The 140,100-nt window shown below is 34.5% G+C and overlaps 17 protein-coding genes, 1 non-coding gene and 2 pseudogenes across 39 annotated transcripts in view; 13 read left to right on the top strand and 7 right to left on the bottom strand.

Annotated features, from left to right (window-relative positions):
• Positions 1–2,504, bottom strand: part of LOC114743147 (5-oxoprolinase-like) — a 5,987-nt gene extending 3,483 nt beyond the window's left edge. Inside the window, exons 1-3 of one of the 2 annotated variants that reach the window (XM_028931346.1) lie at positions 2,183–2,504; positions 1,962–2,018; positions 1–624 (exon numbers count right to left, since the gene is read on the bottom strand). The exon at positions 1–624 is cut by the window's left edge and continues 3,483 nt beyond it. In XM_028931346.1, coding sequence (XP_028787179.1) covers positions 1–576 — 576 coding nt within the window. In that variant the 5' untranslated portion in view covers positions 577–624; positions 1,962–2,018; positions 2,183–2,504. The remainder of the gene's footprint in view (positions 625–1,961; positions 2,019–2,182) is intronic. The other variant, XM_028931354.1, reaches the window with a different exon arrangement.
• Positions 1–5,830, top strand: part of LOC114743171 (dolichyl-diphosphooligosaccharide--protein glycosyltransferase subunit 4A-like) — an 11,233-nt gene extending 5,403 nt beyond the window's left edge. Inside the window, exons 2-3 of one of the 2 annotated variants that reach the window (XM_028931368.1) lie at positions 2,587–2,592; positions 5,516–5,830. In XM_028931368.1, coding sequence (XP_028787201.1) covers positions 5,533–5,646 — 114 coding nt within the window. In that variant the 5' untranslated portion in view covers positions 2,587–2,592; positions 5,516–5,532 and the 3' untranslated portion in view covers positions 5,647–5,830. Of the gene's footprint in view, positions 1–2,586; positions 2,593–4,589; positions 4,717–5,515 lie in introns of those variants that run through there. The other variant, XM_028931373.1, reaches the window with a different exon arrangement.
• TRNAH-GUG (transfer RNA histidin (anticodon GUG)) lies at positions 4,471–4,542 on the top strand. The gene has a single exon. It is a non-coding gene; the product is annotated as a tRNA-His (tRNA).
• A 3,045-nt stretch (positions 5,831–8,875) lies between the features above and the next one.
• Positions 8,876–12,287, bottom strand: LOC114743202 (beta carbonic anhydrase 5, chloroplastic). The gene is made up of 9 exons (XM_028931400.1): positions 12,119–12,287; positions 11,952–12,019; positions 11,394–11,555; positions 11,257–11,305; positions 10,951–11,064; positions 10,763–10,816; positions 10,113–10,195; positions 9,910–10,012; positions 8,876–9,259 (listed from the first exon to the last, which is right to left on the bottom strand). The coding sequence occupies exons 1-9, from the start codon at positions 12,215–12,217 to the stop codon at positions 9,059–9,061; spliced, it is 933 nt and encodes a 310-aa protein (XP_028787233.1). The 5' UTR covers positions 12,218–12,287; the 3' UTR covers positions 8,876–9,058.
• Positions 12,284–22,979, top strand: LOC114743241 (guanosine nucleotide diphosphate dissociation inhibitor At5g09550-like; annotated as a pseudogene).
• Positions 22,980–24,535: 1,556 nt separating this feature from the next.
• LOC114743296 (probable ubiquitin-like-specific protease 2A) lies at positions 24,536–37,025 on the top strand. 3 transcript variants are annotated; one of them, XM_028931512.1, is made up of 17 exons: positions 24,536–24,979; positions 27,894–27,959; positions 28,054–28,229; positions 28,335–28,443; positions 28,578–28,627; positions 29,315–29,512; positions 30,310–30,385; positions 31,224–31,332; positions 32,794–32,868; positions 33,399–33,530; positions 33,815–34,015; positions 34,109–34,164; positions 34,248–34,341; positions 34,676–34,766; positions 34,856–34,975; positions 35,156–35,536; positions 36,029–37,025. In XM_028931512.1, exons 1-17 carry the CDS (start codon positions 24,784–24,786, stop codon positions 36,626–36,628), a joined length of 2,730 nt encoding a protein of 909 aa, XP_028787345.1. In that variant the 5' UTR covers positions 24,536–24,783; the 3' UTR covers positions 36,629–37,025. The 3 variants fall into 3 exon arrangements, with proteins under 3 accessions (XP_028787345.1, XP_028787339.1, XP_028787334.1); XM_028931506.1 differs by having other exon boundaries at positions 28,036–28,229; XM_028931501.1 differs by having other exon boundaries at positions 28,033–28,229.
• An 872-nt stretch (positions 37,026–37,897) lies between these two features.
• LOC114743319 (ycf20-like protein) lies at positions 37,898–40,797 on the top strand. Of its 12 annotated transcripts, XM_028931587.1 has the most exons (5): positions 37,903–38,142; positions 38,539–38,614; positions 39,517–39,610; positions 39,683–39,773; positions 40,170–40,797. In XM_028931587.1, the coding sequence occupies exons 3-5, from the start codon at positions 39,592–39,594 to the stop codon at positions 40,612–40,614; spliced, it is 555 nt and encodes a 184-aa protein (XP_028787420.1). In that variant the 5' UTR covers positions 37,903–38,142; positions 38,539–38,614; positions 39,517–39,591; the 3' UTR covers positions 40,615–40,797. The 12 variants fall into 12 exon arrangements, with proteins under 12 accessions (XP_028787391.1, XP_028787434.1, XP_028787404.1 ...); XM_028931558.1 differs by having other exon boundaries at positions 37,898–37,999; positions 39,517–39,773; XM_028931601.1 differs by having other exon boundaries at positions 37,898–37,999; positions 39,512–39,773.
• A 339-nt stretch (positions 40,798–41,136) lies between these two features.
• LOC114743413 (uncharacterized) lies at positions 41,137–49,295 on the bottom strand. 2 transcript variants are annotated; one of them, XM_028931629.1, is made up of 6 exons: positions 49,024–49,295; positions 48,816–48,911; positions 48,589–48,629; positions 48,136–48,250; positions 47,648–47,728; positions 41,137–41,509 (listed from the first exon to the last, which is right to left on the bottom strand). In XM_028931629.1, the coding sequence occupies exons 1-6, from the start codon at positions 49,204–49,206 to the stop codon at positions 41,453–41,455; spliced, it is 573 nt and encodes a 190-aa protein (XP_028787462.1). In that variant the 5' UTR covers positions 49,207–49,295; the 3' UTR covers positions 41,137–41,452. The 2 variants fall into 2 exon arrangements, with proteins under 2 accessions (XP_028787462.1, XP_028787469.1); XM_028931636.1 differs by lacking the exon at positions 41,137–41,509 and adding an exon at positions 41,510–41,581.
• Positions 44,797–46,829, bottom strand: LOC114743395 (nicotinamidase 1-like; annotated as a pseudogene).
• Positions 49,296–50,717: 1,422 nt separating the features above from the next.
• Positions 50,718–53,412, bottom strand: LOC114743404 (nicotinamidase 1). Its single transcript, XM_028931617.1, has 6 exons — positions 53,156–53,412; positions 52,832–53,015; positions 51,585–51,718; positions 51,107–51,292; positions 50,903–51,008; positions 50,718–50,831 (listed from the first exon to the last, which is right to left on the bottom strand). Exons 1-5 carry the CDS (start codon positions 53,294–53,296, stop codon positions 50,919–50,921), a joined length of 735 nt encoding a protein of 244 aa, XP_028787450.1. The 5' UTR covers positions 53,297–53,412; the 3' UTR covers positions 50,718–50,831; positions 50,903–50,918.
• Positions 53,413–58,813: 5,401 nt separating this feature from the next.
• LOC114743247 (fructose-1,6-bisphosphatase, chloroplastic) lies at positions 58,814–61,652 on the top strand. Of its 2 annotated transcripts, XM_028931456.1 has the most exons (4): positions 58,814–59,350; positions 60,146–60,542; positions 61,085–61,505; positions 61,554–61,652. In XM_028931456.1, exons 1-3 carry the CDS (start codon positions 58,949–58,951, stop codon positions 61,483–61,485), a joined length of 1,200 nt encoding a protein of 399 aa, XP_028787289.1. In that variant the 5' UTR covers positions 58,814–58,948; the 3' UTR covers positions 61,486–61,505; positions 61,554–61,652. The 2 variants fall into 2 exon arrangements, with proteins under 2 accessions (XP_028787289.1, XP_028787282.1); XM_028931449.1 differs by having other exon boundaries at positions 61,085–61,652.
• A 3,054-nt stretch (positions 61,653–64,706) lies between these two features.
• Positions 64,707–74,146, top strand: LOC114743261 (KH domain-containing protein HEN4). Of its 2 annotated transcripts, none has more exons than XM_028931473.1 (7): positions 64,707–65,509; positions 67,926–68,408; positions 68,983–69,255; positions 70,236–70,523; positions 70,603–70,685; positions 71,958–72,084; positions 74,069–74,146. In XM_028931473.1, the coding sequence occupies exons 1-7, from the start codon at positions 64,829–64,831 to the stop codon at positions 74,084–74,086; spliced, it is 1,953 nt and encodes a 650-aa protein (XP_028787306.1). In that variant the 5' UTR covers positions 64,707–64,828; the 3' UTR covers positions 74,087–74,146. The 2 variants fall into 2 exon arrangements, with proteins under 2 accessions (XP_028787306.1, XP_028787302.1); XM_028931469.1 differs by lacking the exon at positions 74,069–74,146 and adding an exon at positions 71,591–71,702 and having other exon boundaries at positions 71,958–72,333.
• On the bottom strand, positions 73,735–75,710 carry LOC114743286 (costars family protein). The gene is made up of 2 exons (XM_028931491.1): positions 75,580–75,710; positions 73,735–74,237 (listed from the first exon to the last, which is right to left on the bottom strand). Exons 1-2 carry the CDS (start codon positions 75,658–75,660, stop codon positions 74,055–74,057), a joined length of 264 nt encoding a protein of 87 aa, XP_028787324.1. The 5' UTR covers positions 75,661–75,710; the 3' UTR covers positions 73,735–74,054.
• A 7,666-nt stretch (positions 75,711–83,376) lies between these two features.
• On the top strand, positions 83,377–83,993 carry LOC114743218 (uncharacterized). The gene is made up of 2 exons (XM_028931422.1): positions 83,377–83,577; positions 83,691–83,993. The coding sequence occupies exons 1-2, from the start codon at positions 83,377–83,379 to the stop codon at positions 83,991–83,993; spliced, it is 504 nt and encodes a 167-aa protein (XP_028787255.1).
• Positions 83,994–91,883: 7,890 nt separating this feature from the next.
• LOC114743276 (F-box protein At2g26160-like) lies at positions 91,884–93,645 on the top strand. The gene has a single exon (XM_028931482.1). The coding sequence runs from the start codon at positions 92,108–92,110 to the stop codon at positions 93,233–93,235; it is 1,128 nt and encodes a 375-aa protein (XP_028787315.1). The 5' UTR covers positions 91,884–92,107; the 3' UTR covers positions 93,236–93,645.
• Positions 93,646–96,934: 3,289 nt separating this feature from the next.
• LOC114743429 (dynamin-related protein 3A) lies at positions 96,935–106,191 on the top strand. Its single transcript, XM_028931644.1, has 20 exons — positions 96,935–97,385; positions 98,751–99,033; positions 99,122–99,150; positions 99,262–99,363; positions 99,630–99,698; positions 99,777–99,836; positions 100,488–100,601; positions 100,745–100,793; positions 100,920–101,029; positions 101,333–101,425; positions 101,536–101,628; positions 101,715–101,852; positions 102,510–102,620; positions 103,291–103,386; positions 103,500–103,542; positions 103,729–103,883; positions 103,962–104,108; positions 104,696–104,748; positions 104,855–104,954; positions 105,447–106,191. The coding sequence occupies exons 1-20, from the start codon at positions 97,017–97,019 to the stop codon at positions 105,717–105,719; spliced, it is 2,487 nt and encodes an 828-aa protein (XP_028787477.1). The 5' UTR covers positions 96,935–97,016; the 3' UTR covers positions 105,720–106,191.
• Positions 106,192–108,424: 2,233 nt separating this feature from the next.
• On the top strand, positions 108,425–110,940 carry LOC114743127 (uncharacterized). 3 transcript variants are annotated; one of them, XM_028931338.1, is made up of 5 exons: positions 108,425–108,517; positions 108,881–108,931; positions 109,117–109,188; positions 109,276–109,454; positions 110,644–110,940. In XM_028931338.1, the coding sequence occupies exons 1-5, from the start codon at positions 108,499–108,501 to the stop codon at positions 110,740–110,742; spliced, it is 420 nt and encodes a 139-aa protein (XP_028787171.1). In that variant the 5' UTR covers positions 108,425–108,498; the 3' UTR covers positions 110,743–110,940. The 3 variants fall into 3 exon arrangements, with proteins under 3 accessions (XP_028787171.1, XP_028787162.1, XP_028787158.1); XM_028931329.1 differs by having other exon boundaries at positions 108,425–108,520; XM_028931325.1 differs by having other exon boundaries at positions 108,425–108,559.
• Positions 110,941–116,916: 5,976 nt separating this feature from the next.
• On the bottom strand, positions 116,917–120,808 carry LOC114743458 (gamma-glutamyl peptidase 5). Of its 2 annotated transcripts, XM_028931674.1 has the most exons (5): positions 120,762–120,777; positions 120,366–120,727; positions 117,633–117,791; positions 117,344–117,511; positions 116,917–117,190 (listed from the first exon to the last, which is right to left on the bottom strand). In XM_028931674.1, exons 2-5 carry the CDS (start codon positions 120,675–120,677, stop codon positions 117,089–117,091), a joined length of 741 nt encoding a protein of 246 aa, XP_028787507.1. In that variant the 5' UTR covers positions 120,678–120,727; positions 120,762–120,777; the 3' UTR covers positions 116,917–117,088. The 2 variants fall into 2 exon arrangements, with proteins under 2 accessions (XP_028787507.1, XP_028787514.1); XM_028931681.1 differs by having other exon boundaries at positions 120,366–120,808.
• A 6,524-nt stretch (positions 120,809–127,332) lies between these two features.
• On the top strand, positions 127,333–129,064 carry LOC114743450 (anthocyanidin 3-O-glucosyltransferase 7-like). The gene is made up of 2 exons (XM_028931662.1): positions 127,333–128,119; positions 128,193–129,064. The coding sequence occupies exons 1-2, from the start codon at positions 127,541–127,543 to the stop codon at positions 129,003–129,005; spliced, it is 1,392 nt and encodes a 463-aa protein (XP_028787495.1). The 5' UTR covers positions 127,333–127,540; the 3' UTR covers positions 129,006–129,064.
• A 3,911-nt stretch (positions 129,065–132,975) lies between these two features.
• LOC114743212 (UBP1-associated proteins 1C-like) lies at positions 132,976–135,769 on the top strand. Its single transcript, XM_028931410.1, has 5 exons — positions 132,976–133,041; positions 133,236–133,482; positions 133,974–134,045; positions 134,390–134,476; positions 135,122–135,769. The coding sequence occupies exons 2-5, from the start codon at positions 133,255–133,257 to the stop codon at positions 135,767–135,769; spliced, it is 1,035 nt and encodes a 344-aa protein (XP_028787243.1). The 5' UTR covers positions 132,976–133,041; positions 133,236–133,254.
• The last annotated feature ends 4,331 nt before the right edge of the window (positions 135,770–140,100 follow it).

The following is a 140,100-nucleotide window of genomic DNA, read 5'->3' as shown; positions in this document are numbered from 1 at the left end:
ATTGATCCCTTTCTCCAGCAAGGTTATCAGCAAAGGCTTCAGTGCTTCTTCATTGGGAGGCTTCACAATTCTGACAAGATCACCAGATATTCCCCTGACTAAATTTGAAGAAGAGCCTTCTCTTTCTTCCTGTTTATCATGAATAAGCTCAACTCTTTCATCTACCTCTATCACCTCCTCATAGAGATTTGTTGGTTTTGTTACAGTGAGGTCAAATATATTGGGACGAGCCTGGTTGCCAATGTAAAGCAAGTCACGAAATCCCTGAGTGACACACAATGCAATTCTTTCTCCTTTTCTCTCCAAAAGTGCATTTGTTGCTACTGTGGTGCCCATCCGAATCCACTCGATCTTGTCAGTTGGTATTTTTGAATTTCTAGGAATTACTTCTGCAGTATATTCTTCAAGAATTCTCCTAATTCCTTCCACTGGTGCATCATCATAGTTTTCAGGGTCAACTGACAAAAGTTTTAAAACCCGACCATTGGGCTGACCAGGAATTTCTGCATAGACATCTGTGAATGTACCACCTCTGTCAATGCAGAACCTTAACTTCCCTTCATTGCAACTTCCCATTTCTAGTCACTGTGCTTATATATCAGATATCAATTCAGAGAGAACACCCTGCAACAGAATTCGTTTCAATGATTCATCATTGAAGTTGTGCAAGAAATTCTAATGAAGAAGTCAATAAAACAAGCAATAAGCAGAAGTTTGGGGAAAAAAGGGGCAGCATTCAAATTTGTAAAAATGATACAGAATCACATTGCGAACAAATGAAAACTAGAATGGTTCAGTGAACTGGACAAAAATAAAATATACATCCTAGTTCAAAGTTCATGATCAATTAAGGCTATTGCCCACAGTTCCGCACGCCATTTGTGTATTAGAAAAGAAGCAGGCACCATGATATTTTTCTTTCTTCTTTTATGTGGTCATCATGAGAAAAAGAAACATATTTTAGATTAATGATCCATTTACTAACCAGATGCCTCATATATTAGATTTCTGGTTAAAATATTGTGACTTGTTCAATTACGATGAAACCAGATTCTTCTTGACTGGCAATTAAGCAAAAATTTGCGGAACCCAAAGATAGCTTTTAGTCTTGGTACAGTGGGGAACCACTTTTGCGGCCAGAGCACCAGTATAACTTCATTTAAAATGGTATATATGTCACAATATACTTAAAGATGGTCATATTTTCTTATCTCCGAATACAAATCACAGAAATTGGATTTTGTGATGAGCAAAAGAGTGGAAAGACAGATGGAGAGTGGAAATAAATTATACCATTCTACAAACAGTCTCCATGTAGAGCCAATTTTCTTTTAAAGAAAAAAAAAAAAAGAAAATTTGTTGAGAAATTATGTTGACATAATTATAGATTTCAGAGATCTAATTTATGTGTCTATACTGCTCCAGCAATACTTCTCAAGTTAAATTTGTGGAACTGAATCCTAGAGCACCTTGAAATCTCCAAAATACAGAGTTGCAAGACTTAAAATTTTAATTAATGCAGTTACAAGCAGAAACTTTTCTGCATATCCGTATCTCATCTCCATTTCTAATGTCATTTTAACTCCCTATCAGAACTGCCCATTGGGAATCACATAACACTCGCTTAAATCTCCAAAACTTAGATAAAGTTATTCAGGAGTTTGACGATAGTTGTTTCTACAAATAAATATATGAAGTGACCTTCTTGACAAGAGATGTGATGGTGAGATGTGAAAATACTCACGTTTTATGTTTTTTTACTTGAACCTTAAAGCAAATATGTGAACAACCGTCTCTGGATGTTTTTACATATGATTGTCAATTTAGTGTATTTTGCATAATTGGTAAAGAATTTCTTCCTGAGAGTCAGCCCAAACTGTATATGCTCAAAATGCATTTCACAAGATATCCAAACATAAGCTTAACTACTAACAAACATATAACCACAATATGAAACTTACAATTAAACATAGCGGATAAAGCAACAGCTCGATATTACTTAAGCAGCAACTCTATATCTGCATAATAGAGAAGCTGATAAGTTATCTTCTGATGAAGAAGCAAGAAGTGATGAGATTGGACTAAATAACTACTCGAAGTGCAACGAAATGACTAAGTAATCAAAAACCATTTGATGATTTAGAAGATGATAAAAATAATCACAAAGCAAGATCTTAGTTACCTTATCTAATGTAAGAACAGCTTCAAATTGCACCACCACAATAGTATATACTAGCATTTTGGATCACCAAGAGCATTTTTTTTCCAGATTAATAACATAGCAATGAAGTAAAATAGTGGTTTCATGAATTAAACAATCGCTGTACAAAGGAGTTCCCAGTTCCAGTGTCCCACCAAGCAGAGTGAATTGAAGCTTTGGATAGATATTAGTCTTTCATTGCATATGAGGCAGCTTCCGGAAGCAATTATTGCAAGGAAAATTAAAACTGCAGAAGAGGACATGATCGTTTTTGAAGTATTTGTGGGGTTGACGTGATGATTGTGGACTTATCATCTGTCGCTTTTTCAAAGATCATCTTGAATTTGATGAGTACCCCGTAAATGACTCCAAGTCATAATAATAAGTGACATAATTTTATGCATCTTAATTCTTAATCATCCATATCAGTATATCACATTAGAAAATAGTTTTATTTTTCAACTCCAATCTTTGTCCGAATCTTATCTTATCTTATCAAGTTTGAAGAGGGAGAGAGAGAAAGGAGAAGAAAATGAAAGAAGGGCACTCTGCAATTATTGGCACTCATTGAACTGGCACAAATTAAATATTCATCTTCTTTAATTGTGAGGGCCGAGCAAGTTCTCGTCTTTTAGCTTCCTTCCTTGGTAGCTTCTAGCTTGTGGCCTTTCTTTTTTCCTAGTAGCCTTATCTTACATCTTCTCTTTATTAAAATTTTATGACTACACTTTCTTAATTTTTTAAATCGGGCTCATTAAAACTTTTCTTCCCCTCCCCTCATACCAAACATAGGGTTAAGGTAAGTGCAGGTACACATATTGGCACAATCAATATAGTTTGACATAAAGAGTGCGGGTTTCTATGGTCTTTGCAAAGCATAAGTGGTATGAGTTTGATGGACATTAGTAAGAAATGAAATGAAAATTTTATATTGATCTTTGTTATATCATGTAGTAGTGTTCAAGGCTGACCCGTCCCAGTTGGCTCGTTTTGGTCCCGGTCTTATTGAGACAGAACGGGTCGGTCCTGAAATTTTTCAGAACGGGACAAATCGGGATGGGACAAAAAAAGGGACAGGGACGAGACGAGACGAGACATGGGACAGGATCGTCCCATCCTGGTCCCATCTCGGACCCTTTTATTTTTTTAAATTTTTTATCCTATTTATATAATATCATTTTTTTCATATTTTTTTTTTAAGATTTGAGGCTATTGTATGGAACTATAAATATATTTATTTAGAGCTTTTATATTTGTTGATGATTTGAGACTATTAATGATTAGAATTTTTAACAAGTTGTTATTGTGTTAAAAGCTTTTGTTTAGAGTTTTTAATGACTATGTATGTAATATTTTGAGCTTTTGTTTAAGAGTGCCCAAAGAAAACAAAAAAAATGTTTGTACAAGACCTAAGTCAAAAAAACTACAATTAGAAAAAAGAAATCAGATTTTATTAAAAAAATTTTAAAAAAATTTGGGACGTCCATGTCATGCCCCCTCCTGACCGGGACTGGGACAACAGCAGGACGGGACGGACACGGGACAGATTTTCTGTCCCGTTACTGTTCATCGGGATGGAACCAGGACGGGCTTGTCCAGGTCCCGATCCGTCCCGTGAACAGTCCTAATTATCATATTTGTTATATCTTTAAGGTAAATACTAACAAATGAATAGTTTAATGGCTAACTAATGCATTTTACATTTAGCTAAAAGCAAATCTTCTAAAAATAGAGTACTAAGTTTTGATTATTTTTTTCTTAGAGCTGTTACTATAAGTTTCAAACTAATATGATTGAGAATTACATAAGCATCTAAAAGGGCTTCATTGTGATAGGTTAATAACTTAACATGCATTCATATTACGCATGAGTCATAATAGTACTACCTCCGGTCTTAATTATAAGAGCCAGTTGACTAATTTGAAGAGATTACGAAAGTAAGTTGAGTTAGATATTTGTCCTAAATAGGTGTTGTTTTTCCTAAAATATTCTTACTAATCAAGTGTATTGACTAGAACTATTATTGTTAGAAGGGCTACTTTGGAAAAAAAAAGTATAAATATGAAAGACAAAGTGGATTGGGGTCTTATATTTAGGACTAAAATAAAAGTCAAACAGGATCTTATATTAAGGACTGGAGGTAGTAGTTTAGTGATATTTTTAAATTACTTATTAAAAGTCAGGAGCAAGCACTTAAAGTCCTTTCATGTTAGGCTGGTTGAGCAGCATGTTATTATTTAAATAATTGTATTGAAATCACGCAGCATAAAGTGGCTGTAGTTTAGTGGTAAGAATTCCACGTTGTGGCCGTGGAGACCTGGGCTCGAATCCCAGCAGCCACATTGCCTTTTGCATTTTGTTCTGTTTTTGGCCTCGGAGAAATTTCGAGGCCAACGACGACGTTTCTCGTCTGGTCAGCGGGCACTGCTACAAGCTTTGTGCGAGTCAATACATTCTCACAGTTCCAGCCTTCCAGATTCAGAGGGTCTGAGAGAAACCTCAAGACAAGCCTCAAGGTGACTTTTTGGGCGACCCCCAACTTGTTTCTCGCTTTCATATTTTTTATTCCCTTCTTTGGGTACTCTGTTTCCGTTCCCAATTCTTGGCATCGGTGCCAAACAGGAAAAAATTAGTTTTCCCTCGAATTTCCGTTCTGATTGGACGTTGTTTCATCTTCATTCATTTGAAAATTTTGTCATTTTCATGTTCAAGTTCAACGCATTTTTAAAGATCTAGTGATCTTGGAATTAAAATCAGTGCCATTGTTATCCAACGAGTTCATACCGAAAACTATCTTATTTTGGATCTGCCCAGTTGTGGATTTTGACATATGTGCAGCTCATTTACTATCCTGCGAGAGAAATTAATTTGTACTATCTCCCCTCGTTAATATAAGATCCTGTTTGATTTTTATTTTAGTCATAAATATAAGATCCCAATTCATTTTGTCTTTCATATTTATACTTTTTTTCCAAAGTAACCTTTCTAATAATGATAGTTTTAGTCAATATATTTAATTAGTAAGGATATTTTAGAAAAGATAACACCTATTTAGGACAAATAACTAACTCAACTTACTTCCTTAATTTGTTTAAATTAGTCAACTGGCTCTTATAATTAGGGCTGGAGGTAGTATTAAAGCTTTTGGCTAAGTATTGTAGGATTCTTTATGGTATTTAGTGAAGGAGGTGCCTATCTTGAAGGATTATTTATCATTTAAAGGGGATCTTGTATGGTTTGAATTGAGGTATTCAAATGTTTTCGGAGCTCATTGGGATGTTTGGTACTTTTTAATGGACTAATTATTTTTTCTGCTCTCCAGGAAGCAAAAGATGATTGACGATCAAGGCTTGGGTTTTATTGCCAATTATCTTGGCATTTTCATTTTTGCTTTGGTTATATTATACCATTTGGTCACAGCCGACCCCAAACATGAAGGCAGCTAGGCATTTTCATTTTTGTGATGCACTTTGATGCACTGAAATTTGAAGTTTGATTTGGTTTTGTTGACTGATCTGTTGCATCATTATGTATAACTTAATCACAATGGAATAGTAATGTCGTGACTTCTGCCAACATATTTTTCAGTTTTAGAGACATGCGCTATGTATGGCAGTAGTTTTCTTTTTCCCATTTATTAATCCATTTTGAGGACTAATTTTTCATCACTTGCAATCTTAGTTGATAAGGTGAATGTTTAGATCTATAAAGCATGGACTCTTCAGAAATGAGTCCTGTTTCTGTTGCCACGTATTGGACAGTTGTATTAGACACGATATGATGCTATGTGGCATTTGGAATTCCATGCGTATCCATGAAATATCCTAGTTCCTAGGTTAGACAGATTAGGAATGTAAAGTAATCATTCCCCTTCCTAATATGCTTATATATAATACTCATATTAGCTAAGACTGGGAATTATTAGAGCAGCTCTTCAATCAGAATGGACTTCAATATGTCTTTTTCAAAAAATGAGCCAACCTGATTATTAGCTAAGGATGAGAATGGCTTGTAGCAGTTGGGGTTGAATAGAACATCTAGAACCAACTGTTGATATTCATATGAAATAAGAGAAAGCTTGGTCTTTATAATTGGTTAGAGCACTTCAGAAAGTCACCCTTGATAGCATATGTATCACTTCACTCCATGTTACTATCTACCGATTTTTCCATGCATAAATCTGTTGGCACATCCACTCTGGAATAGGACATAAACATGAACTAGCGGTAAATATATGAGATGTCCATAACCAAGTACTGGAGATACTGTAAGTAAAGTAAGGCCGTGGCTGCAGTAAACAATTTGAGAGGGATTGTTTACTCTCCTACACATACCTGCCAGTTGCAACTGTAGGGTATACTATATAAGCACATTGAGGAATAGGAGGGAGGTACCCACTCAACCGCAGGGATTTTTTGTGGTAAGTGGGGGAGAAGGATGGAAGTTTGAGAATTGAAGGGATATTCGGAGTGGTAATTGGTGGGGGCAACCTGTACACTGGTCACGTAGGCACTGGCAAGAGAGGAGGAGTGTTTGGCGCTGGGAAGTTGCCCAAACCAGGCAATGGTGGTGCTGAAAATTTCCTATTGGCTTGAACCTTGCCAATGCAATGATGGAAAGCGAAACAACCAAATAGGCAGGTGCCATTTGAGTATGAAATCAAAGACTTGCAGGTCAAGTAGCCAAGTATTTAAGTAAAAGGGAAAGCCATAGGATTGGTGGTAGACTTTTGTTTTTCTCATAGGGCAACGTGGGGGATAATGGCTATGTTTTGGGAGCAGTTAGAAATGTACCTGAAGTCTATTTTCTTAGTTAACAGGATGGTTTAATGCTCTCCCCTGTCATCTTTTTATTCTCACATCGGTTAAGCAAATCGTAGGGTTGAACAATGTATTTTAGGTACGGGCTTGAATGCAAACCAAGTTCTTACTTCTATTTTCCATGAAAAATAATTGCATTTTTAACAGAGTTATTTGAATTTTAGATGAAATTAAATATGTGGCCGTGATCAGTTCTACTCAACCACGTCATGGAGTGATGAAATCACGTGTGCACTTCTACTCAAGCGTGAACGATTACATTCTGGATGTGATATCAAGCAACCCTTAGATTGGATATAGCTTTGATGGTAAGGGCGGAAGTTCTTAGACTTCCTACAACCAACAAGCTTTAAATGGGAAGTGGCAGTGTGATGAAACAGGGGAATGCTCAAACAGAACAATACTAACATCTTATATACAACATTGAGTCACACTCAATAATTCAATATCAATATTAAAGGTAATATCTCAACAGTATATATCAACAATCGGAAAATTAAGAAAGGGTTAGTCTTAAGTATATTAGGATTATGCAGGTGAGAGTAAACCTATGCTTCGGCCTAGTCGTACTTCTATTTCTGGGGTAGGATGATACCACACAGCTTGCCTTGGTGATATGCACAGCACGTGTAATCATCAGAATGCTAAGAGGAACTCACTGGCAAAGAATGCAAATAGTCTGATTATCTAAATGGATTAAAAAAAAAAAGATTTTTCCATCTGATTCTAAGTGGTTAATGGGCATCTTTTGGGGGTTTTCAGATCCCCTCAATTGAGCATTTTTCCCCACTCTAAATTGAGAGATATTAGCTGTTTGAACATGATCTAATGGTGTTAAGGGAGGAGTTACAAATTTATTTTCTTAAAAAACAATAGTCTTTAATTGTAATTTCTCCTTAACACCGTTAAATCACAATTTAATGGTTAATAACCGTCAACTGAGGTTCAGTTGAGATGTCCAAATCCATCTTTAGGTATATTCACGAGGAAATAAGGTGCTTTAGGGGACAAAACACATCAGAGGTGGGAGAACTTAATAGGAATTTGAAAAGCCGACGCATTTTAAATCCTCTAACATTCCATTTATGTACACTCAATTAATTTTTTTTTAATTCATCTCTTTCTTTCAATAGTACTACCTTCGATTCTAAATATAAGAGTCAGTTGACTAATTTGAATAGATTCAGAAAATAAGTTAAGTTAGTTATTTGTAATAAATATGTGTTGGTTTTCCTGAAATATCCTTACTAATTAAGTTTATTGATTAGAACTACTATTATTAGAAGAATTATCTTGAAAAAAATGAGAGAGACAAAGTAGATTGAAATCTTATATTTAGGATTAAAATAAAAATGAAACGAGGTTTTATATTAAGGACATGAGTTAGTGTATACTATTAGATTTTATATTTGGATCCGGAGGAGATAGTATAATATATATAAAAAATTAATAGATTAATTATTACATAAAGTTCAAATACACAACAGATCCTATTGGAAACTCCGAGGACTTGAAGTGTTCTTGAGCTGGGCTTCAATTGATGGCCAATCGTCCTAACCCGATCCATGTACCGCTGTACAAAAAATTGGACACGTCAACTTGGTCGTCAATATTCTATCCAAAAGAAACACGATCGTCAATAAAGCCGCTCGATTGCAGTGCAGAGAAGCAACTCAGACTCAACTTCTATTTTGGTCCTTTAACCGCTGAAATGCCATTATCCCGAAGTTATAGCATTCCCCACATGGCCCCATCCTCAACAGAAGGGCCACACACTAACTATAGTAACGTACTGAGAAAAGAAAACTTTCATCATTCCATACTAACCTTGATAAGTTTTTGGGGGGTGAAAGTAAAGTGAAAGCAGCACATTATAGAGATTTCTTAACATGAATTGAATTACAATATTTTATATATTGTACAGAACTACATTATTCAGTCCATTCTTCTTATCTCCTTCAAGGATACAAGCACATACAACAACAAACTTCTGAAGAGAAATACAGCCAGCCACTTTTATGGAAGGAAAAAAGTAAAGTCAACTCCAAAACATTGTATCTTTGACTGCGAATCTGCCACTTTGCTCCATTTTGGTATTCTTGTAATCCAATGTCCACTTCTCAAATGTACACTCGGTGAAGTCATAGTAACCCCCGTGAATAGAGAGTTCCCCATTCGCGACCTTTGTTTCTATCCATGGGTATGTAAGCAGGTTTGATAAGGAATTGTTAACTGATTCCTGTAAAATAAACATTATTAGTTGGATTATATCCAATTGTGGGAAAAAGAAAATTATCCTAATGGAGCCTATCCAAAGTGATCCCAATTTGACACACAATGAACAGAAGCCCATTTGTTTATCGGGGAATGCAGGAGACATTTTCATGAGTAAAATGAATAGGCATTTGAATTCCTGAAATAAACTCAGGCTCAGGACCATTGTAAAGCAATGTTGCGTATGGATTCTCTAAAATATGGTTCTATGCTTCAGCAGATTTTGGAGCACTGATTAAGGCATCCATGAGAGCACTAATTATTCTCAAGCCTGATTATTTCATTGGGAACGCTGAAGACCCTAACAGGTGCTTCCATGTCATCTCTCCAAAAGTTAAAACTTCCCTAGCAAGGAGAATCAGAAAACGAAGACAAATAACGTCTTGCAGAGCAGAAAAAGGTCACATATTCACCTGAACTAATTAGACAGAATCATAGAACTAAGGATTGACTTGAAGATCACTTTTCTTCCATCAAGAGGTGCCCACTCATCCTATGAGGCACTATCATGATTTATCTCGCATTCTAACCCCAGATAAGCACAATTCATTGTATTATTTAACATTTTGAAGTTTCAGCAAACAAATGGAGTTACAAGGTAAATAATATGATTACCTTCTCACAGTGCCTGCACTTCTGCTCGAAGTCGAGAGAAGAAGCAGTAGCCTCAGTTTTCATTCTCGCATTCTTCCCAACTACCACCCAGCTTTTGATAAAGCTGATGAGAAATGAAAACTATAACCAAGTGAGACACGTATAACACAACATTACCAATGAAGGGAAAATGACAGCCTATGTCTAGAATTATGCAAGTCAACCTTGCATTTGTGTCATCCTGCATGCTCATAAGGGCATAAATTCCCCCGCAGCAGCTGTGGCCAATGACCATGATATTCTCAACCTGCCAGATAGAAGCATACAAAGTCAAGGTGTTGTGACCACTGACCTGCTAACCTTACAAATACTTACATATTTAGAGTAAGAATCTTATACACTGAAATCTCTCCAGATATTTCACAAGTTCACACAACCCCAAACTATAATAGCCTCAATTTTTTTTTTTGTTGAAAAAAAGTAAATGATATGTTATTAGTGGATATTAAATTTGACTATGCTTGAAAATGGTCTCAATTATGCTAATAATGTTGTAGCAGTTAAATGATATAGCGAAATCTTAAATTCTTACCGAGTCCCTCCCAAGATGTGTTTATCATAAGATCAGTAAGTATTGTAACCAAAATCATCTTTAACCCTGCTGCTGATTCATATGACTCACGACTGTGAATTGAAGTCTAATTATTATTATTTGACCTAAGTGTACTTCAACATTACAGCTGAGTTCCACCAATTAAGGAAGCTAGACTTGTCAAAGCAAACAAGCACACAGGTGAATAATTGGCAGCGCAAAAAGATTGTAAATCGTTGAATAGTAGTATTAAATAGTACTTTGCAAGAAAAATGTGCTTACTTTAAGGGAATTCACAGCAAATTCTAATGCAGCATTTGTTTCAGAGGGTCCACTCTGTATCATGGAAGAATGAGATTAGAAGGGTTAAGTAAGCAGAGTAAGCAGAGTAGCCCTCTCCGCCCTTCAGTGACCATCCTAAATATTTGAGGTAGATATCCAAGATAAATCATTTTCAAAGGTAAACATACCTCAAATGGAGGTACCAAATTAGCAACATTACGAATAGTGAATGCCTCTCCTGGTTGAAATCCCAGTATATTAGAGGGACAAACCCTAGAATCTGCACAAGCAATAACCATAAACTGTTCTAGAAATTGTTAGACAATAATCAAGAGAACTGTATCTAGCAAATGATTCAGTAGACAGATTGAAAGAATAGACCAATACGTTTCCGGGGAAAAAAGAATAAACCGAGGAACCAAAAAGCAAACCACTAATTATTAAACAGCTAAAACCTTAGCCAAAAGCAGGGGAAAGAGAGAGGGTTCAATTACCTTCGGTGCCTGACCGTTGGCCAGATTTTGGAATTGCTCAATGTTTTTCCTGTCAAAAAACAAACCACGTTAACAAAGTTTCTCCTCTTTTCGGGTATCAGAAGGAAACAATTGAACCAGTGTTTTCTGAAGCTTACAAGTAGTTATTCTTCTTAAAACCTAAAAACCTGTCCCTGATATTATGAAATATGTCACACCCATCTTCAGCCTCAGTTACAGTCGCTAGCTTCTTGTTTTCAAGTTGTTGAGTAAATCCTGAAGGACCCATAGAAGCCCTTAAAGATAAACTTTGAGTGCTCCTGCAAACATCAGAGCAAGATGTGCCGCTGAGCTTCATTTCAATAGTTTTGCGCCGATGTTCTGGGGTGAGTTAGTAAGTTATGTTACTAAAACAATATTCCAGTTACAGTAACAAGAGAAGCTTGCCTGAGTTAAATATAATGAAATCTGTACCAGTGATGACTCAAGAACACAATTCCTCATCTTCTCTAAACTTTGTACTTTCGTATAACAACTGGTGCTTTAAGAGATAGAAATGAAAGAAAGAATAGTGGAGCCTTTCAATAGTTATTTTCATCCCAAAGGTTAACTTCTCAAAGCATCATCAGTTTTAATTCAAAAACGGCATTTCAGATGAACTACTCCACTTTTCTACCATCAAAATCTACAAGACCTGTCCCGTAAGCGAAACTAACCTTGAATGCGACAACAATCTCAAACGGAGTTTCTCCCCTTTCCCAGATTTCAGTTTCCGACCAAAGATCTACCAAAGAAGTTAGTGTATCAGCTCACCCACAAAAGTCCATCACAACATGGGCGCGTAGGGGATCGACCACACAAGAAAAAGATGAAAATGACATACCTTCGATGAATTCGACACAAGCCCATGAAGCTCAGCGCATGAATTGGACGAGGGAGAACGAGGATCTCGTGAAACCGAGATTGGAGCAGGAAATGCCATTTAGAAAGCTCTAAATCAAATGGGTTATCCGCCAGCAATACAAATGGAGAATTCAATGAAGCAGCCATGGAGGAGGAGGAGGAAGTATTTAAAGAAGGTGGGTAAAGTTGGTTGGTCCAGCAGATGTGGATCTGATGCCTCCAAGAAAGGCGGAGAACCCAAAGCGCAAGCACGAGAGCAAAAGAGGCGGAAAATATATACATAATCACTCATTGTTTTTTGCGTGATTGACTTTTGACAGTTCAGTCACTGCTAATTCTCCTGAGAGTTTCACGCTGACATCCCAGAATCTCCAGACACTTCGTACCATATCTTTCACTAAAAGAGTACTTGGTACGAAAAGAAAAAAATGTTATCCAACGGAGGGGAGGGAAATTAATTGGTCGGTGGTTATAGTTTGATGGATGATATACTTATTAATAGTTAATACTGTCTCCGGTTTTAATTATAGTAACCAGTTAATTAATTTGAAAAAATTAACAAAAAAAATTAAGTTAGTTATTTGTAATAAATATGTGGTCTTTCCTAAAATATCTTTACTAATCAAGTATGTTGGTTTAAAAATATAATTATTAGAAAGGACTATCTTGAAAAATTGAGTAAATATGAGAGACAAAATGGATTGAAGTCTTATATTTAGAACTAATATAAAAGTCAAACGGGGTTTTATATTAAGAACCGGAAGTAGTATATGATCTTATTTGATTTTTATTTTGATTCTAAATATAAGATTTCAATCCATTTTTTCTCTCATATTTAAGTATTTTTTCTTAAAGATAGTCTTTCTAATAATAATAATTATAACTAATAAATTTGATTAGCAAATATATTTTAGGAAAGATAATATCTATTTATTACAAATTATTGACTTGTTTCCTTAATAATTCAAATTAGCTAATACCTCTTATATTTATTTTTTAACCGAGTTGTTAATTTTTCTTTTAATGTCATTGTTGGTCGTTTAATCAAATTTAGTTTTCGTCTCTTTCATTACAACTGGTTGTTCATAAGGATTTCATTTTGATTCTTATATTTCTGGTTTTTATTAGTATAGCACTCACTCTATTGAGATATTAATTTCTTTAATTACCACATCGGTTGGACTACTCTTCTAATGCTTCAAATAAAAGAAGAGGTCTTCTGTCCAAAAAAAAAATAAAAGAAGAGGTCAAATCAGAACTTGAGATATTTCCACCCTTTAACAATGAAATGTTAAGAATTGATTAATATATAACCTAATTATTAAACTGATTTTGATTTTAAATATAGGACTAATTTTTTATATTTAATAATTTTTTTAAATTATTTTTATAGACGTTTTCTCAATCATGATCAAACAGGAGAGGAAAAGAGATAGATATTAAGAAAGATGATTATAGTATTTTAGGAAAAAACATGTCATATCTTATAACTAACTAACTTATCTAACTTTTTTAATCTAATCAAATTAATTAAATAAATAATACTCTTCCAGTCTTAAATATAAGACCCTTATAGTGTATATAAGGGTCTTATATTTAAGACCAGATGAGTGCATTACATACAACAATTGTGAGCTTCATAACGAGCTATCAGTTAAAACACATGATTGGGAAAAAAATTTTGCGATTATTTTTTTCCCCCTCGAAAAGAATGTACATGCACATGCACCTTTTCTTTGTACAAAAAAACGCAAGCAGATATAATTTACCCGAAAACACATCGTTACGCGCGCCAGAGAGATTTTTCTCAAATTTTACTGAACTTATGTTATCTGGACTGCTTTCTATTTCGGGGAAGGAAAATAAAACCAATTTTGAACAAAAAGTTGTGCTCCTGTTGAGTCTAATTTTATTTTGTACTAAAATACAGTTTCGTTAACCTAAATGCATAACTTTTTAACTGCATTTGGAAAGATGAGGCAAGCTTTTGTTGCTCATTTGTGCGTGTGTGTAGGCATGCACGTTCGTAGAGTACTTTTTTTTTTTTTTTTTAATAAAAGAAGCGTATAATGGTGATATTTGGGAGAAATTAAAACGTTGGAAGGGTGGATGTTAAGAAAGGCTAACCCACATCGCTTGATTTCCTTCCCAACCAAAAATAACTCCCAAACAATAAGGTTATCATACTTCTTTTCCTTCCCCTCCATTTTTTTTTCTTCTCCAAAACATGCCTTGAAGGCTTACTTAGCTTTGCTTGGCTATTTAAATTCTTGGAATTTATAGTTTTCTTGCTTCCTATTATGTTCACAAATAACCTTCACTACTACAGAAAAAGCTAACCATAATGTTTATTTTTTTACTTTTGTAGCATTTTCAAAATGCTATGAAAGATGTTGGAAAATTTTTTTTTTCATTTTTTTAATACATTAACTTATAGCGCTTGCATAAGAAAGTTTAGGAAGTGCATCTCCTGTGGTGTTTTCCTGAGAACGTGCTACAACAGAAGCATTTTCTGTAGTGCTTTGTCAGGAAAGCGCTATAAAACATGTAACATCCTGTAGCGTTTTTTTTTTTCTTTTGAAAAAGTGCTACAGAATATGCCTTTTTTTAAATAAATTAGTGAGTATTAGTTATGGTGTTTTGTTAAATAAACACTACAAAACAGGTGTTACAAATCAAATATTTTGTAGTAGTGCTTTTTTTCTGTCCACGAAGTATATAAGATCTTATTACCCTATCCACTTGAATCAGGTGTTGCATATGGACCGAAATGACTATTATGGATTGGCATCTGCGTCTCTCAACCTCACACAAGTTATACTTTTACGGATTACGAAGTAAATATGTGGAGGAGATTACCTCGTTTTGCGGAAAAGTGCTTCTAAAACCATGGTTTTGGATTTCCCAAACACCCCCGTAGAGTTACATCAGAAGCATGGAGCAACCTTGCTATTAATTACATTACACTGTTTTTGGCCACTTCCAATGTCATAACCTATTTTTACTCTGTAGCTATGGAAGCGTTTTAGGGGAGATGACGCGCTGCCAGGGCAACAGGGCTCCAGTAGAGAGTACAATGTTGATATGGTACCTAAGGTAATCTGGCTTTTCAATTTCCATCCCCAGCAAATCAACAGAAAATAAATTCTTGTTGGCCTTGTTCCTGCAATTTTTTAAATGACCGTACTAATATGCTATTGTACCTTGGTTGTTGCTTCTAAGTGTTAAAACATGGAAACCCAACACTTCTTCTTCTTCATGCTAACATGCTAATGGAGTTCCCACAACACTGCTTCCATAGAAAAGAAAATAGTTTGAATGCTAGGAAACAAAGCAATTTGCTTTAGCTCTCTTCAATGCATTAAATGACATTTTCCCCTATTTTCTTTGCGTTTTCTTAACTGTCCACCAAGTGGACTGTGCTTTTTGTTTGTAGGTTTGTATCCTCTATTTCCAATTCATTGTTGCTAAATGCAACTTTGCGTGTGCTTTGCTTAGTTCATTATGGGAAATGGAGCTTTGGTTCGAGTTTTGATTCACACAGATGTTACCAAGTAGTATTTGCATTTTAAAGCTGTAGATGGCAGTTTTGTCTACAATAAGGGAAAGGTGTGCACCGTATTTATCTTCACACTTGATACTTTTACTTATTGTCAAATTTACGTTTCATGAAACCTTGGATGTTTGAATGGAACCTTATGGCAGAATATCTTTATTTTTAGGTTTACAAAGTTCCACCAACTGACGTTGAAGCACTGAAATCACCATTAATGGGACTGTTTGAGAAGCGTCGAGCCCAAAAATTCTCCATTTATGTTCAAGACTATAAGGAGAATGACCCAAAATCTCATGAAGGGCTGGATTTAAACCAAGTCACTGCAAGACAGCTGATCTCGTATGCATCTACTTGCTTCACTTCTCCTTTGATATCGAGACAAGCAGTTGCATATCATCAAGATTATTCCTTGTGTTTTTGCTTCCCTTTCAATCAGGAAACAATTGTTTGTTCATCAACTTCGTTTTAGGATGCCACCATTAAAGCATTGCTGTTGAATGACACAGTATTAACAAAGACAATATTGTTATCATCAGATTGATTTCGTGTTTTTCATTATTTCTCCACCATTGTAGAAAATAAGGGTTAGAAGATGATACAATTGATTTCATTGGCCATGCCTTGGCACTCCATACTGATGATAATTACTTGGATCGGCCAGCCAAGGACTTTGTGCAGAGAATAAAGGTGCGTGCGTTATTAGTGCTCCTATACTTTGTTGCCATTACATGAGGTGGAAAGAATGCTACTTTGTTGTTTTTTAACTTTGACCAGACAAAGAATACTACTTAAGCCCTGTATTCTTCCTCAGCTAGACTATGGTCAAAAAGTGAGATTTTTCATGCAGCCAGATAAAGCATGAAAGTAGCTAGGACAGTGCGTGTGTGTGGGGAAAGAGACTATGAGACTGGGGTTCTTCAAGCTGGGTACCTGTTCAAAGACGGTGTTACAGAAGGTTGTGAAAAATTTGTAATGGAAAGATAGTAGAACCATCAACAACTCACTTTGGGGAAGATTAGCCAAATTCCTTCTCTTTTTCTTTTTTTGTGCTAGAAAAAATCTCGTTGTTAATGAGGGGAATAGCAACCATCACATGCTCCAAGTGTCTTCACTCTAGCGCATTTCAACTTCTCTGTGATGCTAGTACCGTGATACTAATCTTTGTATGGCGGTATAGAAGCATCTTAAAATTGTGATAAAGGAACTATTGACTTATATCTATGGAGAAAAATCTTTGATGTGTTATGGTCAATGGACAACAACATTGAGAAGCAAATATTTAGATTATAGTTGTTTAGATATTATTTTATATCTTCGGTTTTTTTTTTCCTTCAGTATTTCTCTTCATGAATCCAAGCACAAGTTTCTAGATCATATATTCATCCGGGATAAGTTTTGGTTTGGCTATGTTGCTCTAGAATACACCTTAATTCCTCAGGCTTTCTCTCTCTTCATGAGGTTTTTCGTTAGCGTTTTGCAAGTAAAAATATTGTTATTTCAGTCGCTCATAGTCCCTTGGGGACTCTTCAAAGTATTTTGTACTTTTGATTTGTTTCATACAGCTTTATGCAGAGTCCCTGGCACGATTTCAAGGAGGATCACCTTATATATACCCACGATATGGACCCGAGGGGGTTGTCACAGGTTCATTTTTGAGAAAATGACAAATAAAGACCTGTAAATTATCAAAATTACAAGGAAGTCACTTGAATAAGTCAAATTACCAAGAGGGACCTGGTTTCAAATTGCAATTAGCAAATCACACCTAAAAGACTAAAATACCCTTCAATTACTCAGATTCAATAACGAAGGCAGACATTGGTGAGAGACCTCTTCTTTCCTTCTTCTCCTCGGACTTCCTCTCCCTCTCTTCTTCTTTCTCTTTCTTCCTTGGGTCGAAGCAATATCTTCGTTGGGTCTCCTCCATGGCGAATCGTCTCATGAGGGGCAAAGAGGGCTTTCAAACTCTTTGCGTAGGATATCGGCAGGGTGAAGATAGGAAGGTGGTCAGTGACGGAGGAATGGAAGATTTGGGACGATTTTTCTACAATTCTGAAACAAGGAGTGATTGCGACCTTTTTGTTGAACAATGGTGGTCAACCTTATGGATCGTTTTCTCTGTTAGCAAAGAAGAAGAAGGCTGAGTTCTTTAAGCTGTTGATAGAAGCTACAGGGTTCGCTGGTTTGAATATTTTAAAGATTTTGAAGATGGTCTGGTTGAATACTGTCTTCTTTTTATTTACTTGTATCTGGAAATCGATAATCTCCTCATTTGATTTAGAGTTGCTGGTTGCTGTCAAAACACCTCTGGTTTTTTGTTATTTGACTTATCATTGTTGTAATTTTACTTAGTAGTGTTGTAACTACAGATTGGTTAGTTTGATCACAATAACATGGCGTGACAATCTGAAAATGTCGGTATTTTGTTTATGGGCAGAGCAATGTTAATATTTAGTATTTATAGTTGTAAATAGTATCAATGTAGATCCATTTAATGTTCTGAAATTCATGACAGACCTCCTCACTGACTTATAATTTCACTTACCACAGTTGTTATTTGGCTTTCTACTTTTGTCAATTCATTTTCACAACTTGTCATTCGTCTTACTCAATTTGTCATAAATTACATATCAGAACTTGTCATTTGCTAAAGAAATCTGAAAATTCTGTCATTTGAAAAGAGAAAATTAAATTTTTATGAATTGCTTATCAGAAATTGTCATTCGTCTTACTAAACTTGTCATTCGTCTTACTCAACTTGTCATACGCCAAAGAAATTTGGAAGTAAACATGTTGAAGGGAATGTAACGATCACCATTGTTGTGATGATAGAAATGTAGTAACAGAAACATAGAATTTGTTACATTACGTCCACGTTGGTGGACATTTTGAAGCAAGTGATGAAGGGGAAGTTAAATATATTGGAGGGAATGTAATGATCACTATTGTTGTAATTTCGCTTGCTAGTGTTGTTAATGCAGACTTTTAACTATTATGACAACAATGTAGTGATAGAAACACATGACAATCTAATAATTATAACTTGTCATTTGGCTTTCCACTCTTATCAATTGATTTTCATAACTTGTCATTCGCCTTACTCAACTTGTCATAAATTACATATCAGAACTTGTCATCTGCTAAAGAAATCTAAAAATTCTATCATTTGAAAAGAGAAAATTAAATTTTTATGAATTACTTATCAGAAGTTATCATTCGTCTTACTCAACTTGTCACTCGCCAAAGAAATCTAGAAGTAAACGTGTTGAAGGGAATGTAACGATCACTGTTGTTGTGATGATAGAAATGCAGTAATAGAAACATAGAATTTGTTACATTACATCCACATTGGTGGACATTTTGAAGCAAGTGATGAAGGAGAAGTTAAATATATTGGAGGGAATGTGATGATCACTATTGTTGTAATTTTGCATGCTAGTGTTGTTAATGCAGATTTTTAACTATTATGAACAATGCAGTGATAGAAACACATGACAATCTGATAATTATAGTCTTTCTATATTGTGCAGAGGAATGTTAACATTTTTTGTTAATAAGTTCTATATTGTAATAATGTAGAGCTATTTAATATTGTCCACTTAATTAGAAACATGGTGACAGAAATACAACGACAGAAACACAAAAATTATATCATTTGCCTTACTGAACTTGTCATCTACTAACGAAATCTAAAAATTCTATCATTTGAACAAAAAAAATAAATTTGTATGAAATGCTTATCAGAAGTTGTCATTTACCTTACTAAAATTGTTATTTGCCTAACTAAACTTGTCATAAATTGCTTATCAGAACTTGTCATCTGCTAAATAAATCTAGAAATTGTCACTTGAAAAGAGAAAATTAAATTCATATGAAATGCTTATTAAAAGTTGTCATTTGTCTTACTAAACTTGTCATTTGCAAAGGAATTGTACAAATTGTCATTTTAACGTAGAATCTTAAATTCCTATGAGTTGCTTATCAGAAGTTGTCATACACCTTACTAAACATCATTGGCAAATGACAAGTTCAATAAGACGAATGACAAATTTAGTAAGGCGAATGACAACTTATGATAAACAATTCATAAAAATTTAATTTTCTCTTTTCAAATGACAGAATTTTCATATTTCTTTAGCAGATAACAAGTTCTGATATGTAATTTATAACAAGTTGAGTAAGGCAGATGACAAGTTGTGAAAATCAATTGAAAAGAGTGGAAAGCCAAATAACAATTGTGGTAAGTGAAATTATAAGTCAGTGAGGAGGTCTGTCATGAATTTCAGAACATTAAATGGATCTATATTGATACCATTTACAACTATAAATACTAAATGTTAATATTGCTCTACCCATAAACAAAATACCAACATTTTTAGATTGTCATGCCATGTTGTTGTGATCAAACTTACCAATCTGTGGTTACAACACTACTAAATAAAATTACAACAATAGTAAGTCAAATGACAAAAAACCAGAGGTGTTTTGACAGCAACCAACAACTCTAAATCAAATGAGGAGATTATCGATTCCCACGTACTAGTAAACAAAAAGAAGACAGTATTCTCGACAATCGAACAACACTATATCAAAAACATATTTGGAAATGAAAGTCGAAAGTCATCAACTAGCATTAATGATGGGTCACCATCTTTTTTGTAACAAAGATTGGTGGAATGACCATAACCTTAATCATATTGATGAATGCATAGGTAGGAGATGAATGTTTTTGAGAGGGAGAGGAATAGAAGGAAGAAGAGAGGGAGGGAGATGAAGAGGGAGAGAAGGAAGAAAACAAAAGGAAAGAGAAAGAGATGGGGTGATGGAAGAAAGAGAATAAGGGCACTTTTGTCTTTTTAGCCTGATTTCATAATTACAATTTGAGACCGGGTCCTTCTTGATAATTTGGCTTATTTAGATGACCTTCTTGTAATTTTAATAATTCAAGGGTCTTTATTTGTCATTTTCCCTTCATTTTTCTACCCTTTTAAATCTAACGTATATCTGCGGCTAACATTTTCATTTATTTATTAATTCATTCGTTCATTTTATGGCTGGCAGGCCTTTGCACGTTTGAGTGCTGTGTATGGTGAAACTTACATGCTTAACAAACCAGATTCAAGAACTATAGAATGAATTAGGTGATCATAGGTTCCTCTCGAATATCTTGCTGTATATTTCTTTTCCAATTGATCTGTGGGTAGGCAGTCACATTTTGATGAGACAAAAGCCGTTGGTGTGACCTCTGAAGGAGAAACAGCCAGATGCAAGAAAGTTGTGCGCGATACATCATATCTGCCTGATAAGGTATCCGCTATTGGAAATGTTAATTTGATTGAATAGTGGGTCTAGAGATGAATTGCAGAGGAGTACAAGCTTACTTAAGTGTGATGTTTATCCAATTATGAATTGATCCAACAGGTCGAAAAAGTTGGAAAAGTTTCGCGTGCAATACATATTATGAGCCATCCTGTTCCATACACTAATGATTCTCGCTCAGCACGGGTCATTCTGCCCCAGAAGCAACTTGGTCGTAGATCAGACATGTAAGTTTGCTTGATCTACTTTCGTAGTACTCAAATTCTTCAATACCGCGAGAGGTTAATAGATATTAACATGAGGAGAATTTGATTAAAGGAAGAGTTTTGCCTCTTGATGTGCAATGAAAGCATCAGATCACCATGCCCTATATTTCTTAAGTACCGAAAATTCACTTGTGGTAATAGATCACTACAATTATTTGACTTACCAAGATAGTCTATAAAAGATAAACTTGCAATTTAAGTTCCCATTATTCCAGTCCTTGTCACCTATACTGTAAATGTTGAAGGTGGAAAACAGATTTTGGGCTCTCTAGTCTAGTGTGAAGCCAAGTTAAATATGCTATCTCCAAATTTCCTATATCAAAGATCCCTGCCTATGTCTTGGACTTGGTCTTTATGATAAATGACAGTATAGTGCGGCAACTTTAGTTTCCTACTTTTAATTTCAACTACTATCTTCGATTTTTAATATAAGAGTTAGTTTGACTTTTAATTTAATTCTAAATATAAGGCCCCAATCCACTTTGTTTCTCATATTTATCCTTTTTTTTCAAAATAATCCTTGTAGTAATTGTACTGTTAAATGTTCAATCAAATGATAGTTTTAACTAATACATAATTAGTAAGAGTATTTTAGAGAAGACAATACCTAATTATTAGAAATAACTAACTCAACAAATTTTTTTAATTTACTCAAACTAGTCAAACAGTCAATTAATTCTTATATTAAGAAGAGAAAGTAATATTTATGTTTTGTTCTCTGATTACCTGTATTATGGCAGGTATCTCTTCTGCTGCTCCTACACTCACAATGTAGCAGCAAAAGGAAAATATATTGCCTTTATTACTCCAGAAGCAGAGACTGACCAACCTGAGGTAGAGTTGAATGATGCTACCACGCCCTTCGAGACAACAGTAAGGGATGTGATTGCCATGTACAGTAAAATCACTGGCAAGGTAAATTTTCCTTCCTTTAGAAAACAAGATATGTATCTTATGTATTGCCATGTACAGTAAAATCACTGGCAAGGTAAATTTTCCTTCCATCAGAAAACAAGATATGTATCTTACGTATCCAAAAATGGAGTTGTACTTTTAACTGCGATGTGTTTAAGATTTTACGTTATTGATTAATTGTTTATATCTTATTTAATATACTAATAATAACAATGATAAAAATGTGCGTAACAACCAAAACTTTATAGGTTGTAAAACTTTGAAAGTAGACATGCATATCAGTACTTCTAATCTTTTCTAGAAAATGTGAGACATGACTAATGCATTATACTAGAACAACTTAGAGTTTATCTTATTTTGATCCTAAATATAATATCTTAATTTATTTCGCCTTCCAAATTTATAATTTGTTTTGTTTGCAAACTATCTATATTGATCACACATCTTAAGGGAGTTTTCATCAAGAGGTAATTTCAATGTAAGTGATCAAATAGGGTATTTTAAGAATATAAACATATATTTTAATATATAACTTTCTATATATATATATGCAAATTAGTTATTTAATTTCTATATTAAGGACCAAATGGGGTAGTATAATTATTTTCTCATGCATTAGTTAATGCACTATATCAGAATATCAAACTAAAAGGCAAAAGCACGATTTAGCTTTAGCCCTTTAAATCATGAATATCTCTTGATTAAAGATTGATTCTTATTGCGGATTTCAGGTTCTTGATCTTTCCGTGGACCTGAGTGCTGCAACTGCTGATGCTGAGGAATGAAATTGCTTAGATATGTATTAAAGCACGACCAAGTATCAGATGGAATGCTTCATCTTTGTTTCATTTTATGTTGGTTATTAGATACTTAATTGGGAAGAGAAAGCTCACATTTATAATGGACAAATTGATATGTATGCCCCATAAATTTTTTGCTTGTTTTACTCAGCCAAGCTGGCTAGGTTAGTAGTCAGGCCCTTCTATTCGAAATCCAGTTTTCATATTTTTCACGATCATGATCTTTCTTCTTAAATGAAAAAAACATAGCAAGAGATTATCATGATTTTTATGAGAACCGGACTGCTGTCAATCAGATAACGATTGAACTCTAATTAAGTTTGGTTAGCAAATACTACCTCCACTTCTAATTATAAGAGCTAGTTAATTAATTTGAGGAAATTAAAGAAGTAAGTCGAGTTAGTTATTTGTCCTAAATAGGTGTTATCTTTCCTAAAATATCTTTGCTAATCAAGTGTATTGGTTAGAACTATTATTGTTAGAAGGACTACTTTAGACAAAAAATGTATAAATATGAGAGACAAAATGGATTGGGGTTTTATATTTAAGACAAAAATAAAAGTCAAACAGGGTCTTATATTAAGGATTGGAAGTAATATATGGTAAGGGTGAGGTAGAAGTTGTTGTATCCTTGTGTTAGTGTGTAAAAAATGAAGTTTTATATTGCTGAAGGGAGAGGAAGCTCAAGTGTCTATATATCGTTTTAAGACTTGCTTGCATTTTTTTATTTTTAGTGTTTATAAGCACATTCATATAAGCCTAAAGTCCCAAACAAAACTTTTTACATATATTTATCTCGTATTCTGTATAATATCAAAAGTTAGATATTATAACCAAATGTTCACATATCATTTTTAAAGATGTTCAAAAACTAAAGATAATTTTTAGAAAATAATCCCTATCAATTTTTAGTAAATAAACTTTCAAAGACATTACAAGTCAATTTTCCGAAGTAGAAAATATTACCTGAACAAATTTCTCTGGAAGCTAGTTCTACAAAAAGACTTTTGACTTCCTGATAATTCAAAACTTTTCCAAAAGATAGAGCCACCTCTTCATAAATAACTTATACCAATTTTTATGATAATAAGGGCTTGTTTGCATTTATATTTATTAAGTGTTTATAAATATTTTTTTAAATAAGTCCTTAATAAATACTCATCCAGTTCTTAATACAGGATCCAATTATTAAGTTAGTTTTGGTCTTAAATATAAGACCCATTTCTTATATTTATTAATTTTCTCTAAATTACTCTTATGAATACTCCCTCAGCCATAATCAAGTAGAAGAAGAAGATGAGGTATTAGGAAATATGATTATGATATTTTAGGAAAAATATGTCACATTTCTTATAATTAACTAACTTATCTAACTTTTTTAATGTAATTAAATTAGTTAAATAGGTCTTATATTAAGAATAGAGGAGTATTTTATTTTGACCTTCGTTTTCTAGACTAATTTATTTGTTATTTATTCTTTTCCCCCCACAATAACCTCGCGCGCATGTATTCCATCTTAAATACAATGCTTATTGGGGAAGGAAAAAGAAGAGTGGGCGAGAAGGAGCCTGACTCTCGTCCTGGCTCGACGTGATGTTGTGAACAAGTGAGCGTTTGACTCTAAGCGGACCTGTGACATCAATTTTCATCGCCGAGTCTCGATGTGCCAAATCTATAAATGGTCGTTCTAACACAACGAGAACACAAATTAATCAATCCCCGGGGCCAGAAGGCACGTTTTGTCCTCTGAAAATTCTATCAAGTTTCTCTGTTAACTCGGACTCACTCCATGACCCCGCCTAGAAGGTCCTCGTCTTCTTCTGCTTCTGCTACTGCAGCATCCTCAACTGAGAAATTCAATGTTTTCGAATTCAACGAAGAGGATGCGCGCGTCGAGATGGCTTCCGAGCGTTTTTTGGGCAAGTTTGTGAACCCTAAGAAGAATCGCGGTTCCCCTCTTACCAAGTATACGTTCCTTCAAGTTTGTAAGTGTCTTTACTGATTCTTACACTATACTTATGTTTAATGATTTTTTGCGGGAAAATGGCTTGATCGCTTGTTGTATGTTGGGTTTGTCTGAGGTATACATGCTATGATGATGTACAGAAGTGGGAAAATAGCGGGGGAAGGGAGGAGTCTTTTGAAAGCTGAAAGTCACTTGAGCTAAATATTGCAATTTGGCTTTCAATTTACCTGAAGTGTTGGTGGGGAAAATTTGGTTTGCAATTGTGTTACGGAGGAAATGCAGAAGTGGGGTGACATTAAAAAGATGAGTAAATACAGTGCTGATTCTCGATCGGTTGATAATATAGTCAACTTTAATTTGTTTGTTACAATGTGGTTCAGCGACCAAAGTGAAGTTATTCTTATGGTTAATGACATGTGAGAGAATTAACGAAGCTCGATTTGAAATTTTCACATCTACCAATTGTGAGGGTTAGTAAATTTTAACTGGTGACTTTGTTGGTTTAATCTTTTTTCCCTTGCTTGTGTTGCAGTTTTTAGGGTAATTTTTTTTGCCGACAATTTTCAGGGTAACTAAACTGATATTAATCACATGATATTGTAATTCTTTAAAATTCCCCCCCCCCCAAAAAAAAAAAAAATCTTAATTTCTAAATATTATTATTTACCAATTCAGTGTATTGTTACTTGGATTTTATAGGAAGCTCTAGAAGGGGTGATTTATTGTAGAGAGAAACTTGAATTTGTTCTTGATAATTAACTGGTGAAGGAAAACATTGAAGTAAAACAAAGAGAATGAGATGTAGAGCCAGATTTAGGGATCATGCATAACATGTGTGTATACTCATTACTGATACTATGAGTATGACTAATCTGCTCTCTTGAAAATGTCCAAAGTGCTAGTACTTCATTCCATACGCCTTTTCAATGTTTTGCAGCATGTTTGGAAATAGTTTCAGTTTCCTAATCATATGTTCCCAACATCCAACAATTTGTTGGATCTTGGGAATGGATGTTTGGAGTCATAGGAAATGGAAGTTTTGGGACACCAAAACTGTTTCCCAAACACGCACTAAAACATGGACTGAATATAATAACCACTAAAGAAATGTGGCAATGGTTAAAGAAGCCAGGAATGGGATGAAAACAATTTTTAATGAGGTTAAAATAGAATGTAAATACTTTTTATGCCCTGTGCTTGCCTATCATTTCTGTTGCCTTGCTTATGCTTTTAGGCTATGTTTGGATCAATGTTTAGAAGCCTAAAACATCGTTTGAAATCTAAAAATCAGCACCCAAACAATTTGGAACCAAACAAGACACGATCTTCAGTAAACTACGTTCTTCCTCAAACCAGTGTTCAAGTAGAAGTTATTGAGACCTGATTCAGCGTTACGTTCCATTAAAAAATGAGTTGATTATGCATTTAATGTGTGTTTTAAAAATTTCAACAATCCTTTACCCTTATCCCTTTGTGTTATCTATCTGCTTTGATCGGTTTTCTGGTTCTCTTTGTGATACCTAGAAAATAGAAGATAAAGGAAAACTAAGATAATTTTCAACCAAGACAGTGAGTAATTATCTGCTGACCCTACGTATAGAGATATTTACTAAATTCCCAAACCAGGCCGTTTCTGAACGGGTTACCAACGCGGAATATAATTACCTAATTAAACCCTAATTCCCCATATAACACTCTACTTTCTCCCTTCTTGCCTGTTTTCTTCTGAGCTCAGCATTTCTGGCTGTTGATACGTTGTTGGATTTGTACGTCATTTGTGTGCTTCATCTGTTTTCTTCTGTCTTAAACAAATGGTCACTGTCTGTTGCAAATTGTGGGTTGGTCGGCAGATCCTCTGATTGCAGAATGTGCTTGCACTGGTCTTTGTGCTTTGGTCTATGTGTGTATCTTTCTCTGCTTACTGTTTCCTTCTCTGCGTTTGACTTATTAGTTTTCTTTATTTGTGCTCAATTTGCTATTTCTCTATTGCAGAATTTTCCGGGTTTGACTTGTATGATTTGAAACAATAAAGCTGTATTGAAATTCCTCTCTTGTCTTGTTTCTTCTTTAGGGTCGCTTATGATGATTGTAAGAATTATGCTTGATCCGTATCTTAACCTGACTAGGTTTGCCTGCTGAACCTCATTCGCATTCTAATCATGCATAACGTGAATAGAAAGTTATCATGAGTTTCTAGGAGGTCAGAATTTTGCTTTGCAGTTCATGCTACTGGCTAACTTTATGCATCAAGTTGGCTGAGTGGAATTCACCAATTCAGTTTGGCCATTAATTATCTACCTTGCCACAGTGTGAGAATGACATTTGTTCTTGATATCATCATTTTCATCAGATGAAACATTTAGGGATTGTGTTAATATAGTTTCGTACTGCAAGTTATGCTGATTGAAATTGTTATTGGAATGATGATGGCCCTGCTATTTACCATTTATTAGCATATTCCTAAATTTGAGAAATTGAGTCAGGAAAACTTGTTTTTTCGGGCTGCATTTCCGCAGCTCCACAATCATAATTTTGTAGTATCATGAAAATAAAGTTGTGTCATAAATTTTAGTAATATGCTTGATTAGGGGACTGCTAATCTAGCTACTCTATATCCCCAGCTGCTGCCAAACATGCATGGTTGCGAGACCTGCTGCTGTACAGGAGGGAGAATGACAATTAGGATGCATTATATTGTTGTGTAATCATAGTTTTGCAAACACTAATCTTAGCACATACTTAGTTGCACTTTGTGTTGGTTCCCCTTGTTGTTGCAAATAGAATGTAAACGATTTCTTTGCTCTTTGCTTGCTTATAATTGCTGTGTTCTTCTTTTAGTTGCATTATATGTTGCTTCTTGTTGCAACTTTTATACTATATAAAGTATTATCTGTTTTACTATCTTTTTGCTTCTGATTGTTGGTAATATGCAGTTGCACAAGGCCCCAAAAGCCTGCATAAGAATATTGGCAGTGATCCAATTGATGTTGATGCCGAAGGTACAAGTCATTCTTGCAAAAAGTGTATCATTATTTTTAAATGTGGTTGATGGGTTCCGTTTTTTACTGAAAACAGCACATGAAATTACCCAAGAACTGAATTCTTCACTGGAGGACACTAGAAGGAAACCATCAGAGGCTGGGAATTGTGGTATGGACCATAAAAAGGGGCTCGCCAATCCATGCTCAGTTGATGTATCACTACAAGATAATACTGCAAAAGAGATGTCTAGTTTTGATGGTTTTCAGAAAAGCAACTTTGAATTTGGAGTAATTTCTTGTCCATCTTAATTTTGTTGTCTCTCCTACTCATCCTTTTTTAGAAGAAAATCATACATGCTTTTTGTGACCATATTTAATTTATTTGTTTTCCAGAATGAGTCACATGATTTAGTTTGCAATGATGATATCAGTAGTCAAACGAGTGCTTCATCAACTTCAACTTCAACTTCAACTTCAATGGCACCTTCGGAAGACATTGAAGGTATGTTTATATGGTCTAAAGTTTGTCTAATTAACATGAGAATTATTATTTCATTGATGATGAGTGAACAGTCTCCCTTATTCTGTTCTTGTTTGATGCTATCTGACTATCAACTCTAAATCTTGTGATTTCAGTTTCCTTTGGAGACAAGTTAATGGATCAGAGTTCTGCAGCTTTTGAAATTGTAAGAGTACTTCTCATCCATCTTTGATTTATTAAAATTTTGGTTTTATAATGGACTACAAGTTTTTCCCAAGTTTCTATAACTTGTTTGAGGGCACCTGTATGTTTTTGCTTGAGGGCAAAGAGAAAATTAAGAAGCTGAAACTGGCTTAGGGTCACTGTTTTGGATAACAAGGGAGGGGGGAGTAAAGAACTCAGGTGGAGAAAGCATAACATGCTATAAAATAACATAATATAACACGTATAATATAATAAATTTTGTAGAGCCCAATGGAATGCAAATATAACAAGATACAATGTTAACTAGATTTGAAGATGATTTATTTTGCATATATTTGGCTGGCCTTTTTGAATGCAAATAGGGTTTCCTAATGGTAAAAAAGTGATATGGATTATCCACAGTTTTTTGAACCTTTAGGTAAAGTATAGTTAGTAAGTTTTTACTTAATCAAATTTGCTTAAGTAAACAATTATTGCACGTTTAATGGTTGGCATTCAATTTTTATTTAATTTATGCTTTAAAGGGAAGTATTATAGTATTGTTTTAAACAAAGCGAAGTATTTATGCATAATTTTAGCCATGGAAACATTGGAGAAATAGATCATTGTCAATTTTTGCTTCAATGCTTTCTTTGCTTGTGTTGGTTAGATATTTCTCATTCACTGTTGTAGCTTCTTTCCTTTGCAGAATGGCAAGAAAAAGGTCGTTGATGTCTTCCCCGATTTTATTCTATATGGGGATATATATTCGACCAGCTCTCGCTTAACATTTTCTTGCAGCTTTGTGAAACTTGAAGGCTCAACTGTCAATGGAAGTGGAGGAACTTTTAAATTTGAATGGTCAATTGACAATGTCATAAAAATCGAGTCCTGTTGGTGTGAACAGGCAAGTTACATCCTTTTTTCTCTTTACCTGTTGGACAGGATGGAACTTGAGGGAATTCTTTTTTCTTTTTTTTTTCTTTTGGGTGCCCGGAGGGGAGGGAGGATTTGAAAATAGTTAACCTTAGGACTAGCAATATCTATTTCCTGAAAATTAGTGAGGAAGTATAGAGAAAATTTGAAAGTAAGCCTAATTTATACCAATTTCAATGTCATCTTTCTGTAAATATCATCCTGATAGTAATCCACGGGTGCCCCTGGACCCTGCAGCTCACTTCTGGGCAATGTGCAGCTTTTGCTTTTTTCATTTTTTTTTTAAATGCTAAATTTGGAGAGGAATTGTCTCATTTTAAAGGGAGTTTCCGTCTCTTCAATTGTTGAAACAGTGCTTAAGTCATCTTTTCATTTGACTTACGCCTTATGGTCTCTTCAAGTGGTCGTCTCTTTTGCGTTACAGTGGTAGAATGACTACTTTTCTTCATATTTTTTCTTTCTGCTTTTCTATTTTGCACTGTATTTCACTTCTCACTATTAGAAAGATATATTAGCATCCTCCCAAGTATTATTCGTTCTTCCAAGTAAATTTTCTTTCCTTGGGGGGGAAAAGTTGTAGGTCAATATTTGATCTCAATAATTCTGTCACGTCATTTATTTTATAGATATCCAAACAGAGTTAAAGATAATTACTTTCTGTCTCTTCAATTTTATTCTTGCCGTTTTTGTTGACCTCTATTTCTTCCCCTCCTCATTTTGCTTTCAAACCAAAGGCATCGCGCCCATTTGAATTTCTGCTTTCTGTAGGTTGAAACAGCCATGATCAACCTTTTCCTTGCATCAGAAGATTCTAGAGAAGCTGGAAATACAAATCATAACCAAGGTTTTACTTCTTTTAAAATAGTGTCATTTATGTTTCCTTTTTCTTCCCTGTTGTGTAGACCTGGTTATTGTTCTCGAGGCACTCTTCTGATATGTATTGTTTAATTTCATATGCTGTTTTGCATGTCTTAACTGTGTAGTATTTTTTATTTAAGGAGGATATTTTATAGAATGAGCTACTGCTACGGCTGGGTGCTCCTTGTATCTTTTGAAGCTAAACTTTCTTTTCTTTTCTTTTTTTTTTTAATAGTGGTTTTAGATCCATTATTTCCCTTGTTGTATTATATTTATAATTAAGACTAACTGGTATAGATCTACTGTGAGTTTTTGCTAAAATGCACAAGCCTTCGTTCTACTTTTAAAAATACATAGATCTCTCTTGAAATGAAAGATGTCTCATTTCTGTTGATAAAAAGTAAATGTGTTTTAGTTCAATTTAAAATTGTTGGACAAAATAGCCTTAATTAAACCTAAATACATATTTCTTTAACCAAGAAAATTTTAGATGAAGGTTATTTTTTGTCAGAAAATTTAAAATTTTGACTGAAGTGAAAGAATTTTTTTTCCTCAAGGGTTGCCTATATATATTTTAGAAATAGAGGTGGGGTCTATGTAATTTTAACCAAATTCAGATGCTTGTGTGATTTACTCTTAATTAAAAATGAAGTTTTCTTTTTATCTCCCGTAATCTGGAAACATAGATCGCTGGTTGTATGTTGTTTTTGTTTTGATCATCTCCTATTTGAGGGCAAAGAAACAGTTCTACAAACTGCTGTACCTTATGTGAAAACTATCAGTTGCCAGTTTATCATCTGGTCCCTTTTGTTTAATTCATGCAGGATTCAAGGAGCTGAGACTTGCAGTTTATGATCCATACTGGTCTAAAGCAGAAGAGGCAGTAAAATTATTGGATGTGAGATATACTGCTCTATGGACTGATATTTTTGAGTAAGTATTTTATTGCCTAACTTGCTGGTGATGAAGTACTTTTCAATTCTTAGTGCTTTGATGATTGCTTCCAAAGCCCATCTTTTACCTTTTTGGGTGAAGTTCTAAAAGAGCCCATTAATATATCAAGCCACTTTGATTTATCTAAGTTACTATGACTTAACAGCACGGTAATATGTTAGTTCTACGGATTTTATGTCTGCATATACCATGTGATTGGCATATCACATCGTGAAATTTATTTCTTTTGATGGGATGGATTAGCTTCTGATGGCTATTAATCCACTGCTGCTACCAAAACTCACGGACGGAAACATAATGGAGTGGCAAAAGGTAAAGAAAGAGGAGGGTGGGGGATCATTGATCCTGAAGAAATCACAAAGGTTGAAAATCTGATAAGACAGAAAACTAGAGGAGTAAAAGAAGGTAGTCATGACGAAGAGGCAGGAGGGAGTAGTTAAAGAGGTATTGACAGTGGCATATAGAGAGAAAAGCTGAGGAGGAATGGGGAGAAGAATTTTGGTCAGATTTTGTTATGTAAGTGTTGATAGAGCATAATGGCATCGATCCATGTGGTCGACCTCACTTGGTGGGATAAGGCTTCTTGTTGTTGTTGTTGTTTTTATGTAAGTATTATTAGTAGTTGGGTTCAGTTGTGGTTTTACTTATTCAGTGAGCCATAGGGGATTATTAATAATTGGGCTTATTAAGTCTATTAGGCGTTAAGGGTAGTTAGGTAATTAGATAGGATTAGTTAGTAAATCTTAATATGCTACGTCTTTTGGCTGTCTATGTATATTGAACAGGGTAGCCTATTGTCACCATTTTTGATTGTTGATGAATGAATATTCAGTGTGAATTTCTTCCTTTCTCTCCTCTGACTCTATCTCTCTCTTTCCCCTTCTTTCTCTACCTCTGTTCTTCTAACCTCTAAGAATTCTACAATACCAATGAAGAGAGTCAACCTCTCTAAAGACAACAACTTCTTTGTTCTTGAAGGGGCTTGTGTTGTATTATTTGAATGTTTCTAGTGAGTGTCTGTCTAGTAAGGTATTTGGAGTCCTCTCTTTCACCTTCATTGCTAGTATTCTGCACTGTTAGCCACATCTTCCCCCTCAACGTCATTTGTACCATATGTGGTGGTGTGTTTTAGTGTTTGATGGCAGGAGTATCTCAATACTTTTGTGTGTTACTGTGTGCAGGTATGAATTAGTGTACTGCACTTTTAACCGGTATTAAATTTTCAGCTTTTCCTTTCACACTCTTGTGTAAATCTATTCCTGTATGTCGTCGTTCTGTGGTCTGTTCTGGAAGCAATTGTTGGGGTTATATCATCTTTAGTTCTTTTCTGCTTAATTTTTGAGTAATTTTTTGTCCTCATTTTGCCTTTATTCAATAAACTCACTTAATTGCATGAGAAGGAGGTTGCTTAATCTTGTTTGTTTGTTTGTATGCATGCAGCTTTGGTGCAGATAATGGAAAAAAATTTCAATTTGGCCAGAACAGCCATGTTTCTCAGATGCCTCATTTTCCCATGTAAGTCAATTGAGCATTTATGCTTGCGTAGTCATGTTACTGTCGAAGTATGATCTATGTTATTAATTGCATTGGTGTGTATGCTGCACTTAAGAGTTTTGATACTGATTGACCCAAAAAAAGTGTTTTGATACTTACTTAATCAGTGTTATCTTTGAGATCTGTTGTGTTGGATGCATTTCATCCAAAGCGTAATTTTCTCAAACCATTTTAGGAGTACAAAAATGTGTTCTGTTTCTCAAATCATTCTGGATGCGTTGCTGGATTCATGTGCATGTGTAATTACGAATCATTCATGGACATGCACCTAATAGCTTGAGTTTTTGGGATGTTTGTTCGTGACTGTATTTTGAATCTAACCATTAAGATTGTAAGTTTGTTCTTTCTATCTGTGTTATTCTATGACTTTGACAATTATAGTCTTTTGGCTGCCATGTTTGTTTTTGGCCAACCTGTTCTCGGTAAATTTTATCAGTATAATATAAATTATTTGAAGAAATTTCTTATTGGTGTAATATCATGATTTGCAGTTTTGACGAGACTTTTCATGAGATTATTTATCCCAAGGGCGATCCTGATGCTGTTTCTATTAGTAAGAGAGATGTTGAGCTTCTGCAGCCAGAGACATTCATCAATGATAATATCATTGATTTTTATATCAAGTAAGCTGGAAAGCAGAAGTTATATCTCTCTCTCTCTCTCTATATATATATATATATATATTTTTTTTTTTTTTCCCCCCTTGACTTCAGTTATGTTGTTATAATATTTTTTTAACTATGGAGAAAGTCCTATTTATAATTTCTCTCTCACACATACATACAAGTCTAGGTGGTCTGGCTCCCCATTGTTTTTTCAAATAATAGAATAACTCTTTAAATGTAGACAGACCTTTTCATTTTACACTCATAGGAACTAATTTATGCTGAATCTGTCATATTTATAGGTATTTGAAAAATAAAATCCCTCCCAATGAACAGAGCAGGTTTCACTTTTTCAATTGCTTTTTCTTTCGGAAGCTTGCTGACTTAGACAAAGATCCTTCAAATGCTTGTGATGCCAAGGCAGCATTTCAACGTGTACGGAAATGGACAAGGAAAGTGAACCTTTTTGAAAAGGATTATATTTTTGTTCCTATAAACTATAGGTGGGAAACTAACTAAGCTTATCTTGATTATTTGTTGGGATTACGCTGTATTCTGATTAAAAAACAATAATTGATGTATCTTGCTGCTGGCAGCCTTCACTGGAGTTTGATTGTTATCTGTCATCCTGGTGAAGTTGCATGCTTCGAGGGCAAGATCCTTCCCCTTTGAGTTGATTTTCTTATGGTTTATTTGGGCATTACCCAATATTGAATTTATTTGATTCTCTTGCAGATGAAGAAATTAAAGAATCTTCCAAGGTACCTTGCATCTTGCACATGGATTCCTTAAGAGGGAGTCACAAAGGTCTCAAAAATGTGATCCAAAGGTATCTTCCTGTTTGCTCAGATTTTGAGTATAAAAGGTCTTGAAGTCCAAATGCGAATAGGATTGGATATGATCTACACAAAATAGATAAAATAGATGTAGGGTGTCTTTTGAAGTCGAAATGCTTTTCTTCCTCTTTCTCTCTCTTTTTTCTATCTTTCTTTTCCTTTTTCCCCCTTTTGGAAAAGGCTGGGGGAAGGGCATAGAAGACAGCGCGTTGAAAAAAAGGGAAGCAAACCATTACATAGGATGTGTAAAATAAATTTATTTTGAATTATAGTAAAAAGAAATCGTTATGGCTAATTATGGGTGCTTTTCTTTATATCTTATGACAGTTACCTGTGTGAAGAATGGAAAGAGAGGCACCGTGATGTGGTGGACGATGTTTCTTCAAAATTCTTACATTTGCGATTTGTCTCGCTAGATGTACTCTCAGTCTCACCTTTTTGCCATCTAAATATATGGAATATAAATAAAACTTCTAAATTTTTTCTTTTTTCTCCACATTATATCAGCTTCCACAGCAGGAAAACTTATATGACTGCGGTCTCTTTCTGCTCCATTATATGGAACGTTTTCTTAATGAAGCTCCCATCAACTTTAACCCTTTTAATATTACAAAGTTCTCCGACTTGGTGAGTGACTTCCCTCTGCATAAACACCTGTATTTCCCCCACCTTTGTACCTGACTTGTAACTTTAACTACAAGATGGTGACTTTTGATAGATGCATTAAAAGCTGACTTGGATATTGAGTCACAGATAATGTTATTTATTTCTATTCTTTTTTTTTTTTTTTTGGGGCCCCTGTTGAAGAGCAAGTGGTTCCCTCCAGTGGAGGCTTCTCTGAAACGATCTCAAATTCAGAAGCTAATTTATGATATCTTCCAAGATAATTCTCCTAAAGTTCTCCCAACTGATTGCGTTGGCAAAAGTTCTCACTCAGAGGACAAAATGGAAGCAGATAATTTTGGTGGGAGTTGTCATTCAGCAGCATGGGAAGGGAATTATTTCTGTTCTGCTAAACAGGAGATAAATGTTCAGTTCCCTGTAGCCTCCCCTACTAGAGTCGTATCAAGTTGTAGAGAGACCGGAATTGTTTTCAAGGACTTGCGTGGAACAGTTGGAGGTTCATCTTCTGCAAATTGTCAGCAGGTGTTAGCCTGTCATAAGAGGGGCTTCATGTCACCAATCGAGGTAATGAATTTAAAATATTTAACTAGCATTCCGATCCATGAAATATTTTAATATGAAATGTCTATTCATACGGTGGTTGTAAATTCAGATCAAGCATATTTATGGCTCAACAAACAACAGTGATTGGTCCAAACTATTGGCTCTTAGTAGAGGGACCAATTAACTTTATTTTTATAATTTATACGACTTAGTCATTTCCTGGTTCAAGATATTTTGGACAGCTGCATAAATGGAAGATTTAGTGTTTCTTTGAACCTAAAAAACTGAGTATACTAGGCTGTTGCATTGTTTTCAAAGCTCTCTGACATTGGTGTGCCATATATATTGTTTTGTAAAGAAGAGAAAAGAAAGGGAGAAATTAGTTGTACGCATATTGATCTCAGCATAGATCATATAATTATGACGCATTACTACTTGAACTCATGCCTTTTATAGAACAATGTTGATCGGCCAACTTCAGATTCAGATTGAATATATTTTCCTTGAGAGCAGGAAATTGAAGAGGCTGATGAAGAAACCACAGTATCACCGTTATCAATGGAAGATTCTCAAGTTGCAGGATTGGCATCAGACTTCCCGTCCACATCATATTGCAGATCATCAGAAGCACCATTGCAGGGATTCTCCATGAACCTCAAAAACGCTACTGAGGGACATTCATATTCAAGAATATCTGCTGGTGCATCCTGGAATACATTTGAGACAGAAACTCAAGAAAACTGCCCTCAAGAGAAAATTGAAGGGTCCAAACTTTCAGACGAGAGTAACATGCTTGGGCATTGTTCTTCAATTTCCAGCGAGGAACTTGCACACTGTGTTGTTCAGGATTCTCAAGAGGCAAACCACATGGATGATGATATAGTTGCAAGTGTAAAACCTCCGTCTTTGGAAGGGAATGGTAATCCAGTAACTAAAAAATTTGACTGGTATGAGACCATCAATCTGGAAGATGATGATTCAGTTTGCAAGAAGGAACCACCAGCATCTGAGTCTGATGAACGTGATGCCAAAAGGAGAAGGCTTGTGGACACTGAAGGTGAAAAACGGATCACAAGAAGCCTGCTTGAAGAATCTTGCTTAATGTCATTGTGAATAATGTTAAAAGCAGTTTTTTTCTTCCTTCTTTTTTTGTGGGTTTTGGTTGTACAAAATTGTTCATATGTCAAGGTGGGAATCTCTTGCTCCACACCCCCCCCCAAAAAAAAAAAAAAAAGACAAAAAAGAGTAGAGACCCTGATCCTGATTGCACAGAGAATGGGAAAAAGAGGAATGGAGGAGATTAAAGGGCTTTTTGTCATATTAGCTTGTCCATGATTAGCAGTACATAACAGTCTTTTATTTTCTCCTAATACAATCCAAGGCTAGTCATTACAGTCGAGCATATACATCAGGATTAAGATTCATGCTTGGCAGTTTTTCCCCTTTGAAAAACTGCATCTTAAAAATGAGAAAGGGGAGGAGTGAAAATATGTTTGTTTTTCCCTTAAAATACTCTTCAGTTATTTATTTTTTTTAATTTCATTTTATAATCACATGTATTTTGCTGTCCCATGATGATTACTTTTAACAGCATGATGAGGCGTCATTTTGTGCGAATAATAGATTTTATATTGATGGTGACTTTGATCATTTTAAGGTTTCATCCATCGAAGTTTGTTGCAGATAAAATTAGGTGTGGTGTTATCAAAAAAAAAAAAAAAGATGTGAATAATAGAGCTTCATAATTCATAATTCCTCTGGCCAGAAGCTTACTTTGCGTGTATTTTTTTCCCTTAATTATTATTCAATCATTTAAAATAATAATGACCTGATTTCAGTATTTTTTAACTGTTTCATATTCAAACTTTTATGTTATATATCCTATGAGTATTATACTGAAAAAAATATACTCCTCTGTCCTAGTTATAGTGTAAATATTACAAATCAGGCCCCAGATTTAGAACAGGAGGGGTTAAAAAAAAAATAGTAGCTAATAAAAAAATGCAGAAAGAAGTTATGACACATTTAAAATAAGGATAAGAATAAATGTAATAAACATTAAGTGACCAAAACCAAATCGTTTAAAAGATTGGTTTTAATAGAACTTTTAAAACTAGTAGAAGTTAAGATTAGTAGGAATTAATAGAAATGACTAAACTCTCATAATATAACAAGCCAAATTTCAATAAGAGGAGATACTCATGACAGGGCGTGCTTAATGAAAACATTAGCTTAAATGGTAATAAACTAATAATACAACCAATTAACATGAGTAACTCAAAGGACAAAAATGACTTTTTCTTTTGGTCAATAAAGAGAAGTTGTTTCGTTGGCGGAAAAAAGTAGCTAGAGCTGAGCGGGCGGTAAACAGATAGCCTCAGGTGTTGGAAGAGGACTGAGGAGCCTGTTGTTCACAAGTCACGCCCACGGCCACGCACTCCTTTCCTCACTTCCAGCGCTCTCTCTCGCCGGCGAATATCTCAGGTGCGTTGCCGGTCACAGTTTCATCTTCATGTAAGGAGTTTCACTATTTGGCACATTCTCAGGCGATGTTTATTCCTTGAATCCCCCTCTTGCCTTCTTTCTCGGTCTCTCGGGTCGTGTTTTCGCCTTCATTTGTCTTGCTGGTATTGTTCATCACTTTGTTGTTTAATTTCTAATTCTCAATTTTTTTTACGGAGGTTAGCAGTTCTTGCTCGCCATTCACTTGTTATTCCCACTATTGATTTCTCCTTCATTTCCTTGATTGTTTGTCGTAGTGATATTCAAGGTTACTTAAAATTGAGAAATGGGTTCAGTTGGACTATAAGATGTATTATTCTTTGTTTTTGTCTTTTTTTTTCCAAAAAAAGGCTGAGTATGATAAAGAGATTGGCGAAACTTAATTGCTGTCGAGATTTCAGTGAATCTGTTGTACCATATGGACTTCAGCCATTTTATTATTGTGTTAGCAAGCATGCTAAGTTATAGTCTTTGGTAGGTCTTTTCTTGAAGTCTCAGCTATCTTCTTTTTCTTGTGACAGACCGTGATTGTCCACACTACTCATATATCAAATTTCAAACTCTTTCGGCTTTCTGCTGCCTCCAGTCACTTCTTAGGTATGCTCTCTTTAGAATTTGGCGGGTAACTTGACCTCATAATTTTTTTTCAATGACAATGATGATCTTGATCACCGGCTGAACTGTTCTCCTTTTGCCTTATCCCTTCCCATGCTCCACTAGCTAGCTTCCATTATTCATGCTAGCATTTCATTTCCTAGGGACTCAGGATTTTTCTCGTGAATCTCTGTATTTGAGTTTGAACTATTAGACATTCAACATTGTTTGGGTGTCGATGCTTCTAAATTTTAAGCCATCTGTTTCAATTATACAATAGTCACCTAAAAGGACAATTAATTGAAGTCTCATGTTGGATCAAGATTCTCTGAGGTGAGAAGATCACATGACCCTGTCATTTGAGTTGCAATCCACATTTAATTTATTAAGAGTGAATCATGGGTTTTATCGAAAGAGAGAGTAAACAGTAGAATGATGCTACATCATATCACATAACAGATAAAATATCCAAAACGGAAAATTAAAATATACAGTTTGACTTAAATAAAGAGTGAGTATTGAAGTTGCTTTTTCCATGGAGTTTTGTGCAGTTTAAAAATGAATTTTGATTTTTCTCTTATGATTATGAGCATTGACTTTATTGGGCACGGAAGGAAGGTCCTTTTTAATTTTTAGAATTAAATGTGATAGGAGCTCGTAAACTCTCAAATGTCTATAAATTGAGTACTAAACATAAACATCTGTGAAATCGAGCATTCATCTTCCAGGTAATTTAAAAATGGTTTGGTTGGATTTGTTGGAAAGAGTGCTTTAAGATGCTTTATTGCCTAGTACTTCACACTCTTATCACGAGGGTAACTAGTCCAATGTATTCTAGTTTGAAGTTAAAGCCTTGATAATTATTGATGCATCATGTGACTCTCTGTACATTAAACTTAGTGCAGGTTACAATCCTGAGAGCTGCCACCGACAAATCTATCTCCATTTGCAGCCAAGAGCAGTATCTGAATTTATCGCACATGGCTTGTCAAATGAGATGTATGATTCCGAAGCCAGGATTATCAACTTCAGATAATGAATACCCTGATAAGTCCTGTATAAACGTTGCAGCTTCTAGAATCCAAAGCCGGTGCAGCGAGCGAAGCTTTTCTGGAGAAGCTCTAAAAGTTGGCATGAAGTCCGCATCATTAGTGCATAGCTGGTAAAACTTTGAACTATGTTTCAAAATATGAATCGTTGGAACTCTTACATTTTCCAGTGCTATTGTCCTTTTACTAGTTATCTGATCCTGTGACAACGTTGTCTGGAAATTCTAGTCACAGAAATGGATACATGCATTGTTCCCATGACAGTACTCTCTTTTTCTTTCATGCTGATGCACCGAGCTTCCACATTTCTTTCTTTCCCATATATCGTTTTTTCATGCATTTTAGTGGTTGCCAGAATTAGAGACCGTTACCACTTCACAAGTCTGGTGGTACGGTTTCTAAGAGATGCTGAATTATTTTCATGCTTATTTTTTATCTTTCAACTAGGAGAATAAACCAGTTGTTTCATGTACTTGCAACATCTGTTGATTTTCAATACCTTGGTTCAGTTTCCTGGCAAGAAGGTCAGGATGGAGAATAGCCTTTGCCTTGAACACAGGTGGAGCGCCAGGTGATGGTGAACAACAAAGCCTCGATGATGCTAGTTCCAATTTTGGCAGCACACGATTGGGTAGGATTCTGGCAGCAGGTGGCAGACAACTGCTAGAAAAACTGAACTCAGCGAGAAAGAACTTTCCAATGAAGATATTCCTGGTACTTTTGGGTTTCTACACTGCAAATGCACTGGCTACAATCCTCGGGCAGACCGGTGACTGGGATGTTCTGGTCGCAGGTGTCGTGGTGGCTGCAATTGAGGGGATTGGCATGCTCATGTACAAAAAACCTTCTACTATGAGGACTGGGAGGTTGCAGTCTTTTGTGACAATGATGAACTTCTGGAAAGCTGGAGTGTGCTTAGGTCTCTTTGTGGATGCTTTTAAGTTAGGCAGCTAAAGGTCCCCATAGTTTGTCTCCTAATAATGCTGTATCCTCTTCTTTCATAAATCTATGATAAGCCCCAATTTCGGCTCCATTTCTCCTCTATTGCCCAATTATATATATGGTGTACATTTATTGTAATATATTAATAGAATAATACGGTTGCTTAATGAATGCGTGAGATACATCTAAAGCTGAGGGGTGGACTATTACTTAGTTATTGAAACACTCGGACGCACAATCAAGCTTGAACAATCCATAATTTTATCTCTAACTTGAAAATTTTATAAAATGAACGGCGCCCTGTAAAATGTTGATACTAAAGAAATATGTCAATAAGATAGGAAAAAGGCTTTTTCAAAACAATTAAGCACTTGCATCAGTAAATTTGAGCTCGTGAATTGTGATTCCATTATGTCCAAGCGAACTAGCTTAGGCATTAAAATCACTATCTCAGTAATGAAGCAGCCAGCTTATCTTAGATCAATTTGTTTACCGCTTTTTAATCAACAGGCTGTCCGGAAATGAGAGAAGGTATTTACATGAAGTGTTCATAGTTTTCACAGAATTGGCTACAGTTAATTGCTCTACTTGTAGAACGTGGTTCTATAGTTATAAAAGATACAAAGTGTTAAAAGAAGGGGAAAAAAATGAAGCAAATAAAATACATTATTCACATATATTACTACAACAACAAACCTTATTCCATTATGTACAGTAGACTAAATGGACAATATTCATGTACATACACACACGCTACCATGAATCGAAAAGGAGGTTGTTGTTGCTTATTGGAAGTACCTTCACTATGGCATGAGACCATTTTGACACTTATTGATTCAAAAGGTTTTCTTTATGCCCTTTCTGCGTGAAGTAGGTGTTCAAGCTCTTCTCTACGCCGTTCCAGCTCCTGGTAAGAATCCATAATCAAGCAAATAACGCAGAACTTTGATTAGAAGAGCGCTCATGTAGACCAGGTTTGCTATAGATATAAACAAGCAAATCATTAGAAGACACATAAACATATCAAAACTAAAGTGGATCTTAATAGAAAGAGTATTAACCCCAGATGAGATAGATATTTAAAATATAAAATCATTGATAAATGCGGATAATAATATCTAATTTAAGATACATTAGTTTTTGGAGATCTTTAGCTGCCTAACTTAAAAACATATCTAATTGGGCCTATTCACACAACTTTTTTCTTTGGGGTTACGAGTAGCAAAAATATATGATAAACCGTTCACAGCACTTCAGCATTTAGAAAAGAAAAATGTAGAGTTCATTCACTTTTCAATTCTGATAAAAATTTATCCATCTCCCATTTCCTAATCTCACAGCAGAAGAAAATTTTAGAGCTCTTTGGGATATCCTTCTTGTGCAAGCAATATCTATGAAGACCAACCTTATCAAATAACCCTTGATTTCTCACCCTTTTTTGTTTACCCCTCTTTCAGAGAAACACAGCTACTGCCACCGAAACCGTGCATTAATTCTATGTAAAACCTCAAGTTGCATGTATTGTTTTACTCATCATTTGACTAAGTACGAAGAATGACAGAGATAACAGAATGAAATTTAAAAATAAAATTAACGTAAAGCTTACCTCCAGATCCTTGGCTGCTTTCTCTCTTAAGGCCTCCCTCTGTTCCCGAGCACGTTTCATAAAGCCAATGCATAGGATTCCCTTGAATTTTTATTATCATTATACATAATGTCACTAATTGAGGAAGAACATAGAAAAAAAGTAAAGGGAGAATGATATAATGATAAATAAATCGAAGTCCTTTTAAAGATATACAATATAAACAATCTGAAATAAATACCAAGTCGATGGACAACAGAACATAGTATGTAACTTTGAGTACTGCAGTATAAGATGATTTTTAAGCACCCTAAGCCGAATAAGAAATCATTCGCCACTCAACATCCGCTGAGCCAATTGCAAAAGTAAAACATAAATCTGGCTTTTCACAAAAAGATATAAACATAACCTCCTCTTAAAGGAACTTACAAACAAACAGTTTGGCATACATGTGGACACAAAGTGAAGAAGACACTCTAAACAGCATTATTACACCGTCCAATGATCTCACCGAAACAACGTAAAGTACACCACAAGCAAGAAGCATATAGCATGCTACGTTCTGAAGAATAACTTCTATTCGCTCCCCACCAAAATTGGGGAAGGCTCTGGTCATTACTGCCACACTGCAGAAAGAAATCCACAAATTTAGAAACCAAACAAGAATGTCTGTCATTATATACCTAAAAGTAGCTTCTCATTCCATGGTCAGTCAGTTACTCTGACTACATTTCTAGCATTCTACATACTAACAAAAAACTGCGTACTTAATTTAGGCAATAAAGACCCGCATTTTCTACTGCTTCTAAAATATCAATTTGAACTAACCAAACACTTTAGAAGTCGATTATTCCAACATGACAATTTAAGGTTACAGGAACAAAGAGAAATATTAAAATAACTTCAGGTAAGAGATGAATGAACTAAAGATGAACGAACTAAAGATCGAATAATTCTCACTACGGAACACGTACAAGATCTGCAGCATACCCCTGCAAGGCCAATACTCCAAAGCCTGTACAGGATTGAATGAAAAATCTAATTAGACGATTGAAAATTAACATTAACCACAGCAAAATGTAAATCGAAATCAGCCCAAAGTAATTCAATGATCATTGGAAATCTAAGTGTTCATCAAGCAGAGAAGGCTATAGCACTGAAACAAATATAAAATAAACCACGGTTAATGAACCAAAAATACCTTGAATGACTTCATGATCAAACCCCATTCTGTTTCAGCCAGAACTACAAAACAAGATATCAGAACCGCATAGCACCGAAATACGCCATCGAAAATCTATAGTCCACTCTCAAAAATAACGGCAAAAGTTAGTAAAGAAGACGAAATATAACACCCATTACCCCTAAAAGCCAAATGTTAGAAAAGCGCGAAAGTGAAGCATGCATACACCAGATACGTGTCTGAAGCTCTTTAGAGCCGAGAGGCCATTGACGACTGTGCAAAGAATGGCCGCCAAACTGGTCAACAAGCTGAAGCATTTACACGCCACTAAGAATGGGTCTGGTCTCGTTCTAACTCCGTTACTTGAAGAAAGAATAGGCACGTTCTCCTTCTCCTCGTTTCTAGGCATGTTCTCGAACTTGCTCAGTGTGGAGAAAACGCTTCACCTCACCCAGCAAAAGAAAGCCAGGAAAATCGAAAGAAACCCAGAATGCGAGACTCTCTCTCACAAGCTTGAGTTCGTTTGAAAGTTTCGAGCTTTTTCGTTGTCTTTGATCCTTCCCACCACGTCTTCGGTTTTCTGCCACTTCTTTGCTTGTCATGGAATGCAAGGTACTCTCCACTCTGGAATTGATTTCCCTATGGTATTTGCCTCGCAGTTAGGAATCGCTGCACGTGCGGCTTTGCTTTTTGGGAATAATATTATTATAACTATAATTCTTTAATATTAATTTTTTAAAAAAACCTTTACAAAAAACCCTTTTTAAAAAAAAAGCATATCATATTATTATTATGTAAATTGATTCTTCCATAGTTCTGTTCGTCTTTCATTTGAAATGGGGGCCAAAAAAAAAAAAAAGTCATGTCACCTGCTACATACTCATTTGTTTCATTAAGGCCCGTTTGGTTCAAAGTTTAGATTTATTAGATTCAATGCTTACTTGATAACACGTCTATTGCATATTCAATCCTGGGCTTAGTTTTATAATTTTAATAAATATGAAATGTAAAATAAAAATAATTCAAGCCGTAAAATTTTATATTTTTATTTACGTCCCCCAAATTTCATCACAAAGATGACTAGAATGAGCTCATCATGAGCATCACTAGATTCTCATTAGTAAGGAAGAACTGATTTTCCCCTATATGAGATAAATATTTAAAAAATATTTGTCTCCTAACAATATTTTTTTAAGCTCTCCCAATCCGAAGTAATAAAAAAAAGCGCTTCTTTTACATGTCTTTTTTATTAAAAAAAAAATGCTTAGTAAAAGCAGCAATTTGAAATGCATAATAACCCAAAGAATTAAATGGGCATGGTCATGGCAAGCATTTAGTTCTATATAATTTATATAAATTTTATATCTTTTATAGATCCGCTATTAATATGGCCTCAACATCATGTGATACGCATGTGACCACATGATTTTCTTCAAATGATCATTTTTATTTTATTACAACATATTTATACACATCCTAACTCATCACACTTCAAATAAAGGGCAACACAAAGCAAATATGTTTGTTCAATTGTCTCATGGCTTCCCCTGTCCAAAAGACACTTGGTTGGCTATTTTGGCTCCTCTCTCTTTTGCCATATATAGACCTACATGATGCATAAACTCCTGTAAAAGAAATATTATCCATTGTTATTAGATTCCAATGTGACTTTCAAAAAATTACATTTGAATAAAATCTAAAGCTCCTGTGGATAAAATGTAAATCTTGAGGGTCTGAGATTTTACCTGAGGATGAGATAAAGCTCCTTTCATGTTTCTGGCAACATCAAGAGGGAAGTCAAAAGTGGCACATCCATTTGAATACACCACTACTTTCTCCAATGGTTTTAGAAATCCTCTGTTCTTAGCTGACATTGTGGAACACACAAAGTCCAGAACACATATATCTGTACACACTCCCACAACCACCAACTTCACAACAACACACAAAAAAAAAAAAAAGGCATAATTATCTAATTATTAGAGGCTTCTAATTAAATCACCTCAATGAAGACCATAATAGTTATTGAATATTCATTGGCCTCTTCAAAAAGAGCAAAACATATATAATCTTATGTGATACTAATAGATACTTCTTCCATGCCAAATATAAACCCAATTTTGTAGTAATACGTTCAGTTCTAATTATAAGACCTCGTTTATAGTCTACAAACGAAGTCTTATAATTAACAAACGACGTCTTATAATTAGGATTGGAGGTAGCATAATTTACACTACAAAATAGGTCTTACATTTAGTACCGAAGGAGTACCATTTAACACTTAAAAATTCCAATTTTTTCATAAGGGCTTTATGTTTCAAGTGCTTACAGTTTTGATGTTGTTGTTCTTCACCCAGTCTGCAAAAACATTAGAGCCATCTTCTTCCATTGAGCCCAAATATCCATCAAAACAGTCTTTACGCCTGATTGTCACGTTTGGTTCACCTTCCAGCCATCTTAATTCTGCAATTTGAATGGCCAATCTTTAAAAATAGACCCATAGGGGGAAGAAAATAAATGCCTATGAACTCAGTCTAACGAAACCAGGTGCTTATCATCATTAAATGGTTTCATATTTTAGTCATTGTGGTTAGGCAGAGTATAAGTGACTCAACACTCTTTAAGTAAAATCTGGACTTAGAGCCTTGTGGATGGGGAAAAAACAACATTAAAAGAGTTTCCCTCTAACCACTGAACCTCTCACAAATGTGAGATTTTTATTTATTATAGGCGCCAAATGTTCTATAGTCAACTAATTTGTTAAAATATCAGTAATTCCAGCTTGTTTTGAAGCATATCTACTGTTATAATATTGAATGTTAGGATAAGCAAAGGGAGAAAGAGATTAAAGGTGAGAATCTGTGATGATCAAGAGTTGTGCCTTATTCCTTCCTCTTTGTTCACTTTGTATTCTAGTGAAAGATGAAATCTGATTCAAATATTGATAGAGAAAGAAACAAAGTAAAAAAGCCAGATTCCTAAACCTGGAACCAGATTTGATTCATCAGACCCAATAAGACAGTGAGGAGGGTAAGGATCTTCTGGCTTGTTTGGGTGGTGAGAATCCAGAAACGCCATAATTGGCAGTTTCTTCTCACAGAACAATCTGGCCAGCCTTGCTGATTCCTCAATCATCCCTGAAATCTGCATATTGGGTTCTGTTGGAGCCTACAATCAAACATGGTCCATCCATCATCTTCATCTTCTCAAGATCAAACTACGCACAGATATATATATATATATATATATATAGCAGAACTGGTATTTGATGAAGTTTATAGTGGAAAATTAAGTATGGAGATACCAGATTTCCAGCACCAACCGTGCAGAAGCCATTGATGATGTCCACAAGAACAAGGCCATTCACAGAATCTTCAGGCAAAACGAAGGCCTCCTGATCCAGAGGGATCTCATCTTCAACAGCTCAACTACCTGTGAAACCATCTTTAACTAATTTCTTCTTCTCTCCCAACTTTATTGTGTACTCAAAGAGGTCTCTCTCTGTGTGTCTATATTGAGAAGTTTCATAACAATAATAATAGTATAATGGTTGGCTTCCAGCTCTTCTTACGGTGACTCAATTTTAAAGTCAAAGATTGTGAGTGTGATGGATAAGAACATGAAGACAAGTTACTAGTATGTTGTCGCTTTCACCACCATAATAAAAATTTGGTCTTTAGTTTCCAATAGTTTCAAGTGTTTGGATTGGTGTGACAAAGTGGCTGCACAAGTCAAATGCAATGACTCATTAGATTTTTATTTTATGGCTTATCCCCCCTCAATATGTCACGTTCTTTGACAAAAACCATATTTTTCTTTGGGTCCTTAATCATTCAATTTGAAGGGGGTCCACAATAGGAGAAAATTGCTATATTCCTAACAAAAAAAAAGCATCCAAATTTAATTCTCTTAAGTGGGACCTGATTGCAATTTTCCCAAAGAAAAATGTAGAGTTCATTCAATTTTTAATTGTGATAAAAATGTATCCGTCTCCCATTTCCTGGTTTAACAGCAGAAGAAAATTTTAGAGCTCTTTGGGATATCCTTCTTGTGCAAGCAATATCTATCAAGACCAACCTTATCGATTTCTCACCCTTTTTGTTTTCCCCTCTTTTAGGCTGAGAAAAGAGAGACACAGCCATTGCTACAGAAACCGTGCATTAATTCATTGTAAAACCCCCAGTCGCAAGCATTGTTTTACTCATCATTTGACTAAGTAGGAAGAATGACAGAGACAACAGAATGCAATTTAAAAGCAAAATTAACGTAAAGCTTACCTCCAGATCCTTGGCTGCTTGCTCTCTTAAGGTCTCCCTCTGTTCCCGAGCACGTTTCATAAAGCCACTACACAGGATTCCCTTGAATTTTTATGATCATTATACAGAATGTCATTAATTGAGGAAGAATATAGAAAAAAAGCAAAGAGAGAATGATATAACAATAAATAAATCGAAGTCATTTTAAAGACATACAATACAAACAATCTGAAATAAACACCAAGTCAATGGACAACAGAACATTGTACGTAACTTTAATTGATGCAGTATAAGATGATTTTTAAGCACCCTATGCCGAATAAGAAATAATTCGCCACTCAACATCCGCTGAGCCAATTGAAAAGATAAGACATGAATCTGACTTTTCGTTAAAGACATAAACATAACCTCCTTCCAAAGGAGCTGACAAACAAACAGTTCGGCATACATGAGGACAAAAGTCAAGAAGACACTCTAAACAGCATTATTACACCGTCCAATGATCTCACCGAAACAACATGAAGGACACCACAAGCAAGAAGCATATAGCATGCTACGTTCTGAAGAATAACTTCTATTCGCTCCCCACCAAAATTGGGGAAGGCTCTGGTCATTACTGCCACACTGCAGAAAGAAATCCACAAATTTAGAAACCAAACAAGAATGTCTGTGACATTATATACCTAAAAGTAGCTTCTCATTCCATGGTCAGTCAGTTACTCTGACTACATTTCTAGCATTCTACATACTAACAAAAAACTGCGTACTTAATTTAGGCAATAAAGACCAGCATTTTCTAGTGCTCGTAAAATATCAATTTGAACTAACCAAACACTTTAGAAGTCGATTATTCCAACATGACAATTTAAGGTTACAGGAACAAAGAGAAAGACTAAAATAACTTCAGGTAAAGATGAATGAACTAAAGACAAACATCATAATTCTCACTACGGAACACGTACAAGATCTGCAGCATACCCCTGCAAGGCCAATACTCCAAAGCCTGTACAGGATTGAATCAAAAATCTAATTAGGCGATGGGAAATTAACATTAACCATAGCAAAATGTAAATCGAAATCAGCCCAAAGCAATTCAATGATCATTGGAAATCTAAGTGTTCATCAAGCAGAGAAGGCTATTGCACTGAAACAAATATAAAATAAACCACGGTTAATGAACCAAAAATACCTTGAATGACTTCATGATCAAACCCCATTCTGTTTCAGCCAGAACTACAAAACAAGATATCAGAACCGCATAGCACCGAAATACGCCATCGAAAATCTATAGTCCACTCTCAAAAATAACGGCAAAAGTTAGTAAAGAAGACGAAATATAACACCCATTACCCCTAAAAGCCAAATGTTAGAAAAGCGCGAAAGTGAAGCATGCATACACCAGATACGTGTCTGAAGCTCTTTATAGCCGAGAGGCCATTGACGACTGTGCAAAGAATGGCCGCCAAACTGGTCAACAAGCTGAAGCATTTACACGCCACTAAGAATGGGTCTGGTCTCGTTATAACTCTGTTACTTGAAGAAAGAATAGGCACGCTCTCCTTCTCCTCGTTTCTAGGCATGTTCTCGAGCTTGCTCAGTGTGGAGAAAACGCTTCACCTCACCCAGCAAAAGAAAGCCTGGAAAATCGAGGGAAACCCAGAATGCGAGACTCTCTCGCACCTCTTCTTCCTCTCTCACAAGCTTGAGTTCGTTTGAAAGTTTCGAGCTTTTTCGTTCTCTTTGATCCTTCCTGCCGCTTCTTTACTTGTCATGGAATGCAAGGTACTCTCCGCTCTGGAATTGATTTCTCTATGGTTTTGCCTCGCAGTTAGGAACCGCTGTACGCGCGACTTTGCTTTTTGGGAATATAATATTATTATAACTATAATTCGTTAATATTAATTGTTTTCAAAAAAACAAATTTACAAAAAAAAACATTTTTTAATTATATTTGGCCAAAAAAAAATACCTCTGGTCCTAATTATAAAACTTAATTGACTAATTTGAGAACATTAAGAGAACAAGTTAAATTAGTTATTTTTAATAAATAGGTGTCGTTTTTTTTAAAATATCCTTACTAATCAAATATATTGACTAGAATTACCATTGTTAAAAAGACTATCTTAGAAAAAATGTATAAATAATAAAAACAAAATAGATTAAAATCTCATATTTAAAATCAAAATAAAAATTAAATAAGGTATTATGTTAAGCACTGGAGGTAGTATTATATTATTTATGTAAATTGATTCTTCTATATTTCTATTCGTCCTGTTACCTGCTGCATGCTCATTTGTTTCATTAAGGCCCGTGCGGTTCAAAGCTTTAAAATTTTATTTTTTAAAACAAATTTGAAATGTAAAATAAAAATAATTTTCTACTGGTCAATTTTTTCCAGACGTAAAATTTTATTTATGTCCAAATTTCATCACAAAGATGACTAGAATGAGCACATCATGAGCATCACTAAATTCTCATTAGGAATGAAGAATTGATTTTACCTTATATGAGATAAATATTTAAAAAATATTTTTCTCCTAACAATATTTTTTTAAACTCTCCCAATCTGAAGTAATAAAAACAATGCGATTCTTTTTACATATCTTTTTAAAAAAATGCTTACTAAAATCAGCAATTTGAAACGCATAATAATCCAAAGAATTAAATGGGCATGGCCAAGGCAAGCATTTAGTTCTGCATAATTTATATAAATTATATTCCTCCAATTGTTAATATAAGACCTATTTAACTAATTTGATTAAATTAAGAAAGTTAGATAAGTTAGTTAATTATAAGAAATGTGACATTTTTTTTTCTAAAACACCGTAATCATCTTCCTTAATATCCTCCTTCCCTCTTCTACTTGATTATGGTTAAGAGAGTATTTATAGGGACAATTTAGAAAAAAATTGATAAATATGAGAAATAGATATTATATGTAGGACCAAAACTAACTAAACAATTAGGTCATATATTAAGGACCGAAGAAGTATATCTTTTATAATCCGCTATTAAGATGGCCTCAACATCATGTGATATGCATGTGACTACTTATTTTTTTCACTCATCCTGCATATTTAGTTATTTACAATAATATAATTAAAACTCAAGATTTTTTTCTAATGATCATTTTTATTTTATTACAACATCTTTATACACATCCTAATTCATCACACTTCAAATAAAGGGCAATAGAAAGTACATACTCCTCCGGCTCTAAATATAATATCTTTATATTGGTGTGTATAAGGGTCTTATATTTAGTATCGAAAAGTATGTTTGTTCAATTGCCTCATGGCTTCCCCTCACCAAAAGACACTTGGTTGGCTATTTTGGCTCCTCTTTCTTTTGCCATATATAGACCTACATGATGCATAAACTCCTGTAAAAGAAATATTATCCATTGTTATTAGATTCCAATGTGACTTCCAAAAAATTACACTTGAATAAAATATAAATCATGAGGGTTAGAGATTTTACCTGAGGATGAGCTAAAGCTCCTTTCATGTTTCTGGCAACATCAAGAGGAAAATTAAAGGTGGCACACCCATTTGAGTATACCACTACTTTCTCCAATGGCTTCAGAAATCCCCTATTCTTAGCTGACATTGTGGAACACACAAAGTCCAGAACACATATATCTGTGCACACTCCCACAACCACCAACTTCACACCAACACAAAAAAGAAAAAAAAAACCATAATTAACTACCTAATTATTAGAGGCTTCTAGTTAAATCACCTCGGTGAAGACAATAATAGTTAATGAATGTTCATTGTCCTCTTCAAAAATACCAAAACATATATAATCTTATGTATGACATGTGCCATATCAAATACTCTTCCAGTTTTAACTATAAAACCCATTTTGTTGGGTCCTATATTTACTACTGGAGGAGTACCATTTAACATTTAAAGTTTCAATTTTTTTCACAAGGGCTTTATGTTTCAATACTTACAGTTTTGATGTTGTTGTTCTTCACCCAGTCTGCAAAAGCATTAGAGCCATCTTCTTCCATTGAGCCCATATATCCATCAAAACAGTCTTTACGCCTGATTGTCACGTTTGGTTCACCTTCCAGCCATCTTAATTCTGCAATTTGAATGGCCAGTCTTTAAAAATAGACCCATAGGGGGGGGGGGAAATAAATACCTATTAACTCAGTCTAACGAAACCACGTGCTTATCATCATTAAGGCCCTGTTTGGATAGCAGGCCAAACCATGGTTTGGGAAAAAAACAATCCAAACAGGTACAAATTATCTGAAATCATGGTTTGGATCAAAATCTTGGTTTTGAAACCCAAAACCATGGTTTCGGGAGAAATGAATCCATTCTGTTTCTGGCTCAAATTGGAGAGTATGATTGTGCCCATTAGAGTAAATCTCAATAATAATATGACTTTAACACCCCTTAATTAATTTTTTATAAACATATTTAATTGTATATCTTATAAATAAATATACACATATTAATTATTTATTAATTACATTATCTTATGTATTATTAATTATGTTGGTAAAAAATATATTATTTACAATTTTATTCCTTCAAATTAAAATATATCATACAATCTATGTTTTATGTAATTATCATATTAACTTATGCTTTTTTTAATAATTTGTACATATAAAAAGTGCTTCTGATAACAACTATCCAAATACTCTCACTTCTCAAAATCACTTTTTCACAAAATCTATTTTTCACAAAATCTATTTTTTCCAGAATCTATTCTCCAGAAAATTTTCTCCAAACTATGGTTTGGTTTCATCCAAACACCCCCTAAATGGTTTCAAATTTTAGTAATTGTGGTTAGGCAGAGTATAAGTGACTCAACACTCTTTAAGTAAAATCTGGACTTAGAGCCTTGTGGATGGGGAAAAAACAACATTAAAAGAGTTTCCCTCTAACTACTGAACCTCTCACAAATGTGAGATTTTTATTTATTATAGACTCCAAATATTCTATAGTCAACTAATTTGTTAAAATATCAGTAATTCCAGCTTGTTTTGAAGCATATCTACTGTTATAATATTGAATGTTAGGATAAGCAAAGGGAGAAAGAGATTAAAGGTGAGAATCTGTGATGATCAAGAGTTGTGCCTTATTCCTTCCTCTTTGTTCACTTTGTATTCTAGTGAAAGATGAAATCTGACTCAAATATTGATAGAGAAAGAAACAAAGTAAAAAAGCCAGATTCCTAAACCTGGAACCAGATTTGATTCATCAGACCCAATAAGACAGTGAGGAGGGTAAGGATCTTCTGGCTTGTTTGGGTGGTGAGAATCCAGAAACGCCATAATTGGCAGTTTCTTCTCACAGAACAATCTGGCCAGCCTTGCTGATTCCTCAATCATCCCTGAAATCTGCATATTGGGTTCTGTTGGAGCCTACAATCAAACATGGTCCATCCATCATCTTCATCTTCTCAAGATCAAACTACGCACAGATATATATATATATATATATATATATATAGCAGAACTGGTATTTGATGAAGTTTATAGTGGGAAATTAAGTAAGGAGATACCAGATTTCCAGCACCAACCGTGCAGAAGCCATTGATGATGTCCACAAGAACAAGGCCATTCACAGAATCCTGAGGCAAAACGAAGGCCTCCTGATCCAGAGGGATCTCATTCTTCAACAGCTCAACTACCTGTGAAACCATCTTTAACTAATTTCTTCTTCTCTCCCAACTTTATTGTGTACTCAAAGAGGTCTCTCCCTGTGTGTATACATATAGAGAAGTTTCATAACAATAACAATAGCATAATGGTTGGCTTCTGGCTCTTCATATGGTGGCTCAATTTTAAAGTCAAAGATTGTGAGTGTCATGGATAAGAAAATGAAGTTACTAGTATGCTGTTGCTTTCACCACCATAATAAAAATTTGGTCTTTAGCTCCCAATAGCATAATGGTCTCTCTGTTGTTTGGATCGGTGTGGCAAAGTGGCTGCACAAGTCAAATGCAATGACTCATTAGGTTTTTATTTTATGGCTTATCCACCCTCAATATGCCACGTTTTCTTTGACAAAAACCATATTTTTCTTTCGGCTCCTTAATCATTCCTTTTTAAGTGGGTCCACAATATGAGAAAATTCCTTTATTCCTAGCCAAAAAAAAAAAAAAGCATCCAAATTTGACTCTTGAGCATGAGAAATATCAAGCACTCGATTTATAACCCAAGAACTCATATTTACTCTACATGACATGGAATTTTTTTTTTTACTCTTTAACAAACTCATAATATTATAACTTGCTATGATTTTTTTTTTTGCCAGAAACTTGCTATGAATTACCTATATAGGTATAATGATGGTTATTTTGTATGTTTTTCTTTCGGGTTATCCGGTGCAGCAATGGGCAGAACAAGAATTTTGAAGGAAACAAATGGGCAGAATTGGAATGTAATTAGGGAGACAGGGATATAATAGGGAAAACGGAAGTGGATAAGAAAATTTATTTAATTAATTTGAAGAGATAAGAGACGTAAATAAATTAACTAACTCTAACAAAATTGATATGATCTCCATGAAATATTCATATGTAATATATTAGATTATATATTAGTCTATAAGTTAGACAAATTAGTTTTGATAATATTAATAAATATGAGAGATAAAATAAATTAAAATTTTGTATTTAAAATTAAAATCAACTTTCTAACTAATCCCTATAACGAAAGGAGTAGAAAAACAGCGAATGACTAATTAGGGACCTATTCGGGGGCAAAGCTGATGGACCAATGGACTAAGTTCAAAAATTTTAGAGCTTAAAATTGGCCCAAAAAATTTATGCTAAGCCTAAATTTCACTAATTGAAGAACTAATCTAATGCCTTATAGATATGGCAAAAAATGTTAGGAAAATAATTACATGTTTTAGGAACTAATCTTTCATAACATGATGTATCAAAATTTAAATTTAAATTTAAAAAAGTACCTGTATTAAATGCCCGATTAAATATAATGACAAAAAATAATCTTTTATAACATGGTGACTCAAAATTCAAATTACTGTATTAAGTGTCTTGGATATAATTAACTTAATTATGTGTTTTTTTATGAATAATGCAAGGCCAAAGCCCATCTATATCATGACTTTATGTGGGAATGAAACACCAACAGAATCAATGTAACAAACTTCCAAATACCTGAGGGAGGCTGATCAAAAATAACAGTTCCCTCCTCAACCTCAAAACCAAGATTTACTAAAAAAATCAGCAAATGAATTCCCCTCCCTATACACATGTACGACTCTAACCTGTGCAAAATTACTAAGCTCATTCTTTACAATTTTTATCAGACTCGAGACATTATCAACATCATTATCTAAGCTCTTTAACATATTGACAACAGTAACAAAATCACTTTCAATAACTAGATTCTATATACAAATTTCCCAGGCAATCTGCAGTCTAGTTGCGACTCCCCATAGCTTAGCTTTAACAATGGAACAGCAACCAAGTCTCTTTGCAAATCCCCTAATCCATCTTCCTTCATAGCTTCTTAGGAGAGCCCCACATCCAGATACACCATTGAGACCTTTTGAGGCCCTTCTGTATTTAATTTTGTCCACCCCACCAAAGGAGGTTTCCAACAAACATATTTTTCATGTCTTCTCACTCCCAACATCCCATAGAAGCTTGGAATGTCTAGGATCTCATTTACATATCTGTCAATCACCAGATTTGGTCTCTCAGGAATAGCAAAGTTCTCTTCAAACAAGCACCTATTTCTCCTTGTCCGTAGCTGCCAGCAAATCACCCCAAACTCAACACTCCTTCTATTCCCCCTCCTACTCAAGCACCATTCAAACCACTTCATTCCCTCCAATAAGAGGAAGTTACTGTCTTGCAACCAGTTACTACATATATCCCATATTCTTCTTGCAAAATGGCAATCTCTTAAAACATGCATGATTGTCTCCACTTCTTCCACACACTTATGACATGTAGGGCTTCCACCCATCAATCTACTTTTCCTTTCAGTTGTCAAAAGTCTGTTATGCATTGCTAGCCATAAAAAAATCTGAATTCTTCTAGGTCCTTTCCATTCCCATATACAATTCACACAACATTCTTTTCTCTGACCTCTCTTCTCATCATTTTATACATTCAACAACCATATAATCCCCCCTCAACCCTGCATCCCACTTAATCACATCTTTACCTTGATTAATGTTTGGTGGAGGCATAGCTAAAACCATATTTCTCCCTCTATCATTCAACACAACATTAATTTTTGTAAAATTCCATTGTCTATTACCATCAACTATGTCTTTAACTCTCCAGTTCATCATTTCATCATCCAGAGGCACATTACATTCATCCTCTAGTTTAACATCCCTATCACACCATAAGTCCTTCCAGAATCTTATAGTTTCCCTATTCCCAACTTCCCATCAAATCCCTTTCAATATCTGGGGCCACAACCTCACTAGATTCCTCCATATTTCCGAGTTTGATTCTTTAGCAACACATTCAACCTGCAAATTCAAATTTCTGCCATACTTTCCAGCTAGAACCCTTGAACAAAAACACTCCAACCAAGAAATCAAGTTCCAGCCAACTTTGGCTAACAGGGCATCATTCATAGTTCCCATATCCTTCAACCCATACCCCCCTCTATCTTTAGGGGTACATAACAAATCCCAACTGACTACATGCATTCTTCTCTTTTCCTCATCACTCTTCCATATGAAGCTTCTTTGAATTTTTTCCATCTATATTCTCATACCCCTAGGAATGAGAGTGTTGCATATGGTGAACAACCATATTGTTTGTCACAGATTGAACTAACGTTAGTCTTCTCGCTAAAGAAAGATTTTGTCTTTTCCATCCACATAGTTTTGCTTGAATTTTATCAATTAGGAATTGGAATTTCTCATTAGTACTTCTCCCACTTTTAATGTAGGCCCCCAGGTATCTGCCCATATCATCTGAACGTTTGAAACTAGTCAAGCTGCATATATCATCTTGTAGTCTTCGGCAAGTGTTTTTGGAGGAAAAAAATACTAGTTTTCTGTACATTTATACGCTGCCTAGAAGCCTCCTCAAAATTTTCCAAAATATTCAGGACGTTAATAGCTTGGCCCGCACTTGTTTCACAAAACAACAAGAAATCATCTGCAAATATAAGGTAACAGCTATACCTCTTCTTCCCATGTTAAAGGTATTCCATTTATTCATTTCCACACTATCCGCAATCATATGAGACAGCTTTTCCATTCCTAAGAAAAATAAGTAAGGAGACAAAGGCCCCCTTGTCTCAAACTTTGAGAAGGCTTAAACTCCTCCCTTTTTCACCATTCCACATAAGAGCTGTTTTTGGTGAACTAATGCACATCATAATCACTTCAATCAAATGATTATCAAAACCTATCTCCTTTAAAACCTTTTCTAAAAACTCCCAAGACATTCTGTCTTAGGCTTTTTCTAAGTCAATCTTAATGGACATGAATCCTTTTTTTCCCACTCATCTTATTCATTGTGTGCACCAATTCCTTGGCAATTATTATATTGTCCTGAATATTCCTTTTAGGTACAAAACTAGCTTGAAAAGGGAAATTAGTTTGTCCATTAAGGGCTTCAATCTATTTACAACCAACTTAGTCAAAACTTTGTATAAAACATTACAAAGAGCTATCGGGCGAAATTGACGTACCACCTCAGGCCTTTCTATCTTGGGAGTTAAGAGTAGTAACATGTTGTTGATATCAACAATGCGTTCAGGTTGTTTCCACAAAGTCATAATCAAGTTTGAAACAGCATGCCCTACAACCTCCCAATTTTGTTGATAAAACAATGCTAGAAAACTGTTTTCCCCAGGAGCCTTCAAGCTTCTCTCTTTTTTTTTTACCAGAACAAGCTTCCCATTTGGAAAAAAGCATTTTTCACTTCCTATTTTTGCCTTGTTTGAAACTAGACCTTATTAACTTTTTCCTCACAGAATAAGTTTTCATAGAACTTTTGGAAGAGATTTACAATCGTGTCTTCATCGTCTATCCATCTTCCCTCTTCATCCTTTAGCATACTAACTCTATTCCTCCTCCTCCTAGTCAAGGTCTTCATATGGTAATATGTTGTGTTTCAATCCCCATATTCAATCCACTTCTCATGCGACTTCTGGTACCATAACACTTCTTCTTGCTTTAGCACTTCCAATAATTCAGATTCCAACTCTTTTTCCAAATGACAAAGGAAAAGATTTGCCTCTTCTACCAATACTTTGTTGAATCCCATATAAGCTGTTTAAGATTCTCTTTTTTTGCAATTCAACCCTTCCAAATATTTCCTTATTCTGCCATTGTAAGTCAAGTTTCAGCCTGCATAGCCTCTAATGGGCATCATCTCTTCCAGCCCAACATTCCTCCAGGAACTTCTTAAAAGTGTTCATGACTACGCCACATTGCCTCATATCTGAATAGTCTTCTCCCTCTAGGAACTAATTCCGGGAACATGTCCACCAAGAGAGGATGATGATCTGAACATATTCTAGGGATTTAACGTGATTCTTACCATTATTCCCCCATGTACATATAACCACCCTGTGATTCCATGGAGATATTGATGTTTATGTCCTTACTTTACGACAATACTTAGACTCATAGCCATAGCCATGTATAATTGGAACTTGATATAATAAGGGGTTAAGGTGTACCCAACACTCTAAAATATTTTTTCAGGTGCATCTAATATCTTAAAGTATTTTGTGATATATCCAGCACCCTGAAGTATTTTTTAGGGACGCCCAGCACCCTGAATTTTTTTTTTTTTACCTTAGTGCTGGATGTTCCAAAAAATATTTTTGAGCGTTGGACTGGATACACCTAGACAAAAAACTTTAAAATGCTGGATGTACAAAAAAAAACTTTACCATACTAAACGCAACTAAAAAAATATTTCCAGGTATTAGATGCACTACAAAATACTTTAAAGTCCTAGATGTACCTGAGAAAATATTTCAGGGTGCTGGATACACTTTAACCCTATAATAAATATAATTACCTTCACCGGAATTTTCTTTTGCTTGTCAACTAATTAAACACATTTTATTCACGTAAATTATTCTTATTTTCAAAATTTTCAAGCATTATTCGTGGGGAAGGGTATTTGTAATCGAAAGAAATTGAAAAATATATATTTATCCACAATCTGCTGGAGTTTATTTTCACCACCCTTTTTCCTTGCTCCAAGGAGGCGACCGGAGGCAAGAAGAAGAAGGTGCTTGAAGCCTGTGCGAGTGTTCTCTGACACACCAACTATTCAAATTCTCCAATGATAACGACATTTCTCTAACCCCATAAAGCTTTTCTTAATATGCAGTCAGCTTCCACCTCACTCTTTCATCAATTCCCAACTTTCCGGCCAAAATTCCGAACTCTCCCGTCAAGAACTCGACCCCTTGAATTCTACAGACCAAGGATGGCCTCGCTCTCTGACTTTCGCGTGTGGTCACAGATGGGACAGGGTGGTTCTTCTTCTTCTTCGTCTCCAGCTGATAATGGGTTTTGTTCATTAATGGAGTATGTGGGTAAGAGAGGACTAAATGTGGAAGATGATTTGGTGGTTTTGCTCTATCATATACAGTACGCTTGCAAGCAAATCGCTTCCCTTGTGGCTTCTCCTTTCAATTACTCTCTAGGGAAACGGTCTGGTCTCGGTTCAGCTGCCGGTAGTGGGTCTGACAGAGATGCTCCGAAGCCGCTTGATATTGTCTCGGTATATCTTTTTGGAGATTACTTTCTTGCTAACTATATAATGTTTGATGTTTCTTTTCATTGCATGCATATGAACATGATGTACTTGGACTAGTTACCGAAGGGTGGCTCATACCCACCAGGGCATAAAGGTTGAATTCCACTATTAAGAACACGAGAATTTTGTTTATGAACCAGTAAATTACAACAGTGTAAGCTTTTTTTGAGCTTAGCTTACCCGCTTAAACCCTTTTTTATACCAATGAAATGAGAAGAGAATGGTCTGCCTTTTTTTATACTTGTTAGGTAAGCTATATATAACACTGATACTTAAAAAATAGAGCACGATAATTTATAAACCATAATGTAACAACGCAAATTTCATCATGTCTACTTAGGCATCTCCTGAGGTTCATTATCTTATACTGATTTACATATACCTTGGAAGACCAAATGCCTATTTGGGATAAATCTTCACTTGGAATTTGGAATGGTGTTCCAAGCAGCCACCTGAGGTCAATCATCTAGATTAGTGTCACTCACAAAATGGAATCATCTTGTCTTAAAATCTTAAATAATAGTTATTAATGGATTGTTAGACTATTGGCAGTCACATATTAGAATGATCTTATCCTAAAGTGTCTCTATGTTCTAGTTCTTTAACCCTTTAGAGCCCCTCCTTTTCGGAAGTTCTTTTCTTGCCATTCTGCCTTACCAATTCAAGAGCCATGTAATTTTTTAATCATCTGGATGTTATTGAAACACAAGAAAAAGAAGGTTATAGATTGATCAGTACTCGTGCTATGATTTATTGCAGAACGAAATTATCTTGTCTTCACTACAAAATTCTGGAAAAGTTGCTGTCATGGCTTCTGAAGAGAATGATAATCCGATCTGGATAAGTGATGATGGTCCTTATGTGGTGGTAACAGATCCCCTGGATGGTTCTCGAAATATAGATGCTTCCATTCCAACGGGTACAATTTTTGGCATCTATAAGCGCCTCACAGAACTAGATAACCTACCCATTGAGGAGAAGGCTATGCTTAATTCACTTCAGAGTGGAACGAGGTTGGTTGCTGCTGGCTATGTTCTCTATTCATCTGCCACTATACTCTGCACTACCTTTGGTTCTGGGACACAGGCATTTACTCTTGATCATTCAACAGGAGACTTCATTCTCACAAACCCAAGCATCAAAATTCCTCCTCGCGGTAATTAATACTCATAGCCTACATAATCCATATCTAACATGAATCTATGCAATTGAAATGTTGACCCTTGTTAATATTTGTTGAAAATTTTGAAGTTATAACTAGCTAAACGAAATATCTTGGTTTCGTTGCAACTTTCACTTGTGGTTGGAGAGATATTCTTAGATAGACTGAACTACCTGAGAATAGTAGACATGTAAATATGTCAAGCATACTTTCCAGTAGAACCTGCCTTTAACATGCTTGCATCAGGCGAATTTTCATTGGTCGGGTATTGTCATCAAACCGATCTTTTACATTTACAAAATGGATGTAGAGAGTGCATTGAAAGAAAGATAGAGTGAAACAAGTAGAATAGTAAACCCCATACCTAACTGAGATGCAAATCCCATATACAGTCGCTTTCTCTTATTCTCTTTCCAAATGTACTCTCTACGTGCACTTCGTGAATGTTGTGAATGGAGTATTTTCTTAATATAACATTGGTGAGGGCTAATGTGCATAGTTTTAGGTGCTGTTGATTAATGCTGTATAATTTGCAGGGCAAATTTATTCTGTGAATGATGCAAGATACTTCGACTGGCCTGAGGGTCTAAGGCGATATATAGACACTGTAAGACAAGGCAAAGGTAAATATCCGAAGAAGTACTCGGCTCGGTATATATGTTCTCTGGTGGCCGATCTGCATCGAACTTTGATGTACGGGGGCGTGGCGATGAATCCAAGGGATCATCTTCGCCTTGTTTATGAGGCAAACCCTCTGAGTTTCATTGTGGAGCAGGCAGGAGGAAGAGGGTCTGATGGGAAAAGCAGAATTCTTTCACTTCAACCTGTTAAACTGCATCAAAGACTTCCTCTTTTTCTGGGGAGCTTGGAAGACATGGAAGAGCTGGAGAGTTACGGAGATGTACAACAAAAAGTCAATCCTGGTTATGAGGTTTGATCATGCTGGAACAATTTTGAATCTTCTTTAATAATGCTACCAGCTGATTCTCTCTTTGGTTCATGTATGTATTGCAATGACCAATACTTGTGTTAATAATTTTTGTTTTTTGAAGCGCAACAATTTGGTATCTAATAATACCAGCTAATTCACATTTAAACATAGTCCTTTTAAGGTGGTTTTTTTTTTCCCCCATCTTTAAGATTTAAATTTACTGCTTCATTTAAGTGGCACGTAGTCTCTTAAGCTGGCATAAACAATTGTAAAACTCTTGATAGGCAAAAAAAAAAATAATGAAAAAAAAGCAAAGACTTTTGAGAAGAGAAAATGATACTCATATTAATGATAAGAAAAATATAACTGAATTTGCAAAAGAATAAAAGAAAAGGATATTTTTCAACCTGCATTCTTATCACAAGAGGGCTTGAAGACACCATTTATTTTCAAGTATTTTAAGAAGTCCTCACTCCTAAAGACCTAATTTTATCCGTTCGTTTTTTTTTTAAAAAAAATCTATACACTAGGTTCTACTCTAAATGTAAGGTCTAGCATATTTACGACTGGGTAGTAATATACTCCCTCCAATCCATAATATAAAAATTCTTTTAGAAAAAAAAACTTTGGTTCTAAATATAAGATGTTGACATGATAATTAATGATAATTTTTTACTTTTATCTCTTATTATAAGGAGGGGAGAAAGTTTTAGTAGAAGGAGAGAGATTAGGGAATTTTCTTCTTACATTTTTTAACTTTTATCAATTTAAAACATATTTAATGACTTAACTAATATTTTTTGAAAAAAATTAACTAGTATCTTATATTATGTACTGAAAGCGGAATGTCTCGTTAGAAAGTGGCAGCTAAGGTATGAAAAAAAAAGAAAAAGAAAAGTATGGTCATAAATTGCAAAATTTTGCATTTACTATTATGAAAACACAACTTTCTGTTCCTCTCTCAGGAGTGTTTAAAAATTCTAAAAAAATAGAAATATTTTTTGCAGCTCGAGATAAAATTTTTTTATATATTTATTTCATATTCTATAAAATTATTTTTAAAATTATAATTTGATCTTACCTGAATATTTCCTCTGTATATATTTTTAAGTCTGCACATGTGATTTCTAGCTTGAGGCTGCCCAGCTTTAGGCATACCAAGCTCATTTTTGGGGACCTGATTATGCTGCGCTCGCTGTTACATCCAGTCCAAGCAGTACTTTAGCAATGTTTATAGTGGATACATTTTTAATTTAATTTTAAATATAAAAAATAACTCTTACAGTTTGTATATATTAAAAATTTTATCGAATAATAGTTCTAATTAATAAAAATATTTTAAAAAGAGCAATATTTTTAATTATAAATAATTACTTAAATTAATTTTTTTAACTCTTTAAATTAAGCAGTAAAGTTTTATATTAAAAATTAAAAGTAACATTTTTTTAATTATCTGTTCTTTTGTTTTTGACCGGATATTTTCTGCTTTTCAGGTGCGACCTTCTTGATTATGCACGAGAATATGTTAGAAGACTGCTGGCAGAGTTCAAAGTTATCTGGGGCGTGATGGGGTCCATAGGCTTGCAGACCCCAATTCAAGCCAATTTCTTTTATTTAAATAATTTTGTTTCATTATTTTAATTATATCGTAATTAATATAAGTGATAGATTTTTAAGTTCTTAATATAAAAGTTAGTTAATTAATTTGAATAAATTAAAAAAATTTGTTAAGTTAGTTATTTATAATAATTTGGTGTTATCTTTCTTAAAATACTTTTACTAATTATATATTAGTTAAAACTATTATTTGATTGTCTTACCCAAAAAAAACTATCATTTGATTGAACTTTTAATATATGCAACTATTATAAGAATTATTTTTTAAAAAATAAATAAATATGAAAGAAAAAGTAAATTGAGATCTTATATTTAAAATTAAATTAAAAGTTAAACTAATTCTTATATTAGTTAATATTATTGATGGCAAAAACCAACACACACAAATATGCATGCATACATAGTAGAAGAGTTCATAAAAAATTGAAAAAAATTAGTGTTTTGTTTCGTTTTTCTTAAAACTTCAAAACAATATTCATAAAACTTGAAATTATATATTAAAAAAATATTTAAGAATGAAATAATAAGGGAAAATCACAAATAAAGACACTCAAATTATTAAAATTACGCAGAGGTCGTCTGAATAAGCAAAATTACCATGGGGGATCCAGTATCATATTGCAAATTAGGACTGCACATAGACAGGGCTGGGCAAGGCAGAACCCTTACCCGATGCCCAGCCAGAAAAATAAACAGGCTGAAAAATGCAACCTGTTGCCCAACTCTGCCCATAAAAAGCCCTATTGAGTTTGGGTTTGGCAAATAAAATATATATAAATAAAATTATATATATTTTTGTGGGCAGGGCCAAATGGGTAGGGCAGCATACCGTCCCCGATGCCTAGCCCTGCCCAACAATTTGTCCAACCCGAACATGCCCAATAATTCTTTCGGGCCAATTTTTTTAGGGCTGACTGGGCATTTTTTTGCAGGTTTGGGCAGGCATAGCAGGCAACTGGGTTTCATGAACACCCTTATTGCAAATATGAAATCTTAGTGAAATATTTGAAATGCTCCTCAGCTAAATGACAAGTTGACCATAGAAAATGACAAGTTCACTTTAGTGAATGACAATATTATTAGATTAAATCACAACTTGGTTAAAAATATATCAAGTGACAAGTTGACTATGAGAAATAATAAGTTTACTTTAACGAATAATAACTTCAATAGATCAAATCAAAACTTGGATGATGAGCATTTTAAATATTTTCTTAAGATTTCATATTTGTAATATGAGACTGAGTCCTTCATGATAATTTTGCTTATTCAGATCACTTCTGCATAATTTTGGTGATTTGAGAGTCTTTGTTTGTTATTTTCCCAAATAATAAGGAGCGTTTTTTTTGCCCTTTTAAAGACACTTCCACGTACGAACAACCCCAGTAGTCAGGGGTCAGGCCGAGAAGCAAAGGCTCGAGGTTTGAGGACTTGAAGTCTTTGTAAACCCTAGGCGTACTTCGCATCGCATCCATTTCTTTCCGCGCATTTTAGCGGGCGCCATTCCAAAAGACCGAACTAAAGACCCAGTCTCTCTCCCTCTCCACCCCTCTTCTCTTCCCTTCGAGCGGTGAAAAATGATAAACAAAGAGGAAAACGAAACCAGGGGGAAGAGAGAGAGAAATTATATGCCTTTAATCTAAATTCTAGATATTCAATATACATAGTGTGTGTGTGTGTGTGTGTGTGTTGATCCCAGAGGAGATTGAGGAGGAAGAGATAGGAGAGGATTATGGGAAGCAGCTTTCTCGCTCCACCAGTGAAGAAGCGGTCGATATTGTACTCTGAAGCTGGTTTGGCCGACCCCAACCCGTATGCAGCAAATGGGTCATCCAAGCGCTCCAAGTCCAAGCACCCACCGCCTCCCCTGAGTATCCCCCCGGGTCATATCGCTTTCCGATTGCTCTGCCAAGCTTCCCGAATCGGCGGCGTAATTGGCAAGTCTGGCTCCGTCATACAGAACCTCCAGCAAGTTACGGGGGCTAAGATCCGCGTCGAAGATGCCCCATCCGAATCACCGGACAGGGTCATTGTTGTGATTGCGCCGAGTGCTCTCAGCGGCAAGGTTTTTCTTAGACCCCAGAGTCAGAATTTGGATTCGGAACCGGCTGAGGAGGGTAGCGATAATGGGGATGACGGCGGCGAAGATGAAGCTGTTGACGTCTCGAAAGCTCAGGAAGCACTGTTAAAGGTGTTCGAGAGGATTTTGGATGTTGCGGCGGAGACTGAGGGCATTAAAGTGGAGGATGGAGTAGTGTCCTGTAGGCTGCTGGCGGATGCGGCACAGGTTGGGGCGGTCATTGGGAAGGGAGGGAAGGTGGTGGAGAAGATTAGGAAGGACAGTGGATGTAAAATTAAAGTTTTGGCAGACAAGTTGCCTCCTTGCACTGCCCCATCGGACGAAATGATTGAGGTAAGACGGTTAACACTATTTCCTTATATAGGAGATAATGGTAGTGTAGTGTTTTTGTAGCCTGCTTTATAGCTAGTGGAGTGTAGCGTTAAGCAGACTAAAGAAATGACATTACGGCTTAATACTGTGAAGTAGTTTGAGTTCTATATGGGCTTGGGCTTTGCTAAACAGCGGAGGGGAGTGTTTTGTATAATATTTTACTTTAAGATTTGTTATATTTAAGATATCCTGATGTGAAGATACTTTCAATTGAAGTAGTATTGGATATAAAGAGGACATGACCTCTGGTCTGGAGGTAGAGAATAGAAGATCACCGAGAGGATTCGTGAATTTGTAGTTGATTGGTGGTTTAGGGGAAATTATGATTTTTCTATTAGTATTTTCAACTGATAATTTCTGAAAGCGTTCTTGATGCTTGACATTAGATATTCTTACTTCACTAAACTTGATGAAGGTTAGGATGGATTTTTCGTTATCATTGTCCAGGGCCAAGGATGCAGATAGTTTGGTTTGGAGAGCTAATATCCTCAACTTTTGGTTCTTTTTTTGGGCCTCATATGTAAAAGATTAGTCTAAATGGACTAGACTCAGGATTTTATCTATAAATCAGAACTAACTCAGAATCTTAATTTAATTTAATTTGAGTAAGAAGGTAAAATATGAGTTAATTTGAACCTTTTTAAGAAAATCTGGAATGTTTGATTATCTAACTGGTCATCATGACTTGAGCCTGAGTTTGATCTAAAGTTACAGCTGAAAGAGACCATGTTATTGGAAACTCTGGGCCTTCACTGGGCATCAAATGGACCGCTTCTACTTGACTAGTTCTCAGTCATCTGGTTTAAAGCATGATTTGGTAATAGAAAACCAAAGTATAGTTGTAAAGTCCTCAACTGGCATTGAAATTCGAAAAAACTCATGCTATGTGTTGGTCATGCTTGGACCTGAACAAGTTCTCGTAGTTAATGTCCCACACTAGCAAAAGGGGCAACTTGTATGATACTTCCCGGTTACAACCCCTTGTTTGGAAAAGCGATGTCCTTGTTATTTGAGTTGAAGTCAGTTGCCTTGGATGTTCCTTACTCAGTATCATCTCCCCTCCCACGTCTCTCTGTGGCCGAAGTTTGCAGTGATGAATGAAGAGGATAGGTGAGCTAGTGATGCTGGTACTTGGTAGGTCAAAGAGTGAGTGGGCGTAGTTAGTAGTGATCTAGTAACATGTTTGATGTAGGCAGTGGGTTGAAGTTCTTAATTCATCGTAATGCAATTTGTAACGGGTCTTTTTACTTAATATGGATTAGAAATTTTCAGGCCAAATAAAATATACATCGGAAATTTGAGGGTACTTTCTAAATTATATTTTATTTAAATCATGAGTATATTCAGTCCTAATTAATTTTAATGAACCTTCCTTAATTAAACTTCCATAAGGTCTTTTGTTCTTTAGTTAATTTGTCCTCACACTAATCCTCGGTAAGTGCATGTCAACTGACTAAAGTCTTGGTATGACAATATACACCAAGAGAAATGGATGGTTAATGTGATTGTGGTTCACTGCTGAGGGCATAATTTGTGATTTATCACAATTCATTCACATGGTGAAACTATTCAACAGAACTTGATATTAGCTCATGTCACCTGCATGTTGTAAGATTTTAGTATTTTTATGGCTTCTACATAGTCAATATATAATTGTATAGTGCGTTTGTATAATGTGGCTATGCTGGCTAATATCTTTTTAAAACCAAAAAAGGACCTACAGGAAGGTGTTATATGTATGGTCACCTCATTTCAAAACAGTCTATCTTTTGGGCTTGGCAGCGAGATTGTTCTTCCTTCTGAATGTAAATTCTCTAAAATATGAATTTTTTTCTTGTTTATTTTGAAAGCAAGCATTCATTTGACTTCTTTAAAATCTCTTAATCCTGCTTCTCTGTTTATTTGATGAGAAGTTGAAGGTGGAAACTTGAGCCAATTTTGGTAGTTGAAATTAATGTAATCTATGTTGATTAGGACAACTTCCAAAATGTGACTTGTGGGAGTAAAATCTCACTGAACATGTCTACCTAGTTCATTATTGGAACAATTTGTTTGATCAATTAGTCATAGAGCTCCACATCTAGTTTTGACACTGCTGTACCGGATTTGGGAAGTAGCCAAGAACTTATTGGGTCATTGCCCTATCTGAAAATTAGGTTAGGTTAATCTCTCTTTACTGACTGCATTATAGAATAGGAAATGTGCTGTATGTGGTAGATGAAATGTGATATTGAACTCTTAATTTAGTGGCTTATAATTGTGACGTTTCCTGACTGACTGATCATAGAACATGTTGCAATGATTACTGAGCTTCACTTGATACAAAATCTGTAATTTATATTTTAAATTAAGGAAATGCATTATTATGCTATGGCAGATAGAGGGCAATGTGCAGTCCGTGAAGAAGGCACTTCTTGCTGTTTCTCGCCGTCTTCAGGATTTTCCTCCATCCAGCAGGACAAAAATCTGGGGTAGCAAGCCTCATGAAGTGGTTCAACATGAAAGCTTAGGCGCAGTTCCCCATGATACTTTAACCATAGTTCCACGTGAGACTTTACCTCATTTGCATGCAGACCACCTTCTGCAGAGAAGCTCTGTGGTATCTTCTATGCCCAGCAGCTATGCTTCAGGAGTTCATTCAGTGTCGGCTGAGGTAAACAGAGTCTCAACTCTGGATCCAACAACACTTAAGCAGGAAGTTTCCTTTAGAATTCTTTGCTCAAATGATAGGGTTGGTGGTGTAATTGGTAAAGGTGGCAGCATTGTTAGAGCCCTTCAGAATGAGACTGGGGCTACTATAAGTATTGGTCCTTCAGTAGAAGAATGTGAGGACAGATTGATTACTGTTACTGCTTCTGAGGTTTGTTAAAGATCATTGTTTTACTTCTACTTCTGCTTGTTGTAGTTGCATGTCATCACTATAGTTATTCATATAATCATTGTGATTGTGGCTCTAATACCAAATGATAGGAACCAAGAGTATAAACAATAATATGCAACTAATGAAACAGTAAAATGGTTCCTAACAGTGGAATAATACTCGAATACGCATTAATGAATGACAATCTTCCTACTTAGTGGGAGGTAGGAAGTTACAAAATAGTTCACACACTCACAGCTCATACGTTGGACCTCACATTCGAGAGGTCAGCTCTTTCCTCACCATACTCATGCAAACCGTCCTGCCTCCCCCAAGCTACAACGGCTAATATATTCAAAAGTAAACAGCACAGTCTCCCAAAATACAATAACCTAGTACACAGACCTAAAGGACATTAGAGTATGCTACTTTCTCCAAAAATGTAGGAAATAGAAGTCAACTCCCTGGTTGCTGAGAAAGGACTGTTGCCTTTTGCTTGCTTCTGCCTATGTCGCCTCTTATAGGTATTTTTAAATAGGTTGACGCTATCAGTGGCTTATTGATTTATGTGCAGAATCTTGAATCAAGATATTCCCCAGCACAGAAGGCTGTTGTCCTTGTTTTCTCCAGGGCTGTAGAAGCAGGCATTGAGAAGGGGTTAGACTCAGGATCAAAGGGGTCATCTGTTGCTGCAAGACTTGTGGTTTCATCAAACCAAGTTGGTTGTTTATTGGGGAAAGGAGGATCAATTATCACAGAAATGCGGAAAGCAACTGGTGCTAGCATAAAAATAATGGGGACTGACCAGGCTCCAAAATGTGCATCACATAACGATCAATTAGTGCAGGTTTGCACATTGATTCTTCTTTGCTTCGTACAATCAAAGGATGTTGAAGAATGCCATTTGTATTTCAATTTCACTATATTCTTTTACCCTAGTGTTATAATTTTCCTCTGATTTCATCATACGTTGCTCTTAGATGCCCAAACATGTTATATTCATTTGTTACTTAGATGATTTTTCGATTTTTCTCCGAGCCTAGCATCTTACATAATATTCGGCTCTCCCTTTGTAAGCTTATGTAGACTGTTAGCACATGCACTGCTATTTGCCTCAAATCAATACATTATTCCCTTCAAAAGAAATGTGTATTGTAAGTGATACTTTCTCCCTTATTTGAAGAGTAGGAATCTGATAGACTGATACTGGAGAAGTAGGTGTCTCTTCCCTCTTCCTTATGGGCTTGTAGTATAGCCTTCATCTTTGGGCTAGCCAAACTAGCTTATGCATGTATTGGGCTTGAAATTGCTATAGGAGCTATTTCTTGTTCTTCATTTATGTACTTGTACAATCCTCATAGGAAATCTATTATTTTCATTCAGACTAACCAAAAAATGGCTTGCATGATATCCTTTATGATGCCCATGTTAATTATGCAAACTGTTATTTTCTATCAGGAATAAAAAATAAAAATTACATGAACCAATATGACATTAAGAATCAGTTTCCTGGTAATAATGAATACGGAATTCCTGAACAGTTTCTTTCAAGATCCTAGTACTAGAGATGTAACAGTATGATATAGATTCTTGTTGCCTACGAACACTTTCCTGTCACACTGATTTGAAGCTGACAAGATAACCATCTCTCTTTTCTTTTTCTTTTCCTTTTTTTTTTTTTTTTCCTTTTGCTCATTTTTAAGTTTTATTCTTCCCCGTCCCCCTTTTTTCTGAACTTTCCTCCTCTAAACACACACACACACATACATGCATAAGATATTAACTCCCACTTCATACAGTTTACTGTATCCTCTTTTGTCCCCTCAGATATCTGGAGAGTTTTCAAATGTTCAAGATGCTTTGTATAATGCAACTGGCAGATTGCGAGATAATCTTTTTTCCAGCACACAGAACAGTGTTGGAACTAAAACCATGACCTCTGGATTACCTGATGCCAGTCCTCATGGGAGATTGAGGGATCCTGTTCCGATTGGTGTCCAACCGGCCATCGGTGTTTCTCATAGTTTGAGCAGACATACTATGTCTCAAAACATTGATCAAGTTGTTTCTCGCTATTTAGATAACTCCTCTTCACCAGGGTCATGGGCACCACGGGTATTCCTTTCTTTCTGCTTTCTGTTTTTCCATTTCAATTTGTTCCCTATTTATATCAATAAATTTGCATTGAATGCAGATGGTTTCTGGGATAAACTCAAGAGGCGTTAATGATGTTGGCAGGGGATTGACTTCTCTAAAAGGTGGCTTAGAACTTGGCAGGTTGGTGATACACGAACAAGTGCACTAGACTTGTGTGAATGCAAAGCTATAATTTCAGATATAATGAACTATAGGCTTTCTTGGAACCTTTCAAGCTTTTTGTGTGTTATGATTTATACTATGCAACTATATCGTTTAAATTTATCTTAATAATGATATAATTATGACACATCAACGAGACATGAAAGTACAGTATGGTTGGTGTTCTACATTTTACTGTATTTGATCAAATATGTTAGATGCGTTAAATGTTATTAGTAAATAGAATATTTTCACAATGGAATCCCAGCACAGGCCTTGGTCTCTTGGTTTGTTGGTTCACCTGGCAACCGTAGAAACCAGGTATTTTTCTTGCATGTAACCCTTCCAACTCTCTTTAGAGACTTCTGATGTGGAAGCCTTAAAGGTCGCCACCATCATCACAAAGGAGCTGTAACATTTATAAGTTGTCCAAAACCTGCTAATTCGGTTTTATTCTATCTGGTTCCGTGGCAAGTGATTTTCCCAGAGTCAGGTTGACTGTATTGAACATATATGCCTGGCTGATCTACAGTTAGACCAGTTGAACTGACTAGTTGAAGGGCTTTCACAAAATTGGCCTTCGAGTTTAGCAGCACTTTTTGCACATTGTCTGTACCTGTGCGACAATGCTAATTGGACCCTTTGTTTTGACACCTAAATTCAGTGATGCTTACCACATAGACTGCATAAGATTATTATACTTAAATATCATCTACCATTTCGTTTTACATCAATTATTCTGGGATCATGGCACATTTGCATTGTTTTTGTTTTTGTTCCCCCCCCCCCCCCGGGGGGGGGGTTAACGCCCTTTTCATAGAGTAAAGTCGTAGCTTTGTTGTGAGCCTATAGCAGGCTTTCTGATGAGTGTTTCCCCCCTACAGTGGAAGCAAAATTGCCATGGTGACTAACACAACTGTAGAAATTGTTGTTCCTGATGATGTCATTGGCTCGGTGTATGGGGAAAATGGTAGCAATTTGACTCGTCTGAGAAAGGTATAAGCTCAGAAGCATATACACAAATATAATGTTCTTGTTTAGTAGTTAATCATTAGCTACTAACCACTTGCCCAACTGGAGAAAATAATTATCAATTAAAATCTTCTCTGCAAACTGCATATTTAGATTGGATGATACATCTACATCTGCATAGCCTATTGCTTCGTAATCATAATTACATTATGAACATATCATGGATGCTTCTTTTTCCCCCCTTTATTCGTGACTTGAGCAAGCTATTCTCTTGATCAGATTTCAGGTGCCAAGGTTATTGTCCATGAACCTCGTCCAGGAACAAGAGAAAGGACCATTGTCATATCTGGTACACCTGATGAAACCCAAGCAGCTCAGAGCCTTCTTCAAGCATTTATCCTCACAGGTTCTTCATGACTGAAACCCCAGGGATGGCCTTTTTTCCTTGTCCTTTCACTCAATTTTCCCCACTTCTATTCATGTACATTAAAATGGAAATATTTAGGTCTTGTGGCAAGCCAATCCAGGCATTTTTCGCTTAATTGAATCCATCTCAAGTAAATCACTCAACATTTGTTTACTGATTCAATGCCACAACAACTTGATTCTGTAGGGATAATTTAGTGTAAGCCTTCATCAGACGGTATTCTCATCACGGATGATGGAACCCTTTAAGAATTTATGCTCAATGATAGAAAATAATCCAGAGTGTAAGACTGTTAAATCTAATTATTTAAGCTATAAAAAATAACGAAAATGGAAGAAAATAGCACTTTTTTGGCAGAAAGGAAAAAAAAAGAACCACAAATAACGCACAATTTCCCCTCTCTAGCTTTTGAGCGTAGAGATTCTCCTCAACGCCTTGTTGTCTGAACCCACACTGAACCTCATTTTATGCGCTCACACATGCAAAAGCAGAAATACTCAAAAAAGAAAAGAGGAGGAGAAAACCAAAAACCGAAGAGCAAGAATAAAGCCGAAATATTGAGCAGTGGAGGGAAACCTGAACGGAGAAGTCAGCTCCGTCGTTTGCAGGCCCCGGCATCTACAAATCCAAGCATGGACAATATTAAGAAGGAAGCCTAAAAAACATGAGAAAGAAAAATCATCGACAAAAGATATTATTTTATATTATATATCAATTAAAATAGAATATTAAATTCTAATGTTAAACTAAGAGGAATTGAACCATCCAATCTAATTAGGGGGTGTGCATGACATGGTGCACGTCTTTGCGACTGTTGGCATAGTTTCATTTTGTGGGACTTGAATACTAAATAGCCATAAGCTGGCAAAAATAATCATTTTGAATTTCATATCATGTTTAATAGCATTATGTCCAAAGTGAATAATTTTATAATGTTTATAAGTCGATTGCTTATCACCCTGAAAGATTTTGTATTCTCAAAAATGGAGGCCTATAAATATATGCCATGTAATAAGGTATCCAAAAAGATTGGAAAACTTAGTGTGTTGATCCATGTAATTTCCTTCAAAATTGCCAATAAGTGATTATACTTTTAATTACAAATCTTAACCCCTCAAGAATGCATATGTTGGGAAGTTATATCCAAAACTCTCAACATTTTTCAATGGGATCCATATTGATCTCTTATTTCAATTATTTGTAATGCACTACCTTGTCCTTAATATAAAAATTAATCTTAATTTTAATTTGGTTCTAAATATAACATCTCAATTTATTTTGTTTCTTATATATATTTTTTTTAAAGTAATCCCTATAATAGTTATACAAGTTAAATGTTTCATCAAATAGAAATTGTAGCTAATACACATAATTAGCAAGAGTATTTTAGAGAAGACAATACCTATTTATTATAAATAACTAATTTAACACTTTTAATCTGCTCAAATTAGTCAACTAGCTCTTATGTTAAGGACCAGAAGTAATATAAATCATAATGTTCATTGTCTTTGTAGAGAAATAAAATTAAAATTGTGTGAGACGCAAGTCATTATTCATAAATCATAAAGTAATATTTGCTGTAACTTCTATATTCCTATATTGATATTGATAATTTGCTCAAAGAAATGACAGGAATGCTGCAAAGAATCACATGAAATGGTTCATTCATCTTTCTCACACTCATATTTATCTCAAACAGTGGTTTTGAGTAAATACACTTAAAAGAGAGTTGCTTGCCATACAAACACTTATCCACACATAAAATGGCATTACACAAACCATAAGAGAATCAAGCAGCAGAAGAGAAATTTTAAGGTATAACATAGAAGCATGGTCAAAGATTTATTTTCACACTATAATAAAGGCTTGCTTGTGCAGGCTGAATTCCCATCCGATGAATGTACTGCTTTATACTATAGCTAAGAATTTCTCAGGGCTAAGAATTTCTCTCAACTCTTCACAGGTTCATCAGTTGGCTTGAGCGTGATTTCAACATTATCATGGACTCCTTGGAGCAGAAGCTCGCCATCATATGTCACTACTTTCCTCTTCTTCGCTGCTCTTAGCGTCCCAACGAGTGCCTCAAATATATTCGCACATTGCTCATCATTGAACAGTGTGCCAAATGTGACCTTCAGAATACAAGCCATGTCTTTTTCATCACAAGAGAGTGGTGACATATGCCGAAAGTATATTAGCTTATGACTGTACTTAGTTGAGATATTCTTTTAAAGATCAAATTATAGACATGCTAACAATCATTATATCATCAATATTCAATGTATGATGTAAAATGTACAGCATGCCACGCTTCTTACAAGTTATCAATAATACAACTCATTCCTCTAACTCTCTGCAATAGATGGGAAACATGTCTAGTTTATATAGTAAAGTCCACTTTTGACGAACTTTGTCTCCTTCTGCTACTGGTTTTGCCCAAGCGTATTTTGTGTTTGTCAGCAAAATAAGTCCAAAAATATTAAAGTTGAACAATGCACTACCATAACTTGCATATACATAATTTCAACAAGACTCAAAAACACTGCCCTTTGCTAGATGCATCGTTATAAGCAAGCAAATGTACGAATGTATATCAGTATGTAAGCAACGCAAACTATCTCAAGCCTACCAGCCTATTGTTAAGATAATACAGAAGTGTGTTTGCCTTGCTGGCTCAACGAACTAAATCCGCGCCTTAACAATTCGTAGAATACACTGAGAACATGACTTGAAATTACTGATTCATAGAGAGGCTGTCTAAATTCTTGAAATAAGTTAACACACGGAAAGGGGGCCAAAGAAAGCTAATATTTCTTGATATTGTTCATTTAACCATGCATTAATTGACCGGTCCCTGCATGCTATCTATGGCTGAGGTAATATTTCAACAATTTGTGAGTCGCGAAGAAGTTTTCACAGTGTTTTAACAAACCAATTCAGTAACCGGAGCTCTATCAAGGAGCAAAGAAATCAACCGTACGCCTTTCCTTGCTGTGATGTTCTTTTGTCTGTTTGCTTAGATAGACTGAAGGGGTCAGAAATGGGAGCAAGGACAAGACATTGAAGATGGAATAGAATGGAAAAGACGATGGTGCTTACTGATCACTTCTGAACACAAAGGAAAGATAAATGTTTCTTGCAGCAGTACATCACTATGACAAAGACTGTTGTTACTCCGTTTCTTGTTATCCCACCAGAATTTAACTAGTTTCAGATCTGAGTATAATGGTAGAATTAAACCTCAATTTCTCATCTTCTAGGATCTCTTCAAAGGGAGCACATAGATCCAGAGCTGGATACGAATAATGTAGAATAAACTAACAGAGCAAGGAACAGATCAATATATGGCACTACGATCTAGATCCCAATACAAAATGTCAGATTCGTTTCACCAAAATCTGCATCAAGAGCAGAAAGATTCAATCTCAAGATTTAAGAGGAAAGGAAACAGGAAAGGAAACCTTTTTTGGGTACCTTGTAAGAGCCATCCGGTTGGGCTTGGCCAAGCCTCTTGATTTCTTGTTTGAGTCGCCCAACTTCTTCCTCTACGTTCATGGCTTCAACAGTTTCAAGGCCTTCTCAGCACCAAAATGAGAAGATTTTTTCCCCCTCGCCCCTGATGAAGTTTCTGTCAGCTACTTATATTTCTCGTCCGTGAATATTTTTCCTGGAAAATAGGGGACTTGCCACCAGTGCTGATAAGGGACCTTATGCAAATAATAAAGATGATATTGCCATTAACGTATAAAAATAATTCTAGCCAATTATGTAAGAAAGTTAATTATTACTGGGAAGCTACCGCTCATGAATTATGAATAATTCTGTTATAATTTTACAATGCACACAAAATTTGAGCATAGATATTTTGTCATAAAATTAACGAAAATAATTTTTTTAAACATAAAAAGGGATATACAAGAGTAACCTGAAAGTACCAACAAAATTAACAAAAAAGAACCAAAAATTTTTTACACCTTATAAAGTAATACATTGAAGATAAAACTTTAATAACTTTTGAAAATAACAGCATGGGTTTTATACTACAAAAATAATTCTTATATTTAGGATAAGATGATTATATAAATGTAATTTTTAGTCCCTCAATTTTGTTCTCATTTCGATTTTGGTTCTTAAGTTTTAAATCATAAGTTCTGATCTCTCAAGTTTCTTTTTATTTAAAACTTTGGTCCATATAATTCAATAAAAACTTGGACCATTTTACCACTTATGGGATCAAAATCTATGGTTTAAAACTTGAGAAACTAAAACTAAAATGAGAATAAACTTAAGGAATGCAAAATTATATTAACCATATATAATAAACAAAGAGGATTTTAGCAAACATATATAATTTAAAAAATAAAATGAATTGAGGACTGGACTTTAAAACCAAAATACATTCTTCTATTTTCTTTTATATTTAGGAGGGAAAAAAATTAAATAAGAATGCATTAATAGTCACAATTACATTGTCATGCTACACCACTAATATTTGATAATTATTAAAAATTTTAATAACAAGTAATAAGCATAAAACTTAGAAAAAATGACAGTAAAATACCATGTGAATTTCAAAAAGACAAATAAGGCACCTGAATAAGCAAAATGACAAATAGGGCACTGGGTACCAATTTGGAATTTAGATTTTTGGCCTAATGACCAAATTGCCCTGTCTGAAAATGAGAGAAAGCAAAGAGGAAGATGCTGATGAAACACGGGAAGAAGGAAAGAAGAATGTTGAAAATGCTATTATCTTATTCCTCCGCATCACTATGTAGACATTATTGCTTTGGTGGGTTTTGGTTGTGGGAAAGAGGATTTATAGTAAGAGAGGGAGTGAATGTAACATACTTTTTTTTTAAAAAAAACTGCAAATCAAAATATATATAATATTTTATTAGTAAAAAAAAAAACCCCCTTTCCACGGAGAGTTGAAAATCGGGGGGGTTACTAAGAAGGGAAAAGATGGGGGAAGGGAGTGATGTAAGTTGAAAAGAAGGGAGGAGTATTAAATGGAGCAAGAAAAAGAAAGAAAAGGAACGGATGAAGGAAGAATTTGGAGAAAAACAATAAATGAATGAAGAAAATGGGAGGAAGGATAGTTGGAAGTTGGGAGGAGTGAGTTTAAAAGAGGGGGAGAGGAGACGGAGGAGGAAGAGAGATCAAAGGAAGAGAGAAGAGAGTGAGAAGCAAAGAGGGAAAGAGAGAGAAAGCTAAGTTGCAGAGCACCTGACAAGTTTTGGGGATCATTTAGGTACATAAATATACTTCTTTTTACCATATTTTCTTTATGAGTATTTCCTATATATTTAGAACTTTAAATTATTAGTATCATTATAATGTTTAGAGAAAATTTACTGTTTGGGTATAGAGTAAATATAGAGTTTTGACAATATATGACCGTAGAAATTTAAAGATCCATTATTAAGGAATTTTAATCGGTTTATTTTTGTTTAATGATTATTTTGAGAATTTTAAACTAAGATTTTAGTTGAAAAGTTTGTTATTTAGACTTGTAATATGTTTTTACCGATTAAATTTGAGTTAAATAATTTATTTGAGTTATTTAATATATTATTGAGGCTTTAATCGGTTTAAATATTGAATAAGTTAAATATATATTTTTGAAATAATTTTTGAAGGCTCGAAAAATTATAAATTGAGAATTTTGTGAAATTAAATAAAGTTACAGTTTGTTTATAATTAAATATATATATATATACTTTTGTTAAATTTAAATAGCCTTATATGTAAATTATTTTTCAAAATAATATCTATTATAAATGCCTAGATTTGGGAGAGTTAATATATTTATGTAATTTTGATTTAGAGGGTAGTCTTAGAATTTTAGAGTAGCTTTGGAATAGTTTTGAGTTTATATTAATAAATATTTATGTGCAATCTTGTAGACTTCAGAATTTTGGAGTAATCTTTGTGTGAATATTTGTAAGCTAAAGAGTACCAGGTAACTCTGAAAATTCTTTCTTGTACATGTGAATTGTGTATGATTGTATTATGAATTTACTATATTTTTATATATTGAAATATAATATTGTGATTTTTCAAATAAATGTTTTGGAATGTTATTTGATTTTGTTAAGATTTATTGCTATTAATTATTATTAATATTTAAATATATTGATGGCTATGGAATTGTCATGAGTTGTTATTAAGTGGTATATAAGTTTTATTGCTATCTTATTTTTAATATATTTGCTGACGTATTTATGATGTAATATTATTGGCATCTGACATGCATTGTTGGGCTAAGGATAGAAGGAGATTGTATGGATATAAAATTACCACGTGGTATGCCATCACTCGGTGCACAGTGGATGGCACTTGTCAGGGCCCCTTCTTCCATGTTTTCCTTTGGCCGGGAATTCATTGGAGCTGTGGGACATGTGACACCTCCCTATTCACAAAGGAGGGGAGCCATAGTCCGAGCTTGAGCTCTATATCTTTGGCCGGATATATCTCTTGTATCGGTGAGCTTGGAATAATTCAGTAAAATGGATTAGCTCCTATCGGACTATGTGTTAGCCTATGGCTCCAGTCAGCGGTATAAGGGTGGACGGTGATATGAGGGAGGCAGCATATTGCATTATTTTTGGATATATTGAAAAAGAAAAATGAAATTGAATTGAATGTATCAAATCTGTGATTTTTAATGTATACATATATACAGACCTATAAACAGATTTTTGGTTTATCATATATGATTTGCTTGTATAGGTTAGAATTCCAGTAGTTACTGAGACGTTTGATCTCACCCCCTATATTAACAATTTTCAGGCGAAGGATCTAGTAGGAATCAAGGGAAGGCACCAACGGAGTGAGCCGTGAAGGCTTTTGTGCTCCTCAGGCACATGCTATGTTATATTTTTATTTGCCATGACTATAAGACTTTAATAGTTTATGTTGTTAAGTTATGTTAGAAATGTTTTGAAATTTTGACTTATTTGCAGTATTAAAAATATGTATGGACTTTTAAATTAAATATTTTATCGAGTATATTGATATAATTATGTGAGGTATTACATTTTTGGTATTAGAGCTATAACGTTCCATGGCTCTTTAATTAACTTTTATGTAAAATATTTTTCCAAAAAGGGTTTAAGAAAACAAAATTTTGCTAGAGGTCATGGCAATTTAAATATAATAACATGTGCACTTCCCTTTAGTTTTTAGATTAAAAGTTTATTTTAGTACTGTTGCTTAGTTTACCTAGTGTCCCTGTGCTATTCTACATAGGAAGGAAGGATGGTGAACACTCGAAGGACTAACTCTACCCCAGTTCCACATCAAAATGTTCCTTCTCGTCAAGATAATGATGCTATTTTGCGAGAATTACGAGATTATGTTGTGAGCATTGATCGAAGAGTGAGGAGACAAGAGGATGAGCTGTTGGTAATCAAAGGTCAACGTGATAGTCATCAAGAAGAAAATGGCCCTGTTAATGATGAAGCTCCCAGTGATCACCAGTCAATAGGTGATACCCTTAGAGGCACTGAATCGAAAGGTGGTAGCAGTGCACATTCTCAACAAGACCTTGCGCATATCACACTGCTCTGGGAAAGTTTTAGAAAATTTGATCCTCCTAAGTTTGAGGGTAGGCTGAATCCATCTGAAGCTGAAGAATGGATCGAAAGGCTGGAGACTATATTCAAAATAGTAATCTGCACCTCGCAGGAAAAAGTGCAACTTGCTGAGCAGCTGTTACAAAAGGCAGCAAGGAAGTGGTGGGACAAGCATCAAGCCTTTTGAAAGTGTAGAGATAACTTGGGAAAGGTTCAAGGAGAAATTCTTCCAACACTATTTTCCTAATGCCCTTAGAGCGGATCAAGAAGCAGAATTCTATGCCTTTAAGCAAGGGAACTTAAATGAGGAAGACTTCATTGCTCGATTTCTCGAGTTAGTTAAGTACATTACTTATCCGCAGACGCAACCTGACTCAAAATGGATGGCTGATAGACTACTGGAAAAGGCTAGGCCAGAATTAAGAACAGCTCTAGCACCCTTGGAGATTAATGATTTTGAAAAAATGTGCACCAAATTGCGAATCATTGCTAGAAGAATGAGAGAAGAAGAAGCTGAGAAGAGAAAAGAATCTTATACAAGGTCCGTTCCATTCATGAGACCTGCGGGAGGAATCAGTAAGAAGAATACTTACAGCTTCAACAACTCCAAGAAGCGGTTTAATCAGCCCTCGAGGAATCAATCTGGTGGACCTTCGAGGAGTCAATTCAGTGGACCCTTGAGGAGTCAATTCAATGGACCTCCGAGGAGTCAGGTCAGTGGGGGACAGAGCTCTTACAGGGGCTCTACAGCTCCTATCACTAGCACTGCAATAGTCAAAGGTGTGCCAAGTGTGGGAAGGTGCATCAAGGAAATTGCATTATCTGCTTCAAGTGCGGGAAACCGGGCCACATTTTCAGATTCTGTGAGGAAGGCTCAAGGTGTCAATGATACTAGAGCTGCAGTCCCAGGAAGAGTGTTCGCTCTATCTCAACAAGAAGCTGACACTACCCCTAATTTGATTAAAGGTATTCTCAAACTCCAAGGCTTTGAAACTCAAGCTTTATTTGATTCTGGTGCAACACACTCATTTATATCTAATGATTATGTGCCTCGTCTAAGTATGCATATGTATGAATTGCCTTGTGATGTGATTGTCTCTACACCGGCGGGAGCCTCGGTGAAAACTTCTAAAGCATGCTTGAATTGCATGATTGAATTTGAGGGTAGAACATCCACTATAGACCTTGTTTCTCTACCCTTAAAGGGTATTGACCTGATTGTAGGAATGGATTGGTTGTCGGCAAATGACGCCATCCTAGATTGTAGAAGGAAGACCATTTCTTTACCGGTCGCCTTCGCCAGTTCTAGTGGGCCACAACTGCTGTCTTTAGTGCAAGTTGAAAAGTGTATTCGAAAGGGTTGTCAAGCCTACATGGTGTTCTTCTCCATTCACACAACAGCTGAAAAAGGTGTAGAGGAGATTGCAGTGGTGAGTGAATTCCCGGATGTGTTTCCAGAGGAGATAACAGGTTTGCCTCCGGAGAGAGAAGTGGAGTTCTCTATTGAACTTGCACCTGGAACCGAGCCTATCTCTAAAGCTCCCTATCGGATGTCTCCATCAGAATTAGCAGAGTTAAAGAAACAGATCGAGGAGTTGCTGGAAAAGGGCTTCATTAGGCCGAGTGTATCTCCTTGGGGTTCGCCTGTGCTCTTTGTGAAGAAGAAGGATGGGAGCATGAGATTGTGCATTGATTACCGCCAATTGAATAAGGTAACCATAAAGAACAAGTACCCTTTGCCCAGGATCGATGATCTACTTGACCAGCTATCTGGAGCGTCAATATTCTCTAAGATTGACTTAAGGTCAGGTTATCACCAACTAAGAGTTAGATCTGAGGACATCCCAAAAACTGCATTTAGAACAAGATATGGCCACTATGAATTCCTTGTTATGCCGTTTGGGCTAACCAATGCTCCAGCTGTCTTTATGGATTATATGAACAGAATCTTCCGACCTTACTTGGATAAATTCGTAGTGATCTTTATTGATGACATCCTTATTTACTCTAAGGATGAGGAAGAGCATAAACAGCATCTTAGAATTGTGCTGCAAGTGTTAAGGGAACACAAACTCTATGCAAAGTTGTCAAAGTGTGAGTTTTGGCTCAAAGAAGTAAAATTCTTGGGTCACGTTGTATCAGCTGAAGGTGTGTCAGTAGACCCTAGTAAGATTGATGCAGTGTTAAAGTGGGACCGACCACAAAGTGTCACAGAAATCAGAAGCTTTCTAGGACTGGCAGGCTACTATAGGAGATTCATTAAAGGCTTTTCGCAGATAGCTATGCCCTTAACCAGACTAACTAAAAAGGAGCAACCGTTTGTTTGGACTGATAAATGCGAAGCAGCCTTTCAGACTTTAAAGACCAAGTTGACCACCGCACCGGTACTTGTGATTCCAGACCCTACACAATCTTTCACTTTGTATACTGATGCTTCTAAGAAGGGTCTTGGGGCTGTATTAATGCAAAATGGTAAGGTAGTTGCTTATGCTTCTCGACAATTGAGGCCGCATGAGGAAAACTACCCTACGCATGACTTGGAATTGGCAGCAGTCGTATTTGCATTGAAGATTTGGAGGCACTATCTCTATGGTTCGCAATTTGAAATTTTTAGCGACCATAAGAGTTTGAAGTACTTGTTTGATCAAAAAGAACTTAACATGAGACAAAGAAGGTGGATGGAGTTTCTTAAGGATTATGATTATGAGCTAAAGTATCATCCAGGGAAGGCAAACGTTGTAGCAGATGCCTTAAGTAGAAAATCTATCCATGCAGCCCAATTGATGGTCAAGGAGTGGAACCTGTTGCAGGATGTGCAAAGTACACCTATTGATATAATGTCTGGGTTAATTGCTACCATGAAAGCACTAACCATTGAGAGTACAACTTGGAAGGAAATTAAAATTGCCCAGTTGGAGGATGAGTATCTACTAGGGGTTAGGGAAGAAGTTGAACAAGGAAAAGAGTCCAAGTTTAATATTGGTGAAGATGGGATACTAAGATATAAAGCGAGGGTGTGCCTCCTCAATGATAAAGAGTTAAAGAAGCTACTACTTGATGAAGCTCATAGAAGCAAATATACTATCCACCCTGGAGTGACCAAAATGTACCATAATCTAAAGCGAAACTGGTGGTGGCCTAGTATGAAGAAAGATGTAACTGAGTTTGTCTCTCGTTGTCTAACTTGCCAAAAGGTCAAGATTGAACACCAGAAGCCTCCAGGATTATTGCAAAATCTAGAGATTCCAGAATGGAAGTGGGATAGTATCTCTATGGACTTTATCACAGGTCTTCCTAGAACTCAATCTGGGCATGATGCTATTTGGGTGATTGTTGACAAATTGACAAAATCAGCTCATTTTCTAGCCATCAAGACAAATTACTCTTTGGAAAAACTAGCACAGATCTATGTGAAGGAGATCGTCCGATTACATGGCACACCAAGGAGTATTATATCAGATCGAGATCCACGATTCACTTCAAGGTTTTGGAGATCGTTGCAGATGCCATGGGAACACGGTTGAGGTTTAGCATCGCCTACCATCCCCAAACTGATGGACAAACAGAGAGAACTATCCAGACTCTTGAGGACATGTTAAGAGCTTGTGCAATTGAATTAAAAGGAAATTGGGATGATCACCTTCCTTTAGCAGAGTTTGCTTACAATAATAGCTTCCACTCAAGTATTCAGATGGCGCCTTATGAAGCATTGTACGGAAGAAAGTGTAGATCTCCACTTTGTTGGACAGAGTTGAGCGAGAGAAGTTTGATAGGTCCAGAATTGGTGGATTACACAACTCAGAAGATTCAGATGATACAACAGAAGCTGCTTACTGCCCAAAGCAGACAGAAAAGTTATGCAGATAGGAGAAGACGACCATTGGAATTCATGGTAGGAGACCATGTATTTCTAAGAGTCACACCGATGACGGGTATTGGAAGATCAATTCGAGCAAGGAAACTCACTCCCCGTTTCATAGGTCCTTATGAAATTTTGGAGAGTAGGACCAGTGGCTTACAGAATTGCCCTACCTCCACAACTGGCCAATTCATAATGTATTCCACGTGTCACAACTCAAGAAGTACCACCCAGATCCATCTCATGTGATTGAGCCTAAAGAGATCGAGTTACAAGAGAATCTTACTTTCAAGGCCAAACCTGAATGCATTCTGGACGCTAAGGATAAGCAACTTCGGAATAAAACTATTCGGTTACTTAAGGTTTTCTGGAAAGGAATGTCTCCTGGGGATGCCACCTGGGAAACTGAAGAGCGAATGCGGCGGGATTTTCCTAACTTGTTTGATTAGGAAGAGTTAGTGTCGTGTGTTTTGGTAATTGTGTTGTATTTGTACTTGTTGTACTTGTGTTGTGCTATGTTGATGAGTAGTACTAATGATTGTGATTGCACCTGTTGCTTGAAGTAATTTTTTTTTTTCGTGTATCGAATTTTGGAGACAAAATTCTTTTTAGGTGGGAAGAGTTGTAACATACTTTTTTTTTTAAAAAAACTGCAAATCAAAATATATATAATATTTTATTAGTAAAAAAAAAACCCCCTTTTCCACGGAGAGTTGAAAATGGGGGGGGGGGTTTACTAAGAAGGGAAAAGATGGGGGAAGGGAGTGATGTAAGTTGAAAAGAAGGGAGGAGTATTAAATGGAGCAAGAAAAAGAAAGAAAAGGAACGGATGAAGGAAGAATTTGGAGAAAAACAATAAATGAATGAAGAAAATGGGAGGAAGGATAGTTGGAAGTTGGAGGAGTGAGTTTAAAAGAGGGGAGAGGAGACGGAGGAGGAAGAGAGAGAGAGAGTGAGAAGCAAAGAGGGAAAGAGAGAGAAAGCTAAGTTGCAGAGCACCTGACAAGTTTTGGGGATCATTTAGGTACATAAATATACTTCTTTTTACCATATTTTCTTTATAAGTATTTCCTATATATTTAGAACTTTAAATTATTAGTATCATTATAATGTTTAGAGAAAATTTACTGTTTGGGTATAGAGTAAATATAGAGTTTTGACAATATATGACCGTAGAAATTTAAAGATCCATTATTAAGGAATTTTAATCGTTTTATTTTTGTTTAATGATTATTTTGAGAATTTTAAACTAAGATTTTAGTTGAAAAGTTTGTTATTTAGACTTGTAATATGTTTTTACCGATTAAATTTGAGTTAAATAATTTATTTGAATTATTTAATATATTATTGAGGCTTTAATCGGTTTAAATATTGAATAAGTTAAATATATATTTTTGAAATAATTTTTGAAGGCTTGAAAAATTATAAATTGAGAATTTTGTGAAATTAAATAAAGTTACAGTTTGTTTATAATTAAATATATATATACTTTTGTTAAATTTAAATAGCCTTATATGTAAATTATTTTTCAAAATAATATCTATTATAAATGTCTAGATTTGGGAGAGTTAATATATTTATGTAATTTTGATTTAGAGGGTAGTCTTAGAATTTTAGAGTAGCTTTGGAATAGTTTTGAGTTTATATTAATAAATATTTATGTACAATCTTGTAGACTTCAGAATTTTGGAGTAATCTTTGTGTGAATATTTGTAAGCTAAAGAGTACCAGGTAACTCTGAAAATTCTTTCTTATACATGTGAATTGTGTATGATTGTATTATGAATTTACTATATTTTTATATATTGAAATATAATATTGTGATTTTTCAAATAAATGTTTTGGAATGTTATTTGATTTTGTTAAGATTTATTGCTATTAATTATTATTAATATTTAAATATATTGATGGCTATGGAATTGTCATGAGTTGTTATTAAGTGGTATATAAGTTTTATTGCTATCTTATTTTTAATATATTTGCTGACGTATTTATGATGTAATATTATTGGCATCTGACATGCATTGTTGGGCTAAGGATAGAAGGAGATTGTATGGATATAAAATTACCACGTGGTATGCCATCACTCGGTGCACAGTGGATGGCACTTGTCAGGGCCCCTTCTTCCATGTTTTCCTTTGGCCGGGAATTCATTGGAGCTGTGGGACATGTGACACCTCCCTATTCACAAAGGAGGGGAGCCATAGTCCGAGCTTGAGCTCTATATCTTTGGCCGGATATATCTCTTGTATCGGTGAGCTTGGAATAATTCAGTAAAATGGATTAGCTCCTATCGGACTATGTGTTAGCCTATGGCTCCAGTCAGCGGTATAAGGGTGGACGGTGATATGAGGGAGGCAGCATATTGCATTATTTTTGGATATAGTGAAAAAGAAAAATGAAATTGAATTGAATGTATCAAATCTGTGATTTTTAATGTATACATATATACAGACCTATAAACAGATTTTTGGTTTATCATATATGATTTGCTTGTATAGGTTAGAATTTCAGTAGTTACTGAGACGTTTGATCTCACCCCCTATATTAACAATTTTCAGGCGAAGGATCTAGTAGGAATCTAGGGAAGGCACCAACGGAGTGAGCCGTGAAGGCTTTTGTGCTCCTCAAGCACATGCTATGTTATATTTTTATTTGCCATGACTATAAGACTTCAATAGTTTATGTTGTTAAGTTATGTTAGAAATGTTTTGAAATTTTGACTTATTTGCAGTATTAAAAATATGTATGAACTTTTAAATTAAATATTTTATCGAGTATATTGATATAATTATGTGAGGTATTACAGTGAACCTGTGGGAAAGAAGTTAGTGGTGGGATTTGGATTATTCATTTTTGTGGCTGCTTCATGGTGAAATAGAAACAGGATTATTGCATTTGAGGGTTTATATTCAGTATTCGGTGAATGATGAAGCAGAAATAAGAAAACAATGGCAAGCAATTACGTAATGTAACTGTTGTCATATGCCTGCTGGTTTTTGGTAAATCCCATTACGTGAATGGTAGATTTTATTATACATGTAGTTAATTATGAAAGTTAATAGTTCAATATTTATTGTGACGTACTTCAGGTGCACGTTCACTGAATGATTTATTTATGCTTACAAGTTGCCTTTCCGGTGAAAACAAGTTTACAAAACCCATTGAAGAAGTGGTCACTTTCACTATAAAAGTTGTAAATCACATTATGTGTTTTGTAAAATTCAGCGTGAAATTTTGTTGGTGGTGAAAAGTAAGTTACTCATCCCCTAAAAATATGTTGCAAAACCTATTAACAAAGCGGTCACTTTTACTACAAAAGTTGTAAATCTCAGTATATGTTTTGTAAAATTCAACGTGAAATTTTATTAGTTTTTAGAAACAAGTTGCCCATCCCTTGAAAACTGGTTGCAAAAGCCATTTAAGAAGTGGTCATTTTCACTATAAAAGTTGTAAATCTCACTGTGTGTTTTGTAAAATTCAGCGTGAAATTTTATTGGTTTTTAGAAACAAGTTGCCAATCCTTTGAAAACATGTTGCAAAATCCATTGAAGAAGTGATCATTTTCACTACGAAAGTTGTAAATCTCACTATGTGTTTTGTCAAATTTAGCATGAAATTTTATTAGTTTTTAGAAACAAGTTGCCCATCCCCTGAAAACAAGTTGCAAAACCCATTGAATAAGTGGTCATTTTCACTACGGAAATTGTAAATCCCACTATATGTTTTGTCAAATTTAGCATGGAATTTTATTAGTTTTTACAAACAAGTTGTTTATCTCCTGAAAACAGGTTGCAAAACCCATTAACAAAGTGGTCACTTTCACTATGAAAGTTGTAAATCACAATATGTGTTTTGTAAAATTCAGGACAAATGGTTTAATAATACTAGAAAACCAGACAGCTTCACATTCTCTGAAAATGGTTTTATGCGAAGAACAAAGACAGAACCAAAAAGAGGAATGCTAGGCAATAACATTTTAAGCTGTGGGAACCTATCGAAAATGCTCTATGAAAAATAATATTTAAGCTTCCTACTTGTTTATCACAATTGATGTTACTTCAGCGACCTCTTCGACAGCGACAATCTCAGGGAGTACGAGTTCTTTCAGATAGGGCAATGTATTAACTTTCATAATTAACTATATGTATAATAAAATCTACCATTCACGTAATGAGATTTACCAAAAACCAGCAGGCATATGACAGCAGTTACATTACGTAATTGCTTGCCATTGTTTTTTGATTTCTGCTTCATCATTCACCGAATACTGAATATAAACCCTCAAATGCAATAATCCTGTTCCTATTTCACCATGAAGCAGCCACAAAAATGAATAATCTAAATCCCGTCATCAACTTCTTTCCCACAGGTTCACTCCCTCTCTTACTACAAATCCTCTTTCCCACAACCAAAACCCACCAAATCAACAATGTCTACAGAATGGTGATGGAGAGGAGTAAGATAATAGCATTTTCAACATTCTTCTTTCCTTCTCCCCGTGTTTCATCAGCGTCTTCCTCTTTACTTTCTCTCACTTTCAGACAGGGCAATTTGGTAATTAGGCTAAAAATCTAAATTCCAAATTGGTACCTAGTGCCCTATTTGTCATTTTGCTTATTCAAGTGCCTTATTTATCTTTTTGAAATTCACATGGTATTTTGCTGTCATTTTCCCTAAAACTTATTTTTGAAACATATTACAAAAACCTGTTATTAAATATTTTTTACTTGTCACTGACTTCTAGGTGATCAGATCACTTTCTTAGAACCTTGAAGGGAGCTCGCATTTAGCTAACCTGCCTCGCAGACTCGCCAACCTTCATTTCTTCAAAAAAAAAAAAAGTTTACATTCTCACGTATTTTAATTTTTAAATTAAATTACAAACTTTTATAGACTAACTTCTTCTTATTTTTATATTTTTATATAATTAAATAATTAAATTAATCTAAAAACTTGAAATATAAACATATAGGAGTAATTTATAACATCATCTTAATTTAGAGTGAAATTTGGGCCTTCAAGAAAGATAGAGGCTTAATTAGCAGGTCTAACTAGAAAGGCCATGAAAAAAAAAGGAATCAAAATATTCTCTTTTTAAAACATTATTTAGAAAAATTATCAATTGAGTAGATAATAAGTATCACAAATGACTATATAATCAAGAAAAGATAATGCAAAATATACAGATACACACACGAATATCTAAAAGTAAATTAAAGGGTATTGAAATATAAAATATGTGTGTGTGTGTGTGTAAAATTTAGAAAAGTCGGGATAAGATAAGATATCTTGATTCTTATGTTATCTTGAAATTCATCTAAGAGGTTTTTTTCCCCTAAAAAAATAATAAGATAAGATACGTTAGTTTGAATTTTAAAAATTTTCTTAGTAAGTTAAATATATACTCTCCGGTCCTTAATATAAGACCCATTTAACTAATTTGATTATATTAAAGAAATTAGGTAAGTTAATTATAAGAAATATGACACATTTTCTCTAAAACACCATAATCATCTTTCTTAATACTCTCTCTCCCTTTTCTACTTGATTATGATTGAGAAAATATCCATAAGAGTAATTTTAAAAAAATTAATAAATATGATAAATTAGTCTTATATTTAGGACCAAAACCAACTCAACAATTGAATCTTATATTAAGGACCGGAGGAGTATATGTTAGTTTAAATCTTAAAAGTTATATTAGTAACCTAAACCTAGTCTCAAACTTCTTTCATTCAGTATTTTCTTCTTTCGTTGTGGCCAGACTGCCATTGAAGATTTTAGAGTGACTTTTGTTAGAGCACCAATTAACTCTCTTCTTATTTGTCTCATTTATCGAGACTATCAGTAAGCTTTGTGAAAATCTCAGAATGAAAATTTAGTTAACAATTGATATATAGGAATTTTGGCCTTTATGCAACTGCTCGATGGAACAATTATTTCATCAAAATACTGTATGAGGTAAACTAAATTGTTTAGCCTTTATTATGCTAACAATTTGGTCTATGAATTGTGCAAGATCCATTATGTTGAGAAGTAGTTGTTTAAACTAATTAAATGATAATTAAGATTGACTGACTAATTGTTATTAAGGGAGGATGTTTTGTGATAGTGAAATGATATTTGTGACCACGTGGCCTGACCGCCATATGGAGTTCTATGGTTAGCCACTTTCTTTTGCTGGGGTAGCATCCCTCAGGCTTGCGACACTAGTGGTTCATACCCAGACAACATTCTTGGGGGTAGCATCCCCTACTAGAGGAACTCGTGGCCCCTATGTGCTTTGCCAACTTTGGTCGATCCACATCACACTAGTGGGTAGCAATCAGCCCATGGGTTTACGTCGGCGAGAATAAAGAGGAGATAAGGTTGGAACTAATAATAAACTAGAATGTGAAATTTCATGACTTGTATAAATTGTTATCTTGTTATACCTTGAATTGTTATAATTATAGCTGTATTGTTGGAATAAACACATTGTGATACACTTGAACTGTTGATCTAATCATCTAGCTATCTGCTTGAATAATGAGTTCCACTTGGCCTCTTAAAAGTGATGTTGGTAGGTAAATTGGATGGAAATTGAGTTACTGGGACGTTTTGTTTTACTCTATTACTTTTATCACATTTCAATTGAGAGTAGCAAAGGAGGTATAGCAAGAAAAGTTCCGGAGGCGTGAGGCTACTCTCATGAGTAGTTAGTCTTCCATAATTATTATACTTTGATTTATTGTTAATTACCACTCAAGACATTTAGACTTGTTTCCATTCATTTAGTTACTTGAGGGAATTGCATTTATTATGACTTTATCGTTACTGAATTGGATTGTACTTGATTAATAGGCTTAAAACTATTGGATTTGTTGTTGATGTTATTTTATTTATTTGTGGATCCACAAGAATGTAAACATTTTCATTTAAATAAGTGGAATTTTTCTTTTGAGGTAGTGGCCTGAAGCCACTTTATGAATAGTGAACATGATATAGCTATGTCTATCAAGTGCATATGGTTCTTTCTACAATCATGTTAGGTAAGCAGCATCCCTTCCTAACATGGTTAAGGTAGTAATAAATTATTGTTGAAGGGCAGTATCCTCTTTCTTTCTTAGAGCTTATCTAATTTCTTATTGGTAATTGATGACAGATACCTTTTTAATAACCATGATAGATTAGTGTTTAAATTGTTCTTTTTCTATTATGGTTATTGTTTTAGAAAGAAAATTTCCGGTTTGTTTCATTTATTATTGGCACATCAGAATGATTATGTGTAGGGCTAAGTTCAATGTTTTCAAGGTAGGAGGTTTCATAATTCATTTTTAATAGTTATTTTATTAGTATAAAAATGATAAAATAATAAGAAATAAGAAATCAAATTTAGAATCAACAAAATACAAATCTATATGTAAATTGAGTGAAAATAATAAATTTTTTCTCATTAAAATTAAAAAAAAAAAAAAAGCAGGCTAGCCCGTCATGTGCTGCGGGTTGAAAAGGTTTGTATCCAAACAGTTCTTATTTTTTTCAACCGGACTCAATCCATATTACCGGATTTATTAGAACATAATAATAATTCTTCCTTAATTTAATGAATTTTGTCAATTTTCATAAAATTAATTATTTAATTTTATATTTAAAATTAAATCGAGTGTTAGAAAATGCTTAAATTTTCTATGTATATGAATATAATTCCCTCCCATTCCACGCGGGCTGCGCGGGCTCCTATCTCCACCAATTTAGAACCAGAGTTGCTAATTTGATCTGTTTGAAGGAGAGAGGTCTTAAGAGCTAGGACAGATTCTTGTGAAGCTGTTTCTATTTATTATTTATAAGTTATTTATATCCCAAATTCATAAATTAATAATTAAATTAATACTTTTTTCACATTCACTCTTATTAATGAGATGTTATTAAAAATATGTCTTATATTTTTTTACCTAATTAATTTATCTCTGTCTATATTTATTAAGTCAATAAGAATAAAATTAGAAAAAACTCACTAATAATAACTTATACTTAGAAACAAACTTTTTTTTTTTCAATAACTCACTTATAAATGGAAATAAAATGGCATTATAAGGGGAAAAAAATCCTTTTTTTATTCTGAAAAAGAAGGTTCCCCCAGAGATCAACATGACCTGCCTCAATTTCGTTTGGATGCAAATACATGGAGCAGAAGAACCTTCTTATTGGGATCAAACGAGTGAATGCGTTATTCCACAGAGAGAGAGAGAGAGAGAGAGAGGGTTGAGAGCAGAGCACACTATCAAAGTGGACTTTTACGCCATGTTGATGTTTGTTGACAGTTGTTTGTCCTCTTTTCTATAAATTTTCAGGAGGCAAACAAACAAAGAGAATAGCTATCGTCGCTCTGTTTGTTTGTGATTGGTCATCGGTAAGTTCAGTTTTAACTGAAGTTGACCAAGTCTCCCTAAGCCTAAGCTTATCTCATGGCCGTCAATCACTCCCCACCTTGGAGACGCCACTGTAGACTGAAGAGAGGATAAATATCATTTGGGGTGAGAATCCGATTCGCCAGCTCTTCAATTTTTGAAGAATCTCCATGGATGATGATCAGAGTGTGGATTGGTCTTGTCTTCCGGAGGAACTATGGCTGATGATCGGAAAATGCTTCACCAGTAATATCGACCTTCTCCGATTTCGCTCTATCTGCAAGTCATGGCGTCGTTCCTCTCTTATTCCCCCTCTCGCAGTTCCTCCTATCTTCACCCCAACAATCGCCGCCTCTTCTGGCCAACTCTTACTCACCCCCACAACAATCTACCGTCTCGAACCTTCCGATCTCTCCAAAGCTCTTTCAACTTCTTCTTCCTCCAAAGCCTGGTTGATCAAGGTTGACGAATCCAGCTATCGCCGGCTCTGTCTCTTGGACCCTTGCACAAACAATCGACTCTCCCACTTCCGTTCGTGGTACCCTTTTAACTCTTTCCCTAAGGGGTTGAATCTATTGAACTTTCGATTCGTCGAACTGGTCAAAGCATATTCTATCTCATTAGATGGTTCTGGTTTGACGTTTCGTCGTTTCCATCACGAGATCAGTGGGAAAGTAGTAACGTTCCCCAATTTTGCTGGGACCCAGTTGGAGAATTGCAAGTTCTTTTATGTACATAGGGATGGAAAACTAGGGTTTTCAAAAATTGGGGATGATGAATGGACTCTTGTGGATGATAAGAACTCCTATTACGATGACATAATTGTTCATAAGGGTCAGCTCTATGTAGTAGATAGATGGGGAACCATTTCCTGGATTGACTGTTCTTCTTCTTCCTTAAAGTTGGTTCAATTTTCTCCTCCATTGTGTGGTTTGGGTAAGAAGAAGCATTTGGTAGAATCATGTGGGAGTCTATATGTTGTTGACATGTATGCTGAAGGAGATCCTAACAACTCCAGAGGAACGTACTATGAGGTGGTTGATTTGAAAGTATACAAGCTTGATGAAGAATGGGGTAGATGGTTGGATGTGAAAAGCTTGGATGAGCGTGTGTTTGTTTTGGGTAAAGACTGTAATTTCTCTCTTTCAGCTCGAGACTACCATGGATGTGAAGAGAATTGCATCTACTTCTGTTACAGAGGCTGTGCTTCTATGTTCAACTTAGGAACTTCTACATTTTGCTCTCCCAAGGTCTTCTGGCCTTGCCCAACTCTGTTCAACTATGGTGGATGTGTTTGAGAAAAGTTCTTCGTGAACTCCATTGGTCTTATAGTCTTCCTCCTCAATAAGAACTTTGTTGCAGGGGATCATTTTTCTTGGGGGCTGTAGTTTGGATTCCGGAGAGGAACCGAATGAGGAAAAATGACAATAGGTTCAAGTTAAAAGCTTGGACAATATAGGGCTAAGTGCGTTGGTGATGGTCGCACTTGAAGAGTTTCGTGGATGCATACAAGAATAATAGCATTTAATGCGCAGAAGATATATCATCCTTTTAGACTTTTTATTTGTATCGATTTTAGATTTGTCTGTTTATATATATATATATATATATAATGGTTTGGATGTTAATTTTTTAAATGTTAATGACAATGGTTTTTTAGTGCATCATTGTAATTGTACTCTTATACAATAAAACTAGTCTTTGACCCCATGCATCATATGATTGAAGCCTCGGAACATTATGATGAAAAAAACAACCGAAAGTGTAGTAATGCAAGAAAAGGAAGTCATTCAATTAAATGTGAAAAACTATGATCTTGCATGTTGCTCCTAACATGATTAGGTCATCCTACAAGGGTAAGTGGGTGTTTGGTAATCACAAAAAGTACATTTAAAAGGTTTTTTCACGTAAATTAAGATAAAAATTTTTTCACATATTTAGGGTCTGTTTGAACTAGAGATGGGAAAATTGACTTTTATTTCAATTGATTTTTGTAAACTTAAGTTAGGATAAAGTCAGTTAGTGTAATACTCCTTTCGTTCCTTATTATAAGAGACATTTGATACTTATAGCATGTTCCTATATATAAGAAACACTTAAAAGTTGTCTTTACTTTTTTACGTTGATTTCCTATTTTACCCATATTTATTGTCTCTAACTCACACACTCTCTCCCTCCCACTTCTCTTTCTTTTAATAATTTAATTGTTCTCTCTCATGCTCTCTCTCCTTATTAATGAGGGCATTTTTGAAAAAAAAATATATACTTTTTACACATTGATTGTTCTTAACTAATTTTAACTATTTTTTTAATCAACGTAATTTGGTTATTCGTCTCTTATAATAAGGAACGGAGGGAGTATAATTTATATTTGGATTGACGTTTATAAAAAGTTAGTTTAAAAGGTTGAAACTTGTTTAGATAGATAATGAAAAAGTAAGTTTAGATATAAAATGACTAAAAATGACATAAGTCTTGTTAAATGATTATTTATATAATGTGATAATTCTAAGAAAAATATTAAAATTAAAATTATAAAAATAGTCAATATAAATGTCTCAATCTATTTTGTATATAATATTTATCTATTTTGTCCCCAAATAATTTTTATGGTGATTACACACTAAGGAGTTTTTATTGATGAGTAGTTTCAACACATATGATTAACAATGATATTTTAGGCAAGCATCATCAATTTATTATAAATAACTAATTTCACTAATTTTTTAATATCCCCAAATTAGATATCTAGTTTTTATATTAAGGATAGATAATACTCCTTTAGTCCTATTTATAAGGCAGAGATAAAAGATTTTTCTTAGTCCTATTTATAAGTCACTTCATTTTTTTAGCATGAATTTACTATTTTATTTTTTATTTATTATAGTGTAGATAGTTTTGTCTAAATTTGTATATATTAAATAGGAATAAAATTAAAAAAATTGTTACATTTAATGCAATTTAAGATTTTTTTTAATTTGTATGAAATATATTGAAAGTATTTTATAAATAGAATCAAAGAAATATCAAATTATTAAATTTGTTAAGAATAATTTTGTCCTTTTCTCATTCTCATATTTTCTCTTTCCACGGTGCGTTGGTAAATCTCCTTGGATTTGCTTCAGCATTGAAATGGCATTTTACGCCAAAGCTCATTTGGATAAAAGCTGGCCCAAACGTGTTGAAGGCTTGAAGCCTCCACCTGCCAAGAACGTACGTTTGCCTTCTGAGGCACGTTTTCTGTTGAAAACGTGAATCCAAACACCATGTTATTTGATATATGATAAAATTTCTTTTTAAAATTATGATTTGATTTTCTTCCTAATACCCTTTTTAAGTGTGAATGTATATTAATCGTTTGCATAAAATATAAATGTGTGAGGCTGGTGTATTATTATTTGTTTCCCTCAGTCTCTTGAGTTACTTGTGCGCTATTCTGGCTTGTACTACTTAAAAAAAACCAAACAATTATATAACATTACTTTTTATACTCAATATAAGAGCCAGTGAAGAATTAAATTTGATTTAAATTTAAAATTAAAATTTTATGTATTTTTTTTTTAAATTTATAATTTTTTTTCAAAATATTCTTATCAATCGCACATATCCTAATATTTTTAAATGGATTATTTAACTCTTGTATTGAGCTTCGGAGGTAGCAGTTGCATGGGTTCTAACGTGATCGGGCTAAGAGCACGCTTGTGTTTTTTAGCTCGATAAAGTGACAATAGAGAAGTCGCATGAATGGCTCTATGTGAATAAGAGGCTAAGGGGGTGTTTGGCAATATAAAAACCATAGTTTCAGAAGCACTTTTCTGCAAAACAAAGTAAACTCCTCCACATATTTACTTCGTAAATCGTAAAAGCACTTCTGAAACTATGATTTGGTTTCTATCCAAACACCCCTAAACAAAAGAACTAGGTCTTTGTTTCAATAAACAAGAAAAAAAAAATATAATTGGAAATTATTATCATCGGGAACAAAATGAAAAAGGGGCGGTCAAAATTTTGTAGAATAGTTTGATCTGCAAGTTAAAAATTACGACAAAGTTTTTGGGTGCCATAAAACTGAGGTTTTTATCAAAATACTACACAGTAGAAACTATTTACAGAACTGGCAAAAACTGGTTGTGATGAACTTCCACGATATCTAGTTTTTTAAAATTAAAAAGATGGACTTGTTCCACGCTCTTTCTTTTATTATTAAAAAACTCTTTTTTATTTTTGGAGAATATTACAACTATAGCCTCGATTTCATCAGCACATCCCCATGCCTTTTGAATTTTAAAAGAAATTACAATTAAATGAATTATTTATCCGATTCCTTCGTATCCACTCCTTCCACTTTAATTTTTTTTATTCTATATCTCTTTCTAATTAGGAAAAAAAAACTCAGGTCAAGTACCTTATATTAATTATGTTAAGTTTTTCAATCATATATATCCATGTGTTCTTTTTTGTTTTATATTGATTTATAATTAAATGTTATTTAATGCTAATATTTTAAAAATAGGACACATAGTCATGTGTAATTAGAAAATTTAATATCATAAATATAATAAACTTGATGTAAGTATTGTCATTAGAAAAAAATATGAGTAGATTTTATAAAAAGGTTACTTTCTATTCTGATATTTAAATTTAAAAAAAAATATGTGAATTAAATAAATATAAAATATTTGTAGATACACTTATCTAATATACACACTCCTCTTATTAATAATTTCGAGGGTTACTTGCTTGTAACAAATTCAGAACATTACTTATAATATCTGAAAAAAATTATATTTTTATAAATATAATAGAAGATTATTCATATTTATAAATTCAAAGATTACTAATTTGTTATATTTTATAATTAAAAATGATTGCAAATATATATGTTTATATTTTGAAATGTTGAATTTTGTATCTTTGAAGAGCTCCAAAATTTTATGAGAGAGATCTTCAGATGACATTGCGCTGTGTCCACCACCCTACATTTTCAATTTGAATCGTACATCCGATTCTGCTGTTTCCTTCCTCTTCCCTATTTCGGTATTTCCCATTCTTTGCTTAGGGGTTTTCCTGATCTCAATCATGGCGGAAGACTCCGTACCACCGCCTCCATCTTCATCTTCCTCTTCTGCTCCTCTTGGCTCCTCCGTGATCTCGATAGTCAACAAGCTTCAGGATATCTTCGCTCGGGTCGGGAGCCAGTCCACCATCGATCTTCCCCAAGTCGCCGTTGTTGGCAGCCAGAGTAGTGGCAAGTCCAGTGTCCTCGAGGCTCTTGTCGGCCGCGACTTCTTGCCTAGGGGTAATGATATTTGCACCAGGAGGCCTCTGGTGCTGCAGCTCGTGCAGACTAAGAGGAAGCCCGATGGCACTGAAGAGGAGTACGGGGAGTTCCTCCACTTGCCCGGCAAGAGGTTCTACGATTTCTCCGAGATTCGAAGGGAGATTCAGGTTCATCATCATATGTAAAAGTTGTATACTTTTTTTTTTTTCCCGGTTTGTTTTAGACCGGCGGTGCTAAAATATGAGGTTGCTTCTGTTTAGTCGCTGGGAAATAAATAAGTTTCAGTGTAGGATGTTAGGTGGAACTGAATTTTTTAGCATTACAAGCTACGATTTACTGTTTAGGAGATAGAATTTGTTGTTATTCGATTTGAGAAGTTTGTTCCTTAATGAGTTTAGGTGCTTCCGGACCTGGAGTGTAGTTTGACGCTCTCTTTAAGTTATGATCGTGCGTAGTTTTGTTCATCTTACATTACATCTTACAATTATGAATTATAGTTTGTTCCTCTGGAGTGAAATTGAATTTGCATTGGCTATGATAGTGAGGAAAGAGTTTTTTTCCATCTTCAATGCCAATCGCACAGTCCCCATTTCACGCGTTATGACAGCTCAACATGTTTTGCCCCTTGGTCTGGCTGCATGAAAGTGGAATATGTATAATTTGGTTAGAGACAAGCTTGTGGGGGGGGGGGGGGATACGAAATAGGAGTTTTTCAATTCTTAAGTATCTGGGCTTGTTTTTATAATATTCTTTACTTGATTTCAGACTAGCTATCCCCAGGCCCTAACATATGCACTTAAAAATTTATATTGGAAATCATAATATCCTTATATTCATGGATGAGAAAACTGTGATAGTTTATGCCTCAACTTTATGTTGAAGTAGCTCTCCGGATAATTCATTTTGTTTGATAGTAACTTCTTTTTCTTTTTCTTTTTTTAAAGGCTCAGCTTTCCCTGTGCTGCTTATATAATGGAGCTATTAGATAATCCTATTGTTGCATGACTTTGGACTGAGCTGAAGCCTTGTTTGTGGCTTTCCTATGTGTTTGGTGCAGTTTAACTTTATGGTTTCACTGTGGAATGGAGAAATCCATACCTCAAAATTGTAGATACTGTTATATCTTTCAACCATGATTATCGTCTATATTCCAAGAAAAGGTTAGCTTGAGTGAGATTTATGCTAAACCAAATGTCTAGTCTTGGAATTGACCAGAACTCCGGCTAGGTGTAGACAATTTGATACTGATCATTGCGTGTTCATGGATATCTAGCTGAAAGTTGGTTTCATTAATTTATGGCATCCAATATTCTATCATGTAGTGGTGCCAGTTTATTTTAGAGGTTTAATAATACCCAAGTTAAAGATATACGTTCTTGATTCTTGTTCAATGGGTTTCATGGTTCAGATTATTTGCATGTCATAACATTTGTCACTCAAATTTTAATGCACTAATTAGGTAGCATTAGTTTAGTCCCTAATTGACTTGGTTATTTTCTTAATTGTTTAACATTATATTCAATTCAATGTAGGCTGAAACTGACAGGGAAGCAGGAGGGAATAAAGGTGTCTCCGACAAACAGATACGTCTCAAGATTTTTTCACCAAATGTTCTCGATATTACACTTGTGGATCTACCTGGGATTACAAAGGTTCCTGTTGGAGACCAGCCTTCTGATATTGAAGCTCGAATCAGAACAATGATTATGTCATACATTAAAACTCCCACGTGTCTTATTCTTGCTGTCACACCAGCTAATTCAGATTTGGCCAACTCAGATGCTCTTCAAATGGCAGGAGTTGCTGATCCTGATGGCGAGTTCTTGATTTCATATGCCTAAAACAATGGTCTTTTTATCTTATCTATCCAGTTGGTTTTTACAAATTCATTTTTCTATTTCAGGCAACAGAACAATAGGAGTAATCACAAAGGTACACTATACTCTGCCTATGGATTCATTAGTTTTTTCCGTTCTTTCTTTCCTTGTTTTATATTTTCTGTTTCCCTTTCTGATTAATTTTGCAAATATTCCTTGAAAATAGTTGGATATCATGGACAGAGGCACTGATGCCCGGAATCTGTTACTTGGGAAAGTCATTCCCCTCCGACTTGGTTATGTGGGTGTTGTTAATCGTAGTCAGGAGGTAATGATATTTTACTTTGATTAACATGGTTCTTAAGGTTACCCAAGTTTTGCTTCAGCATGTATTCTGGTAGATTTTTTGTTCGAAAATGATCACTGGCTATGATTCATAAGAACACTGTTACAAACAAATTTGCGTCTATTTCTCGTAGATTGGTAGTTGAATCTAGGACCTATACCCAACTTTGCATATGTTGGTTACTTGTGCTGCTTGAAGGTCAACATGTGATGCTGAAACCTGATTTGTCTGTTGTTTTATTCATTCAGGATATCCTAATGAACCGAAGTATAAAAGATGCCCTTGTTGCTGAAGAGAAATTCTTTCGTAGTCGTCCAGTAAGCATTAGCATTGATTTGTTAAATTCAAGACTTCTGTCTATCTATATATTATTTATTAGTTTGTGCTGTCCTCAGATATACAGCGGTCTAGCAGAGAGCTGTGGTGTTCCTCAGTTGGCAAAGAAATTAAATCAGGTAAAGATTTGGCAACATTGGCTGCCTACATTTTCTTTTATTATTCATTTTTCTGTTTCATAGTTCCAACTACAGCTTTTGCTCACTCATGCTGTGGCACAGACCCTCTGTCCCCAAACATTCTCCTTTTTACACTGTGATGTCTAGACTTTTCCTGTCAATACGTGCGTGAGACTAAGTACTTTCTTCCTTGGTGTCTCATGATGTTATCTTTTACTTTTACAGAGAAGAGAGAGAAGAAAAAGTCAAAGGCTTGCTTCTAATTCCTTCAACTTATATTTGCAATGCCTTAGGAAATATTCTTTTAACTGTTTCTATTATTCATTGAATAAAGAAAAAGGCAAAGGAGAAGAGGGAGAGATGAAATGAAGAACTTTATTGGCGGCTTTATTCTATGCCTAAAATTGTTGCTTTAGGCTTATTCAATTAAACGATGATGATCAATTTCATAACTTTCTCAAAGCAATGCATGTCATGTAAATGTTGAAGAGGGAAAAGAGGTAGGAGATTATAGGGAATATACAATAGGAGGAGATACAATCTTTGATACTTCTTAGAAAGTAAAGCATTTATATGCTTTGAACATTTCAGTATGGTAGTTTGGGACTGTCAAACTAAAGCATGTCAACTGCTTCTTACATCTACTTGCAGATTCTAGCCCAGCATATAAAGGCTGTTCTGCCAGGGCTGAGAGCTCGTATAAGCTCTCAACTGGTATCTGTTGCAAAGGAACATGCAGGCTATGGAGAGATCACGGAGTCCAAGGCATGTATCAGTATTTGGTTACGTCCCTATGACATTTTAAATATACTTTATAATTGTTGCTGTAACTAAAAAGCAATATATCATCTAACTTGGCTGGGGACTTACCTTATTCTATTTATAATTATAATCCTTTATCTTAACAGGCTGGTCAAGGTGCTCTTCTCCTAAATATTCTTTCAAAATATTCTGAAGGTACCTAACTATCCCTGTTGTCTGGTCTGTCGTCTCCTCTTTAATCCTTTTGTTGTGAACTTAGCTATTTCTCTTCTCTTATATTTGTCAAGCATGTAATTCACAATTTTTTTTTTGTGTGAACAGCATTTTCCTCCATGGTAGAGGGAAAGAATGAGGAGATGTCAACATCTGAATTATCTGGTGGAGCAAGAATTCATTATATTTTTCAGAATATATTTGTGAAGAGTTTAGAGGTATATATTTTTGTATATTACATTGTCTTCTATATTTTTTAAGGAAATCATTTCTTTTTTCTTTTTCTTTTTGAATGAAAAAAGGTGTGTTACTGCTGGGTTGTAAAAGGGCAGGTGGATGCATGACCCATTCCTTTCTTTCCACCTATACTTTATCCTTCGATTTGAGTGTTAGCTAATCCAACCATTAGCTGATTACATGAATTACTGCAACACAACCTGCAGACATATTTCTATCTGGAAATGCAGCCACATTTCTTTGAAGCTTGTTTGTCTGCGGAGATGTAACTTTGTATCTTGCAGGAGGTGGATCCATGTGAGGACTTGACTGATGATGATATTCGAACTGCTATACAGAATGCGACTGGGCCTAAATCAGCATTATTTGTTCCAGAAGTAGGTCTTTCACCATCTTTTTTATATGATATAGCTGAATCCAAATTGTGCACTAATGTAAGTTTTTCCACAACTCAAGAATATCAGTGCTTGTATTTCTGTTAAATTAGGTACCATTTGAAGTCCTTGTGCGAAGGCAAATAGCTCGTCTATTAGATCCAAGCCTTCAGTGTGCAAGGTTTATATACGATGAGTTGATGAAGGTAGGGTCTTATAGTCCTCTCTATGGTCTCACCTGATTGCATTGCCGTCATATCTGTATCTCTTAACTATGATTGTTTGTCTTCAGATCAGCCATCGCTGCATGGTCACTGAACTGCAGCGGTTCCCATTTTTGAGAAAGCGCATGGATGAAGTGATTGGGAACTTCCTGCGAGAAGGTCTTGAACCCTCAGAGAATATGATTGGACACATTATAGAAATGGAGGTGAGATGAAATTTAACTTATATTTTGTGTTTTGTCCGATCTCCTCTTTCTATTGCATGGTAATTTTAATTCGGCTAATTTATAAGGCTAAAATAATTCCACTAGATGACTAGAACAGTGATAAAAGTGGTTGCTGAAATTTGACATCATTAACAGCTGGACTTTACATATGTTTTCAACGGTGATATTGCGGTCTTGACTAATCTGTCCAATGCTCTTTGGTTCTGATTCCTCATCTCATTATCAATTTTTGGTCAAGGTAGAATCAGTCAGCCATTGTCACGGGAGAATATAGGTGTTGTTGATGTTATTTTATTTTTCGTCAACATTCATCTAGGTGGTGTTTTGTTTTATTAATGCCTAGTATTTATTCTTTTTTTTTCTCTTATTTTTACTTGCAATGCTGACATTTTCTGGGGAAATGATAAGTTTCTAATGTTTTTGTTTTGGTGCGCACGTGCATGTGCTCTGCCTACGCTTGCTCATTGGTGATCAAGCTTGGCTTACCTTGTTAGGGCATTGCTGGAAGATGCTCTTTCTCTGGGGAAAAATGATGATCACTTAAAATAACATGCTCCATGTTAATTTTAAATTCTGATGATCAGTCTATTCAAGTAAATTTCACATTCTCTAATTTAAATTTACTTGAATTTTCAGATGGACTACATAAACACTTCCCACCAAAATTTTATTGGTGGAAGCAAGGCATTGGAGATTGCTGTGCAACAGACCAAGTCTTCCAGGGTTCCCCTGCCGGCCAGGCCAAAGGTATCGTACGTAGTGCTGTGCAATCATTCAGATGCTTGTTTCCTATGCCGGTTATGGATGCTTATTTATTCTTTCCATTCTTTACTTTTTCTAAATACAACAACAACAAAGCCTACCTCCGAATCACTTCTAACTTGTGTCTCTTGTCAAAATTGAAATGCATATACTCCTCCGGTCCTAATTATAAGACCCAATTGACTTATTTGAGGAGATTAAGGAAGTAAGTTAAGTTGGTTATTTATAATAAATAAGTGTTGTCATTCCTAAAATATCCTTGCTAATTAAGTATATTAGTTAAAACTATCATTATTAGAAGGATTATCTTGGAAAAAAATACATAAATATAAGAGATAAAATGGATTGGGGTCTTATAATTAGGACCAAATAAAAAGTCAAATTGGGTCTTATAATAAGGACCGGAGGAGTATTTTGTCTTGCTCTTATGCAGAAACCTCTGGCTTCAGGGTTTTTCCTCCATATCTCAAGCTTAGAGTTAATCCCTTCTCTTGACTCAGCCAAAAAGACTATATTATTAGGAAAAAGCATGCACTTAGAGATTTCTTCTTTAATTAGCTCAGTTCATGTAGAACTAGGTTAAACAATTAAGGGCTCAAAGATGATTCCTGACTTCACATTTTCTAAATAAATTAAATTTTTTATTTTGTTATAGGATGGTATGGAATCTGATAAGGGATCAGCCTCTGAAAGAAGTATGAAGTCTCGGGGATTTATTGCAAGGCAAGTAAATGGAGTAGTGGCTGATCAGGTATGTGGTTGTATCTTGTTAAGCTGATGAGAATTTAATCAAAGATCATTTCAATGTTATTATCGTAATGTTATCGCATCAACCTGTTTGATTAATATAAACATAACAAACAGGGTGGTCGTGCTGCATCAGAGCTTGACAAAGTTGCAACCTCTGGTAATTTGTTTCTTCTATTTAATATTCATGTTGTTTTATGCATTTGCTTCTGTACTTTTTATTTGTTTATATGTATGTTTATTTTCTGTCCTATCTTTAATCATGCATGTTTTGGATGTATCAACAAGCATCATTACTAGTCTGAGTTGAAATGTTTAAATTCTTGAAAACTTGATATCTTTTCAGGAAACACCGGTGCAGCAACTTGGGGGATCTCATCTATTTTTGGTGGAAGTGATAGCCGTGTGCCTATAAAGGAGATTGCATTGAGTAAACCGCACAATGAACCAGTTAACACTCATAGCATGGAACAATCGTTCTCTATGATCCATCTGAGAGAGGTATGTTGGTGACACATTTATTATCAGCTGAACAATATATTTATTGGTTATATGATTTAGATGCCTCGTTTTTGGTAGCCACCTGCTGTCCTGAAGCCATCTGAGAGCCATTCGGAGACAGAAGCCGTTGAAATTGCAGTGACAAAGTTGCTTTTAAGATCATACTATGACATTGTCAGAAAAAATGTTGAAGATTTTGTCCCCAAAGCAATTATGCACTTCTTGGTACCGCACATCCTTCTTCTAAGTTGTAAAATTTGATTCTTATTAATTGGATATTGCAACAGCAAATGTAAAATCAAGTGTGCTGGCTAATTTGAATCGCAAAACCGTGTCGTAGGGTATGACAAAGTGTGTTCTTTTTTATTCTTTCTGTTGGAATCTAAGTAACATTATTTACTAGATCTGGAGCATGCACTCTCACCTCGTGGCTTCTAGATGATTTTCTCTCTGATATAAGTTACATTGCTTGCAATTTCTCTTCCTTCAATCATACCCTATTTGGACTCTCTTTAGTTAATCCTATTAAGATCCGGTGGGTGTTCCTTTTGCCTAATGCTTGTAGTTGCTAGACACACTCTCTCTCTCTCTCTCACACACACACACGCTGAAGAACTATTAGTAGTTGCAGTTTTTCTTTTTTGAATTTAGTTCTTTAGTTGGGTGGGCTGGTCACCTTTCTGGGGCTATATAACTCTTTCGGTAGCATTCATGATATTTGATCATTTTTCTCTATTTCTTTTGGAGTGACTAAACACATCTGAATTTTGACGCACGCAATAAATTCTGACGACTTGTTAAATTTTATCCAGGTAAACAACACAAAGAGAGAGCTGCACAATGTTTTCATCAAAAAGCTTTACAGGTGACATATAGTAGTTATGACCTGCTATATAAATTCTGCACTTGTGATTATGTGAAATCATCCTTAGTTGCATGCTAAGCATGCTTTTATGTTAAATTCAAAGCAGAGAAAACCTGTTTGAAGAGATGCTGCAAGAACCTGATGAGGTAGCAATGAAAAGAAAGCGCTGTCGAGAATTGCTCCGAGCTTATCAACAGGCATTCCGGGTGGGTGATCCTAATGCATTAGTTGGCAGTATTATTTGATATTAAATTTTGCTTGAAGTTGGGGGCTTGAATTGGCCCTAAATTATTCATTATCTTTGGTATGTAAATTGTCTGCTCACCCGTTGGCCATGAAATGCTCTGGACCCAATAGATAGAGAGTGGAAAAGAATGAAATGAGTGATTCTGAGGATGGATGTCTTTACTTGAGAAAAGGGGATAATAAGGGGAGGGGGGGGGGGGGGGAAGGAATCCTACCGAAGATGTTGCAAAAAGGATATGAAAAGGAATCCTACCGAAGGGGTCTCAGGCCTTGATTTTCTATGAAGCTATGGCCACCACTCGCAAGGGTTGCAACATGCCCCATCATCTTCAATAATAACATGGATCTAAGATTTCTTTAATTTTATGTCGAGCTTTTTAGCTTTTTCACTTAACAGCGGTCGAACTAAAATGTGTTTGGACTAAAATCTGATGAGTGTGTTTTCATGGTAGGACTTGGATGAGCTGCCACTAGAAGCTGAAACCGTTGAAAGGGGATATAGCCTGCCCGAATCAACTGGCCTGCCTAAAATTCATGGGTTGCCAACTTCATCTCTGTATTCTACAAGCAGTTCTGGGGACTACTACGGAGCTTCTCCAAAGAACCCAAAGACTAGAAAATCTTCACATTCTGGGGAATTCCAATCACCGTCACATGCCCATTCAGATTCCAATGGAAGTGGAAGGCATTACATGTCAGGTTTCTATCCCACGGTCGAAGATTAAGCTAACCGAATGAATGTGACTGTCTGTCCAATTAGATTAATTCAAGGCATTTTATTCATTTTATTACAATATGCAAACCTCCAGGAGTTGGAATTCAGGCTCCTGGAAATAGTCTGCAGGGAAATCACTGTTCTTTTTTGTTATTCCTCAAATTACATAGAATGGTCTTGAATGTTGGCCAGTGCTTTCTCCTACTTAAGTTCTTGTTCCCTACACATAGGATTGGCATTATTATTTCACAACGCTCCAGTGAAAGAGTTGCAGGAGTTGAGTTGGTCTTTCAATTTTTTCTTTTAATTATCAGCTTTCAATGTAATGCACTGTTGCCAAATATTGTTCATATCAGTTTTCCAGGCTGGCTGTTAGGTTGCCAAACACATTGCCTCGTATAAGATGCAGTTCAACATTTTATTGGCTGCAACAACATACATTTGAATGAGATATTATTAGGAATGATGGTATGTTTGGGCTATTTTCCACGAGGGTTTTCAATGAAAATATCATGTTGTGAATGGATGTCTCAAGTTAATCACTTGTGTGATTATAATAAACTTTTATTTTCCACTTAATGGTCGTTGATAGAGGGAAACGTGCGAGATTAGTCATTAGGGAACATAGTATAACTAAAAGCCGTTGGCATACGTGTCTGTGTCACAGTTAAAACACGTTTTCTCGATCGACTACCAAAGGAAAGGAAAAGGACATTTGAATTGTTTGTTGCACACTCGCCCAAAAATTACTTCCAAGGGGGTCACGCTATTGAGTAGAACACGTTTTCTCGATCGACTGCCAAAGGAAAGGAAAAGGACATTCGAATTGTTTATTACACAAATATTAGTTCCAAATTGGTCACGTTATTGAGTAAAATACTTTGATTTTTCTTGTATTTTATTTTAGTTATCAATTTTTTTAGAAAAAATTTTAATTAAATCCGCTTGAAATATCAAAATTCAATTTAAAACCTACATTTTTAACAAATTTATAATTAGGCCAAGAGATATTATTAGAAATTTTTTAATGTTTTTAAAGACTAAAATATCCTTTTATAGTTTAAAATAATATTATTTTGAAAACAAAAAATTAAATCATGAAAACTTCACATTATATAGTGTTTATTTATAAAAAATGTTTTACACAAGAAAATTTGAAAATATTAAGATCAAAAAATTGACAATATCTAATATAACATTTTATGCTAACTCTAACATATTAATAAAAAATTTATGGGAATATGGACTTTTTTTCCCAGTAATGGGCATAGGAACTTTTTAATTACTTGATTTCAACACCATTAAATTAATAGTTTTTTGAAGGAAAACTTTTTCTTTATAGTTAAAAAATTCATAATCTTAATGTATTAGTACATTTTAGCATCAAATTTGTGATTTCTTTCTTAAGCGCTTTACTATATCTGCCATATAGATGTTCTCATCATGGTATATCTTATAATCTCATTAATAAAATTCATACTAATAATTAATATGAACTTATATTAGAAATCTAAATAATTTTTTTCAACATTTAATAGGATGGATGAAGTAGTATGAACTGCTTATTATAAATTTAAGCCAAAAAGTCAAACATTTTAGTCTTTTAACAACATATGGAGCAAGAACACATGAAACCGATAGATCATCTGGCGGCATTTCAAAAAGAAAAAAAAAAGAAGCTAGGTCACAACTTAATTGGAATAATTGCCAATTTACTTACTTAATGGGACATTTTAGTTTTTTAACAACATTTAAAAATCTCTAATAAGGCTTCTTGACCTAATTAAGAATTTGTTAAAAGAACATGCTTTAATTAAGATTTTGATATTTCAACAATATTTAATTGGGATTCTTCCATTTTTTTTATTCGATAAACTTATATGTTTTAAGATTTTATTTTTTATTTCATTATTAACTTACTGACTCTTAAATTTATTTGGAATATATTTTTTTCGAATTTCCGTTTGGAGTATTTTTTGTTTTATTATAAATTTTATTAAATTTTAATTTAATATCTTAAGAACATCAAATATAAACATTAATTTAATTACCTATCTAAAATCGGAGATGGGGGAGAAAAAATACATACTCTTTCCAGTTTTTAATATAAGAGCTAATAATAAATACTTTGTCTTTCCTAGAATGTCATTACTAATCATATATATTAGCTAAAAATATTATTTGATAAAACATTTAACATAAACAATTATTACATAGACCATCTTGAAAAAATAAATAAATAAATAGAAAAGACAAAGTGAATTGAGATTTTATATTTAGGACCAAATTAAATGTTAAACTAGCTTTTATATTAAAGACACGAGGTAGTATTAGATTATGAGGGCATATGAATAATTTTATTTTTAATATAAAAAATTAATAGTGTTCACCGAGGCGCATTTTATTTAAACCATATTAAACAAGAATCTGAATCAATATGAAAACCATTATTACAAATCCTTTTTTTCTCCTTGCCAAAAAACAGTTGCGTCAAAAGGCTTAACTCGACTTAGATTTAAAAATCTGGGCTAAAATTAGTCATTGGGCAACTGGGCCCAATGTTTCATGGGCTGAGCCCACGTAGGCCCATTGACGAACTTGACTTGCCGAGCAAGCAAACGGGGATTGCGGAAATATCATGACGCCCCCATTGATCTCCAACTAACTGCCTTGTAATCATCTTTAATTTTAGATATAAATTTCAGATCAGAAGATTTAACAATTGAAATTTTCACGGAGGCGTATTCTTCAGCTCTAGCTCAAGCCCGCGTTTCCTACATTCTCCAAACATGCCTCGCGGTGGTTCTGGTGGTGAGCTCTCTCGACCTCGCCAAGATTTAGCATTTATGCGTGAATTCCCGTTTTTAATTGACAATTTCTTGCTTTTGGACTAATGAGATTGGGTTGTCACGCTTTTTTTCGATTATATCTTGGTTTTAAAGTATAAATAAAGAAATCCGCCCATGTTTCTATTTTAATTCGTTTGTTATGGAGAATATTTTGAGGAGTTTATGCTTATGGATGAATAGTTTGAATCTATAATGCCAGCGGATTCTGCCTCTGTTTCTGTTAAATTTAGGCTACTTTCGTGTTTCCCTGATGATGGGGAAGCCTTTATGGTTTCCTCTTTTTCGATGACAGCGAAATAATAGTATAGTTTTATTTCTGCAGGAAGAGCAGGTCGTTCAGCTCCACCACGAGCTCGTAAACCCCCTCAGCCAGGTACGTATGAATATGATAAAAGAAGTCGCCAAGTTTGCGTTAATCTAACTTTTCGATAAGTTGTCTTAATCCTACGTGATTGGTTTTTAAACTTTATTTCTGATACGAATCTTACTTTTCCTACCAAAGATTGTTGTTTACATTTTATTTCTCTGACTGAACAATCTGTCGGTGCCTTCATGCAGTTTATCATCCTCCTCCTCCAGCTCCTGTTCAAACTGGCGATGATAGATCATTCCTTGGTACCGTATTTGATGGTATGTAAAGGAGGATGATCATTTTATTTGCTACGAGAGTATCAGACACTAAATATGCATGTCTTCTTTCTTATTTTAATTTTATAGGCTTGGCTTTTGGAACTGGAGCTGAAGTGGCACACCGGGCTGTTGGTGCTGTAATGGGGCCTCGTGCCGTTCGACATGAAACAGTGGGCTCTCAGCCTGTTGCTGCTGCGGCTCCCGCACCAACTGAAAATAGTCTCGGTGGTGATGCTTGCAATGTTCACTCAAAATCTTTTCAGGATGTATGTAGTTTTTATCTGGTTCTAGCCTATCCTTCTTTTATATCTTCCTCTTTTTGGGTACATGATCTGTGAAGTAGCATTTCACTGCAGTTACACAATCGGCATGGACACATATAGCTGCCTCCTGGTTTTAAATGCAATATAATATCAATTACAATCCTGTAGGCCTCACATCAGGAATATAAACTGGTGTATGGGAGTGGGAAACTTACTTTTCTTCTATTGGTGCTATTTAGTTATCATAACTGATAGATTGCTAGGAAAGTTCGATGATTTTGCCAATTATATAGATGAGTGAGAAGAGGGTATTGAATTCACTTCAACTGTGTGATGATATGGTATTTTCGCAGAGTTCTTCTGTCAAGTAATGTAATGGTGAGAGGTCTATATCAATGGTTGATGAGCATTGAATGAATCATTAGATAGTTATTTGCCCGTGTCCTGTTCCTGTTCAACTTTGATGTGGTTTTTTATTTTTGATTTGGTTATAGGATATTTCCTGAGGGACACAAGCTAATGTGGCTGATTAGAGACATTTTTTTAGCCTTGGTAGAATTCACATACCGAGCATTAGGTATTTTCATTGGTTTGGCTCAGTTCTATTTTGGACTAACTGAACTGATCAAATCAAGTTGTAAAATGAAAGATCTATTCCATTTTGGGTTTAGCTTGGTTTGGTTCCTTTTTCCTCATATTTTTATTTATTATTATTTTTTTAAAATCCTAGTCATCTAAGTTGTTTAGTCAAACAGTGATGCTATTGTATTAGGGCATTTGGAGCTATCAATCTCAAGAAGAAAGTTATCTAAAAAATTGATAAAATCATTTTGCTGTTGGCTTACTTTATCTTCAATCTGCCAAGGAGAAAAAATCCCATCGTTGATTTGGTTTGTTTTGGTGGTTTTGATTGAGCCAAACCAAATTTTGGTTGAAATCACGTATGGCACGTCCCAAATCAATTTCAACTTCTTTTGTTTTTTTGGCTTGGTTTTGGACTTGGCACCTATGATTATGAAGATGGATAATATTTGGCACTCTGACTTACGAAACGTAGTGTATTTATGGTTCCTCCTACTCTTGCATTATATATTCATGCTCAACAGTTTGTGAAGATTTGTCTCTTTCAAGTTTGGTGATGATAGAATGTTACAGATATATAACTTTAGTTGCCTTATTCATGTGCTTGCAGTGCCTGAACAGCAACGGGAGTGACGTTAGCAAGTGCCAGTTTTACATGGACATGCTTGCAGAATGCAGAAGGAACTCTGCTTCTGCATTCGCTGCTTGATCTTCTTCATTGACTTTGAATCAAATCAGTTTCAATAAAAATTTATTGCTCTTCTGCTTGCGGGTTCTCATGGTGATGTTATTGGAATTTTGAATAAGAATGCATGTTCTAAAATGTTTGCTACTTTATGAACAATTTTCATTCTAGAGATTTTGATTTGGATTCGATGCTTTATTTTCTATCAGGATTTCAATAAAAATGATATTTAGAAAATTCTTTAAACGATTTGATACTTGATTCAGCTGTGAGGACAAAATTTTATTTAATATCAGGTGAGATCACATTATGCTTTTTTTAATTAATAAACTTAATGGAAGGAAATAACAAATAGAATAAAAAATGACTGAACATAGAAATGAATGTCGTGTTCTGATTTTGAACAAGTTAAACCCCACGTATTTTCAGTGGGTTTGTGATTGATGGCCAAGAAAGCCCAAAGGTCAAAATCCGAATCAATGATCATACTCAACAGCCTTATAATTATAAAAGTCATCGCAAAATATTTTGTGACAGTATCTGCACTAAATACTGTAGCGAAGAAAACAAGTATGGCATCTTGTCGCCGTTCATGATTGTTTCTACAAAAAAAAAAATGCACTTTTAATTCTTCTATATATGGCAATTACAAAAAGCTACTAATAAAGCATACAAATTCAAACTCATCAATTTTGTTATTGGAGAAATTTTCGATTGTTAAATGAGGAAAAAAATGCTACTGGCTCTGGTAGCTGAATAATCAATTTGTATAGACTAATAAAATTAATTAAAAACAAAATAGATCAGCATCTTATATAATTAAGACAAAAATGAGCTCTAAACTTGGAATCAAAGGAAAAATTATTTGAAGTTAATTCATCTAAAATTGCGTCTAAAAATAATGAAAGACCCGTCCGCTTGTGTTACTGATAAGGACTTGGAGACAGAAGAGCCACAAGCATGGATGTATAAGGGGGTGTTTGGCAACATTAAAAAATGCTTCTCAAAAGCACTTTTTTGAAAAATAAGACAAACCCCTTCACATATTTATTTCATAAACCGTAAAAACACTTTTGAAATCATAATTTGGTTTCCATCCAAATACCCTCTAAACTGAGCGCAGAACTCTCTTTATTGAAATTGAAAAGATAAGATATTAAATAATAATTGTCATTAATTTCCTTTTGTGTTGTTTTTTTTGGGGGTTTGCTTATCCCTTCACAACAATGGTGGAGGAATTGACAAAGCACATGCTCCCCAAAACAAAAGCATTCATTTTGCAAAGTGCTGCTTATTCTGAAAACCACCTTCCCATTTCAATCCTTACACTCTCATCTTCTTCCCACCTAAAGTCGCCAATTATTTTTTTCTAAAACATAAGTATTTTTTTATTAGAGACAATTCTATTCGAGACATTATCGAGTACTAAATGTGGGTATCTCTCTCAGTGGGGATTCGAACCTTGGTTCACCACGTTGTGAGGACTAGCTTCTTCTACTAGACCCTACCCCCGTTGGTTACAAAGCGTGCTCGTCTTCCACATTTTTCATTTTTTCCCCTCAAAACCTAACCTATAAAATAATATACTACTACCTCACTTTAATATAAGAGTTAGATAACTAACTTGTCAATATTAAAAAAAATTAGTTAATAAGTTAGTTATTTGCAATAAATATATATTAATTTACCTAAATTATCCTTTTTAATCATGTGTATTAGTACTACTCCTTGTTAGGAACCTTTTACAATCAATAAGGATATTTTGGGGAAAAAATATAAATTTGGAAGATAAAGAGAATTGAAATCTTATTATTTAGAACCAAATTCAACTCCCAATTAGATCTTATGTTAAGGACCAGAGATAATGTAATTTAATTTACACAGGGTCACATTTGTTATAATTAACTACTACCTTTTATCCTTAATATAAGATCTAATTGACTAATTGAGAAAATTAAAGAAGTTATTAAATTACTTTAAATTATTTATATTTATCATTTCTCTCTACACTAATTTGACTCACTTATAAATTGATATATAATCTAATGATACATATAAATATTTTTAAAAAAATCATGTAATATATGTCATAATTAAATAATTTAGTAATTTTTCTAATTTCTTGAAATTAGTTAACCAAATCTTATATTAAGGACCGATAATATTAATTTGTTACACTTTCATTCTCAAAATTAGTTAACTAACTATCATATTAAAAATCAAATAAAATATTTCTAAACAGTGTAGTTGAGATCAAGCCAAAATAAAACCGGACGACAAGAGCGGTCTGGCCATCAACAAGAAGATAACGAGCCGTTTCATTAAAAAGGAGCAATTTTGATTATATGATCATTTTGAATGAATGATATTTAAGATTACAAAATCAGCAGATATATATATATAGATATATATATCCAGGGCTAAGGTAAAATACTGAATCTCACTGTTGTCCATTTGGTTTCATATTAGAAACCAAAACTAAACATGATTCTAATACTTTCTCTAATGTAAAACTAATTAAACACATTTATGCATTCTAGTAACATGTATTGTGGAGAATGAAGACCCCAAAAAAAAGATGTATAATGGCAATTAATTGGATCCACAAGATGTAATAATGCGTGGTGATTTGGAAGTGCTTGCTTACTTGTTTCATTTTCCTTCTCATATACTGTTTTCCTTTTTGATTCTGCATAATATTAAAGATATCGAGTCAGATAGCATTGGTTTGACAGTCTAATAACATAAAAGTTCTCATATAAATATAAAAGTATGTGACTTCGATCCTATTTATAATTTTAGGCTATTGGTATTTATTTGTAACTCTAATTTGAATAATATATATTTTTCACTTGTGATGTGCTCTCGCTGCTTTAAAATACAAGTATCAGATAACTAAATCAGGCAACTGAAAAAATTAATTAAAATTAATTAAAGACAATAAATATATAAAAAAAACTATAACTTATTTTCCTAAAGTAGACAATGAATAAGAAGAGAGATGAGAGATACTAAGTCAGAAAAAAAAATCTCAAAAAAGTGACTGTTGAATTTTAAAATTTCAAATCAGTATTTATTACTATATTTATAAAAAAAATGACTACATTCAAAAAGCAAATGACAATATATTTTTGTAATAATTCCTAATTTAGAATTTTGAAATTCAACAATCATTTTTTTGAGATTTTTCCCAAGAAAAAAAAACAAGAGAGACATATAATTAATTAGACAAAGAAGAAAAAAACATTAAATGAGTAGAAAAATCCAAATTATATCCTATGGAAAAAAAAACCGTCTAAAAGATTTAATGTTTATATTTTGAATGAGAAAGCGTGTGTGTGTGTGTGTATTATATTAATTGTCACAAAATGTTGAACTATATGTGATATATGTGAGTGATGATTGGTGCTCTTTGCGGATAACTTTAATAATTCAAAGACACATGATATCATAAACAGGATGATACAGATTCCTTTTGCCCACTTTTAGACTTTGAAATTTGGATCTTCTCCATGTGCATCCTTTTATATTGTACCACGCACCATTCTATTATTATGCATGTTGATGTTTAATCATTGACATCTTTGTTATTTAATGGCATGTTATATGCCACTAAAAAAAAATTAGCTATAGATATCCAGATGATCTCACAAATAGTTAGCTTTTGTAAATCATTACTCCCTCTAGTCTTAGATATAAGATCCTTTTTGTAGTTTAAATTACATTATAAAAGAGGTCTTATATTTAGGACCAGAGGAGTAAATTTTTCCCTTATACTCTCCTTGCATATATTAAAGGATATTCATCAAAAGGTAGTTTCTAATACAGATCACTATAGAAGCACTTTAGAAAAATTGATACACTTCTTTTACGAGGGAGAATTGTAATCAAGTCCTAAGAAAGAAATTTAATTACCTTGAAATTCATTGACAATTGAAGAGTATGCAATGACAAGTTTCCAAGTAGGGAATCACAACAAATTTATACTAGTCACTTATCATTAGAATTTTTTTATAGTTAAATTCTTTTATTGGGACCTCATGGTAATTCTCCTCTTTTACAAAAAACTAACTTAACTAATTTTCTCATTCTTTATAAATTAGTTAACTAATTTTTGTTTTGAGGATCGAAAATAGTATTTCGTATGAAATATTTAGTTATTTCATAAGCCTTCAAGTCCCCCCCTTCTCTATGTATGTGTGTACGGTCTTAAATTGGTTTTATGAGATATTTCAAATGTTGTGTGGTCCGCCTTTTTTTGGTTTGGTCACTACATATATACCACTCCATTTTCCTATTTTGCATTTTTTCTTAACGCATGATAATATTTTTTTAAAAAGCTTTACAAGCTTCACAAGCATAGAATTATGAATACCCTAATCAACAAATGCATTATTGAAGCTTCAATTATTAAGAGGGAAATGGACAAATGGGTATAAGCACGTGTCTAATTATATTTGTGGCTAACATCTCTTTATCCCAAAAATTTGGCCATTCAGTTAATCATTTTGAGGGTTTGTAGCAAACATCCAAATCATTAATTTGAAGATCTCCTTCAAATACATAAAGATCCTTTTTTTTTGTGTATACATAATGACTTCGGAATATTTTAGAAAATTATGCTAGATCTTGGAAAATGCCCAAGTAAAGTTTTTTATATCCATTATATCAAGTTCTCTAATTATATATGTCCATGTGTTTTACTTTTTTTTTTAATGTGGGTTTACAATTAAATGCTATTAACTGCTAATATTTCAAAAATAGTACATATGATCATATATAACTAAAAAACTTGATATAACGAATATAAGGAACTTAATGTAAGTATTATCCTTAGAAATTTTTTGAAAAAGGACATTGCGTGTGAAAGATAAATATTGCATAAATGAAATTAGAATATGCTCTTATCATATTGTGCGACTAGTCAAATTTGGAACAGCCACCTCGAAATTAAATGATCCATGCATGCTCGTAATCGTAGCCAAAAAATATGAGTCACATTATTTATATATTGTTTCTCCTGGCTTGGGCCTACAAAGAAGGGGCATGGCAAAAAGTTTATATCTGTTGTGCAAATTTTGTCCCTCTTTAATTCAGATTTGAATTATGAAAAAAAAAATTGTCTATAAAAATGTCAAAATTTTAAAAAACAAACATATCCAGATAAAGAAAAGGAGAGAAAATAGGATTTGCATTGGATGCTCATCAATTTTGATGAGCACCCAATACTCATCAGATCTGGACCATCCAGATCTGATATGGATAGTTCAGATTTAATTTTATTTTTATTTTTATTTATTTAAAATAATTATTTTAATGGGTATAAAATAAAAAATAAAAAAATCTCTTAACTATCATTCTTTAAAAATATATTTCTTTATTTTAAAATAATTATTTAAAAATATTAAATTTGGACCGTCCAAATTAAATTGCTCACAGGCAATGTTTTAAAAGCCGGACCGGAAGTCGAACCGGAAAGATCAATGGGTCATGGTTCAATCGGTCGGATCGGTCAGACCGTTCGGTCGGACCGGTGACGCAATAATTAATTTAAAACTATATTATATACATATAATTAGTATATATGAAAAATATCAAATTATTAAATAATTTAGAAATGCATTTAAATAATCTAAAATTATAATGAAATCATTGAAAATGGACTAAAACCTTATATATTTAAATTTATGTATGTTTAAAATATTTAATGATATTACAAATTATCAATTCATTCAAATCAAAATATTTTTTTAAAAAATAGACCAAATATCGAAACAAAAAGACTAGCGACTCACGATTTTAACATCACAATATATGAAATTTTCAATGAAATAATACTTTATGGTTATAAATAGTCTAAAAATATATTAGGATATTTAAGGGGATCAATTTTTTTTATTTTTCTTCTATTTTTTTTAAATTTTTTAGTATTTTTTCAGTCAGGCTAAAAAACCGTCCGGTTTTCTGAAAACCGTTCCGGTTCCCGGTCCAACTCCGGTTTCCGGCTTAATAACGGCTCAACTCCGGTCCAATCCGGCTCAACTATATGAACGGTTTTTTGGTCCAAACCGAGCCGCTAACGAGTCCGGGTGACGGTTCAACCGGTCCGACCGTCCGGTCCGGTCCGGTTCTTTAATCATTGCTCACAGGTGATAAACAACCGGGTGCTCATTAGGTGATGAGCACGAAATGCGAGAAAATAAAGAACTAGCAATTTCATTACAAGAGTTAAATAATGAGTTGTATATATAAAAGATTCTGATATCCATATTCACCAAGACTTGTCCAGTTCTGGCAAATATTAATTCTTGTCATTAATCAAACCACTTTTCTCCCTCATTCTCGCATTCACAACCATTTTAATAATAATTCATGAGCGACTCTTGAGGAAAGTGGTGCAGAGTTTCTTCCAAGCCTCCCTATCAGGCTCTGCCAACACCATCTTAGCCCTAGCTTCCACGCCATAAGCTTCCTGTTCATCATTAATTCCAAACATGAACATATATATAAAATATATATATATATATATATATATATATATCAGATTAGTTTTGCAATATTGCAAGAGTATAGTGATATGGTTTTTTTTTTTTTTATGGTTTTAAAGAATGAAGAAATTACGCACCAGGATGAGGTGACGCTGAACAAGGCGGTCGATGAGGTGAAAAAGGATGTCAAGGTTGTACTCAGGGTGGCCTTGGATCCCCATTATGTGATCTCCCATCCTAAACATCTCCACCCCCGTCTTCTCCGACCAACCTATCACCTCTGCCTTCGCCGGAATTTCTCTCACCTGCACTTTTTTCAGCCACCCGACACCATATCTATTAATCTGTGTGTGTGTGTAATAATGCACATGATATTCATGCAAACAACCATCATTATATTCACAATAGAAAAGCAAAAGTTGACACCTCATCGCGATGGCATTGGATTATGGACAGCTTTGACGGCGGCACGAGAGACGTCGGAGACCAAGGCGGCGATGGTGATGTTAACGTTATGGTTCTCACGCCGATGTCCCAACCAGTGGGAGACCGACTCACCTTCCCGCCCAATGCACGGCACAGTATCTGATGATCCATCACAAGACCCCAATCCAAATTAATTAACTAATCAACCTTCTAAAACAAAAACCAAAGCATACTAAAAGGAAATAGAAATGGACGGTGCTGTTTTGGAATTGACCAAAACTCGCCATGTCAAAACAGTGGGTCATTCATCTGCAATATAGTTTATTCTTTGCTGTCAAAATGGGTCAATTAAAATAATTGATGTATGTCACACCCACCCCCCAACATTAATTATATGATGGCTCAAAAGAACCATTATACAATGCAGTTCCAAATGGAAATTAAAAGCATCACAAAGTGGTGCTTATCATGTCGACGACAAGCTTTGTAGACGTAGACATCTAAAACAATGTACGTGTTCCACATCCATATATGTACAGTAGACACTCACGAAATATCTAGATGCACGTCACTGCCAAAGGTTAAATGATAAAAATTCATCATCAGAATTCAGAAGCCAGAAAATACAAATACACGTGTTTCTTTAACGACCACAGGCTTTAAATTTAAAAAGAAACAAAGAAAGGAAGAAAGAACGAAAGCACAATTAAACAGGCTAAGAGAAGACATGGGCACTTAATCTAATATTACCTGTATTTAATATAAAACCTAATTAACTAATTTAAGTATATTAAGCAAGTTTGTTAAATTAGTTATTTGTAGTACATAGATATCATCTCCTCTAAAATACTTTTATTAATCATATGTATTAGTTAAAAATGAAACATTTAACATGTGCAATTACTATAAGAACTATCTTAAAAAAAATAGAAAAATACGAGAGACAAAACAAATTGAGATCTTATATTTAAGACCAAATTAAATATCAAGCTAACTCTTATATTAAGAATCGAAAGTAATACTTAATATTGTTTCGTACCATCAAATAAGAATAAGTAAATTTTAAGATGTTAATAATATCAATAGTAACTATTCATTAAAAGATGAATAACATATACATAATTCACATGTTCAAATAAGAATATAAATTCTTTTTCTAATGAAATACTACCTCCGATCCTAATTATAAGACCCAATTGACTAATTTGAGAAGATTAAGGAAGCAAGTTAAGTTAGTTATTTGTAATAAATAAGTGTTGTCATTCCAAAAATATCCTTACTAATTAAGTGTATTGGCTAGAACTATCATTATTAGAAGGACTATCTTGGAAAAAAATACATAAATTGAAAGACAAAATGGATTGGGGTCTTATAATTAGGACCAAACAAAAAGTCAAACGGGCTCTTATATTAAGGACCAGAGGTAGTATATCATTATGCCTTTTAGTACGTCATATCTTCTACTGACTGAGGCTCCACCTCCAGTTCTAATTATAAAAACTGGTTGACTAATTTGAAAAGATTAAAGAAAGAAGTTAAATTAGTTATTTGTAATAAATAAGTGTTGTCTTTCCTAGTATATCCTTACTAATCAAATGTATTGGCTAGAACTACCATTGTAAGAAAGACTATTTTAGAAAAAAATGTATAAATATTAAAAACAAAATAGATTGTGATCTTATATTTAGGATCAAAATAAAAATCAAATGAGATCTTATATTAAAAATCAGAGCTAGTATTTTACATAATAATAATATATGCGTCACGAAGTGATATCAATTATATTTGACAGTACAAATATTGAAACAAACAATAGTACTCGTGGACTAGAGGGGAGGGGATCAGTAATGTGCCATCGGATCCTTGTTGGTTTCGTCCTCTCTAGTGCTCTTGCTACAATATAATGCAACGGTCCCGTTTTGCTCCAGAGTCCACTCTGGTGTATCTCCATAATTGTTTATAAATTTATCAGGCAAAATAATCTCTTGCTTCAATTGGGTTATAAGTCTGATCTTAAACTTCCAGTAAGCTATGAAGATTCAGTTGTATGATTAATCATCCCAGCACATCAATAATAATATTTAACAATTTTAATTTGATCATCTGTATTAGACTGTCGTTTAATTTCCGCCATGTGCAATATCCACTCAGAAAATCCACGCATAAGGAAATTTCTATCTTTCTTTCCTTATTTAAAAAAAAAAAAATCAGATAATACTCTGCTCAAGTTCCACCTAATTCTTAGTACTTAGAAGACCTATATATTCCCCTGATTGTTATTACTTTTTCTTCTTTCAAACGATGTTTTCCATAAGCAACCCCAAATCTAGTTTCAAAAGCAATGGTAACAGGACACACAAGCAAAATCTTTATAATAGTCAACTAATTTATTAAGTAAGAAACTCTAAATCTGAACGCCTCCTCAGGAAATGAAGGATCATTTTTTTTTTCTTTTTAAATGCCTGCTATGTCATACGATACGAACATAGTTTTTTAAAGTCCAGTTTCAAAACCAATGGTAAACTGATAACACACATTCTATATTTTTACTGGTATTCAGCTAATACATTTTTAATCTTTTTTAAAGACGGAAAAAAGGGGGCAAAGAAAAGATAGTGATATGCTACTGTATCGATTTCGAAAATCGTTCGTGAAAATCCAACAAAATCAGATCACAGAAACGCAACTGATATCTCAAACGAAAGATGAATGAACGATTGACTGATTAGTTACCTGGTGACCGAAGCAAATGCCGAGGATTTTCTTCTTCATGGAATCGAGTTTCTGAATGAGAGTGATGAGGCGATGGATCCAGGCGTCATTTCCGTGGGCGTCATTGCAGCTGCCGGTGATGACGAATCCGTCGTAGACGTCGAGATCACCGTCCTCCTCCGGGAACTCGCCGGAAACCACCTTGTAAACGTCCCAAGTCTCGCCTTCCTCCGCCAGCATTCTGAAGAAAACCCCAAAATACCCTCCGTACTTCTTCCTTACGTACTCGGAATCCTCCGCACACAGCAACACCGCATACCTTTTCCCCTCCATTAATCTCTCCTTTTCACTAAAAGGCTTTGTACGGTCTCTTTCTTCTCTCTCTGTGAATCGGTACGAGCTTTCTCTCACTAAGACCTTAGAGAGAGAAAGCAGACAATAGAGAAGGGGGGGCGGAGCGAGAGAGAGAGAGAGAGAGCTTTTCCGTATTCTTGCGTATATGCAGAGGGAAGAGAGACCGTGTTAATGGCGAAACGAAATTGCAATCCACGTGGTTTTAAAAGCGTGGAATTATGAAAATACCCATGATTGACTCTTTTATTACGAAAATGACACGGATAAAGCCGAGGGGTTTCAATTTCCATTCAAACGACTGGTAGTTTTGATGGGGCCAACAATAAACGACCCCAGTTTCAACTCGACGTGTCCATCTCTCCAACTCGAATACTATGTTTTTTACTTCGACGGGTTTGGAAAAACATAATACAAAAACAATTAGAATAAAGTTTTTAAGATTATTATAATGTAAATTTCCTTCTAATTGGGCCATATGGCTTGAATTTGAATTAGTAGTTAATTATAACAAATGTGTAAAATATTCTTTTTGATATGTATATAACATTAGATTTTATATTAATTTATAAGTAGGAAATTAATTTAAGAAAAAACTGTAAATATAATAAATAAAAAGTATTGAGATTTTATATTTAAAATTCAGCCTGCTCAACCCAATACTAAAAGAGTATCTTATAGTTTGTATAGAGAAAAGGACTTTGAAATATAATGAGGCATAAAAGTTTTAAAATTAAAGTGAATCATGATCGTAATAAGAGTATATGCTCCAATCTCATTATTAATATAAAAATCTTATCAGTGGATACTATGGAAATACCTTTATAAGAGTCCAATATCAATTTTTGAGTGACTCTTTAGCATTCAATTTAGCTAAACTTTATTTTATACTAGTAGTAATGGGGACAAGAAAAGGCAAAGGATGAATGTGGACTAGTTTATGGTTTATGGGGGAAACTAGCAATGAAATATCTTTAGAATTGAATACCCACGAAAATCAAGATTTGCCTACCATTAAGGGAAGTCATGGTCAAGAAACCGACCAAATTCTGCACAAAGGCAAGTCTTCATAATTTATTAATGGAGATTTTGGTTTGAATTGGCATTTGTATATGTGTGGGGATCAATTCATGTAAGGATTGAAAAGTAGAAAGATAGGATCCATATTTTATTTCATAGTTTATAATATCGTATAAAAACATTTTTTTAATTATGTGATTTTTATATTAGTTTTAATTTCTGCATGGATTATAGGTTACGTGAAAAAATAACTTATAATACGTGCATGGGAAAATAAATTCTAAAATAAAATATTTATGTGATAGTAATGGGAAATTGTCAAGTCATAAAAATAATGAGTTATTGTTAATAATTATAATACATAGGGGCATGGGATAATAAATTTTGAAATAGAACATTTACAAAGGCATGCAGCACCCAAGTTCCAATTACAACTATATGGTAATATTGTCATTTTTTATGTAATTTTTTTTATTCACTAAATTTTATTACTCAGCCTTACTTAAAAAGGATCAAAGTATTTTTAGTTGACAAGGTAACTTTGCTCACACACTCTCTATTTTGTTTGTCTTGAGATGAAGCTGACAATGTTAATTTACTTATTTTATTGGCCAGAATTAGTTCAATTACGTGGAGCATTACTTTAAGCCTTAGATTAGGGAAAGGTGGTCTCAATTAATTACTTATTTTCCTTATTTTGGGACACATAAACGGCATTGCGTTTCCTTCATCCAATTACTTGTGTTCCATTGATTGCTTCATACTCACTTCCCCATTATATCTATGTATGTGCTTTTATGTTTAACGCCCTACTCAATTGAAGAGCCTTTTTTTTAATCAAATTAATAATTAATATCATCTTTGATTTCTAAAATTATGCATATTATTGTGCATCAAATTTAGAATTCGCTTTTTCCTTTATATAGAATCTATAATAAGCTACTACTGTCTTCAGTCTCAAAAATACAAGAGCTAGACAAAAAATTTATTTTAATGTTACGTATAAAACTCCAATTTATCTTATCTTTTAAATTCATAATTATTTGCCAAAAATATTCCCATTGATTACACATACTAAGGGGCTCCTAATTAAGGAGTAATTTCATTGCATGTGAATAACCAAGGCATTCAAAAAAAATGAAAATGCATTTATTATAATATTCTTAAATTAATTATCTAACTTTTCTTTAATACAAGAGAGGGCATATCCCCAATTTACTTAGCATACGCAAAATATCCTCATTACTTGCCATGCAACAAGAACATAAAGAAGAGCAGTTGGACCATTTACTTCTCCACACATTTATAGGCAATCTATCCAGAAAAGTTCCTTAGAGAAAGACTCGAACTCTTTCAACCTCTTTCCATTTCCGTTTAAGGTTGACAATAGGATTATAAAGAGAGCATGGCTTTGTCTAAGAAGATAATAAGCACTCTTAAGGCTGAAGATTCCATTCCTAGAAGTATTCAAGCCAGCTTTGCACCACATGCTGAATTGAGAGCAAAGATTCTCTTAAAACCTAAACCTTCATAGGATCTAGGAAGCATCACTTGTTGTCATCCAATAAGATGATAACCGTGCTTTTCTTGGTTATTGCCCCATAAGAAATTCCTTTCAATTTGTTCCACTTTTAAAAAAATTCTCTTCGGCAACTGAGTTAGTTGCATAGGATATAAAGGAATGGTGCTTAAAACAGACTTCACAAGAGTTATACGTCCAGTAAGAGATAAAATTCAACTTTCCACACAGTCGATTTTTTTGGTAGACATAGGTATTATCCTATTAAAAGTAATTCTGTTCGAAATACTATTAGATACTCCTCCGGTTCTTAATATAAGACCTAATTCTTGAGTTGGTTTTGGTCCTAAATATAAGATTCATTTCTCATATTTTTTAATTTTCTCTAAATTACCCCTATGGATACTCCCCCAACCATAATTAAGTAGAATAGGGAGAGAGGGTATTAAGAAAGATGATTATGGTGTTTTAGGAAAATGTGTCACTTTTCGTATAATTAACTAATTTACCTAACTTCTTTAATCTAATCAAATTGGTTAAATAGATCTTATATTAAGAACCGAAGGAGTATTAATATAGGCACCTCCCCACGTTGCCAATTTTGATCCCACACACTCCACGATGTTTAGAACCGGATTTTGGGCTGAAAACAACACTGGCCCATACTATGTGGGATATACCTTTGGGGTGAAAAGTGGCACGCGTTGTTATTTGGTCTAAAAGTTTTTTTCTATACATTATTGGTCTTCAAATATTGTTGCTAGGCAAAACCTGAAACTGAAGGTTTTTTTTTTTTTTTTAACCAGCAAATCTGAAACTGAAATTGGCCCATAGGATCCCATGCATTATAATAACTGATGTTGACTTTAGGGAAGGGAAAGGTCGGGTCAAAGTCAAAAGTCAAAATAGCTTAGGGCTCAACACTAGTACTAGGCACCCAGGAGAGAACCTATGGCCGAAAAGGAACTAATTGATATTAAATAATGCCGTTTTTAATCGAATTTTAAGCCTGAATTGTGACTTCATTGTTGTGTATCATCCTCTGCACATATCTAAATTTTAATATGTGTGCCTAAACCTTAAATTATAATTTATGACAGAAAAACTTCTCCATTTACAAACCTTTTCATCTCTTTCTCTTCTTTCTTTTTCTCTTTTCAACATTAATTAGATTGAGATGAAATTAGAAAAAATAGTCATTAACAATCTTCTAGGCACTCTCTTTGGTCCATATTATAAGAAATCTTTTAGAATGTTTTTTGGTTTATTTTATAAGACACTTTGATAGTCCCAATAAGCACTAAATATTTTTTTTAATATATACTCATATTTAATAAGAATGGCAAAAGAAAGTAAAAATTAATATAATATTAGAATTTGATATGGTTAACAAAGTTTAATATTGAGAATCATTTAAATTTTACAACAAATTTAATGTTTTTAATTATTTTGATTGATACTATAAATTAGTTAAAAATGTTTTATACTATGAATAGGAGGAAGTAACTTATAAAAAAAGAACCAAAGCAGTAAATGATTATTTTCTTCCACGAATTTTGCCTAACTTATTTCTTTTCCTTTGATTTTTTTAAATATTTTTTTTCTGCTAAGTATAAGAATGTTTTTACAATGTTGTTTAGTTTTAGTTGTTTGAAGTGTTACTACCCTAAAAGTTGCCTTCAGGCGTCAGTATTTGATATAAGAGGTGTTTGGAAATTCATAGAAACACTTTTTTTAAAAAAATATTTTTATACAAAATAATATTCCTCTGGTCCTAAATATAAGACTCTTATATACACTTATATAAGGGTCTTATATTTAGGACCGGAGGAGTACAAAAATTCTTTCATACATTTAGGTCAAACTCTGTAGAATCACATGTTAAAAGTCAATTCAAACACTTATATGGTCTTAGGCCAAAGGTTACTAACAGTAGGGGCACGTGTCTCACAAGAATAGGTAAGCTTTTAATTTCTCTTGTGTTTTACCAACCGGGATTAGGTCTAGCGGGAGAGGTTAGTTCCTCATAATGTGACGAATTAAAATTTGAATTCCTATTGAGAGAGGTACTCACATTTAGTGCTCGATAATGTCTTGAATAAGATTGCCTCGAGGATACTTATGTTTTAGTATAAAAAAAAAATTCTCTTGTGTCCTGGGATGACACGACAGCCAAGCCAGAGAATGTTAATCTGTTTTATGTGCTCATTCCTGACCGTTGGTTCAAAGAATGCAGATAACAGAATTAGGAGATTAATTAAAAGTAATAGATAAAAAGAAACGTAATTTTTTTAAATAAACATGCCTTTATTTATAGGTGAATAAGTGAGAGAAAACAATAATAAAAAATATTAAAGTATACAGTTAGTCGCTTAGATTTATATTAAGTTTCAGTTTAATTTTCTTAAGTTTAAAAAAAATGTATTTTAAGTCCCTTAATCTCAATAATATTAGTCTTTTTTAATGAGAAGCTGATTCAATGGTAATCTTATAATTAAATGCTAAAAATCATACTCTAAATTTTAGTTGTTCTAGTTGGCGAAAAAAATTTAGTCCTTTAATTCAATTGCCTTTTATAAATGCTCAAAATTTTTAATATTTTATGATATACATAATTATTTAAATGCTAAGAAAAAATAATGAAATAAAATGTTTGAGAAAAATTAATTAAAATTAAAATTAGAAAAATGCATTTAACGTATCTCAAGGTGAATATAATAAAAAGAGATCGATGGATGTAAAAGTTTGAATTTTATGAAAAGAAATGAGAGAGTATTTTTTTTATTATAATTCAAACATCTATTATATTCTTATACAAAAAATTGAACTAATAATTTTTTGTTTAAAAAATTAAAGAAAAATGTTTGTTATCGTTAAACTACAAGGCTCTAAATAGTATGATTTATATTCGCAATAAATTTTTAAAATTTTTTCTACGACGAATATATAAGAATTATATTTTACCCCCCCGACAATGCACATGGACATTAATTCTCCAGTTCGCTCGGAATGAGAGGCAGGAAGAGGAATGAGTGAGAAAATTTTAATAAATTTGATTTTAGAAATAAAATAAATGAAATTATAAAATTTCAATAGAGAAAAATGTAAAAAAAAATTATTCTTCAAATTTCAACAAGTTATTGATTACTTATTTTACTATTTTTCCCTTAATATTGGGTTTATGGAAGCAAAATTCATATGATAAATATTTCCTCTTGTTCTATTTATAAATTTTAATTGAGATTTGATTCAACATTTTATTTCCTCTCTTTATAAACAAAGATGCACTTAAAAAGATAAATATATATTTTACTTATTTATTATTTTTAAATAATTATAATTATTTTTTTATAATACTATATAAACTAATTATTCGAAATTTATAATAACAGTTGACAACAAAAAAGTTTATAATAATTGTTTGTCCCTTTCTGCCTCTCAGTATGGTTGTGGAACAATTGGGCTGATGGCTCTTCCGCCAAAATGAGTAGCCGCAAGCTATCCACGTAGCCGTCCCAGATCGCAATTCCCGTACGCTGTGTCAAGGTTTCCCAGCTACCATCTTACATTTAAAGCGCCATTATTACGTTGGTTTTGTTTTTTTTTGTTTTTTTCAGTCATAGCACCATCACCCACCCAGTTTAATGATTTAAATTTAGTTAAAATATTTTTTTAATTTTTAATTTGGTAGTTAAAAAATTATTTTTATTTTAAATTTTGTATACACTAACATAATTTTTCAAAAGTTGTCCAAATTTAAAAACAAAAAGCAAAAATTAAATCTAAACTATCAAAATTAGATTTAGACAACCCAAATTTTGTACTAAAATAATATTCAAGTATTTGGAGAGGCTTTGTTTTTTTCTCATAAGTATTAATTTAGATTTGTTTAATCATATAATTTATTTTTTGTTTTATTCCTGCTTAATTATATGTTTATCTTATTTCTTTTTTCACTCGTTTTCTTTCCTACTCGTGCTCTCTGTGAATAAGGTGTTTATAAAAAATAAGTTATTTATTGTCTTTAATCAAATTTTAACCAAATTGCCTAATTCTTATACTTAGAGAGGTGGCAGAGGCTGGTGAAACTTCCCTGATATTTTTGTATCAATCCTTCTATTGAATGTTGGTCGAAGTTCGTTATTCGAAAAAAGAAATTGATTTATGATGACGGGTACATCAGGGTCTTCATTGGACCGCAGATCCCATATAATGCCGGCGTCATTTCAATGAAAATCCCACAACTTGTTTTAACTCTGGTCGTCTTCATATCTCCGTTCTGTTCTCAGCCACAACCACCACCGCCATGGACGGAACCGGGTCTGATCGGAACAGACACGTGGCAGTCTTCGCTTTCCCCTACGGCACCCACGCCGCCCCTCTGCTCAACCTCGTCGTCAAGCTGGCACGTGCGGCCCCGCACTCGACTGTATCCTTCTTCACCACCCAACAGAGCAAGCATTCCCTGTTATCTTCCAAATTCAGCAACACCATCCCACAAAACATCAAGTTCTTCTCCGTCTCCGATGGCATCCCCGCCGGGCTCGACCTCACCCACCACCACCCTTCGCGGCGGTTGGACTTCTTTCTCGAAGCCGGTCCTCAGAACCTGAAACAGGCTGTGAGTATGGCAGTTTCAGAGACTAAAATGAGAGTGACCTGTGTGATTTCTGATGCGTTCGTGACTTCTTCTCTTGTTCTTGCTCAAGAGTACGGTGTGCCTTGGATTGCTCTCTGGACTTCGTATACTTGCTCTCTCTCTGCTCACTTTTACACCCAATTGATCCGCGAAAAGCACCGCCTTGGTAGTGATGAAAATGGAAGCTTGGCCTTCATTAATCCTGGCTTCTCCAAGTTCCGAACCCAGGATTTACCAGAAACAATTGTACGCACTTTTGCTTTCAATTTTGAAGATATTCTGAATCATTATCTGTAACAGCTTGCTATTCTTTGTGTAGATACTCACAGACGGAGAAAAAGAAGAAGAATCTGCGTTTTCCAAAATGCTAGCTTCAATGGGAAGAGTGCTTCCAGAAGCCCAGGCAGTGGTGGTTAACTTCTACGAGGAACTAGACCCACCTGAAATGGTTGAGGATCTGAGATCAAAGATGAAGGCTTTAGTGTACGCAGGTTTTCTGAATCTCTCCCTCCCACTTCCCCCTCCGCCGCCGGCGAACACCGACGAAACAGGAAGCTTGTTGTGGCTAGATCAGCAAAGTGCCAAGTCATTAGTATATATCAGCTTAGGAACAGTGGTTTCACCTCCTCCTCACGAGCTAGCTGCCGTTGCAGAGGCACTGGAAGAACTCGAAGATGTTCCATTTCTGTGGTCACTTAAGGATCATTCAAAGGCGCTTCTTCCAAAAGGGTTTCTGGAAAGAACAAGCAGGAAGGGGAAGGTAGTTCCATGGGCTCCACAAACCCTAGTTTTAGCTCATGAATCAGTGGGAGTTTTCGTGACTCATGGCGGGTGTAACTCAGTGAGCGAGTCACTGTCGAGTGGCGTCCCCATGATTTGCAGGCCTTACTTTGGAGATCAGCTTATGGCGGCGAGAATGGTGGAGGATGTTTGGGAGGTTGGTGTGAAGATAGAAGGTGGGTTGTTCACTAAGAACGCGCTGATCAGGAGCTTGGAGGTTGTTCTGAAGCAGAAAGAAGGGAAGGTGATGAGAAAGAAGGCTGAGAAATTGAAGAACCTTGTGATTGAGGCAGCGGGGCAAAATGGGAAAACTGCAAAAGAATTAAAATCGTTGGTTGAAATAATCTCTTGAAGAAATCATGAAAATGATCGAAGCATGATGCTGCCGCGATTTGTTTCCCTGTTTGTACCTTGCGCTTCCATTCCTCATTAATTGATTTGGAATCTATAATTTACTTTGCTTTTTATATATTTATAATTTTTAAATTAATTCACCTAATTTAACTAATATTATATGGGGATATTTTGAATAAATATATTATATTTATCATAATTAATTTAATTATTTAACCTTTTTAATCCTGCCATTAATTAAATAGCTTTATATTAATCCTCTAATTTTATAAAATATCTTGAGTCATTTAATCCTAACACTTTAATAAAGAATAGTTATATTGAAATTTGAAAAAAAGACACTAAAATACTCTAAAAAAATACTAAACGACAAATTATGGTGAGTGAATTTCAAAATTCTAAATCAATTTCTTTGTACTATTTAGAAATTTTTAAATATTATGAAATGATAATACTGTCCTTATTCTTGATGACTACTTTCATATAATTATTGACTACGCTAGTTTAACTATCAGTTACTTTTGGTTCAAAGTTCTAGTGACTGTTTCTATATAACTATTGACTCCACAAGAGTAATAAATAATTAAACAAAAGTTGTCACTAGATCTTCAACAACACTTAATACATTCTTTTTGAATTTTTGAAACAAAAGTAGTTAATAGGAAAACGAGAATAGTCAATAACTAAATAAGAGTAGTCGCCAGAATTTTAAAAATAAAAGTAGTCAATTGCAATACTAAAGTTGTCAATAGCAAAATAAGAGTAGTCCATCAGATTTCTAAAAACAAATGTAGTAAATAGTTAAAAAAGAGTAATCAATACATAAGAAAGAATAGTCACTGGAGCTGTGGCAATTGGTCCTCAGGGGAGCTCTACTGGCTAGCCATTGACAGGTCGTTGGTGCTAGAGCGTCGACGGCTGGAAACTGGCTAAGGGTGTTGAAGTGACAATATTTTTTTTTAAAAAATGATTAGTAAAAAGCATTTGTGTAATTTTACAAGATTTAAAAATTTCAAAATGATGCAAGAGGTCTGAATTATGATTTTAAAATTCACTTATACTGATTTGTTTTTTTTAGCAATTTTTAAGGTTTTTTTATTTTTTTTCTCTTGACATTTTAAATATTAACAAAATATTTCTAAGTACTAAGCTTAATTTTCAAAATAATAGTATTAACTTTACACCTCATTACTCCTTGAGCGAAATTCTCACTATAATCTACTTCTCTCATTTACAACTAAGGTAGTGAAAACTAGATCCATTAAGACACCGGGTAGAGTCAATGACTCAGACAGCCGGGAAAACAGGCTGAACCCGTCGGGCCGGCCCGTTTAGACTCTGAAATTATGAGGGTCGGGTTTGATATTTTTCCCTTCAAATGGAAAATAAGCCTTGGAGGGCCAAGGGCTTAAAAGAACCGGCCCCTTTAAGACCTTTTATAATTTTTTTGTTTTTTAAATTTTTTTATATAATTCTAATGTTATTCATTTTTAACATTGTTAATAATATTTCAAATATTTAGTTATTATTATGATTTTAAAATTAAATTTAGTGTTAGACAATAATTTATCCAATTAAATTTTTAAAAATGGGTTAATTTGGACTTTAATAATGATTTGATTTATATTATATGCGTTGATATTTTTAAACTATATATAATTTGATAATAGAGTATTTTTATACTTATATAATTTGTGATTCTATAATTTGAATTAGAAATTCATGAGTTTCAACAACAATGTTTCTCACATTAAAGTACAATAATAGCTATATTGTAAAATTTAAAAGTAAAATTCCTATAAAGAAGAAAAACTTGATATTTTTGTTACGAAAGAAAAGCATACTTATGAAGAAAAGTAATTAATTATAGTGATGATGAAGTTTCAAAAGATTAATGATAGTGTTTATTTATTGCACAATTACACTATAGATAAAACTTTTGGATGTTGTTATCTTGTTAATGAATGTTTTAGATGTTCTTGGATGTTGATGGATATTTACATGTGATGATGTTTTATATTTGTTACTTAATTTTATTCATATTTATGTCTTTTATTAATAATTTCATTAGTTTATTTTTATTTTTTTAAAAAAATATGATAAATATAAAAAAATAGCATTTTTTTAAAACGGGTCAAAAGCCCGCGGGCCGACCTTGAGCCCTGTAGTTTAAGGGTCGGGTCTAGCAAATTGGGGTATTTTTGAAATTTTAACCCTGGAGAGCCGGCCCTTTTAAGCCCGCTAGCTCTGAAGGGTCGGACCTGATTCCCACCTCTCAGACTAGACTAGAATTAGTCCACGGGTCAAAATGGTGAGAAAAAAAAAAACAATAATTTAATTTTTTGTCAACTAAATATCAATTATGTATCTTGAATTATTAAAAAAATAATTATATGCTTACAATTTCTTTTCAATTTTTTTTTACAATTCCCTTAACAAATTGAATCATATTATCATACTAGTAAAATTATTAAATATTCATCCTAGCAAAATATAAAAGTAAATACTAGATGATAACAAAATATTCTTTCTAACAATCATTCAGTCACTAAATAATAGTAATTATGAACAACTTTTAAAAAAAGAAAACAATTTTGATCAAAATAGCTTTTTTTATTAAAAAAAAGAAGAAGAGGCAATTGGATTAACTTAACAAATCAGTCGGGCTAACCAAGGTTATTCCTAGGTCATACCTGATCAATTTAATCCTGACTTTTATGCTCGACCGAACCAATTCCGCATCCAGTTTATTAGTTTTCTGACTGAGCTGACAAGTCCAATCCGGATTTTAATTCTATGTTCACAACACTTCTTTGTGGGGTCGTGGCCTGTGGGGAGGACCCGATGAGCCTCTTTACGTCAACGTAATCATACGAGGAGTATCATGTAAACTAATTAATAATAATAGTAATAAATAAAACTTTAATAGATTTTAATACAGAATTAATGAAATTTAAATTTATTTTAATTTAAAGGAACATGCAGTTTTAAAGAGAGAGTATTTTAGATAGGGCTATATTTAAGTCAAGTTTTTTATATTCATTATATTAAAATTTTTAATTATACATGATTATGTTGACATATTTTGTTATTAGATATTAGATTTAGATAATAGTTACTATAAATTGAATCCGTACTAGTGTACTACGATTGGCTAATGACATTATTGAGTTTTGTACCTGTCTTCCGCTCGCCACCAATCCCAAATAGACGTGTGCTAGCTACTGTCCTTCAACAGTAAACTTACTTTCCCACTTCCCACAACGACTTTCTCTTTTTTCCTCCCTCCTTCTCTGACTTTTCCTTCTTCGTTAAGTCTTCTTCATGATTCCTTACTTCACCTTTATTCTTCACATCTCTCTGCAGAATTAACCTCATCACAGTGCGAAAACAAGAAGAAAAAAAAAAAAAAAATCAGCTCCGATCCAACATGGCTTCTTTCTGGTTCCTCACACTCCTTCTTAAATGCATTGATTTTCTTTCATGGTATGCATCTCTTGTATATCCCTCCTTTGCTTCTTTTCTATGGCTGCACATTTTCTTCTTCTGATCAGATTCCATAATCTGTAATCTTTGCCCGTATGTTCACATTATTCGTTCGATGTCCTAAGCACTCAATGGTCTCCCTCTTTAACTATGAAAAGTTAGAAAATGGGTCTGGGTCTATCAAACCCTCTTTTTCTCCTCACGCTTTTTGATTACTGATTCTGTGTTGTTCTCATTTACAGGCCCGTGCTTGCTTTGGGTTATCCTCTGTAAGTGTCTCTCTGACTCTGTTTTGGTGCAACTCTGAAAAAGCGTTCTTGCATTTATCATAAGTCTATGTTTCCTTTAAACTATTATTGTTTCAGTGATAGTGATGCTGTTTTTGTTGTTTATGAATTACGATGATGGTGTTTTTATGGTCAAAGCTATGCTTCCATTGAAGCAATTGAGCATGATAGCCATTCGGACACTCGGATTTTGATCTCTTATTGGATTCTTCTCTCACTGATATACCTCTTTGAGTATCCTTTCCTCAAGCTTCTTCAATGGTAAACCATTTACTCTCTCTCATTTAACAAAAACACATGGCCATTGAACTGAACAAAATGGTTGCTGTTCTTCCTTTTATCATATTTTACTAATTGGATTATATCATCTGCAGTTAAAATTGCATGAACTGTGATATCAGATTCATTCAGGTTCTGAACCAATCTTACTTATCCATCCTCATTTTCAACATCAGGTTTCAGTATTGGCATTACATGAAGCTAATCATGGTCGCCTTCCTTGTGATTCCGGATTTTGGAAGATCTGCTTATGTCTATAATCACTTCATTCAATCATGCATCCACATGAATCCTCAAGCAGTCATAAGCAGATTCAGGAACTGGAAGAACATATTTGTCAAGAAAGAAGACTTTACAATGCAGGCTGAGAAGTATATAACACAGAATGGAATTGAAGTCTTAGAGGAACTCATTGCTAGCAAGGTATGAAAATCACCATATCTATATATATCACGTACTATTCATTAGCCGCTTATAGTGTATCTCGTTTTTCAGACTCTATGCAATGCATGGAACTACATCTGGCTGTTATTAAGATTTTCATCTTAGGTATGGCTGTCAAAAGTGTTCATGGAAAGCAGACATTTCAGTAGTTTATAAAAGCTAACAAAGCTAAAAGTGATGTGGTTTGAAGGGGGTTTGTCCTATGCCTCTTTTTAATTGGGATGCTTAGGTTGTACGGATGCTGGTATACCGAAGCACTGGCATCTTGGATACCACCTGAAGTTCGAGATGCTTGAGTTGAAAATAGTACACCAAATGGTTTCTTTAAAGGGATGCATGCTGGTTTTAATATATAGATAGCTTGTTTGAGTTCAGAAGTACCCACCACCAATCTCATTCAAGTTGCTTACTTGTTTTGTGATTCTTGACTACTGAGGAATGAAGCCAATGATCATCGTCTTTTATTGTAGATCATAGAGAAAAGTCTTAATTCAGAAACAAGAACATCAGTTCCAACTACGGAGAAGAATGAGATCCTGGAGGTGAATTTTTACGTGAATCTTGATAGATGTGTGGGTTGAGTTTGAATTTACTTGGTCCCTCTTTCATTTCAGTTGCCTACATATTTTATATTTATGTGAATCTTGATTACTGAAGAATTAAGCCAATGCACCTTTAATAGAAGGAACACAGCAGAAAGTCTTAATACAGTAACAATAAGAACAGTTCCAACCACCAGGAAGAATGAAATGTAACAGATGAATTTCTTATGCAATTCTTGCCCTTTTATGGCCAGTTTCAAACATGAAAAAACTGAAACCTTTTCTGGGTTGGGGTATTTGATACATGAAGGAGCTTATCTTCCAACCTTATTGTCTTTGTGCAGACAAATAGAGGAAGGCTTCTCATGGAACAGAAAGACGCCAAAGATTTGGAGATGATTGAAAAAAAGCAAGTTCCTGAAGGCAAGCAAGTAAGACTTCATGTCATTTTCAAGCGAAAAAAGGGAAAAACCCCCCCAAAAAAAAAAAAAACTAAGTCATGCTAAAGTTGGTTATTTGCAAATAGCTTAGGTCTGATAATACTTATAGTTGTTGTGAGTTTTTTCCACTTTCCTTGTGATTGCCAGAAAAGAAGTTAGGTTACAAAAACAGCAGAGAACGAAGTTGATTATTTTCGCTAATTTCACCTCAATGCCAAGTCTTCAACATTTCAGGTTAATAGAGCCTTGGAAAGACTCAAATCAAATGAAAGCACTTTATCTGCCATGGCAAAAACCAAAAAAATGGCAGCAGACACAGAATATGGAACACATCCTCAGATTTCTGCATCTGAGAATGTACAGAAAGAATGGACTTGTGCCATATGCCAGTTGACGATGCCTTCGGAAGCTAATTTGAATTCCCACGTGCAAGGAAGAAAGCATAAGGCTGCTTGTGAAGCACTAAATGCGAAAACTAAAGGAACGCCAGTGACAGACACAGGAAGTGGAGCATCTTCTCAGGTTTCTGCATCTAAAGATGTACAGACAATGTGAACTTGTAAAATATGTCAATTGAAAAATACTTTATGAGGTTGATTTGAATTCCCACCTAATGCCAAGTTTTCAACGTTGCAGGTTAATACAGCCATGGACAGATTCAAATCAAATGAAAGCACTTCACCTGCCATGGCGAAAACCGAAAAAATGGCAGCAGACACAGAACACGGAACATATCCTCAGATTTCTGCATCTGAGAATGTACAGAAAGAATGGACTTGTGCCATATGCCAGCTGACAATGCCTTCTGAAGCTAATTTGAATTCCCACCTGCAAGGAAGAAAGCATAAGGCTGCTTGTGAAGCACTGAATACAAAAACTAAAGGAACGCCGGTGACAGACACAGGAAGGGGAGCATCTTCTGAGGTTTCTGCATCTAAGGACGTACAGATAATGTGGACTTGTAAAATATGTCAATTGAAAATACTTTCTGAGGTTGATTTGAATTCCCACTTGCAAGGAAGAAAGCATAAGGCTGCTTGTGAAGCACTGAACGGGAAAACTAAAGGAACCGAAGTGACAGACACAGGAAGTGGAGCATCTTCTCAGGTTTCTGCATCTAAAGATGTACAGAAAATGTGGACTTGTAAAATATGTCAATTGAAAATATGTTCTGAAGGTAGTTTGAATTCCCACCTGAAAGGAAAGAAGCATAAGGCTGCTTGTGAAGCACTGAACGCAAAAAGCCAGCTTGTTGCTGAGAAAGTTCCCGGTGAGAAAGAATGATGAGTCCACTGGAGAAGAGGAGATGATAATCTATACACCAAGTGCATTAGAACAGAATACCACAAACAGTCATCATCCAAAAATGGAGCCATAAGTATGTTGAAACTATCAATGTTAGTCAGCAGAATAAAATCAAAGACGTTGATGCCAATACCACCAAGTTTGCAAGAATTGCAGAAGAAGGTAGAACATCAATTGGAATGAAAAGTTCCAGATTAAGATGTGATATGTGTAATGCAAAATGCACTAGTGAAGGTGACTTGGCTTCTCACTTGCGAGGTAGCAAGCACTTGGCTCAAATTCAATTACTTAATGCCCATGGGGTCTTGTAGTCCAATGGCATGAAAGCTCCCTGTGAGTAGGAGGTTGTGGGTTCAATTCCGTTTTTAAACCTCAGGTGTCAGTGTCAACTTCTCTAATTCATAAAAAAAAAGGGGTCAATTACTTAGTGGTCCAAGCTGATAAGTGAGTCTTCTACTTTGGAAGTAAAATGTACGTGTTCATGTATACATGCCACTAAGTTTTGATTATAATATGTACATTTTGAAGTTTAAACCATGTGGCAAAGGTTGTTTAGGGTTGAACTTGATTATCATACTGAGATTTGTAGCGATGGGGAAATTTGAAACCCAATGTGTCATTGCAAGACAGATTATGAAATGCATATATACTTGCTATTTTATCTTGCTCTGTCCCTTGAGCAACCCATCATCTATTAGCACAGGCATTCTCATAGTATGTACTCTTCTGGTCCTATTTATATGACAGAGAGAAAAGATTTTTTTTTTCTATTTATAAGTCATTTTATTAAAATTTTTACTATGAATGTATCATATTGTCCTTCATTTATTACAGTGTAGATAGGTATTTTTTTTAAAGAAGTATATATTAAATAGGGGTAAAGTTAGAAAAAGTTGTTATATTTAATAAAGATAATACAGTTTAAGGTTTTTTCTTTAATATGTTTGAAACATGTTAGAAGGTCTTATAAATAAGACAGGAGGAGTATAATTTAGTCTAGGGAAAATGATTATATCATATCATGTTTTGATTTTAATATGATGTAACAATTACATAATGAGAATGCGGATTCAATTGGGCTTATAAGTTTATATTTGTTTCATATTAATAAAATCGTTGTTGTCCTCAAACGTCATATACCACACACACTTTTTCTTTTGAAGGTACTCTTAATAGATTATTGGCTGTTATATGTTAGAGTAGGGCGGTTTGGAACTTGGAACGGTTAAGGCCAAACCAAAATCAACCCATCTCCTGCTGAGCTGAAAAAATTTCCAACCTCCCGCTATAGGCCAATCTACTTTCTTCTTTTAAAACAAAAAAAAAAAGGAAAATTGCAAATAAGGACCCCCAATATAAAATAGCAATCAGGGACCCCCAATTTGAGAAATGCTTGCAGAGGACCCGGTCCCAAATTTGCAATTATGAATGTAAGGAAAATGGCTGAAATGCCCCTCACTCATCATGACTGTTAATGAAGGCAGAGGAACCAGGATTTGGAGTGGCGGGAGAGTGGTGGAGTAGGATGAGCCGAACGAATATGCGATATTGGGATCTTCGAACATTGGCAATAATGCGACTAACTTACTGAGAGTAAACCCTTCTTGTATTGTTCCCTGTAAGAGTTACACATCGTCACATTCTCCATCTTCATCTCTGCTGTGTGGGTGAGTAGGCTGGAGGAAGGGAGGGAATGGGGGGGGTAGTTGAAGTAGTTGAAGATGAAGATATGACAATGTAGGAGGTTGTGGTTAGTTGGAGGTGGGATATTTTTGTTTTCGTAGTCTGAACGGTCATCTGTCATTTGTAGTGCACGGTGCTGGTTGCGATGGGGAAGGGGTCAGAGTGTAGTGGTTTGGCAGAGTGTAGGTTGGATAATGGCCGTTAGTTTGACCGTGAACGTTGAGGTGTTGCCGCGGAATGAGGGAATGACGATACCATGATTTTCGGTGTTGAAGTCGTCAAGCCCTAAAGTGAAGTTGTGAAGCCCTAAAGTGAAGTTGTGAAGGCTCTAAAGTGATGTTGGGAAGACAGGAGGTCACGGGTTTTAATTTGGTATGTAAATGGTTGAGTCGATGGAATAAATGAGTAAATATTTATTAGTGAAGCTAACGTACTGACTAAACGTAAATTTTTGCTGCAGATTAGTATGAAAAATGGATTTCAATAACGAAGAAGAAGCTGTGGGAAGGAGTTGTTGTTCGTGTTACGTGCACATTGGTGGACATTTTGAAGCAAATGGTGAAGGGATAGTTAAATATATTGGAGGGAGTGTAAGGGTAACCAGTATAAAAGAATGGATAACAGTAGACGAGTTGTGTGGAATAATTTCACAGTGGATAGGCAATGATGGTGGTGGATATGAGATTAAGTATAAAGTTAAATTTGATGAGAGTACATTGATTGATCTTTGTGATGATGGTGATATCAGCAACTTGTTTAGATATAATGACAGCAGTGGTCATGTGTATGTAGGAGGGAAAGGGAATGATAGGGAACGTAGAGCAAGGAATGAGCCAGACGTGTAAGTGGTTATGTTTTCCAATTGAATCTTGTTATTTACTAATATATGTTGGAATTCGTATAGAAATATTGTAATGAAGCTAATGGTGCTGCAGTCCTAAATTGTAATTAGTAAATGCAAGCATGTTATTGAACATAGTGGACATGTCATTTCCATTTGTAAACTTGTGTTTTAGAAATGCAGACTTGTTATTAGACATAAGCAGAGATTTCCATATGTAGACTTGTAATCAACGTATTGAAGTTATAATTATCATATACGGACTTGTTATTTAGATCTGTAGATGTTATTTTACTAACCAGTAGTTTCTATATGGAAACTTGTTATATGAGTAACTCAAGTTGTAATTACCTCTTACGGACTTGTTAATTGAGCAAGGAATTGTTTGTAGATGTAGACTTGTTATTTTAGTTAGTAAAGTTGTAATAACCATATGCGGACTTGTTATTTAGATGTAGACATGTTATTTTATTCAAACCTGTCGTTTGAATATAGCTGTCCTAACTTGGTATTATGGTGGCAGGAGTGAGAATTTATTTGGACTTTCACAAGATATGAATACATTTGAAACGACCATTGGTGATGAACATGAGCCAGTGAATGTTGAGAATGGAGTTGAATGCCTAACTTTTGAAGGAGGCGGATCAAGTCAGAGAAGCAAGTGTAGTGGTTCAGAGAGTCAGGGAAGACTGACGGGCGAGATGAATGGTACGAATTGGGCAGGAGTGTTTGTAGGAGTGGGCCAATATGTTCCACATGCTGTTGCTTTTAGGGAAGCTGTGTACAGGTTCAGTATTGCAGAGAGAGTTTGCAGCAAGATATATCAGGAATAGTAAGGAGAAGATGAATGTGAGGTGTAAAGTAGAAGGGGTGTCCTTGGAAGATATGTGCAAATGGTGGAAAGAAAACAGTCATCTATTACGTGTGACTACATTTTGCAATAAGCACATTCATTCAGCCAAGACAATTTGATTGTGACTTATGGTGGGAGTGCTGCGTTGACATCATCAGTAATAGTTGAAGAGATAAGGGACCATGCTGAAAAACGGCCCACTGAGATAGGAAGATGTTGAGAGAGGGAGTATGGTGGGAGGCTTACATATTGTCAGGCATATAGAGCAAAGGAAAAGGCAATGGAAGAAATACATGGGAAAACGGAACAGTCCTATATGTTAATACCATGGTTATGTGAAGAAGGTTGAAGGAAACTGATGACAAAACGGTTGCTGAATGGGCCTCCATTGGTAATAGATTTGAGCGTGTGTTCATTGCATACGGTGCATGTGTTGAGGGTTTTTTGAACGGGCAAGGCCTAGGCCTATATTATATGTTGACGGTACTCATTTAAGTGGTCCATATAAGGGGACATTACTGTCAGCTTCGGCATATGATGCGGATAATGAGATGTTGCCGTTTGCAATAGCAGTGGTGAAGGGAGAGAATCTTGAGACTGGACGTGTGGTTTTTCACAAGATTAAACAAATTGTTGTTCAATGCAACTGACTATTGTGTCAGATAGACATAATTCTATAATTGGTGCTGTGCAGGCAATATTGGGGGTGAAAGGCATGCATACTGTTATAGGCATGTGAAGGAGAACTTAGCTCTGAATATATGAAGTTAAACAGAGGTCGCGGAGAAGGACAAGTGAACATTCAAAGGAAGATGCATTAAAGGTACGGGATAAGTGGCTTATGCAAGACTTGCGGATGAGGTTTGATCATGCGCTGGATGATCTCAGAAACCATGTCTCATGATTTATATGAGTGGGTTATCAATCAAGGTG

Source organism: Neltuma alba, unplaced genomic scaffold (assembly GCF_004799145.2).
Source record: "Neltuma alba isolate B1F8T4 unplaced genomic scaffold, ASM479914v2 tig00000640_pilon, whole genome shotgun sequence".
In the NCBI taxonomy this organism is placed as follows: domain Eukaryota; kingdom Viridiplantae; phylum Streptophyta; class Magnoliopsida; order Fabales; family Fabaceae; genus Neltuma; species Neltuma alba.
Note: the sequence above shows the minus strand (reverse complement) of the source record. Positions and strands in the feature narration are given on the sequence as shown.

Coding starts and splice junctions, on each gene's coding strand:
- LOC114743202 (XM_028931400.1), bottom strand. CDS start 12,217: ATGGCATTTCCTGCTCCAATCTCGGTTTCACGAGATCCTCGTTCTCCC. Junction 11,306..11,393: donor TTTAAGAAGAATAACTACTT/GTAAGCTTCAGA, acceptor GTTTTTTGACAG/GAAAAACATTGAGCAATTCC. Junction 11,065..11,256: donor CCAACGGTCAGGCACCGAAG/GTAATTGAACCC, acceptor TTTCTAGAACAG/TTTATGGTTATTGCTTGTGC.
- LOC114743296 (XM_028931501.1), top strand. CDS start 24,784: ATGACCCCGCCTAGAAGGTCCTCGTCTTCTTCTGCTTCTGCTACTGCA. Junction 28,444..28,577: donor ACCTTCGGAAGACATTGAAG/GTATGTTTATAT, acceptor TTGTGATTTCAG/TTTCCTTTGGAGACAAGTTA. Junction 34,342..34,675: donor CTCAAAAATGTGATCCAAAG/GTATCTTCCTGT, acceptor ATCTTATGACAG/TTACCTGTGTGAAGAATGGA.
- LOC114743319 (XM_028931524.1), top strand. CDS start 39,478: ATGCATCATGTGACTCTCTGTACATTAAACTTAGTGCAGGTTACAATC. Junction 39,774..40,169: donor GCATCATTAGTGCATAGCTG/GTAAAACTTTGA, acceptor ACCTTGGTTCAG/TTTCCTGGCAAGAAGGTCAG.
- LOC114743413 (XM_028931629.1), bottom strand. CDS start 49,206: ATGCCTAGAAACGAGGAGAAGGAGAGCGTGCCTATTCTTTCTTCAAGT. Junction 47,729..48,135: donor GTGTCCTTCATGTTGTTTCG/GTGAGATCATTG, acceptor TAAAAATTCAAG/GGAATCCTGTGTAGTGGCTT. Junction 41,510..47,647: donor AAGCAGCCAAGGATCTGGAG/GTAAGCTTTACG, acceptor GATTCTTACCAG/GAGCTGGAACGGCGTAGAGA.
- LOC114743404 (XM_028931617.1), bottom strand. CDS start 53,296: ATGGTTTCACAGGTAGTTGAGCTGTTGAAGAATGAGATCCCTCTGGAT. Junction 51,719..52,831: donor TGAATCAAATCTGGTTCCAG/GTTTAGGAATCT, acceptor TTCAAATTGCAG/AATTAAGATGGCTGGAAGGT. Junction 51,009..51,106: donor GAGCTTTAGCTCATCCTCAG/GTAAAATCTCTA, acceptor TTTCTTTTACAG/GAGTTTATGCATCATGTAGG.
- LOC114743247 (XM_028931456.1), top strand. CDS start 58,949: ATGCAGTCAGCTTCCACCTCACTCTTTCATCAATTCCCAACTTTCCGG. Junction 59,351..60,145: donor AGCCGCTTGATATTGTCTCG/GTATATCTTTTT, acceptor GATTTATTGCAG/AACGAAATTATCTTGTCTTC. Junction 60,543..61,084: donor CATCAAAATTCCTCCTCGCG/GTAATTAATACT, acceptor TATAATTTGCAG/GGCAAATTTATTCTGTGAAT.
- LOC114743261 (XM_028931469.1), top strand. CDS start 64,829: ATGGGAAGCAGCTTTCTCGCTCCACCAGTGAAGAAGCGGTCGATATTG. Junction 70,686..71,590: donor GGTGGCTTAGAACTTGGCAG/GTTGGTGATACA, acceptor TCCCCCCTACAG/TGGAAGCAAAATTGCCATGG. Junction 71,703..71,957: donor ATTTGACTCGTCTGAGAAAG/GTATAAGCTCAG, acceptor TCTCTTGATCAG/ATTTCAGGTGCCAAGGTTAT.
- LOC114743286 (XM_028931491.1), bottom strand. CDS start 75,660: ATGAACGTAGAGGAAGAAGTTGGGCGACTCAAACAAGAAATCAAGAGG. Junction 74,238..75,579: donor AACCGGATGGCTCTTACAAG/GTACCCAAAAAA, acceptor TGTATTCTGAAG/GTCACATTTGGCACACTGTT.
- LOC114743218 (XM_028931422.1), top strand. CDS start 83,377: ATGGCGCCTTATGAAGCATTGTACGGAAGAAAGTGTAGATCTCCACTT. Junction 83,578..83,690: donor GACGACCATTGGAATTCATG/GTAGGAGACCAT, acceptor TTTGGAGAGTAG/GACCAGTGGCTTACAGAATT.
- LOC114743276 (XM_028931482.1), top strand. CDS start 92,108: ATGGATGATGATCAGAGTGTGGATTGGTCTTGTCTTCCGGAGGAACTA.
- LOC114743429 (XM_028931644.1), top strand. CDS start 97,017: ATGGCGGAAGACTCCGTACCACCGCCTCCATCTTCATCTTCCTCTTCT. Junction 100,602..100,744: donor GAGAGATCACGGAGTCCAAG/GCATGTATCAGT, acceptor TTATCTTAACAG/GCTGGTCAAGGTGCTCTTCT. Junction 101,629..101,714: donor TATACGATGAGTTGATGAAG/GTAGGGTCTTAT, acceptor GTTTGTCTTCAG/ATCAGCCATCGCTGCATGGT.
- LOC114743127 (XM_028931325.1), top strand. CDS start 108,499: ATGCCTCGCGGTGGTTCTGGTGGTGAGCTCTCTCGACCTCGCCAAGAT. Junction 108,932..109,116: donor TCGTAAACCCCCTCAGCCAG/GTACGTATGAAT, acceptor GCCTTCATGCAG/TTTATCATCCTCCTCCTCCA. Junction 109,455..110,643: donor ACTCAAAATCTTTTCAGGAT/GTATGTAGTTTT, acceptor ATGTGCTTGCAG/TGCCTGAACAGCAACGGGAG.
- LOC114743458 (XM_028931681.1), bottom strand. CDS start 120,677: ATGGAGGGGAAAAGGTATGCGGTGTTGCTGTGTGCGGAGGATTCCGAG. Junction 117,792..120,365: donor GCATTTGCTTCGGTCACCAG/GTAACTAATCAG, acceptor ATGGATCATCAG/ATACTGTGCCGTGCATTGGG. Junction 117,512..117,632: donor TCCAATGCCATCGCGATGAG/GTGTCAACTTTT, acceptor AAAAAAGTGCAG/GTGAGAGAAATTCCGGCGAA.
- LOC114743450 (XM_028931662.1), top strand. CDS start 127,541: ATGGACGGAACCGGGTCTGATCGGAACAGACACGTGGCAGTCTTCGCT. Junction 128,120..128,192: donor AGGATTTACCAGAAACAATT/GTACGCACTTTT, acceptor TTCTTTGTGTAG/ATACTCACAGACGGAGAAAA.
- LOC114743212 (XM_028931410.1), top strand. CDS start 133,255: ATGAAGCTAATCATGGTCGCCTTCCTTGTGATTCCGGATTTTGGAAGA. Junction 133,483..133,973: donor AGGAACTCATTGCTAGCAAG/GTATGAAAATCA, acceptor CTTTTATTGTAG/ATCATAGAGAAAAGTCTTAA. Junction 134,046..134,389: donor AGAAGAATGAGATCCTGGAG/GTGAATTTTTAC, acceptor GTCTTTGTGCAG/ACAAATAGAGGAAGGCTTCT.